Consider the following 135,357-nt stretch of genomic DNA (forward strand, 5'->3'; position numbering starts at 1 on the left):
TGGGTAGCTGGTCTCGGATGTGGAGGTCCTGGGCTGGCGTGGTTACACGTGGTCTGCAGTTGTGAGGCCAGTTGGACGTACTGCAAAATTCTCTAAAACGCCGTTGGAGACGGACTATGGTAGAGAAATTGGACTTTGACAGGCCGCCCCCAGGTGGTGAAGGTAGGAAACAGCATCTCCACCCCGCTGATCCTCAACACTGGGGCCCCACTAGGGTGCGTTCTCAGCCCTCTCCTGTACTCCTTGTTCACCCATGACTGCGTGGCCATGCACGCTTCCAACTCGATCATCAAATTTGCAGACGACACTACAGTGGTAGGCTTGATTACCAACAATGACGAGACGGCCTACAGGGAGGAGGTGAGGGCCCTCGGAGTGTGGTGTCATGAAAATAACCTCCACTCAACATCAACAAAACAAAGGAGATGATCGTGGACTACAGGAAACAGCAGAGGGAGCACCACCCCATCCACGGGACAGTAGTGGAGAAGGTGGACATTTTTAAGTTCCTCAGCGTACACATCACGGACAAACTGAAATGGTCCACCCACAGACAGCGTGGTGAAGAAGGCGCAACAGCGCCTCTTCAACCTCAGGAGGCTGAAGAAATTTGGCTTGTCATCTTGCATCCTGTCGGGCTGTATCGCGGCCTGGTACGGCAATTGCACCGCCCTCAACCGCATCGCTCTCCAGAGGGTAGTGCGGTCTGCACAACGCATCACCGGGTGAAAACTACCTGCCCTCCAGGACACCTACAGCACCCGATGTCATAGGAAGGCCAAAAAGATAATCAAGGACAATAACCACCCGAGCCACTGCTTGTTCTCCCCGCTATCATCTAGGTGAGGTCAGCACAGGTGCATCAAAGCTGGAACCGAGAGACTGAAAAACAGCTTCTATCTCAAGGACATCAGACTGTTAAACAGCCATCACTAACATAGAGAGGCTGCTGCCAACATAAAGAATAAAATCTCTGGTCACTTAAATAAATGGACTTAAAGGTATCACTAGTCACTTTAAATAACGCCACTTTAATAATGTTTACATAATCTACAATTACTCATCTCATATCTATATTCTATACCATCTACTGCATCTTGCCTATGCCGCTTGCCATCGCTCATCCATATATTTATATGTACATATTCTATTCATCCCTTTACATTTGTGTGTATAAGGTAGTTGTTGTGAATTTGTTAGATGAATTGCTAGATATTACTGCATAGTCAGAACTAGAAGCACAAGCATTTCGCTACACTCACATTAACATCTGCTAACCATGTGTATGTGACCAATAACATTTTATTTGAAATTAACATTAAATTATCTAGCAACAGCTCTGGTGGACATTCCTGCAGTCAGCATGCCAAATGCATGCTCCCTCAAAACTTGGAGACATCTGTGGCATTGTGTTGGTGACAATACTACACATTTTAGAGTGTCCTTTTATTGTCCCTAGCACAAGGTGAACCTGTGTAATGATCATGCTGTTTCATCAGTTTCTTGATAATCCATTACCCTGATGTATGGCATATCTTGGCAAAGGAAAAATGCTCACTAACAGGGATGTAAACAAATGTTTGCACAAAATCTGAGCGAAATAAGCTTTTTGTGCATATGGAACATTTCTGGGATCTTTGAATTCAGCTCATGAAACATGGGACCAACACCTTAGATGTTGTGTTTATATTTTGGTTTAGTGTAGATAGAACAAATGTCACCTGGTTGGCTGCTCCATCTCAGTACAGCATCAAACACACCTGGTTGTTGCCCTGGTACTGACAGGCTAGGGCCACACCTACCCCCAATGGAACCTGTAGACACACACACACATTGAGAATGTAGTCTTCACAGTGAGAATGTACAGGATCTTCACTAAATCCTAACCGTAAAGCCAGAGTCCTTAATTGATACAATAACCTTGCCTCTGTTAGAAGATGAGGGATGAGCCTGGAGAAATGTAACCACTCAAGGACTGACCATCCATGACATCAAAATGATAGTTTTAACCATGTTTTGAAGCTATACATAGTTTACAATGGCGTAAACAAGCTTATATTTTGGGTTGATGGGGTCAGACGGTTGATAAGTGTGTAAGTTACATCTTTCAAGAATCAATGTCTATATACAGTGGGGAGAACAAGTATTTGATACACTGCCGATTTTGCAGGTTTTCCTACTTACAAAGCATGTAGAGGTCTGTAATTTTTATCATAGGTACACTTCAACTGTGAGAGACGGAATCTAAAACAAAACTCCAGGAAAATCACATTGTATGATTTTTAAGTAATTCATTTGCATTTTATTGCATGACATAAGTATTTGATCACCTACCAACCAGTAAGAATTCCGGCTCACACAGACCTGTTAGTTTTTCTTTAAGAAGCCCTCCTGTTCTCCACTCATTAGCTGTATTAACTGCACCTGTTTGAACTCGTTACCTGTATAAAAGACACCTGTCCACACACTCAATCAAACAGACTCCAACCTCTCCACAATGGCCAAGACCAGAGAGCTGTGTAAGGACATCAGGGATAAAATTGTAGACTTGTACAAGGCTGGGATGGGCTACAGGACAATAGGCATACAGCTTGGTGAGAAGGCAACAACTGTTGGCGCAATTATTAGAAAATGGAAGAAGTTCAAGATGACGGTCAATCACCCTCGGTCTGGGGCTCCATGCAAGATCTCACCTCGTGGGGCATCAATGATCATGAGGAAGGTGAGGGATCAGCCCAGAACTACACGGCAGGACCTGGTCAATGACCTGAAGAAAGCTGGGACCACAGTCTCAAAGAAAACCATTAGTAACGCACTACGCCATCATGGATTAAAATCCTGCAGCGCACGCAAGGTCCCCCTGCTCAAGCCAGCGCATGTCCAGGCCCGTCTGAAGTTTGCCAATGACCATCTGGATGATCCAGAGGAGGAATGGGAGAAGGTCATGTGGTCTGATGAGACAAAAATAGAGCTTTTTGGTCTAAACTCCACTCGCCGTGTTTGGAGGAAGAAGGATGAGTACAACCCCAAGAATACCATCCCAACCGTGAAGCATGGAGGTGGAAACATCATTCTTTGGGGATGCTTTTCTGCAAAGCGGACAGGACGACTGCACCGTATTGAGGGGAGGATGGATGGGGCCATGTATCGCGAGATCTTGGCCAACAAACTCCTTCCCTCAGTAAGAGCATTGAAGATGGGTCGTGGCTGGGTCTTCCAGCATGACAACGACCCGAAACACACAGCCAGGGCAACTAAGGAGTGGCTCCGTAAGAAGCATCTCAAGGTCCTGGAGTGGCCTAGTCAGTCTCCAGACCTGAACCCAATAGAAAATCTTTGGAGGGAGCTGAAAGTCCGTATTGCCCAGCGACAGCCCCGAAATCCCTGCTGCAGTGTGTGCAAACCTGGTCAAGAACTACAGGAAACGTATGATCTCTGTAATTGCAAACAAAGGTTTCTGTACCAAATATTAAGTTCTGCTTTTCTTATGTATCAAATACTTATGTCATGCAATAAAATGCAAATTAATTACTTAATCATACAATGTGATTTTCCGTCTCTCACAGTTGAAGTGTACCTATGATAAAAATTACAGACCTCTACATGCTTTGTAAGTAGGAAAACCTGCAAAATCGGCAGTGTATCAAATACTTGTTCTCCCCACTATCAATCAGTTTACAGTCCACAAATTGGTAGTACCAATCCCATATTGTCCCTTTAAAAAAACACAGTAAAATAGCTTTAGGACTACACATCATATTATGTAACGTGATCACATACTTTCATCTCACCACTTTTATTGTTCTTCACACAAGTTGCAGCTGTACAGTCCTGTGTTTCGACTTTAGTACCATAGCATGCTGCCGAGTGACTTGAGGGATGTAAACATTACCAATTTGCACACGTCAAAGCATTGTGCATACAACAAATGCCTTAGCATTCCATAAGTTTAACTTGTAGCGAATACAAAGTACAGTCTGCACAAAACAACTTAATCTAATTAGCTACAGTTGAAACCAGTTTAAAAGCTGAATGGCTGGAGCTGGCTAGCAATTATTACAGCATCGTGGCATTTTGCTTATGCTAACTTGAAAGCTTGTCACATATACTCGTCGGGAACGTTAATGTCAATATCAAGTAGCTATCTACAGCTTCCCAGTTATCTGTAGCTATCCAATTGTCACCTTCAAATAAAGAATTGGTTAGGCAATGCATCTAATTGAACACGTTGAGAACAAAGATAGGGGTTGCTATATGGAAATGTACAGACAGTGTCAAAATCTAATGACTGCAGCTTTCTTCGTCAGCTGTCCAAATGGATAGCATCAATGGGTATAACTTGACACTAAGAAACGCCCATACCAGTAAACACCCCGAATTGCGGTCTGCAATTACACCCCTCTCGGCTCAGTGGCTTTGGAGAAATGTGACCAACTGTCTATCATGCTGCATAGAGATGGAAAATACTCAAACACAATAATCACATAGTGCAAAAAAATTAACTGTCCTAGAGGGTTGTCTCTCTCCCTCCCTCACACAGGAAAAAAATGAATAGAAAAGTTACTCCAGACAGCACAACTTAACCCACAGAGGCACAGGTCTATAGTCATTGAAATGTCAGTTTATTTTACAACCCATTGCAACTGGATAGCACTCATTTCTGCAATACAGAAAAAAAGAACACCGAAAAAGACATTTAAATACACATGGATCCAGACACTTTCCATACTGTAGACAGGAGGGGGGTGATGATAGTAGTAGAGATCGAGATTGTTTGGCATGAGTGTGTATCCTGTCTAGGGGGTCAAGGCTAGAAGGGATCCAGCTTTGTCAAATTAAAAATCAAAAGTATATTTTTCTCCCTTCATTTTAACTAACCCTAACCCTTTTCCTAACCTAATTCTCAGGACCTGCTACGAAAAGTCAAATCTGATGTTAATTTGACAAAAGCTGGATCCTTTCTAGCCATGACCTGTCTGGGGGGGTGAGGGAATTATATCGAACAGACATTGAGGCCATGGTACCATTTCTCCCATTGCACAGCAGACTCGGAAAGCTGCTGCACTTCGTCACTCAACTTTAATGCAGTTGGGATTCGATGTTCAAATGTGTTTTATAAAAATACAGAAAAATTCATAAAATGTGTAATTCCTTGCGGATATGTTTCTAGGCAGAGTTAGCTAGTATGTTTGAGAGAGTTCCCATACACTGCTAAGCAATGGGAGTGCTTTAGGTGTCTTTGACACCAGGTTCACTTCAGTGGTAAAGACAAGGATTTTTTCCCTGGCCAAGTTACCTGACTCAGACAAACTCTGGGCACTAACATGTAAAATTAGATAAGAGTGCAAAAAATAAATAAAAAAACACACAAGACAGGGCAAAAGAGTCTGGTAGTCCAATCAAACTGTTCTCTATGAGGAGACCGCATTAAACATGTCAATGCACATCCAAGCTTTGAGAGAGAAAAAATACAATCACTAAAATATTTGAAGCTTTGACCTGTGTTGTATTATTATTCAGTGGTGGTGGGATGTTGTTACAAGGAGGTAACATACACATATAGAAAAATCTATTCGCCTTGTATTAACCAGCATGTGTATTCTATTCTTTGTATTTTGAAGAATCTACAACAAAATTAACAAAACACATCATACGGCGTGTGGATAGAGCAGAAAGGACAAAGCAGACACTCGATCACTAACGCAGATAGATCGTGCCGCCTGCAACAGATACAGTGCTAGACTGGTGCAACTCAGAGGCAAGGTGAGTGACTACAGGACTGACTGAAACAGACTTCAAGCCTCACCAATCGGTTTGAACTGATAACAGGAGGCGCTGCAATTGGCAGCGTATTAGGTTAATGTTCCGCTCAAAGTAGAGCGTGTTGGTGTGTACATATGACACTTAATGGTAAGTGTCCCTTTGAATACAGTATCTGCGAGACAACATTCATGCCTAACAGACAGTTAATTCTCTGTCTACCACAGCAACTCACAGTACCTTAAAACAACTCTACAGTAGTACCCATCTGTATGTATGCACTCCTATCTGTACTGCAAAGTTTGATGCGTTTCTTACATATGAAAAGTTCTGTGGTTTGTGCTTGACTTGTATATACAGTGCAGGGCAGTGGATGTCACATGCAGTGGTTGATGATTGTACTGGACCAGAATCGTCATATATTTTATTCTTTACCACGTCTCAAAACTCTTAAGTCGCCTCCTCTCCCTCATCACTGATTGGTTAAATGGAGCTCATATTAAAAAGTACTTTTACCTTACAGATCAGTGATAAACATAAGGAGAGGGAGGAAGCCATTCAAGACTATTGAGACATCCCATATCTTTAAAACACAGCATGTCCCTTGTCCTCTCAACCCCTCCCCCTGTCTTCGTAGCTCTTCTTCCCTCTCTCAAGTTACTGGAGCTCCTTCATTCTGTTGAGGGCCGAGCCGGCCTGAAACCATTCGATCTGTGTCTCGTTGAAGGTGTGGTTCAGCTGGAACTCATCTTTGGTGCCGTCACTGTGCTTCACTACTGTAGACAGGGGCTGGAGGGGCAGGGATACACCATTAGAGTTACAGACATGTGAACCTTCTGGAAACAAAGTCCCAGACCCTAATCTGGAGGTGGGCGATTCTGATCCTGGACAGTCTCATTTAGACCATGATTAGTTCATGATAGGCTGGAACAAAAGCCTACAGATTGGTGTAAGTGCCACTCACCTTTCCTGGGGCGAAGGTTGCAAGTCCTTTGATGGAGATCTTGTCGTCTGGGCGGATCTTGTCGTAGTCAGCGGGGTTCTGGAAGGTCAGGGGCAGCATTCCCTGTTTCTTCAGATTCGTCTCTGTAGAGAGAAGGAAAGAAAAAAGGTTAGTTGGGTGGATGTTGAAAAGGAAGTTGGCGAGGGAAGCAATGTAGATGCAATGTTCTGCTTACACACAAACTGTTCCTTTTAGCCTGTACGTAAGTTACCGTGGATCCTGTTGTAAGTTAACGTGGATCTAGGGCTGGGCGATATGGCCAAAATAATGTATTTGATTAATAAAAAAATTATTTTATTGATTAATAAAAGTTCTACATTTGCTTTATGAGTAGTGCGCAACACCTATTCTAAATTATTTCAATGGGTCTTTCTCCATTCTGATCGTTTTATACTGTTCAATTCAACAAAAACAATTTCCTGCATTTACATCAATTTCTGCACTCATTTGAAAATTTCCACAGTATGAAAAAAGAAACCTCTTTTTTTTACCCCTTTTTTCTCCCCAATTTCGTGGTATCCAATTGGTAGTAGTTACAGTCTTGTCTCATCGCTGCAACTCCCGTACGGACTCGGGAGAGGCGAAGGTCGAGAGCCATGCGTCCTCCGAAACACAACCCAACCTAGCCGCACTGCTTCTTGACAACGCACATCCAACCCGGAAGCCAGCCGCACCAATGTGTCGGAGGAAACACCGTACACCATAAGCCACAGGAGTCACTAGTGCACGATGAGACAAGGATATCCCTGCCTGGCCAAACCCTCCCTAACCCGGACGACGCTGGGCCAATTGTGCGTCGGGCAATGGACCTCCCGGTCACGGCCGGCTGCGACAGAGCCTGGGCTCGAACCCAGAATCTCTGGTGGCACAGCTTAGACTACTGCGCCACCCGGGAGGCCCCTAGGCCTCATTTTTAACCAAATGTTGCAATTGCGATTTAGATCAAAACACGGGTGAACTTTTGGAATCATGGAAATAGAATGTTTATTTTATAGTTAGAATATAAATAATAGTGGTCACTTTGAATACAGTGTTGTTTGACATGACAACGAATGAAAATGCCTTCGACTAGTTATTGTGACAGGGTAGTAACCAAAGTGATGTTCAGTGTTTCCTAGGGGACCCCATAATCTTTGGCTACATTAAATCTTTATTCATGTAGTCAACATATTCATGCTTCGCCTATTCCTCTGATTTAGAAGATACTGTTGCACAAACATGCGGATTTAGGCCTCCACCAGCACTGGTATCAGGCTGTATTAGCTAGCTACGTTTGCTTTGACTCAGTACTTTTATTAGCTAGTTAGCGATTAGCATTAATGGCTAACACAATTTAGCTTAACTTGCTGAGAAAATACAAACTAGCTGTTTGCAGATGTAAGAAACGCTTGTGGATTTATATTAAGATCAAAGTGGAAACATCATCGTCATCAACATTGTGTTGCATTGACCATTTAACAAACATTCAAATAGCGTTACAGAAGGTATAGTAAAAACCCAAACCGGTCCGTGCATCAATACCGGTATATAGTAAAATACAGTATAACGCCCAGCCCTACGTGGATCTTGTAGTAAGTTACCGTGGATCCTGGCAAAGCTCTTGACGATGATGCATCTTCCTCCCAGGTGTCTGGGCTCCAGGGCTGCATGCTCTCTGCTGGATCCCTCACCGTAGTTGTCATCTCCCACAACCACCCACGACAGACCGTTGGCCTGGGAGAGGAGGAAGGTGAGGAGAGTTTAAAAAAAAAGGGAAAAAAAGAAAAGAAAAGGGAAACCATTAAAATCCCTAATCAATTTTAATTTCTTACATTGATGGCCAAATGTTTAAGGGAATGCCTAATCGATATCAATCCCTCTTGGAAAAATTGATAAAAGGGTCTGAGTCTTAACGAGACAGACTTTCAAAGGGAAATTAGAGCGAAAAGTACACTTGTTGATCTCAAATGAGGATGTGGTTTGAGCTAGGGGTCAAGGGTCATCATCCGGGGCGCTTACCTTGTAATGGCGGGCGACGTCAGGCACACCGCCGTACTCTCCTGTCAGCTGGTTCTTGATCTTGTTGACGCCGTCGTTCTCGATGTTGACTGCTCCAATTAGCATGTTGTTGGAGATGTTGTCAAGGTGACCACGGAACTTGAGCCATGGACCAGCGGCGCTGATGTGGTCTGTGGTGCATTTCCCCTTCACCTGGAGAGAGAGCATGAATGGTGGAATGGGAAAAGGAGAAGAAGAGTAAGGTTGACTGGAAAGGATCACATTTTTAAAAGGAGTCTTCAGTTACAAAATACATTTCTATCTGAACATTCTATAATGTCACACCCTCCTGAACAGACCCCAGTGTGTCCTTTGACCCCTGACCTTGATGAGGATTTGCAGGTCCTCCAGGTCACCTCCGGCCCACTTGTCAAAGGGCTCCAGCAGCTGCAGCCGGGTGCTGGTGGGGCTGACGTCCACCCTCAGTTTTGAGCCACCCTCGGCAGGGGGGTGCTGGTAGGTGTCCTGACCGGGGTCAAAGTCCAACTTGGGCAGCTCGTCTGCACTGGGGGGCTTCAGCTTGAACTTCTCTCCATTGGCGGCCGTAAGGTAATCAACCTCGGGGTTGAAATCCAGGGTTCCTGCGATGGCCAGGGCTGTGACGATCTGGAGGAGCAGAGGACAAGGGAGGCAAGGTGTGTGTGCGCAAGTGTATAATATTTATATGCGAGTGAGAAAAGAGAAAGTCACAAAATAAGGTGCATTTAGCGTCCTAAAAGTACCTCAGGGGAGGCGACAAAGGCGTGTGTGGCTGGGTTGGCGTCATTCCTGGCGGTGAAGTTCCTGTTGTAAGATGTGACGATGGTGTTCTTCTCTCCCTTCTTCACATCACGCCTGAACAGAAACATCAACTTAACACTGTATCCCAAATGGCACCCTATTCCCTATATAGTGCACTACTTTTGACCAAAGCCCTACGGGGATGCTATTTGAAGCACATCCAATATTTTAAGACACATTTAAGTCTAAATGAATAACAGAATGAACATAAATAGGGCTGTGGCAGTCATGAAATTTAGTCAGTTGGTTATTGTCATGCAAAAGTCTGCCGGTCTCACAGTAATTGATGTTAATTAACAAACACGTTTAGCATCTCCAGGCCTCCACACAAAAGCTGCTGATGCGGGTCTTGGCGCCTTTGGAACAAAATCAATTGAATATACACCGTCACAATATATCCCTTTAGGACTATCCTAAACAAAAAAATATATATTGGGTGACCGAGAGTAATCTGTTCTACCAAAAAATTGGTAGAAATGTTTAAAACGTGTATTTTTCATTTTTAGACACATCCTATGTGTTTTAACATAATCAACTATATGCACTGAGCTTGTCTTATGCTTTGAGTGCACTGTTTGATGAAATAATTAAAAGACATGAGGGAGTCCGTCCGCAGTAGATTTGATTGTGCTGGACCGGCTCAGACTTCCTGCGCAGTGTTAAAAAATAAATAAAGACATCGAGAGACTGACGAGCACCCGTTGTCTCTCCCTCTCTCCTCCCTGCTGCAGCGACCAGCACAGAACAGCAGTGTTTACTGCGCTGTCCGTGTTACTGAACCTGCAAAATAATAACAGCCATTTGACAAAAGTTCTGTTGCAGAATCCCTCATTTGTTTAGGAAAAACATGCCCTATTCCAGCAACCGTTCCTCTCGTTACGTGACACATGTATGCATCGCAAAATGGATGCAGAGGACATGACAAATAAACTTGAAAACGGGGGAACGTTTACTGCTTCCTCAGGAGGGAAAAGGGAAGTCAGATGTGTGGAATAAATTTGACTAGTTGTGGAAAATACTGGCGATCAAGAAAAAGGTAAGGAGCAAGCGCTGTGTGCATGTGTACCAAACAGGTGCTGTTAGATTACAGTATAATTTGTCTGATGGTTTGGAACAATGTAAACACTAAATAAATAAGCGTGCCAGACCTTTTCAACGCAGATCGCGCTTAAAGTCCTGCCATCTCCACATTGGTTTATAGAAGCAGGTACCCACATGCCATCTCCTTATTGGTTATACCCACGTGGGTGATTGAAAGACGAACGGTTTTGCCGGTTGTCGTGGTAATACTATGAAAGTTTAGATGCCAATCACCATATAAGTTCAAAGATGAAAAAGCATGGAAGGAGGAGAGATGACTAGAAGCGATTCGGTTGGCCGCTTTGTGTGTGGATTAATTGGCGGAGTAGAGGAGCTTGTGCATTTCAGGTAAAATAACAACTCAATGTATATATCCCAGAACAAATTAGCTAGCAACAGCAAGCTAGCTAAATAGGACAAATTAGCTAGCAAGTGCAAGCTAACTAGCTAAATTGCCATACATGTTAAATGCTTTTCGACCTGTCCCCAAATTAATGTCATTGGTTCAGAGTTTGTTTTGCTATTTTAACCTGTGTGTCATGATCGTGTTTGGTGTAGGGGGACAAAATATATTTATGCACGATAGCGCACGCGTGCAGCCGGATTGGGTTCCGTGTTAGGCCTACAGCTCGATGGTGGTTAAGGCTGCTATACTAAGCCTACTAATGTTAATGACAGGTATTATTATGATCATTATAATAACAATAAGACCAAGAAATGGGTTATTATAAATATTTTGAGACAATTTCAAACACAAAATAAACAATACCCTAACAACAAAGTGTAAAGCCTTCATTACAGAATAAAAAACAGGCATCTACATTTGCCCGGCATTTTAGCTATCGGTGTGAGGTTCGGCAGGCACCTAAGTCATGTAACTGCCTTGCAGTTACATGTGATCATTTTCGGTTTTAATTTTAAAGTACCAACTCAGAAAATGTCTGATTTAAGGCCTTCCAGTACTTGAATTTCAGAGCGCCAAATTCAAGTACTTTAAGCACCTTGTGCAAACCATGCCGTCTTCTAACTCCACTGCTGCCTCCGCATTGGTTCTCACCACCAATATGCTGGGTAACATTGCTATTATGCACATAGCAACATGGTCTAGGAAAAGGTGCCAATTCAAAAGCGCACTGATGTTTCAGAACCGCGGACAGCGAACGCTATCTAACGCGGGAGAAAGTGCATCGTTATCGTGTTGCACCATTGTTCTTATATAATAACCCTATACAACTTCAGTAGCACGTCTTAGTGATGGACCGTGCCATCCCCACGGCCTCCACAATGGATTAGTCCACTCATACAAGTGTGAATCAGACAAGTGTCTTGTACACAATTTTTTTATTGCTATATACGTGACTGAAGAAATCTGTCGACCAAAAGCCTATCGACTAAATGGGGTCCGCCCTATATCCATCAATTTTAGGCAGGTCTAAAGATACATTTTCTTCATATCATAACGTATTTCTGAAGAACAGAATATGTGTTGGCCTACTGCATGTTATCTGGCTATGCACCATGTCGTAGGATTGTTCATTTTGCAGACAAGATATGCTTATAAATTCTGTGCCATTATTTTATAGTAAGAAGAATATAATTGAACTTAGCTGAATAAAATAAAAAGGATATTTTTCCCCATTCAGGAGCATGTGCATAAGTGGCTATATTGAGTGTAAAAATGATCATTAGAAAATGGTTCTGTATGCTAGATTTAGAGTTAATTGCTACTTTAGTTGTGAATGGATACAAACCTTAGAAATCAAAAGAAGCAGTGTATTCGGAAAGTATTCAGACCCCTTGACTTTTTCCACTGTTACTTTACAGCCTTATTCTAAAATGGCTTTCCTCCAGACGTGACACTTGGCATTCAGGCCAAAGAATTCAATCTTGGTTTCGTTACACTGGAGAATCTTGTTTCTCATGGTCTGAGAGTCCTTTAGGTGCCTTTTGGTAAACTCCAAGCGGGCTTTCATGTGCCCTTTACTGAGGTGGCTTCCATCTGGCCACTCTACCATAACGGCCTGATTAGTGGAGTGCTGCTAAGATGGGAGAACCTTCCAGAAGGACAACCATCTCCACAGAGGAACTCTGAAGCTGAACTCTGTCAGAGTGACCAAGGCCCTTCTCCCCCCAATTGCTCAGTTTGGCTGGGCGGACAGCTCTAGGGGGAGTCCCAAACTTCATCCATTAAAGAAGAATGGAGGTCACTGTTCTTGGGGACCTTCAATGCGGCAGAATTTTTTTTGGTACTCTTCCCCAGATCTGCACCTCGAGACAATCCTGTCTCGGAGCTCTACGGACAATTCCTTTGACCTCATGGCTTGGTTTTTGCTCTGACATGCACTGTCAACTGTGGGGCCTTATAGACAGTTGTGTGCCTTTCCAAATCATGTCCAATCAATTGAATTTACCACAGGTGGATTCCAATCAAGTTGTATTGTAGAAACATCAATGGAAATAGGATGCACCGGAGCGCAATGTCAAGCCTCATAGCAAAGGGTCTGAATACTTATGTAAATAAGGTATCTTTTTTATAAACTTGCAAACATTTCTAAAAAACAGATGTCTCCTGGTCATTATGGCGTATTGTGTGTAGATTGATGAGGAATTGCTTTTATTTAATTCATTTTAGAATAAGGCTGTAATGTAACAAAATGTGGGGGGAAAATCAAGGGGTCTGAATACTTTCCGAATACACTGTACATGATGCGACTATCGGCATTGATGATTTGAGAAAGTCGAGAGAAAAAAAGAAAAAAAAGCTGCCACTACCTTGCCTCAGGCTGCACATGCCGTTTCCTTATATTTTCACCCATCAGACTACTCTCCATTTAATCTAGTCTTTACTCATGTAAAATTAGTTTTGATTTAGAACGGCCCATTATTAAATTGGCAAGATAAAAAAATAAAAAAACGTCATCCGTATATACTGGAATAGCGAAGATGCCACTTTCCTGCAGGTATGTTTTTCACTCTGTTGGATAGGCTACTTGAGTAATTTCTCTGCACGACAGGTGAAATTCCACCCAAACCTGTTCCTGCAGATACCCAGTGCTTAATTTGGGAAAGTGAACAGTAACATATTTTCACAACGAAACATTTGATTAAACTGTTGACAGCCCCTCTCTCTGCACACTGGAGAAAGGAATGAAGGAGATAGTAGCTAAAAGGTATTGTCAGCCTATATATATATATTTTTATATACACATCTTTTCCTGTCATGTATATTATGCGGTAAGCCATGTATTGTATAAAGACACAATCATTATTTTAATTCAGTGTTCTTGGGCTCAAATATAGGCCTATGCTTACAGCATATGGCTGTTTTGAATTAATCATCACCTTAGAAAAACGCTGTCCATTTCATTGTGTTAGGCTTTGAGACATCCACAACTGTTTTCCACTAAGTTGCAATCTGTTGAACTTCTTTCTTCAAATTGATCAATCACAGTGAGGTGAGTTTTAAAAGCGTATTCCGTTTTCATGCAATTTGCGATTATATTTGCATTGATGTCAGAGTGGTTTGAAGGACAGTAGAGCCCTGAGTACCAGGCCATTAGCAACCTGATGATCGTACTACTAATGCATGTCCAGAGTGCATAACAGGAGATTACCGTGACTCAACTGTCACATTGAATTTTACTGCTGTCATGACTCATGACTGCCAGTAATAAGATCACCCTAATAGCTCTTAACATAAATGAGTAAGTCAACTAATTATTACCTGTCCCACTGTCCAATGCAGGGTCCACAGGCGTTGGCCAGGACCATTCCACCAACATCACCAAGGATCTTTGTCTACAGAACATACAGCTTCAATTAGGAGCAGCTAGTAGAAGTAGTTCCTGCTGAAGATATCAACATCCAAGGCTCCAATTACAAATTGACTACATATGATGCCCTTAAAACTAGAGCAGAGTTGTGCCAAAGTTGACATCCTCCTAAGAGTCAAGGATGTTAACAATATTTTACAACAGTTATCCTGTTGACCAGCACCCAAGACATCCCTGATCATATCCCCTTCCCCTATACTAGACATCTGCCCGTGCCCAGGGACTCACATATCCATCTCGCTCGATTGTGGCGCGGATCTGTTCAGACCCGGGGGTGATGGTGAACGCAGCCTTGCACTTCAGACCTTTGTCCAGGGCCTGTTTGGCCACGGAGGCAGAGCGGCCCATGTCCTCATAACTGGAGTTGGTGCAGCTGCCAATCAGACCTGAGGGGAGGGGACAGAGAGCTTAAGGAGCCACCTGCTGCATGTCTACTTTCTCAGTAGAAAATCTATAAATCAGTATACAAGGCTAAAGCCAGATGTATAGTTAATAATATAGTAATAGCACAGCAATAGCACAAAAATAGCTCTAAACAGAGACATGGTTGAGAGAGCCAGTGGCCAGCTGTGAGGTCAAAAGGATCTGAAGGCTGCACTGACCCACTTTGACCTGCAGGGGCCAGCCATTTTTCACTGCCGTGGCCCCAATGTCTGCCATGGAGTGGGCCAGGTCAGGGGTGAAGGGCCCATTGATGTGGGGCTTCAGCTAGGAGGGACAAAGAAAAGTAGCATGGTTAGGTTGGGTGCGTGGAGGTGTGTGAGAGAGAGAAAGAGCAGGGGAGGGCACTCACCTCATCTAGGTTGATCTCGACCATTGAGTCATACTCACAGCCCGCGTCAGGAACCAGCAGATCAGCGTAATCGTCAGCCAGGGCAGCAATGTCTGAGATAGGGAGGGCAACGGGTCAGATAAATGGATCAAACAGCTCTTTAAAAAGAAATGACAACCCTTTCAGGGGAGTGTCCAAAATGGCACCCTATTCCCCTTATAGTGTATTATATAGGGAATAGGGTGCCATTTGAGACGCATTCCCAGGACTTCCACAAACATATTCAGGATATAACCAGAGATCATTGCACATCACACACATAGACGTGTTTGACGACATGAACTGACTGACCTCCACGGCCAGTCTTCTCCAAGTAGGTCTTCATGCGGTGGTTGTAGGGGAACACAGAGGTAGTGGCTCCAATCTCAGCCCCCATGTTGCAGATAGTGGCCATTCCTAAAACCCACAATGGTCTGTAGGTTACTATAGGCATTTCTACAACACAAAATCCCAATGTGGCTTGATAGTAAACACTTGATGATTATGTATGGTGTGAGGAGCACAAAAAAAACAGAAGTACAGTATATTAGACCAGAGATCAGCTGGTCACCATCCTAGATAGATTATGAACTGTCTTATTGACTACATAACCCCTATGAAGTGTGCAGTAGACTGCAGAGGTAACCAAGTCCTCCCTCTCTCTGACCTGTGCAGGAGATGGAGTCCACCCCAGGTCCGTGGTACTCCACAATGGCTCCAGTACCTCCCTTTACGGTCAGAATCCCAGCAACCTTAAGGATCACATCCTTGGGGGATGTCCATCCTGACAGCTTGCCTGTCAGCTTCACCCCAATAACCTGACGTTGGAGAACATGGTTAAGTGATGTTTATGTAGTATCAGTTGTAGAAATGCATTATACCACTGTACTATATTACTGGGACTTCAGGAATAAGGTTTGTGTTAAATATAAACTGGGAATCACACTTACATTGGGACACTTGAGCTCCCAGGGGATGCCAGCCATGACATCAACAGCATCAGCCCCTCCCACTCCAATGCAGATGGAGCCCAGTCCACCACCATTGGGTGTGTGAGAGTCTGTGCCAATCAGCAACACCCCTGGGTAGGCATAGTTCTCCAGGATGATCTGAAATGGTAGTCAAATATGGTACTTACCACTGCAAACATAGCTCTTCATTATAAATGTGCAATATCTTGTTAACATTACGTTAACATAATGAAATTCTGGACATACATTCATAAACAATTTATTGGAATGTAATTCTATAATCAAGTGAATGCATTACCATAAATCAACACTAGGAAAAATAGTGCCTTCAAAAGTGTAATTTCAGATTAGCCTTGTTACTGTACCTGATGGATTATGCCAGAGCCTGGTTTCCAGAAGCCCACTCCATATTTAGCTCCAGCACTGGCCAGGAAGTTATACACCTCCGCATTAATATCCTAAGGACCAAGAGAAAAGGACAAATATTATTACTGGTACTTTATTCCCTAGTCCATCCCCCAGGACTGATGATTTTACATTTTAGTCATTGAGCAGACGCTCTTATCCAGTGTGACTTACATGAACAATTAGGGTTAAGTGCATCGCTCACCTAGCCAGCTCGGTATTTGAACCAGCGACCTTTCCGTTACTAGCCCAAAGCCATTAACAGCTAGGCTACCTGCCTCCATCCCCCTGACCAGGACTGAAATATCATGATTTTAGGGGCAAGGTCATTTGGCCTTGCAGAGGTGCCCAACCTGCTAGGTCACCAAGGACATTAACCAAAAGAGACAATAAATGCATTTGAAAACATAAAAGCTGGTGTTTTTTGGTTAAGAAAAAAGTACTAAAATAATTAGCTATGTCAAAGTGTAGGTGATAGGCTATGCATATTGTCTACAGCATCTCATGTCGACACCAACATGAGGCACCAGAAAATGTAGCCAAACTTGAATGAAAAATATAATGTAGGATAATTAATATTATCGCCTAAAGGCTTGATTCTGTCAACATACTCAAGATAGGCCATTGCCTGCTGCGCACCACAACGTCACCCACCTTGCAATCTGAGCGGAGTCAGTCAGCATTTTGAAGCCATTTAACCATAAAATGTTTCAAACCTGGACTTTTTATTTTATGAGGCATGTCTTACCTTACTTCAAAATAGCCTAGTCAAATTCTGGCCATAGGAATGTTGAGGGAATTATTTTATAAACCCTTCCTCATATCATTGAAACCAGTAGGCTATTTCTCTCATGTTCAACTTTCATTGTCCAGCAGCCAGACACAATCCTAGCTGTAGCTTAATATCTTCCCTCTTTCTAAAGGATATTTTCATTTGCCACATTTTCCCGCTAATTGCATTTTGGAAGAGTCGCACATATAGCCTACTGTCTTGTGCACGTATACTGTGAAGAAATAACAGTTTATCAACATATTAAGCAAAAAATTCTGATCTGTTGCACCAGCCCAACTGCTTTTAAAAGTTTTTTTTTTTTTTTTATGAATTTGGGATCTATCATCCCACAACTGTTCCAGATTCTGTTTGGAATATTTATTTATCGTACAAAACAAGCTGAGCAATAGAAAAGGTATATTTTCGTACTACGGGAGGATAGTAGATTGACATAGTCTATTGCTTTTGCTAAATGTTATGCATCTTGTTGACTGAGGAAAAGTAAATGTGGACAGTTCTAACTTATTCAATGTGTGCCTCAACATTAAATAAGAATGACACACACCGTTGCATCCCCAATGTGTGGGTCTTCACTTGTAGCCTACTTCAGAGCTGCGAGGCCTGTGATAAGGACCAGATGACTTGATGGACATTGGCCAATAAGAATTGAGATATGAGAGAGCCATGTGAGTGAGGTGCTTAGGAGTACAGCGATTGGCAGCCGGGAGATTATTATATTCAGCCACTTTGGCCGCGAGGCATGGATTTTTTTAGGGGGCATTATGGCCACAAAGGGGGGAGACGGCCGTCGCTGTCACCGGGAAATTCGAGGCCTGCCCCTGACCTCTCACCTTTGCCCTCGCCAGGTCCTTGGCTCCTCCAATCTGGGCCTCGATCAGATGATCACAGTGGATGGTGGAGGGCACAGCCACCTGGGGCAGGCCACTGCTGATGAACTGCAGCATGGCCATCTGGGCTGTGGCGTCCTGCATGGCCACGCGGTCCGGCCGCAGACGCAGGTATGTACGGCCCCTGGCAATGTCCTGCCCCACAGGGTCATCCAGATGGCCGTAGACAATCTTTTCTGAGAGGGTGAGGGGACGGTTGAGTCTGAAAGGGAGGGCAGAGAGTGTGCAGAGTTACTGTTAAGGGCTACACGTAGCTCTAATTGTACAGCTGACATTGAAGTTGGCTAAGTAAGAAACAGAATGGCACCACACTAGAACAGGCCTGCCACCCATCTCACTGTAAACATAGTGAAACAGGCACATGTTCTAGTGTAAACAGAGAGGCATACTGACCTCTTGCGCACAATGTTGACATTCTCATTGAGCTTCTCATAGTTGACGTAGTTGCTGGGCTCAAAGCGGCTCATTGACACTTTGGCCTTGGCATTGAAGGCTGCAGACACGTGCATGCGCCGCACACCCTGGCCCAGGGCAAGCTGGGGACAGAGATAATAATAATAATTTAAAAAAGTGAACATAAAAATAATTTGGGCCTAGAGTTAGATAAGTATTTGGTTGCTGTACTATAGCCCATGAGTAAACAACTTGGATGAAAAAGTGTGCCTGTACCCACAATGAAATAAACCATAAAAAGGGAAGGGTGGGTTTATTACAAAGTTATGTGTGTGTGTGTGTATAGAGAGCACTATGTGGCTGGGAGTTGCCAATAAAAACGTAAACATTTTCTTGTTGAGCACATAAAGACTCATTCTAGCTCAAGGTGAAACAGCTCTTCCTGTGCCTCTAGATGGGAGCAGTGGAATTGGATGGCTTTAAGAACTTCCATTGTATGGAACCAGATGAGATCATTGGCACAATGTGAGGTTAACAAGCATTCGAGAATATATGCATGTGTTTGCCAGCATGCCAACGTCAAATACAAAGACAGAAAGTTATCTGGAATTTTTTTATGTTTAGTCACTAATCAGCACTAAATGAGTCCTTCAATTAAAATCCCTGAACCCAGGCATACAACTGACAGCTAAGACATACAGCTGAGACATACAGCAATAAACAGGTATTGTTTTCTTTCCGTGTCACCAAGGAGGTACTGTCACTCAAAGGTATGGGGAGGAAACCAGACCTATGAATATCAAACAGCTCTAGAGATCAGATAAAAAATAAAATAAAAACATCTTAGCATAACGCCAATAAATCCATTTTGACTTGAGATAAAAAAAATAAAAAGACCAGAAAGGTCTCGTATGACAAACTGCTTTCTAATGACACCCCTCTCTCCGGACTCTAGTCTAACCGTGTTTTCACCGAACATACTGCGTCGTGCTTGCCAGCGCCTTGTGCGGTTGCTATGCGCACTAACCTTGCGTTAACCTTGCGACCAACAAACGTGTCCTCGGTTGAAATGACATATAGAGCGCAAGACATCTTACATTAGGGCACCTTCGTCCAATTTTCAACATTACAAATGGCTTTAAAAAGCCATATTTGTGTGGAAATGACAAACTTGAGTTCATGACGAAGCTTTGACTCAGGACAAGATGACCTGGGTAGTCGGCAAGACTGCTCGTACGCTCTCAAACAAACATTATATATAGACATCAGGTCCACATACAAAGTGCATTCACTTATATTTGAAAGTGAACTCTCACACATCGATGGTACATAAATGTGATAAAATGTGTGAAAAACTGTCACCTACCTGGAGCCGGGCAACGGTAAGACAGTATATCGCCATTTTGTTCACTGACAAAGATGTGTCGAACAGAGGTGACGTCAGGTTTTGTAGCCGTCTAGGTCGCGTGTCTTTGCAGGAAAATAGAACGCACGTGTAAAGTTGTATTAGAAATATAGCTTTTCTGTGTCCTACTCTAATTTTGAAATCAGAAATGTATATATAATATATTTTCTTAACTAATATGCGACATGAATGCCAAACATTAAATCCTTCTATTTTGTATCTAATATTTTGTATACCTAGCTGCAAGGACCCCGGGATGAATTATGTGCAGTTCATATTTATTATTCTCCCTTTGAATTTAGCCAGATTAATTCACTAACATATCCATAACTATAATATTTTAACTAACGTGAAATAATCTAAAATAATATGATCCGAAAAAGAAACTAAACCAAAAGAAAAGAAAAGAAGAAAGGGTCAAAGTTCAACATAGCCATTGCATGTCCTGCGTTCGACGACAATGGCTAAACATCATCCAGATTTGATCTTTTGTAGAAAACAAGCCGGTGTCGGTAAGCTGTTTGTTTTATTTTTTACTGCATATGATTGTATTAGTACTAACTTCTTGTCAGCAATTATCCGTGCTGTGAATGGGTTATTGCTGTGCTCAAGCCTTTTGTTGATAGTGGCTAGCTAGCTAAGCTACTACAGTAACTAACATGCTATTAGGGGCAGTTAGCACATGTTGTTCATTCATTTAGCTAGTTAACGTTACCATAAATTGCTTCTTCGTCAACCCTTTGACTTGCCTTCTAACGTTATAGTTAGCTATATTGAAGCTAAATTGACTCAACTTTGTTATTGATTACATAACGTTACTCGCGTAGCCAGCTTCATGAAACAATTATTTGTTGGCTAAGTTACTATACAATCATGTTCAATAACTGATTTCTGTTTACTTTTCAGCTATTGGAAGATTGTGCGAGAAATGTAAGTTTCAATATAAAACGTTCACAACTTTACATCTATGTCTGTCTCAAATAGGGTCATGTCTCGGGGGCTGTTAAGGGCCGCGACGCTCGGTTTGAACATTAACACATATCGCTTGCGGTACGGTTTTGAAAGCATAAGGGCTTTATCTTTCATATTGGCAATAAATAAAATGTTTAATTGATACCTTTTTATAGGTTTAGGGTTCCCAAGCAGACATATTTCCATGTTACAGCGCTTGTTTAAGGAAAGCAGATTGAAGACGGTGCACTACCTGTGCTAATTAACGTTAGCTATCTGCATCTCCGAACACCTGTGTGTAAATGGTAGACAAACGCCACAAACGTTTTGTCACCGAAAAAGACTGTAGGCTGCAGCTGTCTTAAAACAGTGTGTATTTTGCATTTGTAAAATTATTTTGATTTGATATTAAAGTAGAGCCGTATCACAATTGAGAATCGATTCACGTTTAGATGGAGTATTTGGCTGGTTTGGCTTCCAGAGCCAATTCGACCTTTAAACAACATATAAGGTCCTTGCACTAATGAGTAACGTCAGGCTCATTTAGTCAAATATTGGGCTAAATAAAACCTTTCGTACATGGTTGGCCGAAGTGGTCAGAAGGTGACTTTTTGGCATTCAGGAGATAGAGGTGCTCAATGTTGACCCCATTTTACATACCCTACCTAGCTATAGTTTGTTACGCAAGATATGTGACAACTGTGTTTCCATACTCGAGGATACAGCTTAGCTTATACAAAACGTCACCATAGATTTTTAAACTAACCTGCTCTTGGCGATACCTTCTTCGTTCTCAACTCGGGAAAGGTTAAATGTCCGTGTCCAGTTGCAGGTGGTTCTACAAAAACCAGAGAACTCAGGAAAATATTAAATCATGTTTTGTACTGCGCGAGGAGGTTCCTCGCCATCTTAATAAGCTTCTAACTTATAGCCTCTGTCACTTGTGCAATACACAAGCACCTGTGCTCCGCTGGCCTCTCCTCAAAAAACGCTCATTAGCCCTTGGAGTCCCATGCAGGAATAGCTAGACTAGAATAGCTTGCTGGACATTTAAATTTTTTGCATTTCTTATACCAATACACTATTCGAAGAGGGACGCAAGCTCTTTGTTGCTGAATGTTAAATACAGCAGCCCAATAGAACTCACAGGTAGTTTGAAAGAAGTGTGAACGCGGTAGGGTACAGCAGTTATTTATTCAGACCCATAACCATTTGATATTTGTAAAGAGAACTGCATCTAAAGCTAGTCCTATATTATTAAAGGATGACATTAGAATGATGAAGATAAGGACAACTTATTTCATTTAACTGTTGAAAGCGAGGAAGGAATGAAGCAACAATTGAGAGAGAAAAAGGTGGTAGGCTAACATTTGAGGAAATATTATGGAAGGTACAGTATATGAGTCAGCCTAATAGTTATACAAAGAGGCCCTATTATTTCAAAATCAAATTCGCTAGCCTATACTTATAACTTTGTAGGCCGCGTGTGCTGCACCAGAATCACATGTTTTCTTCAGCTTTATCATTGTTTAAACAATGTGTATAATTCCAGTCCATATAAAACAGTATAGTACAATTCAGTAATATGTTTCACTCTCAAAGATTTGCCTACTGGAGCTAGTTTAATTTATTTACCCAAGAGCACCTATAGCTAGCAACATCTATGGGCGTTAATGGTTTTTCTGTCATGTGCAATGTGCCTATATCATATATGTATTGGATAATGGCACAGTCATTTGGGCTTGGGCTCATTACATGTTGTTAATGTAGGGTTCATAAAACGTATTGTAATGAAACAGCAGGGGGCAGATCTCGAACCCTCGACCTTCTAGCCCGTGGTCCGGCGCGCTATCGACTGTGCCGCAAAAGCATGCTCATGCGGCAGAGTCAATTTCCGCGCTTATAAACCCAGGGTCGTTACACTAGTCCCTACTTTCAAAGAGCGCGTCCTCGCGCTAGCTTGCGACTCTACGTCTTACAGGAACGCACTCACCGGCCAAGCACACGCACTGTCGTGGATGCAAGATCCGATCACTTCTGACACCAATGTAATGAGACAGCAGAGAGCAGGTCTTGAACCCTCTAGCCCCAGGTCAGGCGCGCAATCGACTGTGCCGCAAAAGCATGCTCCTGAAGCAGAGTCGATTTCCGCGCTTATAAACCCAGGGTCGTTACAGTATTTGATATATGGCGGCTCAGGTAGCATCGGGTTTGAATTTTCATGCCGCTTAACGCTCTAATCAAATCCAGATATTTATATGCTTTATAATGCTTTTGAATGACACCTGGTTTTGGCGGGAAATACCGGGTTACCCAATCAGTAAAAGCTTTACCATGTTTATCTCTCAATACGTAAGTGAAGTTTAGTCTAGTGCTGTAGGTTGCAGTAGCGGTGTGTGGGTAAAACCATCGGGGAGGCCAATCCCCCCCCCCCCCAAAAAATAGCCATATTGCAACCAATGTGTTGTGATAATTGTATTTGCTCTATAACCTGTTAGTTCATATGCCTTGACACCGGGCTATATAGGCATAAGGCTGAGACAATAACAATAAGAAGACAGTGGCAGAATAAATTAAACCACACACTTGTTTCATTACAAAACCGGTGAGCAACATCTGTACGGTGAAGTCCACAAAACATATTGCATGTAACAACAATTACATGACCGACAGCATGGTCAAGCAAGGTAATGTTTACTACATTTTTGGACTACTACACAACTTGCGTTAACTCCGTGGTTCTAAAGTAAATCGCAAAGAAAACGAGCTGCCTCCACTATTCCAGCACCATTTCAACTTCATTTAATCACCGATGCATAGTCTAATACAGTGACAACTAACTGATAACAAAAACTATTTAGTCCAATCAACGTACGCGACATATGACGTGGCTGTCCATGGTACTGATTTCTGTGATTTCATTTTGCCTAAATGGTCTATGACTCACGTTTTTAGTTTGTGTTGTCCTAGGCTACCTTGCTAAAATACTTGATTTGCTAGCCTAACTTCGTTTAATGGGCAATGATGCGCCAGGCAAGCTAGTTAACATTAGCCTACTACATCTAGCTACATGTTGAACTTCCATTCTCTCAGGCCAGGGGCACAATGCATGAATGTATGGTTGGATCAGAATCGCCGTTATAATCATTGGCCAGTACGGAGAATTAAGTAAAGCCACAAGTCCAAATCCTATTCTCCATCCATGGCTAATTTAGCAATGGGGCGATTTTTAGCTAGCTAGCCCCCGGAGAACAACAATACAATGAGATGCAACAATCATTTAAAAAAATTGGTCAATAATTACGTTTGGCTTGTGATGCTGATTGGTGTGATGCCAAATTCAAACTGGCCTCCCTTGATGTTCTTATTTGGGGGTGCCTCAGGACTATTCACAGCTGAGCTCACTCGGTTTAGCTCAATGCTGATTGGCTATTATTTTAGATTTTGGGGGGGAAGGGGTGGGCTAATGCTCGCTGGCTTCCCTTGCGTTCAATGCTACGGGCGGCAACAATGTCATACTCTTTCTGACCATACAGCATCAGATAGATACGCTACACAGACTGAGGGGCACTGTTTTGTTTGCTCGGTTGCTTTTACTGGTGAGATACATTCAGCCTCTTGCGAATTGAAGGAAATGTATGAAACCGAGATATGAAAGATAAATTATTTGTCGTCAATTTTGGGGGGAAGCTTGCCTTCCCTTGGTATCCATGAATACATCCTACTGGTAGGTTGGTTATCTTTGAATGCAGCAGGTAATCATTCTTAAAGTCATTACTTAGTCAAATTAACCCCAGAATTGGTATAAACTAATGGTTTGTGTTAAGATTTATGAATTATATTCATGACATTGTTTATCTACATAATTTAAATCTAACATTAATTTGCATGAGACAAAGCCCACTTGATCAATAGTTATTGCGCTAGTATCCTATGATGCCACTGACCACCAACTGGTCTGGGGCAGCCATCTAAGGTTGCAGTGACTTTATATTCACACAGCTTCTAAGGACGTATGAGGTTTACATGCCACATTTCATTGTTCAATGTCCATTGGTTCAGTTCTTATAGCCCTGGTGTGATAGGGTGCCATCTAGTGGTGTAGCGTGGCTGATTTTGAATGCAGAAGATTTAAAAGGTATTATTATCATTAGCATATGTGCTAACAGGCATCTATAGGTACAGTGTGGCCATAATTGAGTGCAGTAACAATTCTTTCTCAAAAAGATTAGACTGGTATAATGAGTCTAAACACAACATCTAGAGTGAATCTGAAGTATGGTTCATGAGAAGATGATTTTGAGCATTAGCATTACAAATGTAAAGAATGAGTTGCTAATAGTTTCATTTTTTTTTTTTTAGATATCAATACCAAATTCAGTGTGGTTCATCTTAGGGATGTCAAGTTTAAAGTTGATTGCCAACTGTGAAGTGGATTTACATTGGTTTAAATGGACACGCAAAATCGAATTTCTTATTTGTCAGTAACTCAGGCATTTTGAACAATCCCTTAGCTTTTCTCAAACCAAGTTAAGATGCACCATGGACCTACATTCTGAATTTTGTGTCATTTGGTCCTATGGTTCATGAGAAGAAGATGAAGTGTTTTTAACATTTTAGCGTATGTGCTAATGTGCATCTACTGGTGTAGTGTGGCCATCTTTGAATGCATCAACACTATTTCCTCAAACTCTTTAAGGACTATTTTTGAGTCCCAAAAACAAATATGGAATGAATCTGACTAGGTCCATGAGAAGTAGTTTAAAAAAATATATTTTAAGCATTAGCGTTACATAGTCAAAGTGAATTGTTAATATTTTCCTCTTCCTGGATTTATACATTAATGATAAGTACCCATTATCCTTTATAACTGATTAAATGCCTCATGAGCTTAGTTCAACTGTCGTAACTCATCAGAACCCAAAATATAATCTTGTTTTACTCCAATGTTTGTAAACAAACATTTACATTTACAGAAAATGTAAACAAACACTAAATAGCCTCAACGTGGTTGGACTTTAATTTTAATATCATGGATGGTCAATCATTGCTTCCATAGCTCGGTCTATACATTTGTGGTTACATTTCTGCAGCCCCATCCCTCAGCTTTTTACCAAAACTGGTTCAACTGCTGATTGCCCCTTTAAGATATCGATGTCAAACTTAACATGGTTCATCATGGTAATGACCCTAAAAAGTTTCAAGTTGATAGGCCATTGTGGAGAGGATTATTGCATTTCCTGATTTATCCATAACTCGGCCATCTCTTAACCAATCCCTTCACTTTTCTCAAACTAAGAGATGTACCATGGCCTATTTTGTGTTATTTAAATTATGGTTTATAAGAAGTTTTCCAAAATGTCCAAGATGGAGGAAAATCTATCCTGGTGGACATTGTGAATCCTTAAGGCAAATCTGTTCAGCATGAAGAAAGACACGTACAAATTACGTTTCAAGTCTCTATGTCAAACAGGGTGATGGATATGAGGGTTTAAGTGAGACTGCTTATAACAGTGCCAACTATAGGCGAACTGGTGCCATTATTTTTGACAAAGTTACTCATGGCCTCTAGTTTCTGTAAAAAAGTTACCAATCTATGCTTCAGTTATTTGACCATGTCAAGGGGAAAAGAAATACAGAGAATAACAATTGGTTTCAACACCCATTTTACTACCAGTAAGATGGCCCACCCACTGTCAGAATAGACATTCCCATTCAAGTTGACATCTATTCCCACTCAAATCAGCATTATTTAATGAGTGGACCTCAACCATCTTTGTGGTACCATTTGAAAGTAGAAATTTCAACTTAATTCACATTTTAGTACATTTATCAGCCAAAGCATGACACCCACCCTGTATTCAAGAGTATGCTGTGTCTCAAACGATGGCAGGCACAACACAAATACCACAGATGACGTAGCTTAGACCCTATTTTTACATGTATGAACAACAAAAAACATTGAGTTTACGCGTTTTAATATCATCAATGTTTAAAGGGGGTGACAAAAACATAGTTTTCATATTATATCAAAATCAACCGTTTTATATTTTTCAGCGACGAAGACTTTGTGATGGTAGGGTGGGGTATGCAAAACAGGTCAACTTTGAGCATCTTGATCTCCTGGATGTTTTGACATTCAGGTCTAAAAAGTCATTTTTAGACTACTTCAGGCTAACATGTATGGAAGGTTTCATGCAGTCAGAGAGGTATTGAACTCCTATGGAATGACCCAATAGACAGAAGTCAATGTCCCCCTCTCCCAAACTGTGTAGTTAATACTTTTTTCTCCACTTCCTCAGATTAACCCCATACACCCTGCAGTTATATATATATATATATACTACCGTTCAAAAGTTTGGGGTCACTGAGAAATGTCCTTGTTTTTGAAAGAAAAGCTACTTTTTGTCCATTTTTACAATCAAATGTATCAGAAATACAATGTAGACATTGTTAATGTTGTAAATGACTATTGTAGCTGGAAACGGCAGATTTTTTAAATGGAATATCTACATAGGCGTACAGAGGCCCATTTATCAGCAATCATCACTCCTGTGTTCCAATGGCACGTTGTGTTAGCTAATCCAACTTCAACAGTGAAGCGGCGACTCCGGGATGCTGGCCTTCTAGGCAGAGTTCCAGTGTCTGTGTTCATTTGCCCATCTTAATTTTTACTTTTTATTGGCCAGTCTTAGATATGGCTTTTTCTTTGCACTCTGCCTAGGCCAGCATCCCGGAGTCGCCTTCACTGTTGACATTGAGACTGTTTTGCGGGTACTATTTAATGAAGCTGCCAGTTGAGGACTTGTAAGGAGTCTTTTTCTCAAACTAAACACTCTAATGTACTTGTCCTCTTGCTCAGTTGTGCACCGGGGCCTCCCACTCCTCTTTCTACTCTGGTTAGAGCCAGTTTGTGCTGTTCTGTGAAGGTGGTAGTAGTACTCAGCGTTGTACGAGATCTTCAGTTTCTTGGCAATTTCTCGCATGGAATAGCCTTCATTTCTTAGAACAAGAATCGACTGACGAGTTTCAGGAGACAGTTCTTTGTTTCTGGTCATTTGGAGCCTGTAATCGAACCCACAAATGCTGATGCTCCAGATACTCAACTAGTCTAAAGAAGGCCAATTTTATTGCTTCTTTAATCAGCACAACGGTTTTCAGCTGTGCTAACATAATTGCAAAGGGGTTTTCTAATGATCAATTAGCCTTTTAAAATGATTAACGTGGATTAGCTAACACAACTTGCCATTGGAACACAGGAGTGTTAATAATGGTAATGATAATGGGGCTCTGTGCACCTATGTAGATATTCCATGAAAAATCTGTTAACAGCTACAATATCCATTTACAACATTAACAATGTCTACACTGTATTTCTGATCAATTTGATGTATTTTTAATGGTAAAAGTTGATTTTCTTTCAAAAACAATGACCTTTCTAAGTGACCCCAAACTTCTGAACGGTTATATATTTTCAACACTTTGATGGCTTTGTTTATGTGCATGGCTCAGTTCAAAATTGCATTAACACACTCATCCCTCTTTCCCCACTCTCCCAGGCGATGGAAAGTGTGTGATCTGTGATTCGTATGTGAGGCCGTGCACTCTGGTGCGCATCTGTGACGAATGCAATTACGGGTCGTACCAGGGGCGCTGTGTCATCTGTGGAGGTCCCGGGGTGTCTGATGCTTACTACTGCAAGGAGTGCACCATCCAGGAGAAAGATGTAGGTGTCCTACCCTCTCACCCCTTTATCACACTCAGATTGTAAAAGGAGTAGGAAGATCTGCACACTGTTGAATGCTCCTGTATAGTTAATATAAACTACATTGGAATAAACTATAAGGGATAATTCAACAGTGTGTGCAGGTACTTATTTTACAAGCTCAACCTAATATTTATTTCTTAATTCCAGTCTTTTACTTTTAGATTTGTGTGAATTGTTAGATACTACTGCACTGTTGGAGCTAGGAACACAAGCATTTCGCTACACCCGCAATAACATCTGCTAAATATGTGTGTGACCAATGAAATTTGATTTCTACTCCTTTCGCAACATTTAATGTTGTAAACAATTTATAGATGTCTAAGCAGGAAATTGAAATGAAAGTGGTTCTATAATTTAGAGTAATTTTCAGCAATCCAGTTTAAACCCATTGTCTCACGTCAGATAGCGCAACGATTCTGTCGGTTGAAGGATGAGCATCGCATAGGAGTCATACCACCTGTCAGAAGACAATGGTGTACCATAAATATTAGAGGAAAGCATATCCACATTTTCCCATGGAAAGAAATTATAAAGATTCCTGTCTGTCAAAGTGGGCATGCTTTCTAATAGTGTTGCACAGGTATACCGGTACCAAAACACCATGATACCAACATTTTAGAATACCCTAGTACCGTTTCATATGATACTAGCGACCTTTTCTGCCAGACCGATCTAAAGAACGTGCTGGCGCCTGTTATGCAATGTTTATAAAGTCAGTTGAATTTAATCAACAGCCACTAGTCTATTGTATGCAGGTTCAATAATATCCACTTCACTTTCATTCACATATCAGATGTAGCCGCATCCCTACCAGCCCTCACTCATCTGCTTCTCCCCGTCCGCTCTTCACATGTCTATTCCTCTGTCTGTTTAAAATAATACAGAGATGAGGTAGTCATTAAAAATCATGTAACTATTATTGCACATTTAATGTGTGAGTTCATGCAACTTGTTAAGTTCAGGAGTAAAAATTTGCTTATTTAGGCTTGCCATGACAAAGGGGTTGAATACTTATTGACTCCAGACATTTCAGCTTTATTTTTTTATTAATTTGTAAACATTAAAAAAAAACATTCCACTTTGACAGTATGGGGTATTGTGTGTTGGCCAGTGATGACTCTCAATTTCACAAAATGTTTAATTATGGCTGTAATGCAACAAAATGTGGAAATAGTCAAGGGGTGTGAATACTTTCTGGGCTCAGAACATGTTCGGCTTGTCATAAAATCTTCCCAATATGTACTACCCGTTAAGCTATTTTTTTTCACACAGTCTCTGGTTTATACCTGCTCTAACCAGTTGCTACTCTCTCTACACTTCTTGGTTTGACCCTACAGCGAGACGGATGCCCCAAGATTGTGAACCTGGGCAGCTCAAAAACGGACCTGTTTTATGAACGGAAGAAGTATGGCTTCAAGAAGAGGTGAAGACAGGACAGTCCAACATGCTTTGCTTCAGTTTTGTTGTTTTTACTTTTCTTTTTGTAAACATGTTTTGACAATACAATAAAGCTTTTATATTAGTGCAATGTATGTATTTCCATTTAGTTATAGGGGTAATGATCTAGTGTTCACACTTCTGAATTGAGCGTTAGACATTAAAATTCTTATTTTTATATCATGAACGGGGAATGTCCAGCAGGAAGGATTGACTAACAACTCTCACCTGACTCAACAGTGGATTTAAGGTGTGATTCAGTGTTCTATCCCCACTCGCAAATCTAATCAGCATCTCTACATTGACATTTGATAAACATTTGTGCAGCCCCTAACACACATACATTGTTGGTCTTAGCCACTTCCTCCTCCATACCTCCACCCCCAGATGGCATCTTTTCAGTGGCTTATGCTACACCAGGGGTGTATTCACAAGGATCCAAATGAAACTTTTGGTGCGAAAGGTTGTCGACTGATGATTACACCCCTGGCATGGCCAAAAAAAAGGAGTCCAGTTTAACCAATGGCTAAGTTGAGAAAGCTTTCTCCTAAAGCTATTGGTGTGTTTCTTTCTCTGGATGGTTTCAACTGTCCTGTCTAATATTTACACAGGCAGGTACTTCAGTCCAAAAACACCACTGTTTTCAATGCTTTATTTATATATACAGGACATACAACAATGTAGAAACTAAGTCTAGATAATTCTCAGTTAAGAATTTCCCCTGCACCAGTTGTAAACATTTTCTTGGTTGTAGCCTAAGAAAGTAATTGTGCTAGTGTTTAGGGTGCCCCACCCAATCCAGTCGGTTTCCCTTACATCGTTCACTGTTTGGTTTAATCAAAATGTACATAGTTTATCTGAATCAAATTCTTGATTTGTCTGTTCTCAATCATCTACTTCCCAACATGTTTGAGCACTGATCTATAGTTAAAGCACTGGAAGAATTACAATCACACGAAGGTCTTGTCTCCAGATTTTGCAAACCAGTAAATGAAGCTGTCAATTTGAACAAGGTTCTCACCTCAATGCACAAAACCAACTTTCAAATATAACACATCCAGACTACCTTCAAGGTAAATCTTCAGATAAATTCCAAAATGTGCTGAAAGCACTGCAATCACTTATTTTCCTCTAGTTACATCAGCAGGAATTAGGAAAGTGACAAGCAGGCTTGATGGACCAAAGGGGAAAAAAACTCAGGAGACAGAAACCCTGAAAGGAGGCTTGAATTTCAGTGTATGATATAGTAGTAGTTAACATGGTATTGCCCTGACTGGGCACTGCGCTGAAGGTCCTTGTTGAAACAGGCCCAGATCAAGCCACATTGATTTTTGACAAAAGGAATTTAAAAACGACAACATTTATCAAAAGGAATGCAACATACAAACATCCCCATAGTTCTGACGTAGCCTGTTTTCCAGTTTCATGAGGTAACTACAATGTATTGTACTCATTGCAGACAGAGCACAGAATCGGTCACCTTTTTACATTGTGTGGCAACTGTCCATATGATCAAGGTCCCAGAGAACTTGGAAAAAACACTTTCCATAGTAGTAAACAGGAGAGCGGTTGGAGTTTTACATTTGGTTGAGAACACAATTGCAGAAAACTTGTAAATTGCACAGTAATGTCATAGATATGTCAACAGGTTTTTGTATGGAGTTATTTGAAAATAAGGAAAAAGTCCAGAAAATAAAGCTAACTTTAAGCATTTCTTTATAACACAAAACACAGAAGCTGAAGAAAGAACTTTCCTGGAAATGACAATGATTCAAGACCATTGAACAATAGACAAGACAGAGACTGAAATATTACCAAGCATTGTGCACAGTTTGAAGCAAGTGTTAACATGTACAGGAATAGACTTGTATTGAAGGTCTTAAAACCACTACCAAGCAGTATTAGTGCCCGGATTAATTTGAGTTATTGTATTATATTTTAATTAACATTTGACATTAGTGGGAGACTTGGAAGCAAACTTGTGAAACCAGAACTGCTTCTGGACAAGCCATGCTAGTTTAGACTAAAATCTCCCCAAAATAAAAGCCCTTTTCAGTTTACTAAAATGTCATCCACCCTTATCCCCTTTCCCAATCTCTTTACCAGCAAATGTTGTACAAAACATGATCAGAATACACATTCTCATTGTAGTGTATTGAAAGAAGCACTCCAAGTTAAAACAAAGTTAAATAAATGGCTGAAGAATAGCAACATTTACCTGGATCTAACTCTGCAAATAGCACTACTGGGTGATTTGAAAAGTCAATCAATCCATCAATAATATAATACTTTTAGCAAAAAAATGTATCTTTAATTTACAAGCTGTAGAAACTATGAGAATAGAAAGGTTCAGAAACATCACAGAAAAATATATGGCAAATAGAAATCAAAACTGGATGGTGTTCAGAGATAGATGGGAAGGGTTGAGTGGAGCTGAAGGGTGGGACTAAAAACAAGATAACTAATGTAAAATATACCATGTCCGTAAAATGTATATAGGTTCAGAACTTTTGTGAAACAGCACAGTTAAAAATATGGTAAAATTAAATTAAAACTGGATGGTCTTCAGAGATGGGAGGGGTTGAGTGGAGCTGAAGGATGGGACTAAAAACAAACAAAACTATTGTAAAATACACTGTGTCCATCAAAGGCCCAAGTGTTGTTGTCCATTAGTTTACTCAAATTAGGGGAGTGGTGGTAGGGTTAAGGGAAAATAATAAAGGAAAATATATATTTACAAAACAAATATATGGGGGATCAGAAATGATGCATATTGATGGAAGCTACAATCTATCTGCAATGTTAAAGCTGATCTACCCCCTAATTAAAAAAAATAAAAAGTCAAATAAAAACAATAAGCAGGGGTCACTAATACAATTCCACAGTATCTACATGGCAACATCATTCACACTCTTCCACACTCCATCTTCTGATCCATCTATCCATTGTATTTGATTCAACTACTTCACCCCCGGCACAAATACAGTGGGGCAAAAAAGTATTTAGTCAGCCACCAATTGTGCAAGTTCTCCCACTTAAAAAGATGAGAGAGGCCTGTAATTCATCATAGGTACACTTCAACTATGACAGACAAAATGAGAAGAAAAAAAATCCAGAAAATCACATTGTAGGATTTTTAATGAATTTATTTGCAAATTATGGTGGAAAATAAGTATTTGGTCACCTACAAACAAGCAAGATTTCTGCTTTTCCCTGCTTAAGCCAGTACATGTCCAGGCCCGTCTGAAGTTTGCTAGAGAGCATTTGGATGATCCAGAAGAAGATTGGGAGAATGTCATATGGTCAGATGAAACCAAAATAGAACTTTTTGGTAAAAACTCAACTCGTCGTGTTTGGAGGACAAAGAATGCTGAGTTGCATCCAAAGAACACCATACCTACTGTGAAGCATGGGGGTGGAAACATCATGCTTTGGGGCTGTTTTTCTGCAAAGGGACCAGGACGACTGATCCGTGTAAAGGAAAGAATGAATGGGGCCATGTATCGTGAGATTTTGAGTGAAAACCTCCTTCCATCAGCAAGGGCATTGAAGATGAAACGTGGCTGGGTCTTTCAGCATGACAATGATCCCAAACACAACGCCCGGGCAACGAAGGAGTGGCTTCGTAAGAAGCATTTCAAGGTCCTGGAGTGGCCTAGCCAGTCTCCAGATCTCAACCCCATAGAAAATCTTTGGAGGGAGTTGAAAGTCCGTGTTGCCCAGCAACAGCCCCAAAACATCACTGCTCTAGAGGAGATCTGCATGGAGGAATGGGCCAAAATACCAGCAACAGTGTGTGAAAACCTTGTGAAGACTTACAGAAAACGTTTGACCTCTGTCATTGCCAACAAAGGGTATATAACAAAGTATTGAGATAAACTTTTGTTATTGACCAAATACTTATTTTCCACCATAATTTGCAAATAAATTCATAAAAAATCCTACAATGTGATTTTCTGGATTTTTTTTCTTCTCATTTTGTCTGTCATAGTTGAAGTGTACCTATGATGAAAATTACAGGCCTCTCTCATCTTTTTAAGTGGGAGAACTTGCACAATTGGTGGCTGACTAAATACTTTTTTGCCCCACTGTAAATCAACAATAGTCTACTGGTCTTCCAGCAATGCACTTGAAAGAGAAGAGAAAAAGTAGATTATTTACCAGGAAAGGAAGACGGGGAGTTAACATGAGGTGATGAGGGAAAGTTAATGTTTCATTACCACATTATTCATCAATTTTACCCATCAAACTTGTGTTATACAGGGAGTATTGTGTTATAAAGGAGCGAATCACAAGGTCATGTCTCACTGGTTATTTTGTATTTGAACATTTTGTAGTGTATTCATTGCAATAATATGCCTGCCTTTCTCCACCTCAACGTGATGTCATTGTTTTCTTATCTGTCTCACTGAGGAGCTCATACTTACCGCAAATCACTGTCTCTCATTGTTTCGTATGCAGCTAATGTGAGTAGTGCAACAGTGGGTATTTACAATTGATTTATGACAAAGGATGTTGCTACTTAGTGATCTGACCAAAATGAAGTGACTAGCTGATGCAATCTGTGTGCAACGGCCGGCAGTTGTCTGTGTTTGGTCCCTTACAGCTCTCCGAATTTGGCCACGTAGCGGGCCACAACATTCTTGCTGCGGGCAAAGTCATTCCGTAGCTCGCCCACTTCCTGTCGTAGTGCCGTGTTCTCACGCTCCAGGAACGCCGCCCGCACCGTGATCTGGTTCTCCTTGAGTCGGCGCGCGTCCCGGGAACGCTTCGCCGCCACGTTGTTCTTCTTCCTCCTCTGCCAGTACTTCTCATCCTTGTGAGGAGGGGGACAGAGAAAGAGCAGAGAGAACAAGGTTGTTATTGAAAGCGACCTTGATGATGAGAGCAAGCTTTCAATTCAATGTCACTGCAGTGTTATTGAAAGCATCCAATGTCGCTAAGTTATTGAAAGCTTTGTTAAAAAGCAAAAGCTAGTTGTCCCCTCACTGGCGCTAGGTAATTTAAAAAGACCTTCAGAATGACTGAATGCTCTTTGACAGTGGTCACCAACGTTTGAGTCAAAATCACTTTCGCAGTCAAATCAAATTTTATTGGTCACATACACATATTTAGTAGATGTTGCGGGTGTAGCAAAATGCTTGTTCCTAGCTCCAACAGTGTAGTAGTATCTAACAATGCACAACAATACACAAATCTAAAAGTAAAACAATGGAATTAAGAAATATATAAATATTAAGACGAGCAATGTCGGAGTGGCATTGACTAAAATACAGGAGAATAGAATACAGTTTTTACAGATGAAATGAGTAAACATTAAAGTGACTACTGTTACATAATTAAAGTGGCCAGTCATTCCATGTCTATGTATATAGGGCAGCAGCCTCTAAGATGCAGGGTTGAGTAGTCGGGTGGTAGCCAGCTAGTGATGGCTATTTAACAGTCTGATTTTAGTTTAGTTTATTAATTCGACCATTTAAAAAAACAAGCACACATAAAACTTAAAAGCCATACATGCACATGAATAAACTCATCGAGGATAACACACAAAGTCTGGGACTTATTTCCATTGTGGTCCTCGAGACAAGATGGCTATACAAGACCAAACACAGTATGGCAGTGAAATAATAAAACAAAAACATAGAAGAACATCCATCTCATCATTCCAGTTACATCATAGGGGTTATTCATATGGGCACAGAAGACATCAAACATATTTTTACTTTATTTTTAAAGCTGTCCAGAGAGGACGTTGTTTTTATAGGCAGAGGCAACTCATTCTATTCTGAGGCTCCAGTATACAAGAAAATACCTTTCCCAGCATTACTCCTGAACCTGTATAAGCACACATCAGCAACACCTGATCTGGTGCTGTGATTGTGTGCATCCCTAACACGAGGAAAATAATCACTTAGATATCTGGGCGCAGGACCGTAAACCAAACCTAGTCTAATCTGGGACACCCTAGCCTCAACAGGCAGCCAGTTTAGTTCCTGAAAGCAGCTGCTGCCTATGTGAGTACGTGGACTCACCTGCATTACTACCCTGATCAGCTTATTCTGGGCTATCTGGAGCTTGTGGGAGCTGAATCAGAATTAGTTAGGTAACATAGATAAATAAGATGTTTGATTTACATAATATGCTTATGTGAGATACTTGTCATTAGAATGTATCCTTTTGGACTATACTGTTGGCAGTTAAACTTTTCCCTTCTCAGCTAGGGAAAAGTCACTTGGGGCCCAGAGAGGGGAGAGGTCAGGCTTGTCTTCATATGTGAATGTATCTGTTAAACCATCTGGTGCTATGCAGAATATCAGAAGGGGAAGAGGTCAGAATGGAACATTGTCTTCATATGTGAATGTATCTGTTAAACCATGTGAAGGGATGGCGTGATTAAGTGGGAACCAATTATCTCTTGGCTCCACAATGTCTGTGCGCAAGTCACTCCCTTCAGTGAGCTTGTCCAGGAGTGGGGTGTTCTTGAGATGGGGGTATCTAAAGTTGACAATTGATATATGCCATTGGATGAGTTGATGTTTTGGTACTATGAAGTACCAGGAACGAGATTAGAACCTCGTCTTAGAGACCAAACTGAATGATAATTTATAGCTAATGCTATCTGGCTATGGGATTCTCCTCTCTCAAGTAAAAGTCTTTATTTGTGAACTGTTCCTAAGATCTGTTGTTCGTCGTGTAAGTTGAGAGGGGTGTATCTTGGCTATAAAAGATACTGGTATTCTTTTATAGGCACTCTCAGAATTCATTATCGACACTGAATTGATCTGAGAGTCAAAGGGCTATGGTGAAGTTCGTATAATTAAAGTTGAAGTTTAAGTATAACTCTGACTGGTGTGTGGTTTATAATTCTCCTAATTTAGTAATACAGGAAATTACCACGACAAGCTTCCCCTTCATAAGTTTAGATAAGCTCCCAAACCAGGAAGTACTAGCATAGTCAAAATGGCATTGAATGAGGGCAGTAGCTAGCACTTTCATGGAGTCCTTATCAAGCAGCTTGGATTTCCTATCCAAAAACTTAGTCCTGGCATTAACCTTCCCTAGCACCTTATTGGCCATGCTCACACCTCCCATGCTTCCATCAAGGATACATCCCAAGTAGCTAACAGAGGTTTTAGTAGTCAGCACCTCACCCCTAACTCCACTCTGATTTCAGACGACCTACACAATTTAGGTCTGGATCTAAAAAATAATTGCTTCAGTTTTCCCTAAGTGCAGAGATAGCTTATTATCTACAAGCCATTTGCTAATGTTAGTAAGCTCTGTGCTAAGTATGCTCCCCAACATAGTTTTACTTTTGTGAGACACCGGAAGTGTAGAGTCATCCGCATAAAGAAAAAGACAGCAAGAACAAGCATCTTTCATATCGTTAATATACAATAAAAACAGCAGAGGCCCAAGCACGCTCCCCTGCGGAACGCCACAACTCATTGGTTTTGCCTGAGACAGTGAACCATTAACCTCTACTACTTGCTCCCTCCCTGATAAATAGGACTTTACCCAGCCTAGAGAGATACTGCTTAACCCCAGTGCCTCCAGTTTGGAAATTAGGAGACAGTATCAAAGGCCTTCTGTAGGTCAAGCAGTAGCATTCCACACAGATTTCCCTCATCAATCTCTTTCCTGATGAAGTCAGTCAAGTAAAGTAGACATGAATCAGTGGAGTATGTTTTCGAAAAACCCGACTGAAAATCATACATTAGACCCTGTTTGTTAACATATTCATACATTTGCTCATGTACAATTCTCTCCAGGATCTTTGCTGTTACACAGAGGATAGATACAGGCCTATAATTCCCAGGGTCAGACTTTATCCCCTTCTTATACAGAGGTATAACTTTAGCTTGTTTCATGTCCCTGGGAAAGGTGCCTTGTTCAAGAGAGAGATTAACGATATGTGTAATACAAGGGCCAATTTGCTCAATCTATAAGAAACCTTGCAGGAATATTATCTAGACCTGTGGCTTTGGAACATTTAAGCTCTGTCAGCATACTGACTATTTTGTCTGTCTTTGCAAAAGAAAAAGAGTTTGGCTGAACCCCTAACTTTACATAATACTTCTTGACTTGGTTGCTTCCATACAAACCAGAACTGGTGGGCAGCTTGCTAACCAGCTTGCTGGCAACAGAAGTAAAAAAAAAAGTTGAATTCATTGGCAACCTCTGCTTTTTCATATACCATCTCCCCTTTGATGTTCAGTTTGTTTTTGGTAGTACTACTACAGCCTAGTTCCTTAAATGATTTCCAAAGCTTTTTAGGGTAATTTTTGTTTTCAATGCTTTACTCAGTAAAGTTACCCCTCTTAGGGGGGTTATTGCTGCTCTGTGGCTCTTGAGAGTTGTTAAATTTCTTAAAGGCCTTATTCCTTGCTTGGATAGATTCTAGAATCTCATGATTAAACCAAGGGCTAGATCTCTGCTTTACCCTGACCCGTCTAATGGGAGTATATTTTAGATTTATCAGACACCAATATTAAGTCAATTGTACTGTTTCACATATCCTGGTGGGATGTTTAATCATTTGGGTCGGAGCAAGTGATCTACAAAAGTGCATAAATACACTGTGGGTTGGGCTATTATTCTTGCAGACATCAGTATTGAATTCCCCTAACAAAATGATTTCCTTCAACAGGGAATCATTACAGTTTGACAACACAATTTTAAGACCTTCATAGAATGCATTCTGCTTGTGCGGCCTATAACACACACCCAACAAAATCGGCTTGGTTTTGGGAAGGCAGATATCCAGCCTGACAATCTCTAGATTAGCGGTTAAATCCGATCTGATGTTAAAAGCAATGTCTGATCTTACAAACGCACATATTCCCCCATCGTTCCGATTCCGATCCTTCCTGACAACAGAGTAATTACCTATCTCAATTTCTGAGTCACAAACAGATGAATCCAACCATGTCTCAGTAAAACATAAGACACCTCTGATTTGCAAAAACAACAGGCGTATCTCATCGATCTTCGGTAGGAGGCTTCAGACGTTTAAGTGCACAAAATGTAAGCCCTTCTTCCCAAAGGCCTCATTGAATTCCAGATCTACTTGTAACACGCCTCCCACTGCGCTGCCATCTTCCCACTGCCCTGCCTCCGGTGGCCTCTGTCGCCATGGAGCACCCCTCCCCAGGTGCCAATCCATCGTCCTCACCACCGTGTCCACCGTCACTCGCCTCTGGTTGCCTCCGCTCCGCTGTGGACCCCCCCTCCTCCGGTGCACTCTACACCCTCGGTAAGTCCTTTGGTCCCACTCCACCTTCAATGCTCACACAACCTGCGGGTACAGCACACCGACAGCAACGGTAAGCTTCGTTGACCCCTTGCCCAAACCTAGAATCGCTGCATTTTAAATGAATCCACTGCGCGCATTCCAAACATACCAAAGCTTTGCCGTTACTCTATATCCACCGTTCGCAAGAGTAGCATGGGTGCATAGGCCGTTTGATGGGGTTCGTGATAAAGTGAGGTCCAGGGCATTGATGGATATCACCCGATAAGAGAAGGCATAGAGTTATTATAAGATCTCCACCATTAATTTGTGATTTCAGACTGGATTTCGATGATCGTTTTGGTTTGTGCCAAGGTGCTATGAAAGTTTGGTATATAACATTCCTTCCAAATCCGAAGTGCTGGATGCCATCAAAAGTGTTTGCATGACTGAGAAGTTGCTGAGAATTTACTATTCTTTCATCTAAATAGCAGATGCAATTATTTCCAGTAACATTTAAAACAAACAAAGTAAAAAAGTGCTGCCACCATGCCGAACTTGCCGGTCGCCATCTTGTTTTTGAGTCACTTGAGATAGAAGCTGTTTTTCAGTCTTTCGGTCCCAGCTTTGATGCACCTGTACTGACCTCGCCTTCTGGATGATAGCAGTGTGAAAAGGCTGTGGCTCGGGTGGTTTGATTATCTTTTTGGCCTTCCTGTGACATCGGGTGCTGTAGGTGTCCTGGAAAGCAGGCAGTGTGCCCCTGGTAATGTGTTGGGCAGACCGTACCACCCTCTGGAGAACCTTGTGGTTGCGGGCAGTGCAGTTGCCGTACCAGGCGGTGATACAGCCCAACAGGATGCTCTCAATTATGCATCTGTAAAAGTTTGAGGGTCTTTGGGGCAAAGCCAAAATTTCTTCAGCCTTCTATTGCACCGCCGTCACCACCCTGTCTGTGTGGGTGGACCATTTCAGATTGTCAGTGATGTGTACGCCGAGGAACTTGAAGCTTTCCACCTCCTCCACTGCGGTCCCGTCGATGTGGATTGGGGTGTGCTCCCTAGGCCCAAATCGCCGTCATTCGCATGAAGACGAGACGGAGATATCAGGGACGTAGGTCAGTGTGCCTTATAAGTATCTGACGGTGAGTGAGTAATCCCCCTCTACCATCAGTCCTATTAGCCAACGTGCAATCATTGGATAACAAAATGGGTGAGCTCCAATCAAGACTATCCTACCAGCGGGACATTACAAACTGTAATATCTTGTGTTTCACCAAGTCGTGGCTGAACGACAACATGAATAACATACTGCTCCCTGAGTTTTCGGTCCATTGGCAAGATAGAACAGCTGCCTCCGGTAAGACAAGGGGTGGCGGTCTGTGTCTACATGTAAATAACAGCTGTGCACGAAATCTAATAATAAGGAAGTCTCAAGGTTTTGTTCGCCTGAGGTAGTGGATCTCATGATAAGCTATAGACCACACTATTTACCAAGAGAGTTTATCTATGTTTTTCGTAGCTGTCTATTTACCACCACAAACCGATGCTGGCACTAAGACGGCACGCAACAAGCTGTATAAGACCATAAGCAAACAAGAAAACGCTCATCCAGAGGCAGCGCTCCTAGTGGCCAGGGTCTTTAACGCAGGGAAACTTAAATCTGTTTTACCTCATTTCTACCAGCATGTTAAATGTGCAACCAGAAAAAGAAAAAAAAACTCTAGACTACCTTTACTCCACACACAGAGACGCGTACAAAGCTCTCCCACTCCCTCCATTTGGCAAATCTGACCATAACTCTATCCTCCTGACTCCTGCTTACATGCAAAAACTAAAGCAGGAAGTACCAGTGACTCGCTCAATAAGGTAGTGGTCAGATGACACAGATGCTAAGCTACAGGACTGTTTTGCTAGCACAGACTGGACTATGTTCCGGGATTCTTCCGATGGCATTGAGGAATACACCACATCAGTCACTGGCTTCATCAATAAGTGCATCGATGGCGTCATCCCCACAGTGACCGTACGTGCCCCAACTAGAAGCCATGGATTACAGGCAACATCCGCACTGAGCTAATGGGTAGAGCTGCCGCTTTCAAGGTGCGGGACACTAATCCGGACGCTTATAAGAAATCCCACTTTGAAAGGCTTGTCATGGCTCACATCAACACCATTGTCCCAGAAACCTGTACAAAATGAACACATACGTGAGAATGCTATTCACTGACTACAGCTCAGCGTTCAACACCAGAGTGCCCTCAAAGCTCATCACTAAGCTAAGGACCCTGGGACTAAACACCTCCCTCTGCAACTGGATCCTGGACTTCCTGACAGGCCGCCCCCAGGTGGTAAGGTAGTTGACAACACATCCTCCACGCTAATCCTTAACACGGGGGCACCTCAGGGGTGCGTGCTCAGTCCCCTACTGTACTCCCTGTTCACTCATGACTGCATGGCCAAGCACGACTCCAACACCATCATTAAGTTTGCCGACAACACAACAGTGGTAGGACGATCACCGGCAACGATGAGACAGCCTATAGGGAGGTCAGAGACCTGGCAGTGTGGTGCCAGGATAACAACCTCTCCCTCAACGTGATCAAGACAAAGGAGATGATTGTGGACTACAGAATAAGGAGGACTGAGCACATCCCCCATTCTTATCGACGGGGCTGTAGTGGAGCAGATTGAGAGCTTCAAGTTCCTTGGTGTCCACATCACCAACAAACTATCATGTTCCAAACACACCAAGACCGTCGTGAAGAGGGCACGACAATACCTATTCCCCCCCAGGAGACTGAAAAGACTTGGCATGGGTCTTCAGATTCTCAAAGATTTCTACAGCTGCACCATTGAGAGCATCCTGACTGGTTGCATCACCGCCTGGTATGGCAACTGCTCGGCCTCCGACCGCAAGGCACTACAAAGGGTAGTGTGTACGGCCCAGTACATCACCGGGGCCAGGCTTCCTGTCATCCAGGACCTCTATATTAGGTGGTGTCAGAAGAAGGTCCAAAATATTGCCAAAGACTCCAGCCGCCCTAGTCATAGGCTGTTCTCCCTGATATCGCACAACAAGTGGTACCGGAGCGCCAAGTCTAGGTCCAAAAGGCTTCTTAACAGCTTCTACTCCCAAGCCATAAGACTCCTGAACAGCTAATCAAATGGCTACCCGGACTATTTGCATTGTCCCCCCCCCCTGCCATTTTTATGCTGCTGCTTCTGTTTATTATCCTTGCATAGTCACTTTACCTCTACCTACATGTACATATTACCTCAATTACCTTAACTAACCAGTGCCCCCGCACATTGTCTCTGTACCGGTACCCCCTATATACAGTGGGGAGAACAAGTATTTGATACACTGCCGATTTTGCAGGTTTTACTACTTACAAAGCATGTAGAGGTCTGTAATTTTTATCATAGGTACACTTCAACTGTGAGAGACGGAATCTAAAACAAAAATCCAGAAAATCACATTGTATGATTTTTAAGTAATTCATTTGCATTTTATTGCATGACATAAGTATTTGATCACCTACCAACCAGTAAGAATTCCGGCTCTCACAGACCTGTTAGTTTTTCTTTAAGAAGCCCTCCTGTTCTCCACTCATTACCTGTATTAACTGCACCTGTTTGAACTCGTTACCTGTATAAAAGACACCTGTCCACACACTCAATCAAACAGACTCCAACCTCTCCACAATGGCCAAGACCAGCGAGCTGTGTAAGGACATCAGGGGTAAAATTGTAGACCTGCACAAGGCTGGGATGGGCTACAGGACAATAGGCAAGCAGCTTGGTGAGAAGGCAACAACTGTTGGCGCAATTATTAGAAAATGGAAGAAGTTGAAGATGACAGTCAATCACCCTCGGTCTGGGGCTCCATGCAAGATCTCACCTCGTGGGGCATCAATGATCATGAGGAAGGTGAAGGATCAGCCCAGAACTACACGGCAGGACCTGGTCAATGACCTGAAGAGAGCTGGGACCACAGTCTCAAAGAAAACCATTAGTAACACACTACGCCGTCATGGATTAAAATCCTGCAGCGCATGCAAGGTCCCCCTGCTCAAGCCAGCGCATGTCCAGGCCCGTCTGAAGTTTGCCAATGACCATCTGGATGATCCAGAGGAGGAATGGGAGAAGATCATGTGGTCTGATGAGACAAAAATAGAGCTTTTTGGTCTAAACTCCACTCGCCCTGTTTGGAGGAAGAAGAAGGATGAGTACAACCCCAAGAACACCATCCCAACCGTGAAGCATGGAGGTAGAAACATCATTCTCTGGGGATGCTTTTCTGCAAAGGGGACAGGACGACTGCACCGTATTGAGGGGAGGATGGATGGGGCCATGTATCGCGAGATCTTGGCCAACAACCTCCTTCCCTCAGTAAGAGGATTGAAGATGGGTCGTGACTGGGTCTTCCAGCATGACAACGACCCGAAACATACAGCCAGGGCAACTAAGGAGTGGCTCCGTAAGAAGCATCTCAAGGTCCTGGAGTGGCCTAGCCAGTCTCCAGACCTGAACCCAATAGAAAATCTTTGGAGGGAGCTGAAAGTCCGTATTGCCCAGCGACAGCCCCGAAACCTAAAGGATCTGGAGAAGGTCTGTATGGAGGAGTGGGCCAAAAAACCCTGCTGCAGTGTGTGCAAACCTGGTCAAGAACTACAGGAAACGTATGATCTCTGTAATTGCAAACAAAGGTTTCTGTACCAAATATGAAGTTCTGCTTTTCTGATGTATCAAATACTTATGTCATGCAATAAAATGCAAATTAATTAATTAAAAATCATACAATGTGATTTTCTGGATTTTTGTTTTAGATTCCTTCTCTCACAGTTGAAGTGTACCTATGATAAAAATTACAGACCTCTACATGCTTTGTAAGTAGGAAAACCTGCAAAATTGTCAGTGTATCAAATACTTGTTCTCCCCACTGTATATAGCCTCGCTAATGTTATTTATTCTTGCTCCTTAATTATTATTATTTATTTTTTTAACTTATTATTATTTATTTTAGTAAATACTTTAACACTTTTTTTAAATTAAAACTGCATTGTTGGTTAAGGGCTTGTAAGTAAGCATTTCACTGTAAGGTTATATTCGGCGAATGTGACAAATAAAATTTGATTTATAGTCCACGATCAGCTCCTTCATTTTTGTTGATGTTGAGGGAGAGGTTATTTTCCTGGCACCACTCTACCACGGCCGTCACCTCCTCCCTGTAGACTGTCTCGTCATTGTTGGTAATCAGGCCTACTACTGTTGTGTTGTCTGCAAACTTGATGATTGAGGTGGAGGCGTGCATGGCCACGCAGTCATTGGTGAACAGGGAGTACAGGAGGGTGCTGAGCAAGCACCCTTGTGGGGCCCGTGTTGAGGATCAGCGAAGTGGAGGTGCTGTTACCTACCCTTACCACCTGGGGGAGGCCCGTCAGGAAGTCCAGGACCCAGTTGCACAGGGCGGGGTTCAGACCCAGGGCTACAAGCTTAATGATGAGCTAGGAGGGTAATATGGTGTTGAAGGCTGAGCTATAGTCAAAAAGCAAGCAGAGATCAACTGCTCAGATTATAATTTTGTTGTTGTTGCATTTTTTACATTAACCTAATAAAAACAGTTCTGTAGGAATGAGGTTTGTGCAGTAGGTAGGCCGAATACATTCTCACAGCACATTAGCTATATGCCTGGCAATATTGTTCTTCTCAGACCATATTATATACACTGAACAAAAATATAAAACGCAACATGTTTTGGTCCAAAATTGGTCCAATGTTTAATGAGCTGAAATAAAAGATAACAGAAATGTTCAATACTCACAAAAAGCGCATTTCCCTAAAATGTTGTGCACAAATTAGTTTACATCCTCGTTAGGAGTATTTCTCCTTTGCCAAGTTAATCCATCCACCTGACAGGTGTGGCATATCAAGTAGCTGATTAAACAAAATGATTACACAGGTGCACTTTGTGCCGGGGACAATAAAAGGCCACTCTAAAATGTCTAGTTTTGTCACACAACGCCACAGATGTCAATTTGAGAGCGCGTGCAATTGGCATGCTGACTGCAGGAATGTCCACCAGAGCTGTAGCCCGATAATTTCATGTTAATTTCTCTACTATAGGCCACCTCCAATGTCATTTTAGAGAATTTGGCAGTACGTCCAACCGGCCTCACAACCGCAGACCACGTAAAACCACGCCAGCCCAGGAACCCCACATCCGGCTTCTTCGTCTGAGACCAACCACCCGGGTAGCTCATGAAACTGAGGAGTATTTCGGTCTGTAATAAAGTCCTTATGTTTGAAAAAACTAATTCTGATTGGGTGGGCCTGGCTCCCAAGTGGGTGGGCCTATGCCATCCCAGACCCATCCATGGCTGTGGGCCTGCCCAATCCATAGATTAGGGCCCAATTTATTTATTTCAAATGACTGATTTATATTTTTGTTCAGTATATTTTAACACTTGAGCTTTGATAACAAAATAGATCAGTTTGTGTAGCACTTGCAAGGCACAGCTGAGCATAAATTTAAATAATTTGTACCTGCATCTGATGATCATGGTGCTTTCAAGACAACTGGGAACTCTGGAAAAAAAATATATATATTTTTTTTTAAATCATGAAGTCAGTGATCTTCAGGTCGGAGTGCTGGAAAGAGTCCCGAGTTTCCGACTTGGAATTCTGAGTTGGATGACCGTTCAAAAAGATTTTTCCCCAGCCGGATCTATTTCTTTTCCGGAGTTCCCATTTGTCTTGAACAGACTGAAGTCAGAGATGTCCAAGTTCTGAGTTTCCATTTGTTTTGAACAAGGCATTAGTCTCAGCGGAGGGAGGGAGAGAGCAGCAGAGGGTCCGCCTCTCTCGGTCCCTTTCTCCCTTTCCTCCGGTGAGACTGACCAGAGAGAGCGGACACAGTCTTCCACCTGATGGCGAAACTCGAGTCGCACCGCATCAGCATCTGCCTCATGCATGTTCCTATGACCAGAGAAAGTGAAATATTTCTCGATATTAAAATAGAAACGGCAAGCTGCTAATAATAAAAACGCAGGGCTATCAATACACTTGGCTACTAATTCAAAGCAGCTGCAGCGCGAGTGGTAGTACGAAGAAGCGCATTTTATGTTGTGTAATAGTGTTGAATAAAAACAGTGTTGACAGTGCTGAATAAAAACTTAAACATGAACTCACTCATAAAAACAGCAGCTCTTTACAGTATCTCTCAGGTCATGGTTTTTAAAAGTTATGAAATCTCATGTAGGCTAGTATCAAACTTTGCTGGAAGCTGTAGGCACGGTGACCCTCGATTTAGCCACAGATCTCCCAACAGTGGCAAAAAAAAAAAAGGAGCAAACCTTATAATCATTGGCTTTTCCACAGAAATATTTGGTGATCGACTAGGAATGCCTTGAAGATCGACCAGTCGCAGTTGGTGACCACTGTTCTATGAACTAACTGGTGGTACTATAAACCACAATTAAATAACTATTTTTTAAAACATCCTATTTCTCTTCTTGGAATTTGAAAATAAAACGTATACAGCTACCTACCACACCCTTATCATCGTTTCCGACCTCCATGTCTCTGACTTACCTTAGAATCCTCAGGTACATACACCTTCTTGGCCTTCTTGATCATGGGCTGTGGTTTGAGTTCCTCCTCTGAGAACTTGTGTTTGCGTGGGTTGAACAGCTCTCCTCCAGGAACGCTGGACAGGACCAGGTCTGTAGGGTCCGGATCAAAGTTCACGTTCACCTCAATCTCCTCCGGGTCGATGGTTTCAGGGGTCAGCCTGTCCTTGTCTGTCACCACCTCTGTGGGGGAGATACAGGTGACCAAGCATTAGGTTAAGGTTTCAAGTATACCGTTTTGGTTTGTTGGGTTCTAACTTGAAATATACTTATTCCTGTCACTATATAAGAACATATGGATTTCATTACATGTATGATAACTGTCTATATTCTGTGACAATGAAGGGTGAATAAGGAATGTGTATCGAAAGTTACTGAGGGAGGCAAAGGGCAAAAGTTAATCTCTGATAAGGCAAGCCAGCTGCGGAACTAAAGAAGAGCGAGGAATTCGGCTTGAGGTCAAGTCAACAGAAGTGAGAAGAAACCTCTGGAAGGGGGTCCAGAGGGGCCCACCACAACGACCCTCTTACAGTCCTATCTCACACACATACACTTCCACGCCCACAAAGGTTCTAGCATCAGGCAGGGCCATGACTACACCAGTAAGAGGAACCAATTAAGTTCCTGCCTAGCAACAGACATGTACTGGCTGTCTAGATGTGTAAGGAGTTGACCCCGCCTAGTAGGAGGTTCTAAAATATGTACTTGTGTCTTCATATCTTGTCTTTTCAGCTGTATGACCCAATGGGATGAATAAACTTGGCTTGAGCTTTTTCTAGTCGTCCGTTTGAGTCATTGCTATTTGTTCAGAACTTAACAGGTTGATTAAATAAATTCTCCCAATGTAAATGGAACATTCTGTTCGGTGAGACTGCAAGTAATTTAATTCTTGTAGAAACATACATTTGGCTCTAACCTGTTTATATCCTGAACTGGAGAATATTAAAATAAATCCAGGCTTCTACATTCGATAAAGATGGCCTCATGTAGCCCAGCCCACGTCTGTTGGTCAGCTCGTAATAAACACCACAGTTGTCTTGACCACTCTGCAGAACAACAGCTAGGATCTATTTTTACCACCATCTACAGCAGGACACACAACAGTACATACAGCCTTGAATGACATTCAAACAAACCAGTATGTGTTTCTCCGTACATGTGTCATGTGTGCCCTTGGTGCTCAGACATGTCTGACTGTCTATGGCAGAACAACTTACTTGGTTTACTTTGATCTTAAACACATGAGTCACGCTTTGTATTAATTATGTATTATACCATGTAACTACTAGGGTAATTCTCTATGTAATAACACTAACAGACCATTAGGGCATAAGGCTCTAATGATTTCACAGGTGTAGCCTACCGGTGTTGCCTGTGATATCAGCACTGTTGAGGGTGATGGTGACCACCTCCTCTTCACACTGGTCTAGTTCCAGGACCGGCAGCAGGGAGATTGGGGCGTCTGGGGCTGTCGCGGTGCTGGTTGGCTTCTTTGTCTTCTTCTCTGCAATTTTCATGTTGAGAGCATTGTCCAGGGACGAGGTGGGGATGCCGTTCTCGATGAGGAACTCCTCCAGGTCCATGTACTCCAGGTGGAAGGTCTCCCTGTTGTACGGGATGGTCTTGTCCCAGATGGCGGGGGTCAGGGCGGCCGACGGACCCATCCCGCTCCCTCCTCCAAGGTCCACATTGTCCCCCGTAAAAAGCTTATCCTTGTCATTGTCTGTGGCATCAAAACAGAAGAGCCTTGCTTAATGTTATGGGTTATGGCAAGCATGATAAAACAAGTTGAGAGAAGACGAGCATTGTAAATGGGTTTATTTGACATGGTCATTCAGTAAATGGTTTTATCCATTTACACTCAGGACATATTCCATATAAGTGGTCCATGTGAGAACCAAACCCACAAATCTGATCACGCAAGCACCATATTTCAACCAATGGAAGAGATATGATGAAATATTAGGCCTACATCACTATTTGGTGGAAAGGGGACCTTGACACTAACCAGACGAATATGTGACCTAGCCTACTAATATATGCAGTTCTCAGAACAACTGGGAACTGAAAAACCTCCTGCTTCAATGCGTTCAAGACCACTGGTAACTCGAAAAGAAACGACCTCCGACTGGGAAAATCGTTTTCAACGGTCATCCAACTCGGACTTTGTGACCTGAAAATCACTATCCATTTTCCATTAACAGCATCGGGGGGAAAATGTAGTGGTGTAAGTGTTTCCACTACACATTTGAGCAAATAAATTGGCTTAAGCCTGTATGACAACAGCGCCCCGCATTCCTTCATAATGATACGGAAATCATCGTTCATTCGAAAAACACTGTCTCAATCATCATTTGTTGCAATAAAGAAAGTTCGTCAGAAGAATAATCCACCCCTATCGAATTGAAGGGGGAAAAAAGTGTATCTTTAGAAAATGTCTACTATATCTGCCGTTTCCATTACATATGTCGCATTTTCTTTTTTGCGACATTGCTTTTGTCGAATAGAGATGAGTAAATGGAAACCTTTCTAGTTCGTGGTGAGGAGGAGAGTTGAAGGGAGTGGGGAGAGAATAATTTACTGTCAACTGTGTAGTCTCAGAACCACAGGACTGAAGTGCAGCTACCTAATTTTAGTTACAATTCAGATGAAGGGATACCTGAATGCTTGGTTGATCATAACACTATAGAAACAAACAGACAGGATGTGATTTTGTGTAAGCCTATCAATTTTAGGCTACTACTTTGCATAAATTGTATTCGCATTCGGCTTCACCCGGTACAATTCGGCCTCTTCTCAGTTTGTTGCCTATAACAAACCGTGCGTGTAAACCCCACACAGAAGCATATAGACTTACCATCGTCGCCCTCGAGTAAATTCGGTGGGGGCATTTCCATTATTTTCTCCAATACCACGGGAAACGCACCCGGTGACCCCTTGAAGGTTTCAATCTTGGTGATCGTCTCTCCAGACATTTTTGCTGGTAATTACGCAACAACTAAATTTAAAGATAGGCTACTTCAACAATGAATCCTGGACTACCCTAACAATCTCCTGTCCGTGAAAAAAGTAGCCTATAGCCTATTAATGTGGATGCTACCATGATTACGGATAATCCTGAATGAATTATGAATAATGATAAGTGAGAAAGTTACAGACACAAACATCATACCCAAGACATGCTAACCTCTTACCATTACAATAACAAGGGAGGTATGATACAGTATTTGAGAGTCTAACTTTCTCACTTATTATTATGATACAGTATTTGAGAGTCTAACTTTCTCACTTATCATTATTCATAATTCATTCAGGATTATCCGTAATCATGGTAGCATCCACATTAAAGATATAAGTGTTTAGAAACATTCTATTCTCATTTACAATAAAAGTGACTCCAAAATTACACAATACATTATTTACCATTCATTTCTATTGGGCACAAAATAATCTTAAACACAACCAAAACAAACAGAAGATGTATGAACAAATTTGTAGTCACAATCATGATGTAGTCATTGCTATGAATATTGGACCAAATACTTAACTTTTCACTACACATAAGTGAATTTGTCCCAATACGTATTGTGCCCTAAAAAGCTGTAATTTCTAAATAGTTCACCTGATATGGATAAAAATACCGTCAAATCAAAGCTGACTGTCTGCACTTTAACCTCAATGACGTTAAAGTGCAGACAGTCAGCTTTGATTTGACGGTATTTTTATCCATATCAGGCGATTAAAATCCAAACTTTTGGAGTATAGAGCCAAAAGAAAACAACAATGCTTCACTGTCCCAATAATTACAGAGGGTACCGTGTATATCATTGGAATCTACAGGTGGTAGGGTCTACTGTTTCAGAAAATAACATTTGCTTTTATTGCCTAGCCTATGCCATATAGTAAATGTGAGCAATATTTTGCCATTCTATTTATTTTCTGCCCTTTAAACACTGATAAACAATTGTTCCCATTGTCTCCAGTTGGCCTGGTTCATTCGGTTCATTCTCACATGGCAACACGTGCCGTCAACATATGCCCCAAACACACGGAGACCAAAGAAAACTGCGCGATGAGCACCTATGCTGCAACTTTCGCACACGTGAAGGACGGGTCTGCTCTGCTGGAAGCGCGGAGCTGTGCGATTTGAGACAGATGTCACTATTTTATTAACTGGCATTTTGCCTTGACACTTTTAAATTAATGTATTTATTGACACTTGAGTCAGATCTCAAGCGCATCTCCATACGAGACTATTGTGCCACTGGCATTAAGCATGATCGTTTGCTATAAACACTAGACCAGTCTAGACACTAAATAGCCGACATACAGTACCAGTCAAAAGTTTGGACACACCTACTCATTCCAGGGTTATTCTTTATTTTTTACTATTTTCAATATTGTAAACTCAGCAAAAAAATAAAACATCCCTTTTTCAGGACCCTATCTTTCAAAGATAATTCATAAACATCCAAATAACCATACAGATCTTCAATGTAAAGGGTTTACACACTGTTTCCCATGCTTGTTCAATGAACCATAAACAATTAATGAACATGCACCTGTGGAATGGTTGTTAAGATACTAACAGCTTACAGACGGTAGACAATTAAGGTCACAGTACTAAAAACTTAGGACACTAAAGAGGCCTTTCTACAGACTCTGTAAAACACCAAAAGAAAGATGTCCTGGGTCCCTGATCATCTACGTGAACGTGACTTAGTCATGAGGACTGCAGATGTGGCCAGGGCAATAAATTGCAATGTCTGTACTGTGAGACGCCTAAGACAGCGCTACAGGGAGACAGGACGGACAGTTGATCGTCCTCGCAGTGGCAGACCACGTGTAACAACACCTGCACAGGATCGGTACATCCGAACATCACACCTGCCGGACAGGTACAGGATGGCAACAACTGCTCGAGTTACACCAGGAACGCACAATCCCTCCATCAGTGCTCAGACTGTCCGCAATAGGATGAGAGAGGCTGGACTAAGGGCTTGTAGGCCTGTTGTAAGGCAGGTCCTTACCAGACATCACCAGCAACAATGTCGCCTATGGGCACAAACCCACTGTCGCTGGACCAGACAGGACTGGCAAAAGGTGTTCTTCACTGTCTCACCAGGGGCGATGGTCGGATTTGTGTTTATCGTCGATGGAATGAGCGTTACACCGAGGCCTGTACTCTGGAGCGGGATCGATTTGGAGGTGGAGGGTCCGTCATGGTCTGGGGCTGTGTGTCACAGCATCATCGGAACGAGCTTGTTGTCATTGCAGGTAATCTCAATGCTGTGCGTTACAGGGAAGACATCCTCCTCCCTCATGTGGTATCCTTCCTGGAGGCTCATCCTGAAATGACCCTCCAGCATGACAATGCCACCAGCCATACTGCTCGTTCTGTGCGTGATTTCCTGCAAGACAGGAATGTCAGTGTTCTGCCATGGCCAGCGAAGAGCCCGGATCTCCCACACCAGATACTGACTGTTACTTTTGATTTTGACCCCCCCTTTGTTCAGGGACACATTATTCCAATTCTGTTAGTCACATGTCTATGGAACTTGTTCAGTTTATGTCTCAGTTGTTGAATCTTGTTATGTTCATACAAATATTTACACGTTAAGTTTGCTGAAAATAAACGCAGTTGACAGTGAGAGGACGTTTCTTTTTTTGCTGAGTTTAGAAGAATAGTGAAGACATCAAGACATCAAAACTATGAAAAAACACATATGGAATCATCTAGTAACCAAAAAAAGTGTTCAACAAATCAATATATATTTTGAATTTGAGATTCTTCAGTAGCCACCCTTTGCCTTGATGACAGCTTTGCACACTCTTGGCATTCTCTCAACCAGCTTCATGAGGTAGTCACCCGGAGTGCATTTCGATTAACAGGTGTGCCTTAAAAGTTAATTTGTGGAATTTCTTTTCTTCTTCTTTGAGCCAATCAGTTGTGTTGTGATAAGGTAGGGTTGGAATAAAGAAGATAGCCCTATTTGGTAAAAGACCAAGTCCATATTATGACAAGAACAGCTCAAATAAGCAAAGAGAAACGACAGTCCATCGTTACTTTAAGACATGAAGGTCAGTCAATACAGAACATTTCAAGAACTTTGAAAGTGTCTTCAAGTGCAATTGCAAAAACCATCAAGCGCTACGATGAAACTTGCTCTCATGAGGACCGACACAGGAAAGGAAGACCCATAGTTACCTCGCTGCAGAGGATAAGTTCATTAGAGTTACCAACCTCGCTGCAGAGAATAAGTTCATTAGAGTTACCAGCCTCAGAAAATCGGAAATTAACTGCACCTCAGATTGCAGCCCAAATAAATGCTTCACAGAGTTCAAGTAACAGACACAACATCTTGTCAACAACATCTCTCCTCCTGTTCAGAGGAGACTGCGTGAATCAGGTCTACATTGTCGAACTGCTGCAAAGAAACCACTACTAAAGGACACCAATAAGAAGAGACTTGCTTGGGCCAAGAAACACGAGCGGTGGAAATCTGTCCTTTGGTCTAACGAGTCCAAATTTGAGATTTTTGGTTCCAACCGCCGTGTCTTTGTGAGGCGCAGAGTAGTTTAACAGATTGCTGCCCCCCCCCCTTTACGGTCCTGCTACTCTGTTTATTATCTATGCATAATCACTTTAACTCCACCTACATGTACATATTACCTCGACTAACCGGTGCCCCCACACATTGACTCTGTACCGGTACCCCCTGTATATAGTCTCACTATTTTTATTTTACTGCTGCTCTTTAATTATTTGTTACTTTTATTTCTTAAACTGCATTTTTTGGTTAGGGGCTTGTAAGTAAGCATTTCACTGTAAGGTTGTATTCGGCGCATGTGACTAATACAATTTGATTTTAGATGATCTCAGCATGTGTGGTTCTCACTGTGAAGCATGGAGGAGGTGTGATGGTGCTTTGCTGTGATTTATTTAGAATTCAAGGCACACTCACCCAGCATGGCTACCACAGCATTCTGCAGCGATACGCCATCCCATCTAGTTTGCGCTTAGTGGGACTATCATTTGTTTTTCAACAGGACAATGACCCAAAACACACCTCCAGGCTGTGTAAAGGCTATTTGACCAAGAAGGAGAGTGCTGCATCAGATGACCTGGCCTCCACAATCACCCGACCTCAACCCAATTGAGATGGTTTGGGATGAGTTGGACCGCAGTGAAGGAAAAGCAATCAACAAGTGCTCAGCATATGTGGAAACTCCTTCAAGACTGTTGGAAAAGCATTCCAGGTGACTACCTCATGAAGCTGGTTGAGAGAATCCAGGCAAAGGGAGGCTACTTTAAAGAATGTCAAATATAAAATATATTTTGATTTGTTTAACACTTTTTTGGTTACTACATGATTCCATGTGTTATTCTACAATGTAGAAAATAGTAAAAATAAAGAAAAACCCTTGAATGAGTAGGTGTGTCCAAACTTTTGACTGCTACTGTTTATTTAGACATGGGCCTTCATACACATATACAGTGGGGAGAACAAGTATTTGATACACTGCCGATTTTGCAGGTTTTCCTACTTACAAAGCATGTAGAGGTCTGTCATTTTTTATCATAGGTACACTTCAATTGTGAGAGACGGAATCTAAAACAAAAAATCCAGAAAATCACATTGTATGATTTTTAAGTAATTAATTAGCATTTTATTGCATGACATAAGTATTTGATACATCAGAAAAGCAGAACTTAATATTTGGTACAGAAACCTTTGTTTGCAATTACAGAGATCATACGTTTCCTGTAGTTCTTGACCAGGTTTGGACACACTGCAGCAGGGATTTTGGCCCACTCCTCCATACAGACTTTCTCCAGATCCTTCAGGTTTTGGGGCTGTCGCTGGGCAATACGGACTTTCAGCTCCCTCCAAAGATTTTCTATTGGGTTCAGGTCAGGAGACTGGCTAGGCCACTCCAGGACCTTGAGATGCTTCTTACGGAGCCACTCCTTAGTTGCCCTGGCTGTGTGTTTCGGGTCGTTGTCATGCTGGGAGACCCAGCCACGACCCATCTTCAATGCTCTTACTGAGGGAAGGAGGTTGTTGGCCAAGTTCTCGCGATACATGGCCCCATCCATCCTCCCCTCAATACGGTGCAGTCGTCCTGTCCCCTTTGCAGAAAGCATCCCCAAAGAATGATGTTTCCACCTCCATGCTTCACAGTTGGGATGGTGTTCTTGGGGTTGTACTCATCCTTCTTCCTCCTCCAAACACGGCGAGTGGAGTTTAGACCAAAAAGCTCTATTTTTGTCTCATCAGACCACATGACCTTCTCCCATTCCTCCTCTGGATCATCCAGATGGTCATTGGCAAACCTCAGACGGGCATGGACATGCGCTGGCTTGAGCAGGGGGACCTTGCGTGCGCTGCAGGATTTTAATCCATGACGGCGTAGTGTGTTATTAATGGTTTTCTTTGAGACTGTGGTCCCAGCTCTCTTCAGGTCATTGACCAGGTCCTGCCGTGTAGTTCTGGGCTGATCCCTTACCTTCCTCATGATCATTGATGCCCCACGAGGTGAGATCTTGCATAGAGCCCCAGACCGAGGGTGATTGACCGTCATCTTGAACGTCTTCCATTTTCTAATAATTGCGCCAACAGTTGTTGCCTTCTCACCAAGCTGCTTGCCTATTGTCCTGTAGCCCATCCCAGCCTTGTGCAGGTCTACAATTTTATCCCTGTTGTCCTTACACAGCTCTCTGGTCTTGGCCATTGTGGAGAGGTTGGAGTCTGTTTGATTGAGTGTGTGGACAGGTGTCTTTTATACAGGTAACGAGTTCAAACAGGTGCAGTTAATACAGGTAATGAGTGGAGAACAGGAGGGCTTCTTAAAGAAAAACTAACAGGTCTGTGAGAGCCGGAATTCTTACTGGTTGGTAGGTGATCAAATACTTATGTCATGCAATAAAATGCAAATTAATTACTTAAAAATCATACAATGTGATTTTCTGGATTTTTGTTTTAGATTCCGTCTCTCACAGTTGAAGTGTACCTATGATAAAAATGACAGACCTCTACATGCTTTGTAAGTAGGAAAACCTGCAAAATTGGCAGTGTATCAAATACTTGTTCTCCCCACTGTATACCATAACAGCCAAATGCACAACATACTAAGCCCTTACTCAAAACATTTAGATATAGGGATAGACATGATATACAAGTTGTCAAACATTTGTTTTCTACAGATCAAGCAGAGGCATAGACAGCATTATTGTATTGTAATCTGAGGAGTAAGATCGTTTTTTTTAGGGGGCATTACTGCAAGAGTACAGAGTGTGCTGTTCTGTCTGTATACAGAGCCAGTCTAGCATCCTCACCACAGTAAGAGGGAAAAATATAGATGCCATCCACTACTGTCTTTATGACACCTTCATAAATCCTTTACAAGGCCTACATAGATGCTTCAAAAATGTAAAAGCTATTGATTGGCCTACTATACATTATAAAAGCTATTGTATCAGGTCCTCCTTACATCTGGCAAATGTGTCATCACCTTTTTTCACTCTCTGGATGTTTGCTTCTGAATAATTTGTGAAGCATCTATGAAGGCCTTAAAAAGGTCCATCCAAAGGGGTGATATGGTATGAAGGAGACAAGAGTGTATCTATCTGTCACCATCAAGACGAGGGGATGGACCTCCAGGGAATTACTGGCGCTGCCAGCATGACCTTACATGTTGTCCTCCTCCCCTCATGTGAGAGATACTAAATTAATTTCCATGTAAATGGACAATAAAGTATGACGTCAGTATACAAATACACAAACAACACAATATAAATACACATGCAGTACAGAAAACTGGAAAGTTAGTACAAGTCAAACATTTACATTTTCACCTATTCAAAGCCTCTGCGACCTACTTTCCGACCTTGTAATGGGCACGCATCTGTCCTATGTCCCACTGTTCAGCAGTCTGATGGCTGATGGAATGAAACTCGCCTGGCTTATATTATTGCTTAACAGTGGGGCCCTTAATCTCTTTCCTCAGGGCAGAAGCTCAAACATTGGGCACGATTGTGTGTGGGTTCCTCTATGACGCACTTGGCTTTGATCACACTACGCAGCCAAGGGCACCAATGTGTGTACTTAAGTGTCTCCCACCGCCTTACAAACATTTGTGTGAATGTGGCTAATTATCAGCAATTGGTTTGGGAAGAGGATATCACAAGATTAGTGAGCTCTGTGTTTACAGTTCATATTATTAGACTACCACCATTTCCTTACCAAGTGCATACCGGACAGCTCTTATGTGGACAGGTTGCGTCATTAGGTTTTAGGTGACAAGTCCTGTCCAGTGGTATTTGGCTATTGGGAGTTGATGTCAGTGGTTCAAGTGTTGTGAATGCCCTGAGTAATTTGTATCCTGAGTGTGATCAGTACGTTTAGGAGTACCAGACACCACATGCATTTTGCAACTGTCCATGTTTCAATTGTCTCGTGAATTTAAGTGAAAAATCATATCTACTCTAATCTTGTTTTACAATCTGGTTAAGTGTTGCCAACATCTGCTTGGACTGTTTACATAAATCACATCCAATCCAATCTCACAAATGAGAGAACACAACCACAACCACATCCAGAACAGAACAAGTGAATAGAGCCCTCTAACGATGACAAACCTTAATCCTACTTCTCCCTACAACCCCCACACCACATGATGCTGGCATGTTGATTAAATCGGAGGTCAATCTTGTGATCAAATTGCCTAGGCTAACTAAACCGAGACGCTGTCAAAATGGCACCAGGGTTTTATTGAGGTTACGCAATATATAGGACATGCAGTGAGAAATTAGTCCAACATTTTGTATTTATAGTCGAAGAGTGTTCACAGACAGGACATTGTTTATGCTTACAACAAATGTATCAAATACGTTTTATGGTTGGAACATAGGGTCGGTCGCGCGTGGTTTACTATAGCGCTGGGGAAACATTATTCGTTATCATTCAGACTGCGCAATTTATTGACAATTTTCACAAAGATATTACGATTATTTCGCTTCTTCTTACCGTTATAATCAAATGTAGGAACAGTGAAGGGGTCCTCTAGCAGAGCTTTGAAAATCTCCGGAATCTCTGAAGACATCTTTTCTAAAAGTTTTTAAAGATCTCCTGGTCTGACTATCAATTAAAAACTGGAGCAGATATGAAATTGACAAGATTTATCAACGCTTCCAAATTCAACAGCAGAAAAAATAGCCACATGTAAAACGAGATTGAAATTTTTACGAAATTGTAAACCTCGTTTTTATGACCACAAGGTTTGTATCCCGCCCCTTAACGTTTTTTCCCCATGATGCCTAGCTGATCTAGCCAATCACTGCTAGAAACCTACGGAAAGAGTCGTGATAGGTTTCTCCTGTTGTCCGACAAAATAGGGAAAGCCAATCGGAAGCGTTTACAGTATTACCTAAGAAACCAAAATACGTTGTTACGAAATAAGTCTACGTGCTCGGGAAATAAAATAAACGAATTAGTTGCCTCTTACCGTTTGTCTTTCCTAAATAGGTCACTGATCTATAGATATGTAAACGGTAAATTATATTGGCTATCGGATTGTTATCTGCACAGAAAATAGGATTATGCAGAGGATTATGGGGCATAGCATTTTTGTGTGTGTGTGTGGGGGGGGGCTTGCCTGTTTTGTCACATATCAGTTTGCAAACAATGTAAAAAATTATATATATATCATTGAGTTAATAAAGCTACATACAAACATTGTCTCTTTTTTGTTTTCTTGAGTAAGGTAGCTCCAAAATGCAGGTGTTTCAGCCTTTCTGTGGTGGGGCAAGCCAGCAGAAAATACAGAGCGTTGCGCTGTGATTGGCTCAGTGTTCGGTCACTCATGGGGACAGTACATCACCCCCAAGGGGGGATATCAAAAATTCTAACCCCTTGGGTGCCGCCATAGAGTTACATTACAAGTGCCCATCCAAGAAGGCTCAAGGTCATTGGCCACAGATACAATTATGTTAAATCACGTTATATGTACAGTAGCATTGATTGGACTGATCATGTCAACATCATACTTTCAAAATCTTAGCTAGCAGTCATCATCACGAATCAAGTCGACAATCTACTCACAAATCCTTTTTAATCGTTGTCATATGAAGAGAAATAATGAAGAGAAATGATAGATAAAACGGATTGGTGCTCATCGGCCATTAGCCATAAACATTACACAACAAGTTGGAAATAGCAAATTCAACAATGAGTGGTTTGGAAAGAATCAGTGACAGTGGCTGTGTGGTCTCAAATCTGGGATTAAGGAGCTTTTTTCCAAGTTTAAAATGATAATCATTCAACATTGGCCATGTCAATGAAGCATGATTTGTGCCGCACTCAAAACAACTTAACTCGAAACTGCGGAAACTTGACTTCAGGACAACTGGGAAGTCGGGAATAAACAAGCTCCGACTGGGAAAATACGTTTTGAACGGTCATCCAACTCAAAATTGTAAATCCGGCCTCCAGTTGTTTTGAAAGCACAATAAATCCAGAGAATGCTAGACTTTGATGACAAAATTTGCCCACGAAGGACCGCCGCGCCACCTTCATGCTCAAATGAATCCAAAAATGTATTGTATGCTGCTGCATAAATTATGTAATATGCCAGGGAGATAAGTATACTAGAGCTAAGAAAGTAATACGAAGTGTATGTTGTGTCGTAAGATGTTAGTAGCCCACGTGCCTCACCCTAATCATTTGGTATACTTACCCCTCTTAATTTTGCCTACTGTTCTTACTTGGTGGTGCACATGTAGCCTATAACCTGTTTTCGAGAAATGTAATCATTGAATATTGTAAGAGCTTTCATTGTCTGCTTATATGGCCCCTTTATTTATCCTACGGTTCTGACTTGGTGTACAGGGAGAACACTAAGAACTGCCCATGTTCTGAATTCTGTCGCTGTACATTGCAAAAGTCCTAGCTCCTCATTAATGTCTTAATCGAAATTACGGATTGCCTCTTATCCGCTCGCCGTTCCCTTATGCCATAGTTTGTACATCTCAATTGTCAGTAGAAACCACATTTGTTTAAGCGAGTCAGCCATATCAGCTATGTTTTTTTTTAAAGGCCTTAAATGAGGCCGAATTAACTGTTTCGCTGCCAGACAAGGCGCTGCTGATAGCCAGCTTTATGTAGGCCCTAACAGTTTGTGGGCACCGTTTGTCACCATTAACAGTTCAATTAATGTATATTTTTGTGTTGTGGCTTTGCTAGCATGCATCCCACTTGTATTTTTTTTGCCCCTCCAAGATAAGATTTACATGCTAAAATCGCCACTGGTCCAGACCCATCAGAGTATGTGAGCGGATTTGAGCTGTTGGAAATCACGCTCACCGTTGCGGCGCTCTATGTCCTTTCCTTTTGCTACGCTAAAAACAGCTCCATTCTCACAGGGAATCTATTTTGTGACTACATGGACCTACTAATTGGTTTTTAAGTATTGAAACCAAACCACGTGGATTTGAATGAAAAGTTTTGAATAAACATGAAAAGGTGAATGTACTGTAAGAAGCGAACATCATTTCAAATAGGCTACATGTCATATTAAACAGAACATAAACACTAAATAGGGAGCCTAAGAAGGAACGAAAATTAATTTCGGCTATATTAATTTAAATTATTTCAAGGCTATAGCCTACAAATAAATACATTGTGAAGCATTTGCGAGTGCGACACAATAGGCTTGTAAGGACATAAAGCGCGCAGCATTTAAACACATATGTTGTATTAATGTATTAAATCATTATCGTCTATAAATTGCGCAAATAGGCTGTGACTTAGAATTAAATACAAATTAAACGAAAAATGACTTATTAGTGCGATGGTGCCTGGATAGCCGGCCAGTAGCGGAGAATATCCTCTCCACACTTGCAGAGCCAGGATGCTAAACACCCTTTTGGCCACTCGTGCCAGTCTGGGCAGAGATGCAGAGTTGTTTTCTGATTTTTCTATTGGTAAGGTAAAAGATTTTTTGGCAAAAAAACGAAATCAAAACAGAAAACTCCTTTAACGTGGGAATATGCCAGGTCTATTGGGCCAAAAATCAATGGCCTATTGTATAGATACTAGAACGAAAATGAACTAAACGTTTAAAATATCTGATACTTAGTTTATAAATACTTTGCTACAATGACACTTAGTTATCTACCCACCTCATTCATTTCTTTTAGCATGTCCACATAGTAGCCAAGTAAACCATCATCATTTTGGTATAAGAGTCTTTTCAGATTCCACAATGATTCTTTAGTTGTGGATATCACTGCACTCCCTCCCTTGCTCTTGGTCCTCATCTCTGTAAGTCAACTTGATTCATAACATGTGTTTATCAGTTTCTTTATGAAAACATATAGCTAACTCCAAGACAGCAGCTAAAGGAAGAGTATATTAGCAGCACACAAGTAGACTACAAATTCATGCTGGGGCGGGCATGCCCTGAGACCGTGGAGCGCTAATGAAGCGAAATATGAGCGGGCGACAAGCCTGATGCTCCAGCCTTTGGGAATCTCGCTCCAGTCAAATTGGGCGCTAGATCTCGTGCATCTCTTTCGGCTGGCACACTGTCCTATCTTGGGCACATGTAAAACACTTTTCACTTCAGTCAACATCAGCCACGTTATAGGAGTAGTCATAACCATGGAGACCTCTTGCAAGGTCATACTTCTAGGCTGGGATCTGAGTGGGTTAGAATCCTAGGATCATTGTAGATCCAGTACATCAGGTTTTTTTTGGTTTCAGCGTTGACGTTGCCCACCAGTAATAGCAGAGGTGCATAAAGATAGCGGCCCCCATGCACTTACCACAAATTCCTCGTTTTGATGAGGTACATTGCTAAGGTATTGTAGCCTACATTGCGCTACTTTATTTTTTAAGCACAGTATAAATGATCCCAATTTTAAAAACGAAAAGGGTAGATTGTGCTGATTTATTTGCACATTGTAAACTATGGCGCGAGACATGGTTCATACTCAGTCGATAATGCTAAAAGAAAATCAAGTAATATCTGAATTCTACCATCTTTATGCACGTTCGCCATTAGAATCTCATAGAACCACTGGGAGCCTATTGAGTCCAATAAAACAAATCAAACAGAGAAGTAAAGACACATTTCGAATTATCATTTAGGTCAATATTCTTGCTGTGTCCAAACTTAAATATTCCAATTCATACTTTCAATATACTGTTAAAGCTGCAATATGTAACTTTGTGGGCGTCCCAACCAAATTCACATAGAAATGTGAGTTATAGATCTGTCATTATCATTGAAAGCAGGTCTAAAATAAGCATCAGATCTGTTCTGTGTGTATAATTTCTATGCTTCCCGTTCTTTACTTTGTTTTTTAAAACAGCTTAAAACAGCTGAAAATATAATTTTTGTTGATATTGAAAAGATATTTCACAGTGGTTTAGATGGTCACAAAATGAAATTAGGCTAACTATTATAATTTTAGCAACCAATAAATGGCGGAGAGAATTCTGCATACTACACCTTTAAATTAATTTATGGGGTGGGGTGAATAAGAAAATCAAAGTCAAACCATTTCTCTAAAACAGTCTCTGTTTATTGTTAAACACTTGAGAGATTTGGTCCACTTGTGGTCATAATTCACTTCAAACCAGGGTGAGAAAAGGTCAAAACTAAGACAAACAAAACAACAAATGTAAAAATACAGTACAAAAAGAGGCCTTGTTTTTTTCACTTCTTATAATCCTGGTTCCTATTCCATGTTGTTGAAAATAATCCATAACTGATATCAGCAAATTGTGTGTGTGGATATGGGTGTGCATGTCAATTCACATTTATTTTTCTTCTTTTAATTTTTTTATTTATTTATTTTACCATTATTTTACCAGGTAAGTTGACTGAGAACACGTTCTCATTTGCAGCAACGACCTGGGGAATAGTTACAGGGGAGAGGAGGGGGATGAATGAGCCAATTATAAACTGGGGATTATTAGGTGACCATGATGGTTTGAGGGCCAGATTGGGAATTTAGCCAGGACACCGGGGTTAACACCCCTACTCTTACGATAAGTGCCATGGGATCTTTAATGACCTCAGAGAGTCAGGACACCCGTTTAACGTCCCATCCGAAAGACGGCACCCTACACAGGGCAGTGTCCCCAATCACTGCCCTGGGGCATTGGGATATTTTTTAGACCAGAGGAAAGAGTGCCTCCTACTGGCCCTCCAACACCACTTCCAGCAGCATCTGGTCTCCCATCCAGGGACTGACCAGGACCGATACAGGGAAAATGGTGTGAACTGAGGCTTACAAGCACGTATTTGGACTTCTACTTGAAAAGATTAACAGGAAAAAACAAAAAAACATCTGACTGCTTTTTGGGGTCAAAGCCACTTCTTAAACCAAGACAAATGAGTCAGTCATGATCAAATGCAGTTCTCTCTGGTGGGTATTGATACTGTCAGGTCAGACCACTGTTCTATTCCTCCAATCCTCTCTAAGCACAAGGCCAGACACATTATTATTAACCATTCTGATATAACCATTTGTTTACAAACATGAGTTTTTTAAAATTTATTATGGCTGTTTATTGAACACTTCTAAAGATAGCGGTCAGAGGTGACAAGCCACTTGTCTTCTGCAGCAGAGGTAACTATGGGTCTTCCTTTCCTGTGGCGGTCCTCATGAGAGCCAGTTCCATCATAGCACTTGGTTTTTGCGACTGCACTTGAAGAAACTTTCAAAGGTCTTCAAATTTTCCAGATTGACTGACCTTCATGTCTTAAAGTAATGATGGACTGTCGTTTCTCTTTGCCTATTTGAGCTGTTCTTGTCATAATATGGACTTGGTCTTTTACCAAATAGAGCTATCTTCTGTATACCACCCCTACCTTGTCACAATACAACTGATTGGCTCAAATGCATTGAGGAAAGAAATTCCACAAATTTACTTTTCACAATGCACACCTGTTAATTGAAATGCACTCCAGATGAGAGAATGCCAAGAGTGTGCAAAGCTGTCATCAAGGCAAAGGGTGGCTACTGAAGAATCTCAAATATATTCTGATTTGTTTAACACTTTTTTGGTTACTACATAACCATTCATCGAGCAAGTGACCTTGGATGTGTCCTGTTTTTAATTGAACCTTGTGATTTTAATTGAAAGCCAACATTTATAGTAACACAAACCCACATTCCTGGATATCACAACATTTCATAGTTGTGAGGTCTTCACTACTATTCTACAATGTAGAAAATAGTAAGAATAAAATAAAAACCCTGTAATGAGTAGGTGTGTCCAAACTTTTGACTGCTACTGTATGTATGAATGTACCACTTTGAGCCTGTAATAGAACCCACAAATGCTGATGCTCCAGATACTCAACTAGTCTAAAGAAGGCCAGTTTTATTGCTTATTTAATCAGAACAACAGTTTTCAGCTCTGCTAACATAATTGGAAAATAGTTTTCTAATGTTCAATGAGCCTTTTAAAATGACAAACTTGGATTAGCTAACAACGTGACATTAGAACACAGGAGTGATGGTTGCTGATAATGGGCCTCTGTACACCTATGTAGATATTCCATTTAAAAAAAATCTGACGTTTCCAACTACAATAGTCATTTACAATATTAACAATGTCTACACTGTATTTCTGGTCAATTTGATGTTATTTTAAAAATGGACCAAAAAAGTGATTTTCTTTCAAAAACAAGGACATAACTAAGTGACCCCAAACTTTTGAAATAAACTCAGCAAAAAAAGAACCATCCCTTTTTGATCGTCCTCGCAGTGGCAGACCACGTGTAACAACACCTACACAGGATCGGTACATCCAAACATCACACCTGCGGGACAGGTACAGGATGGAAACTGCCAAGGTTACACCAGGAACGCACAATCCCTCCATCAGTGCTCAGACTGTCCGCAATAGGTTGAGAGGCTGGACTGAGGGCTTGTAGGCCTGTTGTAAGGCAGGTCCTCACCAGACATCACCGGCAACAACTTCGCCTATGGGCACAAACCAACCGTCGCTGGACCAGACAGGACTGGCAAAAAGTGCTCTTCACTGACGAGTCGCGGTTTTGTCTCACCAGGGGTGATGGTCGGATTTGTGTTTATCATCGAAGGAATGAGCGTTACACCGAGGCCTGTACTCTGGAGTGGGATCGATTTGGAGGTGGAGGGTACGTCATGGTCTGGGGCAGTGTGCCACAGCATCATTGGACTGAGCTTGTTGTCATTGCAGGCAATCTCAATGCTGTGCGTTACAGGGAAGACATCCTCCTCCCTCATGTGGTACCCTTCCTGCAGGCTCATCCTGACATGACCCTCCAGCATGACAATGCCACCAGCCATACTGCTCGTTCTGTGCGTGATTTCCTGCAAGACAGGAATGTCAGTGTTCTGCCATGGCCAGCGAAGAGCCCGGATCTCAATCCCATTAAGCACGTCTGGGACCTGTTGGATCGGAGGTGAGGGCTAGGGCCATTCCCCCCAGAAATGTCTGGGAACTTCCAGGTGCCTTGGTGGAAGAGTGGGGTAACATCTCACAGCAAGAACTGGCAAATCTGGTGCAGTCCATGAGGAGGAGATGCACTGCAGTACTTAATGCAGCTGGTGGCCACACCAGATACACTGTTACATTTACATTTAAGTCATTTAGCAGACGCTCTTATCCAGAGCGACTTTTGATTTTGATCCCCCCTTTTTTCAGGGACACATTATTCAATTTCTGTTAGTCACATGTCTGTGGAACTTGTTCAGTTTACATCTCAGTTGTTGAAACTTATGTTCATACAAATATTTACACGTTAAGTTTGCTGAAAATAAACGCAGTTGACAGTGAGAGGACGTTTCTTTTTTTTTGCTTAGTTTATATGGGACATTCTTGGGCTCGGGTAATATTGCAGCCCCTCTGACTTTTTATATTATATTTCAAGTATTGGGTCACCAAAATAAAAATGTTAAAAGATTTTGTATATAAATTGAAAATGTCCAGTATAATGAATTTAAATAAATATAGCATTAATTTTAACTTAGTCAGTTAAAAAATAAGATTTTTTAAATAATTAAGAATTGTGCCATGTACCCCAGGCATTTCACTTAATTTTTACTTGGGAAATGAATATTAAAATGTGCACATAATTAATCACTTTTGCCATTAATGCAAACATATGTGTTCTTTTGTTGAGTAAGTATTTATCAAATAAATGCATGATTATTGATTCAAATCACACAATTTAGGTCTGTCCGTCAGTCTACACTCAACCCCGTCACGCCTACCAAACTCTGCCTATAAAAAAATGGTCAGTCCACCCTTATGTGCCATCATTAACAGGAACTGACATCATTCAACAATTTTCGACTGCATGGTACAGAAACAGGCAAGTAATCACATCCTTTTATATCTGTATTTTTTTTTTTTTTTTTTTTTAAGTCAGGTGGGGATCGTCAACCTGAACAACTCAACCCCGTTACATTAAACAAACATGGAAAACTAGTACCTATCAAAATTATATTTTAACCCATAAAAATATACAATCTATTAATTTCATGCACACAATGTGGTCTCCTGTCCTTCACATGAGAAGCAGAGGCCATTTTGAGCCAAAAACCATCACGTTTCATTGTAACGGGGTTGTAAACCTGTGACAGGATTGAGTAACTTACTGCATCTAAACAAATGAATTAATCAATATATTATACATGGTTTATATTCACTTATAAAACATGCTGTAATGTGTTCAATGTGAGGCAGGTATCCTAGTGGTAGGAGAGTTGGGCAAGACTCTCAACTTCAGTTGTTCCTTTAAGTCGCTCTAGAGCCTAAATTACTCAAGGATTATAGTGTAGACATGTATATATTCTAAGAATCTTTGATTTAACGTTATCCATTGAAACATCTAGGGAATGATGGCACCCACATCAGCAGCAGAAAGACAAAGGCAGTGTCGAAAAAAGGGAACAATACCTTGAGAAAAAGCGTCAAAGGAAAATAAATGTTGAAGCAGGGAAAAATAAAAATATCAGTGATTTAAGTGAGAGACCAGCGTCAGAAGCGTAAACAGTGGAGAACAGTATACAAAAGAAGCAAGGAGAGGAAAGGAGCACTGAGGAACTTGACCACTCCTCCACAAAGTCCAGATGTTGAACATGCGATGGAGATGATGCCAAGCTCGATAAAAGCGGTGCCCTCCACCATGAGAATACACCAGGTCATCACCCTTGTTCAACAAAGAAGGACCTAAACTGTGCATGGTTTAACACACAGCACTTCAGTTTCAGGCAGAAGGTCCTGGCTGCTCCAGAACAGCCAGCCAATGAGGAAAATCCACAACCTGTGGATGAAATCCAGTGTGGGAAAATGTTGGAAAATCCACTTGGAAAATGTTCCTACAGTTTGATGGCACGCTGAACTTTTCTGATGAAACCTGTTGAATATGATTAATTACACTAATGCCTGATGTGTTTTTATATGTTACCATATTTACTGCAGTTCGGTTAATAAAACCCAGATTATTCTAACTATATCTAATGCCCTTATTACATGGTCCTCTATAGTCCTCCAATGTCAATGCCATATTATGAAACACTGTTCCATTATGAGCCTGCTCAGTGCATACGTATGTGAATGCGTGTACATGTCAGTGCTGAACACAGGTTGGGCTGCCTGGCTTGCTTATGTAACCAAAAGACTGCTATTCAACTTCTATCAATAAAGGGGAGGATAGGTGGGGTAGGGGTTCATTTTAAATGTTATATAAGATTTGTCTTGTGTATTCCGAATACATTCCACAACCATATATCATTTGATGGCTTTCTCATTATGGCATTGACTGGCTTTACATTCATAGTCCTCTACCAATATGGCAGACAAATAGAGTGAAGCACTAACTACCATGGACAAACAAAATGGCGTACTCACAATTTCTGTCCTATTTCACTCTCCATCTTTCTACGTTCCTACAAGGAAAGGAGGGTAGGATTTGGTTGAAGAAGTTTGTCCCTAGCAACATATATAGGGGGCTTATTTGTAAGGCTGAGTGACTGCCCAGTTTCACCCCCTTAGACACCTCTTCCCCAGAGCTAAACAACCTGAACACGTTCTGTGCATTTCTCTACCTCATTTCTGAACAGCTGAAATAAAAACCCCGCAGCGATTTGAAAGAACATTTCAAAAATATATATATTTTGTAGCCTAATTTGTTTAGCGATCGCGAAGAGGCATCAAGAGAATTCGCCCATGCAGCCACTCCGTATTTGTAAAGGGGCGACTTTGAGGGCTGTAATATAGGGGAAGGGCAGACACGTCCAGTACAGTGACATCTGCAGCGTGCTAGAAATGCAATGAGGTTCAGATTGAAGTTAATAACAGCCAAACCTTAGTCAAACCCCTCAGATTATGGACGCGCATTTTCTTATACATTACTTTCTGTGTGTGCGTCGCACAAGGCGGTGCCTGTTGCATCAGCAGTTTGTCGTACTGTAAGGGGAGTGTGTGTGTTTGCATTCAGACTCTCGTCACAGGTGGTAGGCACTGTAGCTGGTCTCTGGTGTAGTGGGAGCAGGGTCACTTATCCACAGCTCCAGGGCCAGCTCCTCCTCAGCCTGACAACACTCACATATCTCCTCCTTCTGACAACCTCCGCCCAGACTGACACACACAAAATGGTCTCTCCACATCCAACATCAGAAAAGGCTAGTATAGAAATATACTACTTGTTTTTAATCCTTAAGGAGTCTACTGACACAGCCGTGAATCAAATCTAAGTATCATAAAAAAATCCATCAAAATCCATCAGTTTAAGCTAGAGCTATCAGTTTTTTTGCACGGGCTGCGTCTCAATCCACTGTATCCGCCCATGTCGGCCTTGAGCATCTGCAGAAGATGGCCGAGCTATAGCCTTGTTTATCAGACCATGAGGAATCTCACAAAAACCTATGTAGCGTCCGAACGGTTTGGCCTAGAAACTATTATTCCACTCTATGGAAAGGGGAGACTCTCACAAGTGTCGTCTGACGGTAACCCATACAAAAAGGAATGGAAGAAAGGAGGTAGTTGTGCCAACAAAAATAAGGGATTAAATGTGTCCCAAAAAACTTAAATATTTCCTGAGCTTTCTCATATCTCCTAGATATAGGACATGCACTTCAAAACCTTATGATTTATTTTTTGACTGTCTTTTTTGCCATTTATGAATGTGTTACTCAATGTGTTTATATGGGCTATAGTAGTAAAGGCCAAATTCTATATTTGATAAAATCCTGTATTTTTATTTTTGGGGGATCCCTAAAGGGGTCGTAAAATTCCAAATCAAATAGCTAATGACCATCTTAAAACAGTTCCATGTTACCTTAGTACCCCCCCCCCCCCCCCCCTATGACTTAAGCCACTCACCAATGACTCAGTGTAATCTGTCGTCATGGAAACCCATTTCTCCTCCAGAGGCGGGGCCATAAGGCTTGCATCAGTGAGTCTATTCTGACTGGTCAGCCTGAGCCACATGTCATACATCTGCTGCATGTCCCTCACTGTGGACAGGAGGGGACAGGGATTAGCGTCGCAAACAAATACACTGTAAATACATTATTTGTTTGGCCATGACACACACAAATAGAGGAAAATAATGAGAGGAAAAGCAACAAAGACAGAATCTTACAGCTGTTGTTCTTCATGTACGTCCAGACGTCCCTCTCTTCCAGACTGTGGGCGAAGGAACAGTTCCCGATGTCAGTGGCACTTCTTCTGCTTCATCACATGGACACACATCTTGGGAGACTGCTTTATTACTGCACTGCATGTCCTGATTGTATATTTTCCTGTGATTTTATTTGACAATCCTTATAATCGGATGTCAAAACACAATTGAAACGGATGCTGACATACTGGCCCTTCTTTACAGAAACCCTTTTCCTTCACAAGTAGAAGCAAGACAGATAGCTAACCTACTGTGGAACAAAGGCCAAGCTGCCTATAGATGTATAGACGAGAGGAGGAGAGCTGTAAACAACATCAGCTGTATTCAGCATGTGAGAGGTCTGCTGGAAATGATTGCCTGATTGGAGAGATTAAAACAGACCCCGAGGGGAGGGAGGGATGGAGAAAATTAGTAGAGAGGGGTGGCTCAGTTCATACTTATGTGGGTGTGACTGTGTATGAGAGAGGGGAAGGGAGATAAAGAGTGAGTGATGGAGGGATAGAGAAGGGGGATGGACTTACGTCATACTGCTGTGGGTATGCACGGGAGAAGGGAAGCGGCCGCACAACGACCCACTTATTTTTCTCAAAAGACTTCATCAGCAATAGCCAACGCTCCTTAGTCCAGCTGGAGAGAGGGGGAAAGGGGATGACAGATGAGGAAGAGAGATGAGAGATGGGCGGGAGAAAGAGGGAGAAAAGAACATGACTATGGACTACAATCATCAAGTTAGTGAAATTGACCATTCAGAACAAGGTATTATGCATTTCTATAGAGTTAATCCTTTAATGGGCCTATTTCTTTAACATTCCTTTTATCCTATTAATTATCAGTTCAGGCCTGGTCATGAAACAGATGGTAGCCCCTGCAGCCTCATATTGACACGAGAACTTCAGCACTTACCATGAGTGCAGATGTCAGTTTGATATAGTCTCTCACCTGTCGTGCAGTACTTGAGGGCCTTGTCTGGTTCGTGGACCTGTCCATCCCTCCAGCACTGGCCACAAACAAACTTCATCTTCAGTTTTAACCCCCTGCCATCCCCTCCACCCCTGAGGTTGTCTCCCACTCCCCCTATTCCCCCCACCCCTCCACTATAGCTCTGGTGTGTGACGTGCACAGGCTGAGAGCATGAGTGAGAGAGATTTTGTAAATCAGGCCCTTAAAACAATAACCCAAATTATGTATTGTATTAGGAGACAAGGGCATCGTGCCCATGCTCACCTTCTGTTTCTGAGCATTTTGCTCTAGCCTGTACCATTGCCTCTTGGACTTCTGTACCATCTCTTCATGGGTGATACCTGGGAGAGAGAGGGAAGTTAAGACACACAAAGTAACAGATGATAGCGTGAACTTTGGTTATTTTGCTGCAATCCTTCATGGAGTGTGTCTGTGTGTGCAGCCATGCTTGCAAACAAATGAGTACTTCTGTACCGGTGTCCTGCTGCTGCATCCAGTACTTGAGTTCTATGACGGAGTGGGCAAAGGAGCAGCTGTCCTCGCGCTGGCAGCCGTAACGCACCTCGTGGCGACATATGTCAAACTGGCAGAGGGGGTGCAGCGGGCGCACCTTACTATAGCGCACGTTGGCAGAACACACCACATGCACTAGGCACCTGAGAAAACAGGGATGAGAGAGGGGGGAGAGATGGAGGAGGAGAGAGAAGGAGAGGGCAGAAGGGGACAGGGTGCAAATAGCTGACTTGAATATTGTCTGAGGGAAATTGGATTTAGAATCCATTATACCAAGACAAAGTGCTTACTTGGATCTGATACAATGAAGGACAGAAAGAGGACGACGGAAAAGTACAGAAAGGTCTAGGAGACTCACTTGTTATCATCAAAGGGATGCCGGGCAGTGGGGTTTGAGCAGACAGCCAAGTTCTCTTTGCTGCGCTTGCTGATGATGCGAGGCTTACTGTCAAAACGAGAGCGAAACGGAGTGTGTGTGTACATACAGAATACTGCAAAGTTCACCATGTGGAGGTCTATGTGCATCACACCCTACCTCACAGAGGAACATGAACATGCCCATGTACAGCTGCAGCAGGCGTGTGACGCTAAGTGGCCGTCTCTCGGTGCTGCCCAGCGGGTCAAACAGCAGCTTCCTTCTCAGAGCTCCCTTCCTCTCCTCGGTCCACAGGTCTATTTCCTCCTGGCAGTAGGCAAACGTGCAGTTCTCCTGTACTGGCATTCCTTGCCCTCCTGGACCTCTTCAGGGAGACAGAGGAGGAGCAGGAAAGAGGTATGAGGTAGAGAGTACATAATATTTACTATCACTGATGGCAAATTCTGTTTAAGCAACATTAAAACTACTGCCAGCACTTCTGTGATTATTTTAGTAAGAGAACATGCATGTGCTGGTGACACTGTCTCTGATTTATTTAGAATTCAAGGCACACTTCACCAGCATGGCTACCACAGCATTCTGCAGCGATACGCCATCCCATCTGGTTTGCGTTTAGTGGGACTATCATTTGTTTTTCAACAGAACAATGACCCAAAACACACCTCCAGGCTGTGTAAGGGTTATTTGACCAAGGAGAGGGCTGGAGTGCTGCATCAGATGACCTGGCCTCCACAATCATCCGACCTCAACCCAAACCAATTGAGATGGTTTGTAATGAGTTGAACGGCAGAGTGAAGAAAAAGCAGCCAACAAGTGCTCAGCATGTGGGAACTCCTTCAAGACTGTTGGAAAAGCATTCCAGGTGAAGCTGGTTGAGAGAATGCCAAGAGTGTGCAAAACTGTCACCCAAGGCAAAGGGTGGCTACTTTGAAGAATCTCAAATTTAAAATGTATTTTGATTTCTTTCACACTTTTTTGGTTACTACATGATTCCATATGTGTTATTTCATTGTTTTGATGTCTTCATTATTATTCTACAATGTAGAAAATAGTACAAATAAAGAAAAACCCTGCAATGAGTAGGTGTTCTAAAACTTTTGAGACCTGTACTGTACGTACCTTTGCAGAGCACAAAGGCCCCCAGGAAGTTATTTCTGGTGGGGCGAGGCCTGACCCTGTTCCAGGTGGGATCTTCTTTGTTCTTGAAGCGAGACAGCAGCAGGTCCCTCTTACAGCGGTGAGCCGCTTCCGCCTGGTACTGGTAGTCCATATCCCGCAAACCTGCAGAGAGAAGAGTAGGGGGACTTACCATTCAATTCATTTTTATTCAAAATACTTTATTCATCCCACAAGGTGCAATTATGCAGACATTGACTTAACAGACAACATTGACTTAAAACTGCTTAGTATAAAATAAATCCTCAACGTAACATATTCTGGAGTGGTAAGAGAATAGTCAAGGTAGCCACTGCTTAGTATAAAATAAATCCTCAACGTAACATATTCTGGAGGGGTAAGAGAATGGTCAAGGTAGCCTTGTACCTATTCGGTTGAAACAGGCATTGCAAGCCTGTCTGAACTCGTAGGTGGCAGCCAGTGGGTTTCGGGAGAGCAGAGTACCTGCTGGTCCTGAGGGGTGAATACAAAGACAAACCAATCTATCACCAGATTTAAAAATACATTGTCTTCGTTATGAAAAACCACAATTTACATGGTGTTATCAGAACAAGGAATATCCCAAAAGCATAAATATCAACAATAGAATAAATGCAATCTGGGATAAAAAAAAATTAAAAAGTATAGTATGGAGTATAAAGTATAGAGTATAATGTATAGAGACATCCATGTTGTGATAAACTCAGAAGACAGGAGAAAGAAGTTGAGAGTATCGATCGGAGTGTTCAGGCGTTATGCCGCTGTCTTACTGTGTGAGGGGAGCTGTGTTTGTAGATCCCAGGGATGAAGCTGTGAGAAATTCTTCCCCCTGGAGAACAGAACTGCAACACAAGGATATCAGACACCATGTGGCCATACAGCAGTGCCGCTGACACGGACTAGCTTCAACAACAACTAACGCATTCCCCAAGGACTGTTCAGGGTCACTGGGCAGTTCCGGGAAGGTTTAAGTAACAGCTGACGCAGGTTTAAACTGTATGGTTGCAAAATAAGACTGGATAGTGGCAAAAAAGTAAATAAAAAAAAGAAGCCTGCTACATTTACATTTAAGTCATTTAGCAGACGCTCTTATCCAGAGCGACTTACAAAATGGAAAGTTCATACATATTCATCCTGGTCCCCCCGTGGGGAATGAACCCACAACCCTGGCGTTGCAAGCGCCATGCTCTACCAACTGAGCCACACGGGACCACAATGCTACAATGGCTTTGCTGTTTTAAATATAATTGACATCACCAAACACACACCCGGACGCATACACCTTGTTCATATGTCTCATCCACTCATCAGGCAAGGTGTACTCAGTGAGGGAGTCCAGCCCTCCAATTCCAGATCCTCGTTTGCCCTCTGTGTCCCTAGCCTCCTGGGAAAAGGCCCCCAGGGCATCCAGTGCCTGTGTGGAGGTCTGGTCCCTCTGGCACAGCGAAGGGAAGGGCTCCAGGACAGACATCTGGCTGACAGTGAAGCTGAAAAAGTCAGTGGGTAGCTGGAGCGAGGGGGCGGAGAGGCTGGAGGAGTATGGAGGGTGCAGGCCCACAGCTGTGTTGGGGAGGATGGTGGGGATAGCGCCTTGGACTGGGCTCTGTGACTGAGGGAGAGAGACATATTATTGTAGATCTCCTTCTAGACCAGAAATGCATAGCTCTGTGCTCCATGTAAGGTACTTCAGTGGTGGAAATTAAACTACTAAAATGTGCAACCCATCAGGCAGTAGTGGAAAAAGTATGCAAATGTCATACATGAGTAAAAGTAAAGATACCTTAATATAAAATGACTCAAGTAAAAAAGTCACTCATTAAAATACTACTTGAGTAAAAGTCTAAAAGTATTTGGTTTTAAATATACTTACGTATCAAAAGTAAAAGTTAATTTCTAATTCCTTATATTATGCAAACCAGACGGCATATTTTCTTGTGGTTTTATTTTTTTCCGGATAGCCAGGGGCACACTCCAACACTCAGATATTAATTTACAAACTAAGCATTTGTGTTTAGTGAGTGCGCCAGATCAGAGGCAGTAGGGATGACCAGAAATTTTTTCTTGAAAGGGGGTGAATTTTAGCATTTTCCTGCCAAACTGTAACAAGTACTTTTGGGTGTCAGGGAAAATGTATGGAGTAAAAAATACATTATTTTCTTTAGGAATGTAGTAAGTAAAAGTTGGCAAAAATATAAATAGTAAACTACAAACACCCCAAAAAACGACTTATGTAGTACTTCAAAGAATTTTTACTTAAGTACTTTACACCACTGCTGTCATGCAACTCCCGGAAATAATTTAAATGTTCCTATATTCTAATGACTAATGTCTGTACCTCTTCTCTCATCAAATGTCTACTACCTATATTCTACTTACTAATGTCTGTACCTCTTCTCTCATCAAATGTCTACTACCTATATTCTACTTACTAATGTCTGTACATCCTCTCTCATCAAATGTCTACTACCTATATTCTACTTACTAATGTCTGTACATCCTCTCTCATCAAATGTCTACTACCTATATTCTACTTACTAATGTCTGTACATCCTCTCTCATCAAATGTCTACTGGTCAACAGAGGGACGGTACAGCACGGTCAGCATCCTTCCTTGACGTGACCTTTGTAGCGACCCTCTCACCTCGCTGACTTTCTCGGAGATGCAGTCATCCCCCAAGCAGGCTGTCCAGATCGTCGGGGATCACGCGGCACTCCTCCATGTGCTCCGACACGGGGACAGAGTAGGGCATGGGGGGCAGGCCCGTACTGGGGCTATCTGATAGGTCAGCACAGGGTGTGGCCACTGGGCTCGAGGGGTCATCGCTGACAGGGATGGGTGTGGCCAGAGGGGCAGGGATACACTGGGCGTTGGATAGATCAACTGGGAGGGAGGAGAGGGATAAAGAAAAACGAGGAAGATGAGATCAAGCCATGGAGAGAATGTAGAGAAGGGAATTTGAGAGAAACGCTAATGACAATGCCAAATAAATTGTTAAAGTTAAATGTTATGTTTTTCTGATGAGCTGACATACCTGATGCAATGTCAGTCAAAGATTCTGCCCATTGGAGGACATCTAAAATAAGAGACAAGGCTTGGTTAATCAAAACATTAACCATTCACCTGTAATAAGAAAATACCAATAACCACGTTCTCACCTACAGTTTTTATGCGAATAAAGTCATACCGTATAAATAAAAATCAAGACAGCTGTGATGGAAACAGAATGTTTTGGTAAAATGTTATAAATGAAGATAATTTGTTAATTCGTGATCTTTTTGTGTCGGTAAAATGAATGCGAAATGGCGGTGGAAACGCTTTTATGCAAAAATATTGATATAATAACCATAATATAGAAGTAAACTTGAAGTCCTCCCACTACGACTCGGGAAACCATGCAGTTAGGCTACATATTAAATAAGTTATGATGAACTTCACAGGGTGGTTAAAGCGCCCTTGATGCTCCTTTCCAATAAATATTGAGGCTCTTATTCTGGTGACATGATAGACGCAAAACGGCAGTCAAGTGTTTATTGTGCTGTCCTTGCAACATTATTTGAGCCATTTAGTTTACTTGTTTCTGACTGAAAAGTTGTTCCTGAAATCCCTAATTTGTTTAAGAAAAACATTCCCCATTGCCTCAACCCTTGCACTCTTTACGTGAATCATGTACGCATTGCATGCAACCAACAGGGCCTGACCTTTAGCCGATCCTAATCACATCAATAAATTGGTTATAACAAACTCCGAACACAGTAATGTCAACAGCAAAATGGATGCGGAGGACGTGAAAAAGAAACAGGAAACGTGCAAAAAAATATATTGGTTGCTCCGGAGGAAAAGGGGAAGTCAGATCGGTGGAAGACCTTTGACTTAGTTGTGGAAACTACTGGAGATCCAGCAAAGGAGGGTATTACGTGTGCCAAACAGTATTAGTATTATGTGTGCCAAACAGCTGCTGATAGATTACAATATAATTGTTTTCTGACTAAACACTAAATAAATAAGTGTACCAGAGAGTCTGTTCCAATGGGGAAAAAATATTTATAAAGCCTTTATTACACCAGACTAAAAACCGTTGTATGTATTCGTGAATTGTGGTTTATTATTGTTCAGGCTAATTATTCAAAGCTCCCTTTAATTTTAAGACAAAAATGCTTGATTCCATTTCAAAGCATGAATGTCTTGTATGCTGTGTGATGGCAGGAACGAATTAATGATTGATACAGTAGCCTATATATTGAAGTATAGGCATAATGAGTTGAGGTATTAAGACTTAACAAAACACGCTCTTAGGCCTACTGCTCGATGGTGGTTATACAACTCCTACTAATGATAACGGCACTATTTATTATAATGATCAAAATAATAATAACAACAACGAGACCAAGAAAAAGGAGGGTACAGGATCAAGAACTGCATGCATATTATGTGTAAAAAACAGGTGCTGTTACATTACAATATTATTTTTCTGCCTGTTTGGAACAGTGCAAACAACATTAAATAAGTAATACCAGTCTGTTGTAACAAAGAAAATAAAGGCTTAATGACAGCATTGCAAAGATTAAAAACAGCCAAATCTGTGAAATTGCTTTATATGACATTTTGCCGTTGCATGAGGCTTGTTGCTCACGGAATTAGTAGGCTATTAAACAAACAGTCAAACAGGCAACAGAAGCAGGATCTGTCTTATTTCTGCAGATATATATGGATGATTTATAAGGCCAGGCACATTTAACAGTTAGGCTATTGATTATAGACTTAAATAAGTTGTGGTTTGCTCTCTCCTCAATTTTCTTAGACATTTAGGCTAAGCCCTATTGCATGGGACTAGTATTATTAGAGAATGTTGGTTATGTAATAATTACCCCAGAATGTCCTTATTCCAGAGGACGATTCGGACTGGATTCGTTTTTTCCAAACTGCCCAGTAATTCATAATTGATTCCCAATAAAGATTTACAGTTGACGGAGGCCTGGAGGTTCTTCTAGGCGTGAAGATATTTCAACAAGTCCAGACGCTAACAGTGCTACACTGTCAACTCGAGCTTGATTCCAAAGTTTCAAACCATACCATCTTTGGAATACAGTGCATTCGGAATGTATTCAGACCCCTTGACTTTATCCAAATTTTGTTATGTTTCAGCCTTATTCTAAAGCGGATTAAATTGTTTTTTCCCCCTCATCGATCTACACACAATACCCCATAATGACGAAGTAAAAATACGTTTTTAGACATTTCTGCAAAAAAACATCACATTTATCTAAGTATTCAGACCCTTAACGCAGTACTTAGTTGAAGCACCTTTAGCAGCGATTACAGGCTTGAATCTTCTTGGGTATGATGCTACAAGCTTGGCAAACCTGTATTTGGGGACTTTCTCCCATTCTTCTCTGCAGATCCTCTCAAGCTCTGTCAGGTTGAATGGGAGCTTTGCAACACAGATATTTTCAGGTCTCTCCAGAGACGTTAGATCGGGTTCAAGTCCTGGCTCTGGCTGGGCCACTCAAGGACATTCAGAGACTTGTCCCAAAGCCACTCCTGCGTTGTCTTGGCTGTGTGCTTAGGGTTGTTGTCCTGTTGGAAGGTGAACCGTCGGCCTAGTCTGAGGTCCTGTGCGCTCTGGAGGAGGTTTTCATCAAGGATCTCTCTGTACTTTGCGCCATTCATCTTTCCCTCGATCCTGACAAGTCTCTCAGTCCCTGCCGCCAACATGCCCACAGCATGATGCTGCCACCACCATGCTTCACCGTAGGGATGGTACAAGGCTTCTTCCAAACGTGAAGCTTGGCATTCAGGCCAAAGAGTTCAATCTTGGTTTCATCGGACCAGAGATCCTTGTTTCTCATGGTCAGAGTCCTTTAGGTGCCTTTTGGAAAACTTCAAGCGGACTGTCATGTGCCTTTTACTGAGGAGTGCCTTCTGTCTGGACACTCTACCATAACGGCCTGATTGGTGGAGTGCTGCAGAGATGGTTGTCCTTCTGGGAGGTTCTCCCATCTCCACAGAGGAACTCTGGAGCTCTGTCTGCGTGTCCAAGGCCCTTCTCCCCCGATTGCTCAGTTTGGCCGAGTGGCCAGCTCTAGGAAGAGTCTTGGTGGTTCAAATCTTCCATTTAAGAATGGAAGTCACTGTATTCTTGTGGACCTTCAATGCTGCAGAAATTTCATGGTACTCTTCCCCAGATCTGTGCCTCGACACAATCCTGTCTCGGAGCTCTACGGACAATTCCTTCAATCTCATGGCTTGGTTTTTGCTCTGACATGAACTGTCAAACTGTGCCAAGTTATTTTTTGTGTGCCTTTTCAAAATCATGTCCAATAAATTGAATTTACCACAGGTGGACTCCAATTAAGTTTTAGAAATATCTCAAGGATGATCAATGGAAGCAGGATGCGCCGGAGCTCAATTTCGAGTCTCACAGCAAATGGTCTGAATACTTATGTAAATAAGTTATTTGTTTTTAGTTTTTAATAAAATCAGCAGAAATGTCTAAACCTGTTTTCGCTTTGTCATTATGGGGTATTGTGTGTAGATTGATAAGGGAACAACATAATTTAATTCATTTTAGAATAAGGCTGTAATGTAACAAAACGTGGAAAAGGTGAAGGGGTCTGAATACTTTCCGAATGCGCTGCAACTATGGTTCTACGAATTCCTGGAAGACCGTCAGTACGGTTGAAAGTGCGGATTATATCCCTCGAGATCTGCGCAGTTCGAGTAATATTAACAACAAAGTAACGCCGGTGACGTGCCAGCATGGGAGGATGTGCCCGCGGTTCATATAAAACCGTACGTCAAACCACGCACTGTCTCAGAGAACCTTCTTGCCCGTGTTGCCAACTTAGCGACTTTGTCACTATATTTAGCGAGTATTCAGGCCTCTCTAGCGACACATTTTCAAAAAAAATTGACTAGCGTCATATCTAGTGTTATTGGAGACTTTTAGAGACTGACGTGAAAGCACGTTCTTACTCTTCTCAACGTGCTGCCGTGGGCCCCGTCCCAAAGCACTCACAGTCCTCGCGCAGCAGTCCCTCCCAGCTGCAGTCAGAGCAGGAGCTGTTCACTCCTCCACGTCCAGACCACAAATGAATTGCGCATGCGGGAAGCCGCCACTGGCTGATCCCGCCCTGGCTTACATTTAGGGCGGGATGTAAATATAAAATGTTCTTTGTCTAAAATAAATCGCTGCACAAAAATAAATCACTGCATTTGACTCACACAGCCTCAGTCACTTACTCACCTTGTCCACTGTGTGTGTGCCTCTCTGTGACATAAGCTAAACATCTAGCTGGCTAGCTCATCATGTCTGTCTAAACTGTAATACTGTAATACTGTAAACTGTAATACAGAAAGGAGTGGGAATCAAACCCTGAATTCAAAGGCTGGTTGAAGACGTTTTTTGCAGATAATACATGGGCATACTGCCTGTATTGTAAAGCTGATTTCTACACCAAACTTAGTGATGTAAAAAAAACACATGACAACTCAAAAACACACTCAAAAGGCAAAGCCTTATAACAGCTCCACCCAAAACAAGCTGCCATTAATGGTTAAAAAAATTTACTCTGCAAAAAAGGCTGAGGCCACCTTGGCATTAGCTATCGCTGAACACTGTTCCATGCTGGCATGTGATCACATTGGAGAAGCATGTAGAGCTGCTTTCTCAGACTCCACTGCTGCTACCCACTTCAAAATGCACAGGACAAAGTGCACAGAAATGATTAATGGTGTTCTAGCACCATACTTTCTGAAAAAGTTGGTCGCAGATGTGGGTGACCAGTGTTTCAGCCTCCTCCTCGAGTCCACGGATGTAAGTGTTTCTAAGTACCTGGGGGTTGTGATAAGGTACTTTAGTGACACCAAGCAGACAATTGTATCAACATTTCTGGGGCTTGTTGAGTTGGAGGGAGGAAATGCCAAATCTATAGCCCGTGTGTTGTCCTCGAAGTGTTGACTTACAGAAAACGTTTGACCTCTGTCATTGCCAACAAAGGGTATATAACAAAGTATTGAGATAAACTTTTGTTATTGACCAAATACTTATTTTCCACCATAATTTGCAAATAAATTCATAAAAAATCCTACAATGTGATTTTCTGGATTTTTTGCCCTCATTTTGTCTGTCATCGTTGAAGTGTACCTATGATGAAAATTACAGGTCTCTCTCATCTTTTTAAGTGGGAGAACTTGCACAATTGGTGGCTGACTAAATACTTTTTTGCCCCACTGTATTTATAGATGTCCACATATTCTAGGTCGGAACCGTCCAGGGTGGTGATGCTAGTCACCACCCTGGAAAAGCATGCATTTGGTTTTACTAGCGTTTAAGAGCAGTTGGAGGCCACGGAAGGAGTGTTGTATGGCATTGAAGCTCGTTTGGAGGTTAGATAGCACAGTGTCCAAGGAAGGGCCAGAAGTATACAGAATGGTGTCGTCTGCGTAGAGGTGGATCAGGGAATCGCCCGCAGCAAGAGCAACATCATTGATATATACAGAGAAAAGAGTCGGCCCGAGAATTGAACCCTGTGGTACCCCCATAGAGACTGCCAGAGGACTGGACAACATGCCCTCCGATTTGACAGACTGAACTCTGTCTGCAAAGTAGTTGGTGAACCAGGCAAGGCAGTCATCAGAAAAACCGAGGCTACTGAGTCTGCCGATAAGAATATGGTGATTGACAGAGCCGAAAGCCTTGGCCAGGTCGATGAAGACGGCTGCACAGTACTGTCTTTTATTGATGGCGGTTATGATATCATTTAGTACCTTGAGCGTGGCTGAGGTGCACCCGTGACCGGCTCGGAAACTGGATTGCACAGCGGAGAAGGTACGGTGGAATTTGAGATGGTCAGTGATCTGTTTATTAACTTGGCTTTCGAAGACCTTAGATAGGCAGGGCAGAATGGATATAGGTCTGTAACAGTTTGGGTCCAGGGTGTCTCCCCCTTTGAAGAGGGGAATGACCGCGGCAGCTATCCAATCCTTGGGGATCTCAGACGATATGAAAGAGAGGTTGAACAGGCTGGTAATGGGTGTTGCGACAATGGCGGCGGATAGTTTCAGAAATAGAGGGTCTAGATTGTCAAGCCCAGCTGATTTGTATGGGTCCAGGTTTTGCAGCTCTTTCAAAACATCTGCTATCTGGATTTGGGTAAAGGAGAAGCTGGGGACGCTTGGGCGAGTAGCTGCAGGGGGGGCGGAGCTGTTGGCCGAGGTTGGAGTAGCCAGGTGGAAGGCATGGCCAGCCGTTGAGAAATGCTTGTTGAAGTTTTCGATTATCATGGATTTATCGGTGGTGAACGTGTTACCTAGCCTCAGTGCAGTGGGCAGCTGGGAGGAGGTGCTCTTGTTCTCAATGGACTTTACAGTGTCCCAGAACTTTTTGGAGTTAGAGCTACAGGATGCAAATTTCTGCTTGAAAAAGCTAGCCTTTGCTTTCCTGACTGACTGCGTGTATTGGTTCCTGACTTCCCTGAACAGTTGCATATCGCGGGGACTATTCGATGCTATTGCAGTCCGCCACAGGATGTTTTTGTGCTGGTCGAGGGCAGTTAGGTCTGGAGTGAACCAAGGGCTATATCTGTTCTTAGTTCTGCATTTTTTTGAACGGGGCATGCTTATCTAAGATGGTGAGGAAGTTACTTTTAAAGAATGACCAGGCATCCTCAACTGACGGGATGAGGTCAATATCTTGGATCATAATAGATCCAAGATGGCGTAGCAGTCGGACGTGTGTTGTCTTGTCTTGTCCCGTGTAAATAGTCTTCGTATTTTTCGTATACATTTCGTATATATTTTAATTTCACTTTCCATCTAGGAACTGAATATACATTCCTACATTCCGCCTCACCCAATGTGGTACGGACCTGCTATTTTTTATACTTTAGAACCGTAACCCCAATCAGAAGCTAGCCAGATAACTAGCTACTAGCTAGTAGTCAGTTAGCCACTGCTGCGGTCTTCACTCTTAACTCGGACACAGCCAGCTTCAATACCGGGCCAATACCTGCCAGTCTGCAAGCGCGATATCAACCCAGAGCATATAGGACTGCTTTTTCTCTACCACATCACCGGATTCCTGACGCAAGCTCTGGACAATTACACCGTATCATCACAGCTAGCTAGCTGCAACCGAGTGGCTACTACTGGCTAACACCTCTGTCCCGAAGCAAGCACCAGTTAGCCTTGAGCTAGCCTCGAGCTAGGCCCATCTGCCGGCTAGCCGAAGAGGTCTACCAGCGAATTCTTGGGCTACAATACCTCTTTTGCCAATTGGACTGGACCTTTTTTGCCGACACAGAGCCTTGCCAATCCATCACAACTGGTCTAAATCAGCTACAAGCTAATTTAGCCATTTTTTGCCGCTGCTAGTAGCTTTTACCTTCTGCACAGACACCAGCCCTGTTATTAGCCTGGATATTACTCACCAATTTACCAGCATCGGACTGTCTCTCGACAACAACGCCGGATTCCTGCCGTAATCCCTGAGCCACTACTTCTGATCCTCACAGCTAGCTTGCAGCTAGCGCAGCTAGCGCCACTGCCACGAAGCTAGCACCAGTTAGCAAACACAATTCTACAATTCACAACCTCTCTTTCGCCATCCGGCTTGGATTCTCTGTCGACACGACCACGTCTGAGCAGACCCCCTCCGTCTGAGCAGACCACCCCCCGGGCTACTAACTTTAAACGCCGCGTGCTAGCTTAGTGGAGGCCTCCCTGCTCCATCTACGGCTGCCCCCTGGACACTATGATCACTTGGCTACATAGCTGATGCATGCTTGACTGTCCATTAATTCACGGTACTCCATTCTGTTTATTTGTGTTTTATCTGTCGGCTCTGTGCTTTAACTCAGGATCTGTGTGTATTTAATCCGACCCTCTCTGCCTAGTCGTCGCCATTTTTACCTGTTGTTGCTGTGTTAGACTAGCACCCTGTTATTGCTGCTGTTATCTTACCTGTTGTTTTAGCTAGCTCTCCCAATCAAGACCTGCAATCACTTTATGCCTTATTGTATGTCTCTCTCAAATATCAATATGCCTTGCATACTGTTGTTCAGGCTAGTTATCATTATCATTGTTTTGGTTTGCAATGGACCCTGTAGTTCCACTCTCCGTACCTCTGATACCTCCTTTGTCCCACCCCCCACACATGCGGTGACCTCACCCATTGAGACCAGCATGTCCAGAGATACAACCTCTCTTATCATCACCCAGTGCCTGGGCTTGCCTCCGCTGTACCCGCGCCCCACCATACCCCTGTCTGCACATTATGCCCAGAATCTATTCTACCACGCCCATAAATCTGCTCCTTTTATTCTTTGTCCCCAACGCTCTAGGCGACCAGTTTTGATAGCCTTTAGCCGCACCCTCATCCTACTACTCCTCTGTTCCTCGGGTGATGTGGAGGTAAACCCAGGCCCTGCATGTCCCCAGTCACCCTCATTTGTTGACTTCTGTGATCGAAAAAGCCTTGGCCTCATGCATGTCAACATCAGAAGCCTCCTCCCTAAGTTTGCCTTACTCACCGCTTTAGCACACTCTGCCAACCCTGATGTCCTTGCCGTGTCCGAATCCTGGCTTAGGAAGGCCACCAAAAATTCTGAGATTTCCATACCCAACTATAACACTTTCCGTCAAGAGAGAACTGCCAAAGGGGGAGGAGTTGCAATCTACTGCAGAGATAGCCTGCAAAGTTCTGTCATACTTTCCAGGTCTATGCCCAAACAGTTCGAACTTCTAATTTTAAAAATTAATCTCTCCAGAAATAAGTCTCTCACTGTTGCCGCCTGCTACCGACCCCCCTCAGCTCCCAGCTGTGCCCTGGACACCATCTGTGAATTGATCGCTCCCCATCTAGCTTCAGAGTTTGTTCTGTTAGGTGACCTAAACTGGGATATGCTTAACACCCCGGCAGTCCTACAATCCAAGCTTGATGCCCTCAATCTCACACAAATCATCAAGGAACCCACCAGGTACAACCCTAAATCCGTAAACATGGGCACCCTAATAGACATTATCCTGACCAACCTGCCCTCCAAATACACCTCTGCTGTCTTCAATCAAGATCTCAGCGATCACTGCCTCATTGCCTGTATCCGCCACGGGTCCGCGGTCAAACGACCACCCCTCATCACTGTCAAACGCTCCCTAAAACACTTCTGCGAGCAGGCCTTTCTAATCGACCTGGCCCGGGTACCCTGGAAGGATATTGACCTCATCCCGTCAGTTGAGGATGCCTGGTCATTCTTTAAATGTTACTTCCTCACCATATTAGACAAGCATGCTCCGTTCAAAAAATGCAGAACCAAGAACAGATATAGCCCTTGGTTCACTCCAGACCTGACTGCCCTCGACCAGCACAAAAACATCCTGTGGCGAACTGCAATAGCATCGAAGAGCCCCCGCGATATGCAACTGTTCAGGGAAGTCAGGAACCAATACACGCAGTCAGTCAGGAAAGCAAAGGCCAGCTTTTTCAAGCAGAAATTTGCATCCTGTAGCTCTAACTCCAAAAAGTTCTGGGATACTGTAAAGTCCATGGAGAACAAGAGCACTTCCTCCCAGCTGCCCACTGCACTGAGGCTAGGTAACACGGTCACCACCGATAAATCCGTGATAATCGAAGACTTCAACAAGCATTTCTCAATGGCTGGCCATGCCTTCCTCCTGGCGACTCCAACCTTGGCCAACAGCCCCGCCCCCCCCGCTGCTACTCGCCCAAGCCTCCCCAGCTTCTCCTTTACCCAAATCCAGATAGCAGATGTTCTGAAAGAGCTGGAAAACCTGGACCCATACAAATCAGCTGGGCTTGACAATCTGGACCCCCTATTTCTGAAACTGTCCGCCGCCATTGTCGCACCCCCTATTACCAGCCTGTTCAACCTCTCCTTCGTATCATCTGAGATCCCCAAGGATTGGAAAGCTGCCGCGGTCATCCCCCTCTTCAAAGGGGGTGACACCCTGGACCCAAACTGTTACAGACCTATATCCATCCTGCCCTGCCTATCTAAGGTCTTCGAAAGCCAAGTCAACAAACAGATCACTGACCATCTCGAATCCCACCGTACCTTCTCCGCTGTGCAATCCGGTTTCCGAGCCGGTCACGGGTGCACCTCAGCCACGCTCAAGGTACTAAACGATATCATAACCGCCATCGATAAAAGACATTACTGTGCAGCCGTCTTCATCGACCTGGCCAAGGCTTTCGACTCTGTCAATCACCATATTCTTATCGGCAGACTCAGTAGCCTCGGTTTTTCTAATGACTGCCTTGCCTGGTTCACCAACTACTTTGCAGACAGAGTTCAGTGTGTCAAATCGGAGGGCATGTTGTCCGGTCCTCTGGCAGTCTCTATGGGGGTACCACAGGGTTCAATTCTCGGGCCGACTCTTTTCTCTGTATACATCAATGATGTTGCTCTTGCTGCGGGCGATTCCCTGATCCACCTCTACGCAGACGACACCATTCTATATACTTCCGGCCCTTCCTTGGACACTGTGCTATCTAACCTCCAAACGAGCTTCAATGCCATACAACACTCCTTCCGTGGCCTCCAACTGCTCTTAAACGCTAGTAAAACCAAATGCATGCTTTTCAACCGTTCGCTGCCTGCACCCGCACGCCCGACTAGCATCACCACCCTGGACGGTTCCGACCTAGAATATGTGGACATCTATAAGTACCTAGGTGTCTGGCTAGACTGCAAACTCTCCTTCCAGACTCATATCAAACATCTCCAATCCAAAATCAAATCAAGAATCGGCTTTCTATTCCGCAACAAAGCCTCCTTCACTCACGCCGCCAAACTTACCCTAGTAAAACTGACTATCCTACCGATCCTCGACTTCGGCGATGTCATCTACAAAATAGCTTCCAATACTCTACTCAGCAAACTGGATGCAGTTTATCACAGTGCCATTCGTTTTGTTACTAAAGCACCTTATACGACCCACCACTGCGACCTGTATGCCCTAGTCGGCTGGCCCTCGCTACATGTTCGTCGTCAGACCCACTGGCTCCAGGTCATCTACAAGGCTATGCTAGGTAAAGTGCCGCCTTATCTCAGTTCACTGGTCACGATGGCTACACCCACCCGCAGCACGCGCTCCAGCAGGTGTATCTCACTGATCATCCCTAAAGCCAAAACCTCATTTGGACGCCTTTCCTTCCAGTTCTCTGCTGCCTGCGACTGGAACGAATTGCAAAAATCTCTGAAGTTGGAGACTTTTATCTCCCTCAACAACTTTAAAAATCTGCTATCCGAGCAGCTAACCGATCGCTGCAGCTGTACATAGTCCATCTGTAAACTACCCACCCAATTTACCTACCTCACCCCCCATACTGCTTTTATTTATTTACTTTTCTGCTCTTTTGCACACCAGTATCTCTTCTTGCACATGATCATCTGATGATTTATCACTCCAGTGTTAATCTGCTAAATTGTAATTATTCGATTTATTGCCTACCTCATGCCTTTTGCACACATTGTATATAGATTCTCTTTTTTTTCTACCATGTTATTGACTTGTTTATTGTTTACTCCATGTGTAACTCTGTGTTGTCTGTTCACACTGCTATGCTTTATCTTGGCCAGGTCGCAGTTGCAAATGAGAACTTGTTCTCAACTAGCCTACCTGGTTAAATAAAGGTGAAATAAAAAAAATACAAATAAAAAATATCCTTCCAGGATACCCGGGCCAGGTCAATTAGAAAGGCCTGCTCGCAGAAGTGTTTTCAGGGAGCATTTGACAGTGATGAGGGGTGGTCGTTTGACCTCGGACCCGTAGCGGATACAGGCAATGAGGCAGTGATCGCTGAGATCGTGATTGAAGACAGCAGAGGTGTATTTGGAGGGCAAGTTGGTCAGGATAATGTCTATGAGGGTGCCCATGTTTACGGATTTAGGGTTGTACCTGGTGAGTTCCTTGATGATTTGTGTGAGATTGAGGGCATCTAGCTTAGATTGTAGGACTGCCGGGGTGTTAAGCATATCCCAGTTTAGGTCACCTAACAGAACAAACTCTGAAGCTAGATGGGGGGGCGATCAATTCACAAATGGTGTCCAGGGCACAGCTGGGAGCTGAGGGGGGTCGGTAGCAGGCGGCAACAGTGAGAGACTTATTTCTGGAGAGATTAATTTTTTTAATTAGAAGTTCGAACTGTTTGGGTATGGACCTGGAAAGTATGACATTACTTTGCAGGCTATCTCTGCAGTAGATTGCAACTCCTCCCCCTTTGGCAGTTCTATCTTGACGGAAAATGTTATAGTTGGGTATGGAAATCTCAGAATTTTTGGTGGCCTTCCTAAGCCAGGATTCAGACACAGCAAGGACATCAGGGTTGGCAGAGTGTGCTAAAGCAGTGAGTAAATCAAACTTAGGGAGGAGGCTTCTGATGTTGACATGCATGAAACCAAGGCTTTTTAGATCACAGAAGTCAACAAATGAGGGTGCCTGGGGACATGCAGGGCCTGGGTTTACCTCCACATCACCCGAGGAACAGAGGAGGAGTAGGATGAGGGTGCGGCTAAAGGCTATCAAAACTGGTCGCCTAGAGCGTTGGGGACAAAGAATAAAAGGAGCAGATTTCTGGGCGTGGTAGAATAGATTCAGGGCATAATGTGCAGACAGTGGTATGGTGGGGTGCGGGTACAGCGGAGGGAAGCCCAGGCACCAGGTGATGATAAGAGAGATTGTATCTCTGGACATGCTGGTTATAATGGGTGAGGTCACCGCATGTGTGGGAGATGGGACAAAAGAGGTGTCAGAGGTATGAAGAGTGGAACTAGGGGCTCCATTGTAAACTAAAACAATGATAACTAACCTGAACAACAGTATACAGGGCATATTGACATTTGAGAGAGACATACAGCGAGGCATAAAGTAATCGCAGGTATTGATTGGGGGAGCTAGCTAAGACAACAGGTGAGACAACAGCTAATCAGCTAACACAACAACAGCGGGTAAAATGGCGATGACTAGGCAGAGAGGGTTGGATTGACTACACCCAGAGCCTGAGTTCGCGGCTGGGGCTGACAAAATAAATAAACAGAATGGAGTACCGTGATTAATGGACAGTCCAGCAGGCATCAGCTATGTAGCCAAGTGATCATAGTGTCCAGGGGGCAGCAGTAGGTGGAACAGGGAAGCCGCGGAGTAGTCGCCACTACGCTAGCGACACAGCGTTTAAAGTTAGTAGCCCAGGGCTAGTAGGAGCGTCTGCTACGACGGAGGCCGGTTGAAGGCACAGCAGATGGAGTATTCGTCGGCAGACCAGTCGTGGTGGTGCGGCGGGGCGCCGTGTCGACAAAGGATCCAAGCCAGATGGCGAAAGAGGTATTGTAGAATTTAGTTTGCTAGCCGGGAGATGCGCCTGGCTCACGGCTAACTGGTGCTAGCTTCATGGCAGGGGCGTTAGCCACTAGCTAGCTGTGAAGATCAGAAGTAGTGGTCCAGGGATTACGGCAGGAATCCGGCGTTGTAGTGGAGAGACAGTCCAATACTGGTAGATTGGCGAGTATTATCCAGGCTAAAAACAGGGCTGGTATCTGTGCAGAAGGTAAAAGGTAAAAGCCGCTAGCAGTGGCTAACAATGACTAAATAGCTTGTAGCTAATTAGCTTGTTAGCTTCTGGTGGTTCTTGAATGTGTTCTAAAATTAAAAATAATAGCGATTCCGTATCACATTGGGTGAGGCAGGTTACCGGAAGGTATAATCGAATTAAAATGGAAAAGAGTGAAAATAAAATTGAAATATATACAAAGAATAAGAAAAATACGAAAGTACACGAGAGGACGAACAAAAACACGTCTTCACTGCTACGCTATCTTGGTAGCAAGATGAGCACCAGCTGCCTGATAATGTTTTGCAGCTTTTTGGCACATCAGCTGCTTACTCATTTAAGTCAGCTCCCTCAGTTGCTGAACCTGCCATAGAGAGCCTTGACCAAAATGACAATGACCCACTCTTTCTGTGAGCCAGCACAGCCTGTGTGTTGGTGGAGGGGGATCTGAAAAAAAAAAAACTGAATTAGGGCCAGCCTAGTTACCATAATTTTCTCACATTGCCATTGACAGTTTATTTCTATTGTCTCTTTTTGGTCCATTTAGATTGTATACAAATGTTTTTATTTTTATGTTATGGTTAAAAATGTTCATGTTTTACTGTGACTTGTTGTAGGCTCCTAGGTGGACCATAAGGTTAAAAATGTTGATGATTCGTTACTAGAGAAATGAGACCAAGTCAAGACGCTGGACAGGGTGGATCGGTATATAGTAAGACAGTTTATTCAAAGGCTCTGGCCAGGTATCAACCTTACCTACTCTTAATAATGACTTAGGTAAGATTAGTAAAATATTCTTATATTTAAATGCTTATGTATTTTCCTGCCCTATAGGCTTAAAATATCTCCTGTTCAAACCTCAATGTATCATTTCTTCCCCCATTTATTATTGATGACAAATGGTATTTTTTCTGTTGTATTACCAAATCAATAACAGCCCATTCAAAACCGTCATAGCCAATGTTTAAAAACAGAAACCTGACTCCTCTGTGGTTAAAACTGCAATTATGGTCAAGAGTTATAAACTCTATTATAATCAATTTACCTCAAAATTAGTATCCCAAATGACCACAATTTCATTATCCTCACTACATTCCCCCGTGGGTGATCAAACCACAGGAAAATGCAATGAGAACAGGTCAAAAGGTTACATCACCTCCTTACATTCATGATCCATACCATGTCTAGACATACTAAAAGAACCCTTTATCTTAAAAATCCCTTGTCTAAATAAAACTCAGAAAATAATCCTCCTAATATATATATAAGTGTACTCCTTTAAGATATCTTATCTCTGGGAACACGGAAACCCTTAACCCAAACGTTTACTACAAAAACAAAATTATGTCACCAGCATTCAACCAGGCTCCCCGTCGGCTGGGAGACCGTTGAGTGCTGCAATACTGCCATCTTCTGTCCATTCTCTGCACAGCTCTCCACCAGCTCTATTCAACCTTCTCAATTTGAGCCATATTAGTTTCTTATTATAACTTTTGTTTTATAATTTTTGATTTTTTTTTAAATCTGTTATTACCTAGTTAGACTAGAGTGTCCGTGACATACATCCATGGGGATCCGGTTATAGTTGTTCTATTAACCATGTGAAAGTGCCCAGGGACACCCCAAATATCAGTAGGAATATCACAAATAAGGGGCCAGATATCCCTAGCCTTGCCCAGGGAGGGAGAAATGTCCCTCTAACTGGGCGAGGTTCCTTTTTCAGGGGAGGCGGAGTTTGATGCCGCATCACCTGAGTCAGGAGTGTCTTCATTTAAAATCGAATTTAGGCCGCTTAAATCAGCTCTGACTTCTGTCAGTGTTCTGGAAGGAATTGGAGCTGGAGTGCAATGTGTGAGGTGGTGCCAAGGTGCGCCTGATTTACCTTTGACCTGAACTGAGTGTGAAGTAATCTCCTTCACTTCGTACTGTCCAGTCCACCTGGGTTCCAGCCACTTTCTCTTGTGGACTTTAACCCCCACCCAGTCACCAATTTTTTACCTTCAGTGGTGGCGAATCTCCCGTCAGCTCCCCCTCTTGGACCTTGTGAATCTGTGTGGAGAGAGCTGCAGAAAGTTCCGTCAATTTTCTCACATAATCAGACATTACAATTTGTTGTACATCAAGGGCGGGCATATGACCTCCCTCCCTTGGTGGACCAGGCATGACTCTTCCAGCCATTATCTCATGAGGAGAGAGATGGGTGCCTGCACCTGGAGAGGCTCTCATGGCCATCAACGCCAGGGGCAGGGCTTCAACCCAAATCAACTTCAAACCTGCACATACATTTGATTGGCGCGTTTCACGAGGCTTTGAGATTGTGGCCTGTACACTAACCCAAACTTGTGCACAATACCCAATCTTTCCTCCACCTGTCTCAGGTGTTGGTTACTGAAATGGGACCCGTTTGTCGGATCGGATTTGCCTTGGAACTCCATACCTTGGTATGAGTTCAGTCTGCAGCCACTTAATGACTGACCTGGCATCCTCACGTGCTGTTGGTATTGCCTCGACCCATTTGGAAAACCTGTCTACCATTACCAAAAGGTACCTTTTCCCATTAGTCACATTATCTGGCCCCATGTCAGTGTAATCTATGCTGATGTCCTGAAAACAAGCGTTAGGGACTGGGTATGAACCCATGGGCGTTTGATATGGTTTCTTTGGATTGTGGCTACCACAAATGCCGCACTCATCACAGAATAAATCTGTCATGTCTTTCATGTGTGGGTGCCACCAGATGTGGGACACCTTCTGTAAAGTCTTTAGTTTGCCTTTGTGTGTGGGCCCATGAGCTTCTCGTATTAGTTCTGGACAGAGGTTTGCTGGGGCCACTAGTCTGCCATCATGGCATCTCCACAGTTCATCAGGTCCCTTGGTGGCCCCTTTCTGTCCCCATACTGAGTGTTCATAGGGTCCTGCTGTGAACTGGAGTTCTTTTATGTGTTGCTTTGTGAGCTCAGTCCGAGCTGGTTGGGTCTGTAGTACCATTTGTCTCGGGGTGTATCTGCCAGCTTTCTTGGCTGCTTTATCAGCTGCATCATTTCCCTCGCTGACTCTGTTTTTCAGTTGTTGATGTCCTTTACACTTCATGATGGCCACCTTCTCAGGTAGTGAGACCGATTTAATCAGTTTTTCCATCTGTGTCTTGTGTTTGATTGGAAGGTTTCCTGTGGTGGTGAAGTTGCGTCTCAGCCATTGTGATCCATTCGTATGGACTGCTCCATGAGCATAAGCTGAGTCGGTGTAGATGTTCACAGTCTTCCCTTCAGCTCTTTCCAGTGCTTGTGTCAAACCTATGATTTCAGCTAATTGGGCTGATGCAGGTTGTGGGATGGTAGCAGATTCCAAAGTCACGTGTGATCCATCCGGAAGCTGCTGCACCACTGCGTATGCTGCTATGTTCCCTTCTTCTCCTCTGTAACAGCATCCATCTGTGTACAACCATAGGTCAGGGTTGGTGAGTGGTTCGTTCCCCAGGTCAGGTCTCAGTTTCAGTTCTTGTGCAGCTCTTTCTGCGCAGGAGTGGGGTAGTCCTTCTTCAGCATTGAGTGCGTCTGCCATGTTTTTGTCGGTGTTGACAAATGTAATGTGTGATTGAGTGCATTTATTTTTGATTTTTTTTATTATTATTTTTTTTTCAGCGCTGAACGTGAATTTTTTGCACATCAGATATGCTGCAACCCCATGGTGGGTGTGGATTTCCAATGGATGGCACATTACCAGATGAGCTGTTTTTTTTTTTTTTTTCAATAGCTTTTGCCACTGCAGCCACATACCTGGAGCATGTGGTTTGTCCTACTTCAATGTGGTCCAGTTTGGAGGAGTGATACATCAACACTCTTCTCTCCCCCTCTTGTTTCTGGAAAAGGATGGATGATGTAAATCCTTCTTTTTCAGAAACATCCAGATGGAACTTGTTTTTGTAGTCAGGTGCTGTTAAGGCTGCTGCCACTGAGAGATCTGTTTTCAAGAGTGCAAAAGCCTTTGATGCTTCAGTAGTCCAGGTCAATGATGAGTGTAGGTTAGTGGTGGGCAGCTTCAGGGCCATGGGGCATATTCGTCAGACATGCCCTGGAAAGGAGAAGTGATTGCTGATTCGGGTCTGGATTGGGGTGATTGTATGCGGGTTGAAGGGCCGCACGTGGTTGATACATCATGGGACGGACCCCTCCCCCTCTTCTGTCCTGCATTCTCTGATCTAAGCATTCATTGAATTTGAGTTTGGGGGCGATGGTTGTGGCCATTTTGTCGTTTAAGCTATGTCTGGGTCTTTTACTATCTTGTTGTACTTAGCCCGTCACTGGTCGCTCTCCAGCGATGTATTCTTGGTGCCGACACAGACTTATCTCTTGTGTCTCACCCTCGCACACAAAGACTGTTATTACTTTATGTTTGGCGAATTAATTAAATACTTTCCCAAAGTATTTCAGCAATATCCTTTTGGAACAATATGTTAATAAATTCGAGCGCTTCTGAGATAATTATTGAATTAATTATGGGACTTATTTTTCTCAATAAGTTTTATTTGTCCATAATTAATGAATTATTTAAATACCTTCCCAAAGTATTTCAGTTATATCCTTTTGGAACAATATATTAGTAAATTCAAGTGCTTCTAGAATAATTATTTAATTAATTCTAGGACTTATTTTTCTCAAAAATATTATTATCACATATTCAACTAATTAATTAAATACTTTCCCAAAGTATTTCAAACGTGTCCTTTTGTGACAATATATTAGTAAATTCAAGCGCTCCTAGAATAATTGTCAAATTAATTCTAGTCCTTAAGGCAATACCAACAGCTCAAGAGGGAAAACTCAGATTAATACAATCAAGTCATCACTCAGCACAGCGGCTGCAACACGGCTCAACTTTGACTCGGCGGTCACTTCAACACAGCCTTACTGTAGAATACCAGTAGTTAACAATCAGTCTCGTGAAACGGTCAAGCAGTTACATTAATTTGGAGAGTTCAGGTTTAATTCCCATACTCCTAGTTCAAGCTTAGTCTTCTTACCGATGCTCCTAATCGAAAAATAGTTATCGACCAGTCCCGGATTGGCTAATACGACTTGAATCCCGAAATGTCAAGCTTAGTTTTATCACTGATACTCCTGGTTGGATGCCATCCCAACCAGCCCCAGATTACTAATACGACTTGAATCAAAAAACACTTATCAAGCTTAGTTTTCTCACTGATACTCCCAGTTGAACAACACTTCAACTAGCCTCAGATTACTAATACGACTTGATCACACATTCATCTACATCAAGCTTAGATTTCTCACTGATACTCCCAGTTGAACAACACTTCAACTAGCCTCAGATTACTAATACGACTTGATCATATTTCGCAGATACCTTTACCCAATGCCTTAAAATTATTAACAGTTTTCCATAAATTTTAACAGTGATTCATACTCACGCCCAGTTTCTGATCTTAATTTGGATATTGTCTATACTTTAATATGCAGATTTTGATTTAACAGGCTCTGCTTACCTTATTTTGTCGACGTCTTAGATCAGTTTCCTGGGGCGAGTCGAATCACCGACGGCTCCTGGGGACAGGTCACTCGTCCTTCTGGAATCTGTCTCAAACTTCTCTTTTCTCACATCAACTCTCTATAGACCGAATTCAAAGGTTGATAACCATCCTCTGCTACCAAGTTTTGTTGATGATTCGTTACTAGAGAAATGAGACCAAGTCAAGACGCTGGACAGGGTGGATCGGTATATAGTAAGACAGTTTATTCAAAGGTAAAAATATCTGGCAAAGCGTGCTGCACGGCCCCGTTCGTCTAGTTCTTAGGGAACTATCGGAAGAAGAGACCCGAAACATATTGCGCAGTTCAAGTTATACAGTAAATGACGTAGGTAGATTCTTGTAGTTCGTGCTCCTGACTGGTCGCTGTAAGTGGAGGCCCGTTCCCTCCACGCTGGTGCCCATGCCTCATTGGTTCCTGGCACTGTTCTTTGTTCCTGGAAACCCAGCCTAAAGCAAGGGTGTGTGTGTGTGTGTGTGTGTGCATGTGCGTGTGCGTGTGCGTGCTCGTATAATGGCATGCCTCCCTTATCAGTGGTAATAAAAGGTCTGAGTCAGCCATCCTCCCCTGCGTGGGGGAGTGAGGTTTGTATCTGTTACGGGCAGATGGTGTTTAAATGTGGGGTGTAGCAAGATATTTGCAACAAAGTCTGCTTTAATAAGGAAGGCATTATAACAGGATTATAGCTATGTGTTAAGGTCAATGAAGACAGCATTTCTTACAAAAACCAAACCAAATTAAGAAAATAAAAATAAATGAAAATAAAAATAAATGAAAATAAAATGAAAAAAATACTAAGTAACTCCGCCAGAGTGTCTCTTTTGGGTCACTTTTGCCGGTCCCAAACCCGGATAAAGGAGGAGGGTTGGAAATGTGACATAAAAAAAAAACAAGAATCGACAGAAGAACGTTAATTTGTAGTTCTAAACATATTTAGGGTGTTTTTTACTCACTTTTTGTCTCTCCCACGACGTTATTCCTCTCTCCTACAGCGTACATCACAATTACATGCACATGGCCAGTTATGCAAATTAGATGATGATGTCATTTAGCGACTTTTAGGACAGCCAATAACTACTTTCCTTACTGAGGAGTTGGCAACACTGCTTCTTGCCCTTAAAGATTCCGAGTGACAGGAAAGTACTTACGGTCTTCGTAGAACCATAGTTACTTCACACCGTCACTGCGGTTTAACCTTTGGCTGACTCATACAGTACCAACAAGGTCACGAGGAATAGCACTACTAATCTCTGATTATTGCACCAGTGCCACTGGAAAAATGGCAGATTTGCTTGCTCCTCCACATTCTGTAAAGGAGGGGGGCAGTAGGCTGCCAGTTTGATGGCTTGATTGATGTCAAGGAGTGATAAAACATTAGGCAAAAAGTCTGGTTGGGCCATAAAGTCACGCCAAGGTCGTCTGTCTTCCATCGTATGCAGATAGGGCTCATAGAGAGCACGTGCAGTTAATTTACACGTTTTGCTGACGAAATAGCCAAGAGGAAAGCAATTTCCGAGAACCATTTTATGTGCGGCTCCTCCGTATGCTCGAAATACGATTTCGTCATTGCCGCCAATACAAGCCCGGGGGGGATGCAGCTGGCGGACACCTTGTACGAATTGTCAGATGAGGAAGTGGGCCCCTGACGATTTTCCATCGATGAGTAAATGGTTAGCCGATATGGCTGAGGCATACACCTTCAAGGTTGAGGCAGAGCGACCTGAGTGCAATAGTTTCTGAAGGAAGCTCAGTAAAACAGGTACAGAGCAAGACACTGGTTCCTCCGCCCTGGTTCGGTAAACAGCTTCCAGCCTACATCATCTCTTTTTGCGTAATATCAATACTTTTCCCACAGGTTACTTCAAAATGTGTTCATCAATCAAAAAGGAATTTATGAACATGATAAACATTTATTTACAAACTCTTGTCAACTCTGACTCTGCTTGCTCATCAATGCAACTGCCACCTAGTGGTCACATTGAAAATAGCCACTATCAACCAACCCGCAGTTCTACAGGACCAAGCGTCTCATAATCTCTTGATTTGAGCGCAACTTAATTGGGGAAGAACTGTGTAGAATTTTGAGTAAAAACTCTCACATGTTCCGTTCAGATACAGCAACCATTTACCCTGGACACATATGTGTCTGGATGATTAATATTTTATAAGTTATTTAGATAACACTTTAATGCAAGTGTATTTATTGCCGTAAGCAGTTTTTGGAGAAGAACAAGGTCGGGACGAGGTGTTGTTTTCGGTGAGTAGCTAACTTTAGCTAGCATGTTAATGTACAGTCAGTTTAGGTACCTTACGAATTTCCAAAATAACAGTTATGAAGCTGTATATCTGTTAGTCAGTTGTCACTGTTATTTTGAACTGACCTAGCCAGCTAACTAACTCTGGGCTACCTAGTTAGCCCCGGTGTTACGATACTGTCCCTGGTGCAGGCAAATGGGCTCTCCATAAATAACGTTAATCAAAAATATGTTCTGTAAACTGAATTGCCAGCTGATATAGCTAGCTACTGTTATGTATTTTATTTATTTAACGGCTATATATATATATATGACTTCAACCAGCAGTGACATAAAGTAGTGTCACTGCTGGTTGAAGTCAGATCAGACGTAGGTAAACAGACCAAAGAGTAACTAACGTTAGATACAAGCTAAAGCTAGCTGGGTAGATAACGTTAACGTTAGTCACTCGGAGTTATCCTGTAACTTTCATCCGAAATCTTTGGTATTACTTTTTGCTATCTAAAAATGACATTTGAACAATTCATTTATATTATTTATGCTTAGCTCAGATACCCAAATAGTTATTTTGATTCGCTAAATCATGCTTATTCTGCTGTATTTGCAGCTAACCTTACTCTGATCCGAGTTATTTTTAGGCGAACGCGGGGATACTTAGACCTGCAGGTTGTTGTTGTTGTTATTAACTAGTAGGCCTCAAAATGGAAGAAAGCTTTGGGTTCTCGTCGTGTCTGTATAATACACTGCTTTGGTTGGTTGTGGCTTTTAGGTCTGACAACAGCATCCTTTGTGTTTGTCAATATTGCACGTTTATGATTGTTATTTTTTTATTGTTACCTTCTCCTTTTTTTAGCAATGGATATGGAACGACAGAAACGGAGGAAATCCAGAAAGCTATAGGCTTTATTCAGTAAGGCATCTGAGATTTTTCTCTTTTTCTCAGTACATGTATAAGCACACAGAAAGTAAATGTGGTTGCACTGATTTAATATATCTCACATTTTCTATACAGGTCCTGTTTGCCTTTCCCGGACTCTGAGGGTTGAGGTACCAATTTGTTTCATAAAATGTTTATTCTCTTGCCTTACCCAAATTTATGAAGCCACCTGCCTGTCATCAAATGTATCGGTCCACAAATCTGCACTTTCTCAGTTATGAGTTATCATCCTCACAATCTCTCTCCCTCAGACCATCTCCTATTCTTCGCAGGCTTTTTTGACCCAGTTGGTGTGTAACTTGCTGGATGAGGGAAACAGTGTTTTGGGATAGGGAAAGGAGGCATGCAGCGCAGCATGACAGTGGGGGGGTCAAAGTGGCCCGCTATGCTCAGGCAGAGGCACTGGTCATCCCCCTGAGCTTCTGGAGAACCTCTACATCAACAGGGCAGCGGCACACTTTGTTTGTAAGACACACACAAGCTTAACAATGTTAAAATGGTTAGTTAACATGTGTACAGTACCAGTCAAAAGTTTGGACACACCTACTCATTCTAGGGTTTTCCCTTTATTATTACTATTTTATACATTGTAGAATAATTGTGAAGACATAAACTATGAAATAACACATATGGGATCATGTAGTAACCAAAAAAGAGTTAAACAAATCAAAATGGATTTTATATTTTATAGTCTTCAAAGTAGCCACCCTTTGCCTTGATGACCGCTTTGCACACTCTTGGCATTCTCTCAACCAGCTTCATTAGGTAGTCACCTGGAATGCATTTCAATTAACAGGTGTGCCTTGTTAATTTGTGTAATTTATTTCCTTAATGTGTATGAGCCAATCAGTTGTGTTGTGACAAGGTAGGGGTGGTATACAGAAGATAGCCCTATTTGGTAAAAGACCAAGTCCATATTATGGCATGAACAGCTCAAATAAGCAAAGCGAAATGACAGTCCATCATTACTTTAAGACATGAAGGTCAGTCAATACAGAAAATGTCATATACTTTGAAAGTTTCTTCAAGTGCAGTCGCAAAAACCATCAAGTGCTATGATGAAACTGGCTCTCATGAGTACTGCCACTGGAAAGGAAGAGGATAAGTTCGTTAGAGTTAACTGCACCTCTGATTGCAGCCCAAATAAATGCTTCACAGAGTTCAAGTAAGACACATCTCGATATCAACTGTTCAGAGGAGACTGCCTGAATCATGTCTTCATGGTCGAAATGCTGCAAAGAATCCACTACTAAAGAACACCAATAAGAAGACTTGCTTGAGCAATGAACATTTAGACCGGTGGAAATCTGTCCTTTGGTCTGATGAGTCCAAATTTGAGATTCTTTGGTTCCAACCACTGTGTCTTTGTGAGATGCAGAGTAGGTGAACGGATGATCTCCGCATGTGTGGTTCCCACTGTGAAGCATGGAGGAGGAGGTGTGATGGTGCTTTGTGGTGACACTGTCTGTGAATACCTTACTTTGCTACCTGACAACTTTACGGTTTTTACTTTTTAATTATCGTTTATATTTTTAGTTTTTCCCTCAACTTTTTTTTCTCTTCTATTTTTTCACTCCGGGCGCGTTATCTGGACATGGTTCGTCAGGACCTCCAAAAGCCGAAGCTAAGTAGTAACATTAACATGATGCCTTCTAATTGCAGTCGCTGTACTCATAATATACATGAGAACGATCGCCTTACGGCGAGGATAGCTGTGCTGCAAGCCCAGTTCCAGACGCAATCGTTAGGCAAGGGTAATTTCAGTGTAGGAAAGGATGAAACAGCGTCTGTGCCACCAGTAAGTACAGATAGTAGTATAAATCCCCTCGCACAGTCCCCGCAGCAGGACAACTTTCTCATGGCTTCTGGAGGGAAATGCTGTAGGAATGCTCAACCGGTGTCGCTCATTCAGCCGACAGAAACTTTCAACCGGTTTTCCCCATTAAGCAGCGAGTCGGAGTCTGAGCCTTCTCTTGTCTCTACTCCTCCCGTTACGGGGTCTGAGACGCCGAAGCTTCCCACCATTAGCTCTGACAAATTGAAAACCCTAGTCATTGGCGACTCCATTACCCGCAGTATTAGACTTAAAACGAATCATCCAGCGATCATACACGGTTTACCAGGGGGCAGGGCTACCGACGTTAAGGCTAATCTGAAGATGGTGCTGGCTAAAGCTAAAACTGGCAAGTATAGAGATATTGTTATCCACGTCGGCACCAACGATGTTAGGATGAAACAGTCAGAGGTCACCAAGCGCAACATGCTTCAGCGTGTAAATCAGCTAGAAAGATGTCGGCATCGAGTAATTGTCTCTGGCCCCCTCCCAGTTAGGGGGAGTGATGAGCTCTACAGCAGAGTCTCACAACTCAATCGGTTGAAAATGGTTGAAAACTGTGTTCTGCCCCTCCCAAAATATAGAATTTGTAGATAATTGGCCCTCTTTCTGGGACTCACCCACAAACAAGACCAAGCCTGGCCTGCTGAGGAGTGACGGACTCCATCCTAGCTGGAGGGGTGCTCTCATCTTATCTACCAACATAGACAGGGCTTTAACTCCTCTAGCTCCACAATGAAATAGGTTGCAGGCCAGGCAGCAGGCTGTTAGCCAGCCTGCCAGCTTAGTGAAGTCTGCCACTAGCACAGTCAGTGTAGTCACCTCAGCTATCCCCATTGAGACCGTGTCTGTGCCTCGACCTAGGTTGGGCAAAACTAAACATGGCGGTGTTCGCCTTAGCAATCTCACTAGGATAAAGTCCTCCTCCATTCCTGTCATTATTGAAAGAGATCGTGATACCTCACATCTCAAAATAGGGCTACTTAATGTTAGATCCCTCACTTCAAAGGCAGTTATAGTCAATGAACTAATCACTGATCATAATCTTGATGTGATTGGCCTGATTGAAACATGGCTTAAGCCTGACGAATTTACTGTGTTAAATGAGGCCTCACCTCCTGGTTACACTAGTGACCATATCCCCCGTGCATCCCGCAAAGGCGGAGGTGTTGCTAACATTTACGATAGCAAATTTCAATTTACAAAAAAAAAGACGTTTTCGTCTTTTGAGCTTCTAGTCATGAAATCTATGCAGCCTACTCAATCAATTTTTACAGCTACTGTTTACAGGCCTCCTGGGCCATACACAGCGTTCCTCACTGAGTTCCCTGAATTCCTATCGGACCTTGTAGTCATAGCAGATAATATTCACATTTTTGGTGATTTTAATATTCACATGGAAAAGTCCACAGACCCTCTCCAAAAGGCTTTCGGAGCCATCATCGACTCAGTGGGTGTTGTCCAACATGTCTCTGGACCTAGTTTTGTCCCATGGAATAAATGTTGTGGATCTTAATGTTTTCCTCATAATCCTGGACTATCGGACCACCATTTTATTACGTTTGCAATCGCAACAAATAATCTGCTCAGACCCCAACCAAGGAGCATCAAAAGTCGTGCTATAAATTCTCAGACAACACAAAGATTCCTTGATGCCCTTCCAGACTCCTTCTGCCTACCCAAGGACGTCAGAGGACAAAAATCATTTAACCACCTAACTGAGGAACTCAATTTAACCTTGCGCAATACCCTAGATGCAGTTGCAACCCTAAAAACTAAAAACATTTGTCATAAGAAACTAGCTCCCTGGATAACAGAAAATACTCGAGCTCTGAAGCAAGCTTCCAGAAAATTGGAACGGAAATAGTGCCACACCAAACTGGAAGTCTTCCGACTAGCTTGGAAAGACAGTACTGTGCAGTATCGAAGAGCCCTCACTGCTGCTTGATCATCCTATTTTTCCAACTTAATTGAGGAAAATAAGAATAATCCAAAATTTATTTTTGATACTGTCGCAAAGCTAACTAAAAAGCAGCATTCCCCAAGTGAGGATGGCTTTCACTTCAGCAGTAATAAATTCATGAACTTCTTTGAGGAAAAGATCATGATCATTAGAAAGCAAATTATGGACTCCTCTTTAAATCTGCGTATTCCTCCAAAGCTCAGCTGTCCTGAGTCTGCACAACTCTGCCAGAACCTAGGATCAAGAGAGACAATCAAGTGTTTTAGTACTATATCTCTTGACACAATGTTGAAAATAATCATGGCCTCTAAACCTTCAAGCTGCATACTGGACCCTATTCCAATTAAACTACTGAAAGAGCTGCTTCCTGTGCTTGGCCCTCCTATGTTGAACATAATAAATGGCTCTCTATCCACCGGATGTGTACCAAACTCACTAAAAGTGGCAGTAATAAAGCCTCTCTTGAAAAAGCCAAACCTTGACCCAGAAAATATAAAAAACTATCGGCCTATATCGAATCTTCCATTCCTCTCAAACATTTTAGAAAAAGCTGTTGCGCAGCAACTCACTGCCTTCCTGAAGACAAACGATGTATACGAAACGCTTCAGTCTGGTTTTAGACCCCATCATAGCACTGAGACTGCACTTGTGAAGGTGGTAAATTACCTTTTAATGGCGTCAGACCGAGGCTCTGCATCTGTCCTCGTGCTACTAGACCTTAGTGCTGCCTTTGATACCATCGATCACCACATTCTTTTGGAGAGATTGGAAACCCAAATTGGTCTACACGGACAAGTTCTGGCCTGGTTTAGATCTTATCTGTCGGAAAGATATAATTTTGTCTCTGTGAATGGTTTGTCCTCTGACAAATCAACTGTAAATTTCGGTGTTCCTCAAGGTTCCGTTTTAGGACCACTATTGTTTTCACTATATTTTACCTCTTGGGGATGTCATTCGAAAACATAATGTTAACTTTCACTGCTATGCGGATGACACACAGCTGTACATTTCAATGAAACATGGTGAAGCCCCAGAATTGCCCTCGCTAGAAGCCTGTGTTTCAGACATAAGGAAGTGGATGGCTGCAAACTTTCTACTTTTAAACTCGGACAAAACAGAGATGCTTGTTCTAGGTCCCAAAAAACAAAGCTCTTCTGTTGAATCTGACAATTAATCTTGATGGTTGTACAGTCGTCTCAAATAAAACTGAAGGACCTCGGCGTTACTCTGGACCCTGATCTCTCTTTTGACGAACATATCAAGACTGTTTCAAGGACAGCTTTTTTCCATCTACGTAACATTGCAAAAACCAGAAACTTTCTGTCCAAAAATTATGCAGAAAAATATATCCATGCTTTTGTTACTTCTAGGTTAGATTACTGCAATGCTCTACTTTCCGGCTACCGGGATAAAGCACTAAATATACTTCAGTTAGTGCTAAATACGGCTGCTAGAATCCTGATTAGAACCAAAAAAGATTATCATATTAACTCCAGTGCTAGCCTCCCTACACTGGCTTCCTGTTAAGGCAAGGGCTGATTAAGGTTTTACTCCTAACCTACAAAGCATTACATGGGCTTGCTCCTACCTATTTTTCCGATTTGGTCCTGCCGTACATACCTACACGTACGCTACGGTCACAAGACGCAGGCCTCCTAATTGTTCCTAGAATTTCTAAGCAAACAGCTGGAGGCAGGGCTTTCTCCTATAGAGCTCCATTTTTATGGAATGGTCTGCCTCTACCCATGTGAGAGACGCAGACTCGCTCTCAACCTTTAAGTCTTTACTGAAGACTCATTTCTTCAGTGGGTCATATGATTGAGTGTAGTCTGGCCCAGGAGTGTGAAGGTGAACGGAAAGGCTCTGGAGCAACGAACCGCCCTTGCTGTCTCTGCCTGGCCGGTTCCCCTCTCTCCACTGTGATTCTCTGCCTCTAACCCTATTACAGGGGCTGAGTCACTGGCTTACTGGTGCTCTTTCATGCCGTACCTAGGAGGGGTGCGTCACTTGAGTGGGTTGAGTCACTGACGTGGTCTTCCTGTCTGGGTTGGCGCCCCCCCTTGGGTTGTGCCGTGGCGGAGATCTTTGTGGGCTATACTGTCTCAGGATGGTAAGTTGGTGGTTGAAGATATCCCTCTAGTGGTGTGGGGGCTGTGCTTTGGCAAAGTGGGTGGGGTTATATCCTTCCTGTTTGGCCCTGTCCGGGGGTATCATCGGATGGGGCCACAGTGTCTTCTGACCCCTCCTGTCTCAGCCTCCAGTATTTATGCTGCAGTAGTTTGTGTCGGGGGGCTAGGGTCAGTTTGTTATATCTGGAGTACTTCTCCTGTCTATCCGGTGTCCATTTAAGTATGCTCTCTCTAATTTTCTTTTTCTTTCTCTCGGAGGACCTGAGCCCTAGGACCATGCCTCAGGACTACCTGGCATGATGACTCCTTGCAAAGTGCTTATACAGAAACCCAGACTAAAACCCAAAACAGCAAGCAATGCAGGTGTAGAAGCAAGGTGGCTAGGAAAAACTTCCTCGAAGGGCAGGAACCTAGGAAGAAACCTAGAGGAACCAGGCTCTGATGGGTGGCCAGTCCTCTTCTGGCTGTGCCAGGTACATGGCCATTAACCCTTTGACACGTACGAACACACGGTTGTGATCGTTCTACAGTGGTCCCTGTAGATGTGATTATAACACTTATTTAGAACGTCCAGTTTCGATTGATGCAACAGTCGGCATTTGGGCTGGCCTCTTTTCACAGAAAAATGTTGCACAAAAACAGTCTTTGCAACGTTATGTGAGCAGATTATTTTTGGATGAAATGTTCAGACATTCACAGAAGTAGCGACAATATAACACATTTCTCGGCTGACAGAAACCATAATATGAATTAGCTAATAGCAATTACTATTTACAATTCATCACATCACGGGTGACCTCACCAGTGATAAAAAATGATTGAGTAAAACACTTTCTAAAAATGCACTTTGCCACAAAAAATTTCGTCAACCAAAGATAATTGGTTACAAGATGAGTTGAGTCTGTTTGTAGTATGCATATTGAAGGGGGTATGTCGTCTACCATCATTCACTTCCGGAGGTTTACTCGAAAGACGAGTGAACCATCCCTTCACCTCGTTTTGTTGTAACATCTTTGGTCTGACAGACGTTTACGTGACAACCAGAATGCATTGTATGATGTCAACAAACATGGCACCACACATTGCTGGCAATTAGCTTAGCATTATCTCATCATAATCAGTACAACCTTCAAAAAAAGTATTTTACACACATCATGTGTCCATTACAATCTATGTAAGAATCAGAATGATTTGTCACCAGTACTTGAAACCGTGAATTAAACAGTAAATACATTATGCTCCATACATACATATGTGTGCTACAGTAGAAACGACAGCACGATATACAGAAACTATGATAAAACAATAAGGCACACATGTCAAAAGTTATTATTAATAGTGAAGGCAATGCGGGCACCAGCCAGAAAATGTACCAGGGAGGAAAAGTTTGTGCTTGAGCTCTCCTTGGTTTTCCCTCTCAGTAATGCCTCAAATGTAAATTGTCCGCAACAGTGAAATGGCCTACTTCTATGTTAATTAATGAGGTGGAACACACCTCAATTCAAACTGTTAGAAAATAAATTGAAGTTGAAACATAGCCTATAGATAATTAGCAGGCAGTGTGCCTTGGTTTGAGGGCAGCGTGAGTTAACTTCTTATGGCTGGGGGCAGTATTGAGTAGCTTGGATGAATAAGGTGCCCAGAGGTGCCCAGAGTAAACTGCCTGCTCCTTAGTCCCAGTTGTGAATATATGATATTATTAGTACATTTGGATAGAAAACACTCTGAAGTTTATACAACTGTTTGAATGATGTCTGTGAGTATAACAGAACTCATATGGCAGGCAAAAACCTGACAAAAAATTCAACCAGGAAGTGGGAAATCTGAGGTTGGTCGTTTTTCAACTCATTCCCGATTGAAGATACACTTCCTAAGGCTTCCACTAGATGTCAACAGTCTTTAGAACCTTGTTTGATGCTTCTACTGTGAAGTGGGGCCGAATGAGAGGGGATTTAGTAAGGTCTGCCATGAGCTGAACATGCACGTTCACGTGAGAGCGAGCTCTGTTCCATCGCATTTCTGAAGACAAAGGAATTCTCCAGTTGGAACATTATTGTAGATTGATTCTATACTTCGTTTGACATGTTTCTACGGACTGTAATATGACTTTGTCTGAACTTTTGCCTGGACCTGCCCGCGCGTCTTGAGTTTAGATTGTGTACTGAACGCACGAACAAAAAGGAGTTATTTGGACATAAATGGACATTATCGAACAAAACAAACATTTATTGTGAAACTGGGATTCCTGGGAGTGCATTCTGATGTAGATCATCAAAGGTAAGTGAATGTTTATAATGACATTTCTGACTTCTGTTGACTGCACAATATGGCGGATATCTTTTTGTCTTGTTTGGGCTCTGAGCGCCGTACTCAGATTATTGCATGGTTTGCTTTTTCCGTAAAGCTTTTTTGAAATCTGACACAGCGGTTGCATTAAGGAGAAGTATATCTAAAGTTCCATGCATAACACTTGTATTTTCATCAACATTTATGAGTATTTCTGTAAATTGATGTGGGTCTCTGCAAAATCACCAGATGTTTTTGGAACTACTAAACATAACGCGCCAATGTATACTGAGATTTTTGGATATAAATATGAACTTTATCGAACAAAACATACATGTATTGTGTAACATGAAGTCCTATGAGTGTCATCTGATGAAGATCAAAGGTTAGTGATTCATTCTCTCTATTTCTGATTTTTGTGACTCCTCTCTTTGGCTGGAAAAATGGCTGTTTTTCTGTGACTTGGCTCTGACCTAACAATTGTTTGTGGTGCTTCGCCGAAAAGCCTATTTGAAATCGTACACTGTGGTGGGATTAACAAGAAGTGTATCTTTAAAATGGTGTGAAATATTTGTATGCTTGAGGAATTGTAAGTATTAGATTTCTGTTGTTTGAATTTGGCGCCCTGCACTTTCACTGGCTGTTGTCATATCGATCCCTTTAGCGGGATCTCAGCCATAAGAAGTTCTGTCCTGTTGCGTAACAATCACATTTTGCAACAGTAAGTGCATTCTGACATCACACTCATAAAAAACTCAGCTGGGGCGACATAAGAGATATTTGGAACTCACACATGAAAAGGTTAAATCTGGAATGCCTGTTATTGGTTAAGTGCACAGCCAACACTTCTTATTCTTTCAAAGTAGGAGTTCACTCTTCTTACTTCATTCTATTAATGAATCGATTAATAGCTGCCCATACCGTGCCAAGATAAAGTAGGATTTCTCTTTCTGCAAACCATTCAGTGTGTATTGACTTAACTGCTGTTACTGTAAAAATGGTTAGCTGACTGATATCCATTTCATCATCAAATCACCTATACTTAGTCTAATACAGTGGCAACTAAAAAATCCCCAAAACTATTTAGTCCAATCAACTGTATGTAAATACAGTATGACGTGGCTATGGTACTGATTTCTTTCTCTGTGTTTGTGTGTGTGCACAAGTAGAAAAAACATGTTGACTCACCCTACTTGTCCTGCTGTATTTTATGTTGCCGAAACGGTCTATAACTCTGTTATACAGTAAACGCTTGTAGTTTGTCCTAGCCTACTTGGCTTGCTCGTTAGTCTAACTCCCTTTCATAGGCAACAATGAGCCAGCTAGTTAATGTTAGCCTACTACATCTAGCTACATATTGAACTTCCATACTCTCAGGCAATGTATGAATTTATGGTTGGATCAGAATCAACGTTATAATCATTGGCCAGTATGGATAATTACGTAAATCCACGAGTCCAAATCGCTATCTCCATCCATGGCTAATTTAGGAAAAGGGCTAGCTAGCCACCGGAGGACAACACAACGAGATGCAACAATTTTTATTATTATTTCTTTTTTTTACCCCCTTTTCTCCCCAATTTCGTGGTATCCAATTGTTAGTAATTACTATCTTGTCTCATCGCTACAACTCCCGTACGGGCTCGGGAGAGACGAAGGTCGAAAGCCATGCGTCCTCTGAAACACAACCCAACCAAGCCGCACTGCTTCTTAACACAGCGCGCCTCCAACCCGGAAGCCAGCCGCACCAATGTGTCGGAGGAAACACAGTGCACCTGGCTCCCTTGATTAGTACGCACTGCGCCCGGCCCGCCACAGGAGTCGCTGGTGCGCGATGAGACAAGGATATCCCTACCGGCCAAACCCTCCCTAACCCGGACGACGCTAGGCCAATTGTGCGTCGCCCCACGGACCTCCCGGTCGCAGCCGGCTGCGACAGAGCCTGGGCGCGAACCCAGAGTCTCTGGTGGCGCAGCTAGCGCTGCGATGCAGTGCCCTAGACCACTGCGCCACCCGGGAGGCCCCGAGATGCAACAATTAACCTTTTTTCTGTCAATGACGTTTGGTTTTTGAAGTGATGTGATTGGTGTGAAGCCAAATACAAACTTTTTTTTGATGCGTGAGGATCATTCACAGTTGAGCTCGCTCAGTTTCTCAATGCTGATTGGCTATTTATTATTATTATTATATCAAGGGACGCCAAATGCTCACTGGCTTCCCTTGCATTCAATGCTACGGGCGCCAACAATATCATACTATTTTTGACCAGACAGGATCAGATAGTGATTTCAGAAAGTATTCATACCCCTTGACTTATTTCACATTTTGTTGTGTTACAGCCTGAATTCAAAATGGTTTAAATATTTTTTTTCTCTCAGCCATCTACACACAATACCCCATAATGACAAAGTGAAAACATGTGTTTCGGAGTTCTGGCAAATCTATTGAAAAAGAAATACAGAAATATCAAATGTACCTAAGTATTCACACCCCTGAGTCAATACTTTGTAGGAAGCATCTTTGGCAGCAATTACAGCTGTGAGTCTTACGGGCGAGTCAATGTGCCCTTGAGCAAGGCACTTAACCTTAATTGCTCCTGTAAGTTGATCTGGATAAGAGCGTCTGCTAAATGACTAAAATGTAAAAGATTCAACCACAAAGGCCAGGGGGGTTTTCCAATGCCTCACAAAAAAGTGCAACTATGGGTAAAAAAATTAATAAAAAGACACTGAATTTCCCTTTCAGCATGGGGAAGTTATTAATTACACTTTGGATGGTGTATCAATACACCCAGTCACGACAAAGATACAGGCGTCCTTCCTAACCCAGTTGCCGGTGAGGAAGGAAACTGCTCAGGGATTTCACCATGAGGCCAATGGTGACTTATAAACAGTTACAACGGCTGTGATAGGACAATTACTAATATCATGCTTAAGCATCATCTCTTCAATTAGCTTGAGAACTTTATGAACGTCTCCCCCTGAGATCTCTGAAAGTAGAAAAGTTGCTTTTGAGCATTTCAATTAAACCAATACAGTCCGTCACAGATACTGTAGAGCTTTGTAAATCCTTCGTAGCAAAATCACTAGTGTCAAACAATTTACTAAACGTGACTAACAGGGAAAAAAACATATTGTAACGACCCTGCGTTTATAAGCGCGGAAATTACCGCACGAGCATGCTTTTGCGGCACAGTCGATAGCGTGCCGGACCTCGGGCTAGAAGGTCGAGGGTTCAAGATCTGCCCCCTGCTGTTTCATTATACTATTGTTCTGGATTTGTTGTAAGAGGGCATCGGCTTCTAATTTGGTTTGTCCACAAGCCTCTGAAAAATCTGCAAGAACCTCTAAAATGACATCTAGCAGTAACAGCACTTTAATAAGTTTTAAGTTCCTCGGCGTACACATCACGGACAAACTGAATTGGTCCACCCACACAGACAGTGTTGTGAAGAAGGCGCAGCAGCGCCTCTTCAACCTCAGGATGCTGAAGAAATTCGGCTTGTCACCAAAAGCACTCACAAACATCTACAGATGCACAATCGAGAGCATCCCGTCGGGCTGTATCACCGCCTGGTACGACAACTGCTCCGCCCACAACCGTAAGGCTATCCAGAGGGTAGTGAGGTCTGCACAACGCATCACTGGGGGCAAACTACCTGCCCTCCAGGACACCTACACCACCCGATGTCACAGGAAGGCCATAAAGATCATCAAGGACAACAACCACCCGAGCCACTGCCTGTTCACCCCGCTATCATCCAGAAGGCGAGGTCAGTACAGGTGCATCAAAGTGTAACGGATGTGAAATGGCTAGCTAGTTAGCGGGTACGCGCTACTAGCGTTTCAATCAGTTACGTCACTTGCTCTGAAACCTAGAAGTAGTGTTGCACCTTGCTCTGCAAGGGCCGCAGCCTTTGTGGAGCGATGGGTAACGACGCTTCGTGGGTGACTGTTGTTGATGTGTGCAGAGGGTCCCTGGTTCGAGCCCGGGTATGGGCGAGGGGACGGACTAAAGTTATACTGTTACAAAAGCAGGGACCGGGAGACTGAAAAACAGCTTCTATCTCAAGGCCATCAGACTGTTAAACAGCCACCACTAACATCGAGTGGCTGCTGCCAACATACTGACTCAACTCCAGCTCACTTTAATGATGGAAATTAATAAAAAATGTATCACTAGCCACTTTAAAACAATGCCACTTAATATAATGTATATGTGTATCAGGGTTGGTTATGTTTCCACTTGCCTCTAAAGAAATGTGTATTTAATGTTCAAGCATTCTTATTGGTTAGTTCGACTCTGATGACAATAAGGTGTGTTGTGATTGGCCCCGTTTGCAGATAGGGGGAGATCGAACGTCAGGTCTTCCCAGTAGGAAAATGTGATGCAAGGGATTTTGCCGTCAATACCGTTAAGCCCTGCACAACTAACATGCTGTTTCCCATTTAACAACAGAAATAAATGATGCTCAACTGGGACCACTGGCCGAAGTGATTTATTTTGAGAAAACACAATGCATGGAGAGTACATTATACATCTGTTACACTGGTGCCGTGACTCGTCTTCTTGTCTTCGCCAGACGTCACGTGGAGGGATCGGAGACCCGGCTTCAAGAAGTACTGTGGTTGCTGATGCACGCCAGAGGCCTAGGTTTCGCATTCTGCACAAGTGAAGTTCTCAGGGAGCTCCTGGTAGCATGAGTGAGTGGGGAATATAATATACTGTTTATTAGTTGTATGTGGTGATGTTATGATTATTTAGTGATGTAATTGTGCTGTTACGTTAGTAACCTTCGGAAGCCAATTAACGTGATGGTGATGCCATTTTCTACCACACGGTGGCGACAACTATTAAGGCGTTTCTTGTTACTTTTCTGTGTTAAGACCAAGAATCGTTAACTTTTATTTTGAGTGCATTATGTTCAAGCTGATTTTATAGAAGTGTTCATATTTTTTGTGATAATAAAAAATAAAACATTTGACTTAATATTAACAAAAAAAATAATAATTTTTTATTTTAAAAATTGAAAGTTTTGGGAGAGGTAGGGGAGTTTTCATGTTTAACCCTTCACTGCCAGTGGGTAGGGGGGCAGCTATTTCTCCAGTTACTTCCACACCTCTGGCCAGGCCAACTACGCAGGCAAGTGTGCACCTTCCACATGATTTAGAGCTACCTCAACTCAGTGCATTCGAGCCAGTTTCACCTAATCCTAGGAAGGAGGATGTGTCTGTGGATTTCCTGGCGGGCATTGTTAAGCAGATAGGTTACTCCATAGGTGAAAATATTGTCTCTTGTTTGGAATCAAAGGCTATGGGAGATGGGGTGGGACAGAAGGTTGATTATGTTGGTGGTACCAAGGTTGGGGCCAGCTCTAGTCTAAATGTAGTGGTGAAAAATTATGTCAGGGAACCAGTGTGTTTCAGGGGAGATGGTCCAGAGGAATGCACAGTGCATGAGTGGGAGGAGACCATGTTAGTGTACATGCAAAAGAAGGGCTATGGTGGTCAGGTGAAGTTTTGGGTAAGCTGACAGGGCGGGCACATGACGTGGTAAGAGTAAGCCTACGCAGTAACCCAGTTGACTTAAGCCAGGGCCCTAGACCGGTTTTTGACATTCTGAAGCATCACTTTAGCGACACAATCAACTCTGACATGCCCCTAGCTGATGTTTATTCTATGTTGCCAATGGAAGGTGAGACTCCATTTGATTACTGGATCAGACTGAACAGAGCCATAGAGGTGGCAGAGGACTGTTTGAAGAGGCAGAACAAGGAGCTAGACAATCCATCACGTGTTCTGACTCATGTTCATCAAGCACTGTCCAAACCCAGAGCTGTCATTTTTATTCATGTGCAAACCATTGCATGAGTGGACGGCTGCGGAGGTCCATGGCAGGCTGGAGGAGTACTAGAGGAAGTGTAAGGCTCCACGTCCCTTGCGGCTGGCCCCACTGGTCACCACACTGACGCAGGAAGTAAGTAGGCCAGTGTCGGCTGTTGCAAACTGCCCGGACCCCTTGCAGCAGCCCACAAATGGCTCATCCGAGGCATTGGATCGTGTGATGGGCATGCTTGAACGGGTCTTGGAGCAGAGGCCTCAGCAACCTGTAGGCGGCTATGATAACCGTATCCAGAGGAGGCCCAGGAGAAGGGAGAACCCGCCTTTGCAATGCAAAGTGTGTGGGGATGCGAATCACAGCACAATGGATCATTGTTATTCTAACCACCTATGCTTCCTCTGTTATGCAGCTGGGCACACACGTCAGGAATGTCTTCGCACTTCATCGGTAACTCCCGTCGCTCCATTTAATAGCAACACGACACAGCGGCAGGAAAACTAGCTGGCCCGCATTGGGTGGGGGGAAGTGCTGGGCCTTGTGAGGTGCCCCAATTCGATAGTGTTGTAGATTTAGAGTCAATATATTCAAGTGTTTGTGATGAAGTCAAGTCGAACGAAAAAGTCATTATGCAAAATACACAGAGAGTGCTCCACAACGATGAACTCTTCTATACTAGTGTGTTACTGGGGGATGTTATATAGAGGTGAGCGCTATGATTGACAGCGGTTCTATGGCATGCACATTGAGCTCAACAGTGGTGCCACGCCTTGAGAAAGCAGGTGTGCTCAAGAGTGGCTCCCTCAGTCCGACTGAAGTGGTGTTGGTTGGCTGCGGGGGGTTGAAGACCAAGCCTGTAGGTGTGTGTGAATTGAATCTGTCTGTGTATGGCAGCAGCCTCTCTGTCCCTGTTCTAGTAGTGGATGGCCAACGTGATGAGCTCATCCTAGGCAGCAACGTGATAAAACACCTCATCAGGGAGCTGAAGACGACCGGTGACTTCTGGGAGAAGATGTCATCATCTGAACACAATGGAGATGACAAACTGTTCCGTCTGCTGGCTAATGTAGAGAGATGGAAAGGGACAGAAGTGCCGGAAAGAGTGGGCACGGTAAGGCTGAAGCGGGCGGTCACATTGGAGCCCATGCAGTCTGGGGTCGGTTGTGTACGCCTCAAAATGTATCCGCGGGCAGTGCTGTCGTTATTGAGCCTACGAGGGCACGCTCAAGCCCGAAAAACATTCTAGTGGGGAGAACAGTAGCGACATTGTGGAGCGATGGCTGGGTCCCTGTCAAAGTTATCAATCCCTCACCAAAGCCAGTAACAGTGAGACGCAATGCCAAGATAGCGGACGTTTTTCCTTGCATGGCACTAGAGGACTTTGACACTGACTACATAGATGGGCCCACTGTCGAACCGGCCCCCCTGATGCAGCAGATACAAAATGGATGACAATCAAGACTTTGACAATGGTAGTGGAGATAGCTTGACTGTTGACAGTGCCGTAAAACCGCACAGAGTGACAAGAGAGGTGTTGCACGAGTTAGGGCTAGGTGACATTGACATTGAGTCCACTCAGTTGTCGCAACAGTGTAAGGCCCGGCTAGTTCAGCTAATAGCCCGCTATGAGTGTATCTTCTCCCGGAACAAACTATATTGCGGGAAGGCTACTGGATATGTCCATCGCATCAGACTCAGTGACACTAAGCCTTTTAGGCTACCTTACCGTAGGCTCTCCCCTAACCATTATGACAAGCTCAGGCAGGCCTTGGATGAGATGGAAGAGCGAGAGATAATCAGGAAATCCAGCAGTGAGTATGCCTTCCCGCTCGTGCTGGTCTGGAAGAAGTCTGGCGATCTGAGACTGTGTACAGACTTCCGATGGCTCAATGCTCGCACCGTAAAGGATGCTCACCCTCTACCTCACCAAGCTGATGCTCTGGCGGCCCTGGGTGGCAATGCCTTCTTCTCTACAATGGATTTGACCTCAGGCTACTACAATGTGGAGGTGCATGAAGACGACAAGAAGTTTACAGCCTTCACTTCTCCTTTTGGGTTATATGAATATAACCGTCTTCCACAAGGACTATGCAACAGCCCAGCTACATTCATGAGGATGATGTTGAGTATTTTTGGGGATCAACATTTTTCTAGCCTTCTATGCTACCTGGACGATGTGCTGGTTTTTGCCCCGACTGAAGAACTTGGATTGCAACGCTTGGAGTCAGTTTTGAGCGTCTCAAGGCCCATAATCTGAAATTGGCTCCAAAGAAATACCATTTCATGAAGAGGTCAGTGCGGTTCTTGGGGCATGTCATCAGTGAAGGAGGTGTGGCCACAGACCCAGAAAAAGTGAAGGCTATTGCAGGGATGACAGAAGGATCTCATGGAGGATAACATGGACGTGCCCTCCCAGGGGAAGATTCGGTCCTTTCTCGGAATGATAGTCTATTACCAGCAGTTCATTGAGGGGTGCTCCACCATCGCTAAGCCGCTGCATGGGCTGACAACTGGGACGAAGGCACCACGCCATGGGAAAGGAAAGAGGAAAAGAGGAATACATAGGAAACTCACAGCAGCAGACTGGACTGGTGAGTGCAAACAGGCCTTTAGTCAGTTGAAACAAGCTCTCCTCGATCAGGTCATGCTAGCCCACCCTGATATTAGTAGACCTTTCTTGCTGTCTGTAGACGCATCTAGTAATGGATTAGGTGCTGTTCTCTCCCAAGTGCCAGAGGATGGTTCTGCAGCCAGGCCCGTAGCATTCGCTAGCAAATCTCTTACTTATGCACAGTCAAAGTATCCTGCCCATAGGTTAGAGTTTTTTGCTTTACGCTGGGCAGTCTGTGAGAAGTTTAGTCATTGGCTAAGGGGCAAGCCTTTTACTGTATGGACAGACAACAACCCATTAACATACATCCTGTCCAAGCCCAAATTGGACACCTGTGAACAGAGATGGGTTGCTAAACTCGCTCCATTCGAGTTTGACATGAAGTACATCCCCGGTCCCAAAAATGTCATTGCTGATGCACTCAGTAGACAGCCATTTGTGCAGCCGAGCGCTCTCCACCGTATCACAAGGGTTCCGTACAAGGCCTTGCTGGAAGAAGCTGCGGGAGTACATGCTGAGAAGGTGCAAGATGTGTTCCGCTGGTCGAAACATTCAACCTCGAAAGCTGCTCATCGTCAATTGAGGCAGATGCCTGTGAAATTGTCATGGACTGCCAAACTACCTCCTATCCTTCTCCTGGTTCTCTGTCAAAGGAAGCGGTGTCAGCAGTCCTGAGGTCGCAAGAGGAGGCTGGTCTACAGAACTGTGCGCTGCTACTGCCTCAGCTCACTCAGTCACTGGTGCCATCTGAGATGTCAGATGTGAGAGTGCTGTCCCGTGACGACCTGATATCAAAGCAGCGCCAGGATGATGCACTCGCCAGAGTTGTCTTCTACGTGGACAAGGGCCGTAGACCTTCTAGGAGGGAACGTGGCCATGAACCAATCGAGGCTCTGCAGATTCTGAAGACCTGGGAGAAGCTCACTCTGAAAATGGGTGTACTATATCGCGTTACCAAAAGTTTGCTGTCAAATAGGAAGACGTACCACCTCAATGAGGGCGACAGTTTTGAAGGGTGTCCACGATGAAGCCGGTCATCAGGGGCAACAGCGGATGTTGTACTTGACGAGACAGAGGTTCTTCTGGCATGGTCTGGTGTCGGATGTGAGAGAGTATGTCAAGACTTGCAAGAGAGGGGTGTGTTCAGTAAGGCCCCCGAGCCAGAGGCCAGAGCTCCACTGGAGAACATCATCACGACTGAGCCCCTCGAGTTGGTGTGTGTGGACTTCTGGTCTGCTGAAGACTCCAACAACAAGTCCTTGGATGTTCTGGTCGTCACTGATCATTTTACTAAGATGGCCCATGCCTTCTTGTGTCCGAACCAATCAGCTAAAGCAGTGGCCCTTCAGCTGTGGAACAACATCTTCTGTGTGTATGGTTTTCCTCGTCGTATCCACTCCGACCAAGGGGCCAACTTTGAAAGTAAATTGGTTGCGGAGTTGTTGAGTGCTGCAGGAGTCCAGAAGTCGCACACAACTCCCTACCATCCGATGGGGAACGGGGGAGTCGAAAGGTTCAATAGAACGCTGGGAAACATGACCAGGGCTTTACCTACGAGAGCGAAGCACAGGTGGCCCCAGAAGCTGAAGTCGTTGACCTTCGCCTACAACTGTACAGTCCATGAAACCACGGGCCACGCCCCTTTCCAGTTGATGTTTGGGAGAACCCCACGTCTGCCTGTCGACATGATGTTTGGTACGGTGCTACAAGACTCAGATGTTGTAGACTATGACGAGTACATCAAGTCCCTGACGAGAGACCTGAGGGAGGCCATGGAGACTGTACAGGTGTCGTCAACCAAACAGCTGAAGAGGCATGCGGGCCTCTACAACAGGAAGATCAGAGGAGCTCCAGTGGAGGTCGGTGATCGGGTGCTGCTGGCGAATAAGGGTGAACGTGGAAAGAGGAAGCTGGCGGATCGCTGGGAGAACAACCTCTATATTGTTACGGAGAAGAATAGTGACATCCACATCTTCAAGATACAGAACATGTCGACTGGCCAGGAGAAAACGGTCCACCGTAATCTGATAATGCCTGTAAACTTCTTGCCTCTCCCTGACACTGCCTTAGAGACACCTAATACGGTAGACCGTGAGGAGATGGAGGACTCATCCATGAACGATATACCAGAAATGGACATCGGTGAGAGGACTAGTGTGTGGGTATCAGAACAGACCTCGGAGGAAACACAGTCGGAGCCCTCTGAAAAAGAGACCCCAGATGTGCTGGAAGATGGGCCACTGGCGAGGGACCCTCAGAACTCACCACATTCTGAGGGTGTCACTGGTGGCACAAGCATGTCAGAGGTAACCTTTGGAGAGGAAATGTCCGAACCCTCTGAGGACGAAAGGCATTCTGAAGATGCCGCTGGTGGCACAAGTTCCAGCAACAGTCACAGAACCCTTGACCTTGACTACCCATCGACTGTGGACAGTGACCCACCAATGGTGGTTGTAGTTGAACAGGTTAAACGTAATGATAACTCTGTTAGGACTGTCAGGTCGGGGGCTGGTCGGGTTAGGAAACGCCCAGTGAGACTATGCAGACACAGAGGGTTTTTCATACAGAATTCATTAGAGTACCTGTGTGGGTGTAGGATTAGAATCCAAGTCTGTAGCCACATTTCTTTTATTACTTTTAACTTTCCATTGACCCCATGGAGGTAATGGGTCAGGGGTCATGTAGGCCAAGGTTTTTCTGTCTGAGGTTCTTATTGTCACTGAGTGTACTGAACATGTAACAGGGATGTTTTCCTACGGGGTCTTTGAATTCCCCTAATTCTCTTTTAGAGAATAGTCTTTGCACTGGAATATTTGGTGACATATGTATTGCAAGGTATTGCATACCTCATTTAGTTTATTTGTAGTATTCAAGTGTAATTCAGCAGGGGAGAATGTAACAGGGTTGGTTATGTTTCCACTTGCCTCTAAAAAAATGTGTATTTAATGTTCAAGCATTGTTATTGGTTAGTTCAACTCTGATGACAATAAGGTGTGTTGTGATTGGCCCCGCTTGCAGATAGGGGGAGATCAAACGTCAGGTCTTCCCAGTAGGAAAATGTGATGCAAGGGATTTTGCCATTGACAGCCATCAATACCGTTAAGCCCTGCACAACTAACGTGCTGTTTCCCATTTAACAACAGAAATAAATGATGCTCAACTGGGACCACTGGCCGAAGTGATTTATTTTGAGAAAACACAACGCATGGAGAGTACATTATACATCTGTTACATATGTATATACTGTACTCTATATCATCTACTGCATCTTGCCATCTTTATGTAATACATGTATCACTAGCCACTTTAAACTATGCCCTTTTATGTTTACATACCCTACATTACTCATCTCATATGTATATACTGTACTCGATACCATCTACTGCATCTTGCCTATGCCGTTCTGTACCATCACGCATTCATATATCTTTATGTACATATTCTTTATCCCTTTACACTTGTGTGTATAAGGTAGTAGTTGTGGAATTGTTAGGTTAGATTACTCGTTGGTTATTACTGCATTGGCGGAACTAGAAGCACAAGCATTTCGCTACACTCGCATTAACATCTGCTAACCATGTGTATGTGACAAATAAAATTTGATTTGACTCACCGACCCTGATTTTGAACTCCAACATACATCTGTGGATCTTTCTCGATACATGGTCAACCGGGCTGCAACTCTGTACTTCTATGAATCGAGCATGTCTGTGGGATCCACTCATAACTGTGTGTAGCTGGTTTACTGTGTCAAAAAAAGTACTGACATGTCCCGACACTTTTGCCGCGGTGCACAGAACCAAATTCAAACGGTGTGTCACGCTCGTCTGAAGAAGAGGACCAAAGTGCAGCGTGGAACGTGTTCATGATAATTTATTAAAACTGAACACTGAAACAAAATAACAAAGTAGAACAAAAACGAAACAGTTCTGTCTGGTACAGACACAAAACAGAAAACAACTACCCACGAAACACAGGTGGGAAAAGGCTGCCTAAGTATGATTCCCAATCAGAGACAATGATAGACAGCTGCCTCTGGGAACCACACTCGGCCAAAAACAAAGAAATATAACACATAGAATGCCCACCCTAATCACACCCTGGCCTAACCAAAATAGAGACTAAAACCCTCTCTATGGCCAGGGCGTGACACGGTGGGTGTTGCAATGCACCTATACCGCTTGCTTAAATGTTTGCTTTAGTAGGACATGTACCCCTTTTCCCTGACATGACTGAAGCGCCATTGAAACAAAAACGCAGTGTGATTCAACTCCAGAGGTTGCATCTGCTAGTATGGCAAAATACGTGGAAGGCGCAGAATGAACTTCCATCTTGTATCCTGCACAGTAACAATGATGCTGCACACTCCAGCAACTCCTTCTGAATTTCGCGGCTCATAAGCGTGGCATTGCGAGGTAACTCATTAAGCCTGTTTTGTATTTCTGAGTCATAATTGGAGATGAAATTGAAGATTTCTAAAAAGTTACCTTTGTTGATTGCTTCTTGGGTTTCTTTATGCCCTCTGAGTGGAGTATCCTGCTTTGCACACAGAACAATATCTATGACCACTTTAACATGTGCACGGGTTCCTTCTATAAAATCCATGTTTGCATCACCATGTATTTGATTCAACACAGTCCCACGACTTCTAGGTCCATATGATTCACATTTTGGAAGGGCACTAGCATGTAATTTGCTATTCTCGTGTTTGCAGCAAGCATTTCTTGTGAGTTTCCAGTTTTTAAATCCATCTCGTACAAATCTGAATTCGACATTTGCCCCAAGAAAGTGCCTACAAAACATACAATAAATTGCATCTTTTGCTTTACTATACTCAATCCACACGAACTGGTCATACCACCTTGAAGAGAAGCAGCGTGATTTGCCATTTATCATACTTGAAGGGAACTTTGCTAGCTTTGGTTGACAGGCTGGTTCATCAACGGCAGACAAATCTGTCGGTGGACCTACTGCAGGTTCACCCCCGCCCGCCGCATCAAGAACGAGAGGAGACGGTGGGGTAGGCAAGCATGCCTGGCTCAATGTGGCATTGGCGGTTGTTTCTATCCTGGCGCCACCTGTTAATGTCTCATTCTGGAAGCGATCGGTGGATTGATCCAAATTATTTCTGGCACACACTCTTTTTCCTCCAGACGTCTTTTTTTGAAAAACATAGTGATCGACATTTGGTTTGCCATTGCTAGAACTACTAAATTACTTTAGCTGGTGAGTCAATTCGAGTAAACTAGCGTGGTAGAGTTTGCTAGTTTATGCGCTACAAAGTTTATCCACGTTACGTTGTTCAGGTAAACCACCGTATGATTTTTAAAACAATGTAACCAATAGTCGGAAGCCAACTTGATTGTCGCGGACTATTTCTTTGTTACATTATATTAAAATTACCCATAGAAAATAAATCCCACATGCATTTCTTTTAAAAATGTAATAAAATAAATTAAAATGTATATTTAATAATAACTTTTTGGGGGTAGGCCTGAGATCAAACTGGGTAGGCCGGTCTACCCGTAGCTACGCCGCTGTGGGACAGTGTCGTGCTTTTCTGTCAGCAAACACAGACGTGGGTAATGTTTCGTGGATTAGACAGCTAACGGTAGGAAACCGCTACAGGGCCTGTGTTCCACCATTCCTCCTGGTTTATTTACAGGAGATAATCGGCAGCCATGAGTTCGGCAATGGTGCCCAGGCGTGAATACACTTTGTGCGCAGCCGGCGTTCCTGCAGTCTGAATGACTGATCCCCGGGGGGGGACATTGACACACACAGGCTTTGCCCTATGAAATAATACTTCTTGCCTCTTATTTCTCCCCCTCTCTTACAAATCTATTTCTCTCACTCAAAATTCACAACGTCTGTGATCATTGTAGATGGACACATCTTTGGAAAAATGTGTTAAAACATCGTCTTTCAATTGCTAAATAGGAACAAGTAAGCGATTGGGCAACAAAGATTACATCGTTTTGGTTGGATTTATCTGGAAACTTTCCTCGGTTCAGGCAGAGCAAATCATTTCCCAACCCCATAGACTTCTTTCCATAAGCAGTGGTGTATTGTTTTGGTTCAGGTAGACTGCACCTTCAGACTACACGGTGATAACTGTTTCACAAGTGTGATGAAATAGCTTAAAAAGTGTGTATGTACGCTATCTTTGAAATACCATGGCAGATATGGAACTGTCTTTGCCTTTTTACAAGCCAAGTAATTTATTGAAATGTGGAAAAACGCCTTCAAGTAGTTGTAGTCTACAATCAGTTAGGCTACTTCGGCATATAGGTAGGCCTACATTAACTATTTCTCTTATGTAGACTATTGAAAACATGTGTATTTGTATCGTTATTACGCATGTATTAACGGAATTAACCGAATATGTAATTGAAGTTGTTGGGACCACATTTAAATACATGTCTGTGGATAATTTTGATGCAGCGAGGTGTAAAACGGCGTCTCACCGAGATGATCATGAAGTCGTGGAATGTAGCCTGGTGAAATCAGGACATTTGAGACTCTAAGACCTGTAGGCTATAGGATATGGAATAGGCGCCCAACAAGTGGAATGACTGTAAACTTTGTTTATCTTCTAGTAGAATTTATGCTCAGCCAGTTGAATCGCCTTTGATTTTCCAGATGTATTCCATGGTCTGTCACGCGGCCTTATGGACTCTGCTGGTACTGCTCTTGGCCATCTTGGGGTGCACCTTGGCAAGTGCCTAAAAGAGTGTGTGTGTGAACAAATCTCAGTCATTGTTACCTGCATCAACAAAAACCTGACAGAGGTTCCTCTCACAATGAGGTAAGCAACTGAATTACATTTCAAGGAGAAACCTGTTTGAATACAAGACGAAAATAAAATGTATCAAACAAATCTCAATCCTTATTAATCCAATCCATTCCACAACCAGCTCACCTACACCCCCAACATGGCTGATGGGGGCCTGCGGGGTAACGGCTCACTTCTCTGGGGAGATCCTGGAGACCATCCACTTCCGGGACCTGCGCTGCCAGAGCCAGGAGGCCATGCTAAAGGCTGAGTTTGAGGAGCAGACAAGGGGGATTCCAACCCTCACCCCCGAGCCCACCGACAATGTCAAGTGTCCCGCCAACTGTGCCTGCAAGGTGAGAGATGGAGATGCTGGGAGTTTGATATGGTCTTGCCATCTTTAAAATGGATTTACCTCACCAAACCCTCTCCCACACCTATCCTCCCTCACCCATCCCTCATCCACTGTTTCCCATAGGTTGAGACACCACTCCTCCTCTGAGAACTGTAGCCACACCAAAGTCCCCCACAGCTTCTTCCCCAACACGCGCCTCCTCAACCTGTGAGGCCTCCGGTTCAAGCTGCTACCTGGCCTGCTGGACCTTCACATGGAGAACAATTCCATCGCCAAGCTGTAGCCAGGGATTCTGACTGGAGCTGAGAAGTTGAGCGGGCTCTATCTGAGGTGGTGCCCAGTGATGCTTTAGCAAAGACGGGCAACCTGGGAGCATTACAGCTGTCGGGGAATCCCATTCGCTGGAGTGGGCCGCATGTTTTCCAGCTATTGGCTAGTGCACTGAAGGATCTGTATCTGGATTTAATTTAGTTTAGTTGATTAATTCAACCATTTAAAAAAACAAGCACACGTAAAACTTAAAAGCCATACATGCACATGAATAAAATCATTGAGGATAACACACAATAAAGTCTTGGACTTATTTCCATTGTGGTCCTCTTGAGACAAGATGGCTATACAAGATCGAACACAGTATGGCAGTGAAATAATAAAACAAAAACAAGAACATCTATCTCATCATTCCAGTTACATCATAGGGGTTATTCATATGGGCACAGAGGACATCAAACATATTTTTACATCTGTCCAGAGAGGACATTGTTTTTATGGCATGGGATTGCATGGGATTGGAGAAGGTGAGGGGATATATTTATATGCCAGTACATCTGTGGTTTTCCTGTCACTCCTTTACTTTCTCTTTCTATTCTCGTATCTCCCTTACTTTCCTCTTTTTACCCCCTTGCAATCTTTTATGCTCCTTTCTCTTTTCTCCTCTCCTCTCCTATTCCCCCTCTGTTTTGTGGTTCTCCTGTAGATGTCTAAGGACTCTCTGGCGGGGCTGGGTGCTGGTCTTAAGAGTCTCTACCTGGAGAGGATCCAGCTGGAGGAGGTGCCTGACTTCAACCCTCTGATTGGCCTGGATGTCATCAACCTGGCAGAGAACCCTCTTCTGCCCCTTGCTGCCGCTACACATGTACGACATACACATGTTATGCTCTCTTTCTTTCTTACATACACTCACAGACACACACACTGATACATGCTTGCAAACTCCCCCTCTCATGTATACATTCAGATACATGCTCTAACCCACTCATGTTCAATCTTTCATACAAACATGTATTCATTGGCTACAGTACTTGTCTATAGTTTGGACACACCTACTCATTCCAATCAAAAAATATATAGGGCCTCCCGGGTGGCGCAGTGGTCTAGGGCACTGCATCGCAGCGCTAGCTGTGCCACCAGAGTCTCTGGGTTCGCGCCCAGGCTCTGTCGCAGCCGGCCGCGACCGGGAGGTCCGTGGGGCGACGCACAATTGGCCTAGCGTCGTCCGGGTTAGGGAGGGTTTGGCCGGTAGGGATATCCTTGTCTCATCGCGCTCCAGCGACTCCTGTGGCGGGCCGGGCGCAGTGCGCCCTAACCGAGGGGGCCAGGTGCACGGTGTTTCCTCCGACACATTGGTGCGGCTGGCTCCCGGGTTGGAGGCGCGCTGTGTTAAGAAGCAGTGCGGCTTGGTTGGGTTGTCCTTCGGAGGACGCATGGCTTTCGACCTTCGTCTCTCCCGAGCCCGTACGGGAGTTGTAGCGATGAGACAAGATAGTAATTCCTAGCGATTGGATACCACGAAAATTGGGGAGAAAATTGACATTGTAGAATAGTGAAGGCTATGAAAAAAATGAAACACATATGGAATCATGTAGTAACCAAAACAAGTGTCAAACAAATCAAAATATATTTTAGATTCTTTAAAAGTAGCCACCCTTTGCCATGATGACAGCTTTGCACACTCTTGGCATTCTCTCAACCAGCTTCATCCAGGCTGCACCACATCCGACTGATAGGGCGACGCACAATTGGCCCAGCGTCTTCCGGGTTTGGCCGGGGTAGGCTATCATTGTAAATAAGAATTTGTTCTTAACTGACTAGCCTAGTTAAATAACGAATTTGTTAGTCACCTGGAATGCATTTTAATGAACAGGTGTGCCTTGTTAAAAGCTTATTTGTGTAATTTCTTTCCTCCTTAATGCGTTTGAGCCAATCAGTTGTGTTGTGACAAGGTCAGGGTGGTATACAGAAGATAGCCCTATTTGGTAAAAGACCAAGTCCATATTATGGCAAGAACAGCTCAAATAAGCAAAGACAAACGACAGTACATCATTACTTTAAGACATGAAGGTCAGTCAATATGGAACATTTCAAGAATTTTGAAAGTTTCTTCAAGTGCAGTCGCAAAAACCATCACGCGCTATGATGAAACTGGCTCTCATGAGGACCGCCACAGAAAAGGAAGACCCAGAGTTACCTTTGCTGGAGAGGATAAGTTCATTAGAGTTAACTGCACCTCAGAAATTGCAGCCCAAATAAATGCTTCAGAGTTCAAGTAACAGACACATCTCAACATCACCTCTTCAGAGGAGACTGTGTGAATCAGGCCTGGATTCGGCTTGTAACAGTGGCTAAATTCAGGGCAGTGTACTGGGCGGAGGCGGTTAGTGGTGACTAACACTAGACGTTTTTCCTTCAACTTTTTTTTTTCTCCTTCAACTTTTTTCACTCCGGACGCTTTATCTGGACATGGTTCGTCAGCACCTTCAACAGCCGAAGCTAAGTACTAACATTAACATGGTGCCTTCTAATTGCAGTCGCTGTACTCATAATATACAGGAGAACGATCGCCTTACGGCGAGGATAGCTGTGCTGCTAGCCCAGCTTCAGACGCAATCGTTAGGCAAGGGTAATTTCAGTGTAGGAAAGGATGAAACAGCGTCTGTGCCACCAGTAAGTACAGATAGTAGTATAAATCCCCTCGCACAGTCCCCGCAGCCGGACAACTTTCTCATGGCTTCTGGAGGGAAATGCTGTAGGAATGCTCAACCGGTGTCGCTCATTCAGCCGACAGAAACTTTTAACTGGTTTTCCCCATTAAGCAGCGAGTCGGAGTCTGAGCCTTCTCTTGTCTCTACTCCTCTATAGCTTTCCACCATTAGCTCTGACAAATTGAAAACCCTAGTCATTGGCGACTCCATTACCCGCAGTATTAGACTTAAAACGAATCATCCAGCGATCATACACGGTTTACCAGGGGGCAGGGCTACCGACGTTAAGGCTAATCTGAAGATGGTGCTGGCTAAAGCTAAAACTGGCGAGTATAGAGATATTGTTATCCACGTCGGCACCAACGATGTTAGGATGAAACAGTCAGAGGTCACCAAGCGCAACATAGCTTCAGCGTGTAAATCAGCTAGAAAGATGTGTCGGCATCGAGTAATTGTCTCTGGCCCCCTCCCAGTTAGGGGGAGTGATGAGCTCTACAGCAGAGTCTCACAACTCAATCGCTGGTTGAAAACTGTGTTCTGCCCCTCCCAAAAGATAGAATTTGTAGATAATTGGCCCTCTTTCTGGGACTCACCAACAAACAGGACCAAGCCTGGCCTGCTGAGGAGTGACGGACTCCATCCTAGCTGGAGGGGTGCTCTCATCTTATCTACCAACATAGATAGGGCTCTAACTCCTCTAGCTCCACAATGAAATAGGGTGCAGGCCAGGCAGCAGGCTATTAGCCAGCCTGCCAGCTTAGTGGAGTCTGCCACTAGTATAGTCAGTGTAGTCAGCTCAGCTATCCCCATTGAGACAGTGTCTGTGCCTCGACCTAGGTTGGGCAAAACTAAACATGGCGGTGTTCGCCTTAGCAATCTCACTAGGATAAAGTCCTCCTCCATTCCTGTCATTATTGAAAGAGATCGTGATACCTCAAAATAGGGCTACATCTCAAAATAGGGCTACTTAATGTTAGATCCCTCACTTCAAAGGCAGTTATAGTCAATGAACTAATCATAATCTTGATGTGATTGGCCTGACTGAAACATGGCTTAAGCCTGATGAATTTACTGTGATAAATGAGGCCTCACCTCCTGGTTACACTAGTGACCATATCCCCCGTGCATCCCGCAAAGGCGGAGGTGTTGCTAACATTTACGATAGCAAATTTCAATTTACACAAAAAAGACGTTTTCGTCTTTTGAGCTTCTAGTCATGAAATCTATGCAGCCTACTCAATCAATTTTTATAGCTACTGTTTACAGGCGTCCTGGGCCATACACAGCGTTCCTCACTAAGTTCCCTGAATTCCTATCGGACCTTGTAGTCATAGCAGATAATATTCTAGTTTTTGGTGATTTTAATATTCACATGGAAAAGTCCACAGACCCACTCCAAAACGCTTTCGGAGCCATCATCGACGCAGTGGGTTTTGTCCAACATGTCTCTGAACCTACTCACTGCCTCAGTCATACTCTGGACCTAGTTTTGTCCCATGGAATAAATGTTGTAGATCTTAATGTTTTTCCTCATAATCCTGGACTATCGGACCACCATTTTATTACGTTTGCAATCGCAACAAATAATCTGCTCAGACCCCAACCAAGGAGCATCAAAAGTCGTGCTATAAATTCTCAGACAACACAAAGATTCCTTGATGCCCTTCCAGACTCCTTCTGCCTACCCAAGGACGTCAGAGGACAAAAATCAGTTAACCACCTAACTGAGGAACTCAATTTAACCTTGCGCAATACCCTAGATGCAGTTGCACCCCTAAAAACTAAAAACATTTGTCATAAGAAACTAGCTCCCTGGTATACAGAAAATACCCGAGCTCTGAAGCAAGCTTCCAGAAAATTGGAACGGAAATGGCGCCACACCAAACTGGAAGTCTTCCGACTAGCTTGGAAAGACAGTACCGAAGAGCCCTCACTGCTGCTCGATCATCCTATTTTTCCAACTTAATTGAGGAAAATAAGAACAATCCGAAATTTCTTTTTGATACTGTCGCAAAGCTAACTAAAAAGCAGCATTCCCCAAGTGAGGATGGCTTTCACTTCAGCAGTAATAAATTCATGAACTTCTTTGAGGAAAAGATCATGATCATTAGAAAGCAAAATACAGACTCCTCTTTTAATCTGCATATTCCTCCAAAGCTCAGCTGTCCTGAGTCTGCACAACTCTGCCAGGACCTAGGATCAAGAAAGACAATCAAGTGTTTTAGTACTATATCTCTTGACACAATGATGAAAATAATCATGGCCTCTAAACCTTCAAGCTGCATACTGGACCTTATTCCAACTAAACTACTTAAAGAGCTGCTTCATGTGCTTGGCCCTCCTATGTTGAACATAATAAACGGCTCTCTATCCACCGGATGTGTACCAAACTCACTAAAAGTGGCAGTAATAAAGCCTCTCTTGAAAAAGCCAAACCGTGACCCAGAAAATATAAAAAACTATCGGCCTATATCGAATCTTCCATTCCTCGCAAACATTTTAGAAAAAGCTGTTGCGCAGCAACTCACTGCCTTCCTGAAGACAAACAATGTATACGAAATGCTTCAGTCTGGTTTTAGACCCCATCATAGCACTGGGACTGCACTTGTGAAGGTGGTAAATGACCTTTTAATGGCGTCAGACCGAGGCTCTGCAGCTGTCCTCGTGCTACTAGACCTTAGTGCTGCCTTTGATACCATCGATCACCACATTCTTTTGGAGAGATTGGAAACCCAAATTGGTCTACACGGACAAGTTCTGGCCTGGTTTAGATCTTATCTGTCGGAAAGATATCAGTTTGTCTCTGTGAATGGTTTGTCCTCTGACAAATCAACTGTAAATTTCGGTGTTCCTCAAGGTTCCGTTTTAGGACCACTATTGTTTTCACTATATATTTTACCTCTTGGGGATGTCATTCGAAAACATAATGTTAACTTTCACTGCTATGCAGATGACACACAGCTGTACATTTCAATGAAACATGGTGAAGCCCCAAAATTGCCCTCGCTAGAATCCTGTGTTTCAGACATAAGGAAGTGGATGGCTGCAAACTTTCTACTTTTAAACTCGGACAAAACAGAGATGCTTGTTCTAGGTCCCAAAAAACAAAGCTCTTCTGTTGAATCTGACAATTAATCTTGATGGTTGTACAGTCGTCTCAAATAAAACTGAAGGACCTCTGCGTTACTCTGGACCCTGATCTCTCTTTTGACGAACATATCAAGACTGTTTCAAGGACAGCTCTACGTAACATTGCAAAAATGTATTTATGCTGCATTAGTTTGTGTCGGGGGGCTAGGGTCAGTTTGTTATATCTGGAGTACTTCTCCTGTCTTATCCGGTGTCCTGTGTGAATTTAAGTATGCTCTCTCTAATTCTCTCTTTCTTTCTCTCGGAGGACCTGAGCCCTAGGACCATGCCTCAGGACTACCTGACATGATGACTCCTTGCTGTCCCCAGTCCACCTGGCCGTGCTGCTGCTCCAGTTTAAACTGTTCTGCCTGCGGCTATGGAACCCTGACCTGTTCACCGGACGTGCTACCTGTCCCAGACCTGCTGTTTTCAACTCTCTAGAGACCGCAGGAGCGGTAGAGATACTCTTAATGATCGGCTATGAAAAGCCAACTGACATTTACTCCTGAGGTGCTGCACCCTCGACAACTACTGTGATTATTATTATTTGACCATGCTGGTCATTTATTAACATTTGAACATCTTGGCCATGTTCTGTTATAATCTCCACCCGGCACAGCCAGAAGAGGACTGGCCACCCCTCATAGCCTGGTTCCTCTCTAGGTTTCTTCCTAGGTTTTGGCCTTTCTAGGGAGTTTTTCCTAGCCACCGTACTTCTACACCTGCATTGCTTGCTGTTTGGGGTTTTAGGCTGGGTTTCTGTACAGCACTTTGAGATATCAGCTGATGTACGAAGGGCTATATAAATAAATTTGATTCATGGTCAAATTGATGCAAAGAAACCACTAAAGGACACCAATAAGAAGACACTTGCTTTGGCCAAGAAACACGAGCAATGAACATTAGACTGGTGGAAATCTGTCCTTTGGTCTGATGATTCCAAATTAGATTTTTGGTTCCAACTGCCGGGTCTTTGTGAGACGCAGAGTAAGTGAACGGATGATCTCCGCATGTGTGGTTCCCACCGTGAAGCATGGAGGAGGTGGTGTGATGGTGCTTTGCTGGTGACACTGTCCGTGATTTATTTAGAATTCAAGGCACACTTAACCAGCATGGCTACCACAGCATTCTGCAGCGATACACCATCCCATCTGGTTTGCGCTTAGTGGGACAATCATTTGTTTTTCAACAGGACAATGACCCAAAACCCACCTCCAGGCTGTGTAAGGGCTATTTGATCAAGGAGAGTGATGGAGTGCTGCATCAGATGACCTGGCCTCCACAATCACCCGACCTCAACCCAATTGAGATGGTTTGGGATGAGTTGGACCGCAGAGTGAAGGAAAAGCAGCCAACAAGTGCTCAGCATATTTGGGAACTCCTTCAAGACTGTTGGAAAAGCATTCCTCATGAAACTGGTTGAGACTGTGTGCAAAGCTGTCATCAAGGCAAAGGGTGGATACTTTGAAGAATCTCAAATACACACTTTTTTTGGTTACTACATGATTTCATGCGTGTTGTTTTGAAGTCTTCACTATTATTCTACAATGTAGAAAATAGTAAAAATAAAGAAACCCTTGAATGAGTAGGTGTGTCCAAACTTTTGACTGGTTCTGTACAACAAAGAAAGGAATCTGGATATAAAACGAAGAACAAATCAAATCAAATTTTATTTGTCACATACACATGGTTAGCAGATGTTAATGCGAGTGTAGCGAAATGGTTGTGCTTCTAGTTCCGACAATGCAGTAATAACCAACAAGTAATCTAACCTAACAATTCCACAACTACTACCTTATACACACAAGTGTAAAGGGATAAAGAATATGTACATAAAGATATACAAATGAGTGATGGTACAGAACGGCATAGGCAAGATGCAGTAGATGGTATAGAGTACAGGATATACATATGAGATGAGTAATGTAGGGTATGTAAACATTATATTAAGTGGCATTGTTTAAAGTGGCTGGAGTTGAGTCAGTATGTTGGCAGCGGCCACTAAATATTAGTGGTGGCTGTTTAACAGTCTGATGGCCTTGAGATAGAAGCTGTTTTTCAGTCTCTCGGCCCCTGCTTTGATGCACCTGTACTGACCTCGCATTCTGGATGATAGCGGGGTGAACAGGCAGTGGCTCGGGTGGTTGTTGTCCTTGATGATCTTTATGGCCTTCCTGTGACATCGGGTGGTGTAGGTGTCCTGGAGGGCAGGTAGTTTGCCCCCGGTGATGCGTTGTGCAGACCTCACTACCATCTGGAGAGCCTTACGGTTGTGGGCGGAGCAGTTGCCGTACCAGGCGGTGATACAGCCCGACAGGATGCTCTCGATTGTGCATCTGTAGAAGTTTGTGAGTGCTTTTGAACAATCAGTGTATGAACGAACGAATGTCCTTAACTTGTGTCACAGTACTTGCCTTTCTGTTGAGCTGTGTCTCTGTGTGACAGTTTAACATTTAAGAGATGCTGCATCCATAAATACAAGTATGGGTTAGGTAAAACCATCTGATCTTCAGGTTGAGGTGATCAGTAGCGTAGTGATCTCAGGCTGTGAAGTAGTGTAGAATGAAGTTGCCCATAGACACTCATCTATGGTCAATTTGGCAAATGGTTGTGGTTTGCCTTTAGGGTATATTAATATCAGTGAGTCTCAATATTCCACCTCTGTCTGTTGCTTCTTCTGATCTGCCTTTTGGGGTTCTGCCTTCTTGGGTTCTGAAGTTCCATCTTCTGAGGCTCTGCTTTCTGCTAGTCCTCTACCTGTGGCTCTGCTTGACCACCACAGTGGAGGGACCTGGGCCTCTGGCAGGGTGGGGGCAATAGGGGTCGCCATCTCCACCCTCACTGCTATGACTGGAGAGAGTGAGAGTGAGAAAAAGAGGACACAAACACTGAGCAATTAATATAAGTGACAGGCATTCAATAATAATCTGTATCTCCCCACTCTTCCAAGTTATCAACCTCATCTTGTATGGACTGTAACTGAAAGGGTATGCGTCTACTCACTCTCCTGCTCCTCAGGCTCAGCCTTAATCTGCTGTATTAGAGTTGTGGGGTCTAACTGTTCTGGTGTTCCAACCTCTGGTTCAGACCGTTGGCTCGGCTAGCTTGGGGGGGGGCGGTTCTTGGAGAGAAGGTTTGCCAGTTTCTTTTTAACCATCCCTTTCTCTGGACCGGGAAAAGAGAGAGGGTTATGACAGAGGAATAAGTATTGAGTTGCATGGTTGAATCTAAAAGCGGGTTATCTGGTTTAGATAGTATCTGTGGTGCGGGATGGTTTTGGGAGAACTTACTATTTTTCCCCATAGGCTTGTGTTTCTTGCGACTTGCAACAGGATCTACGAAAAGGAGAACAAACACATGCCAATCAAACGACACGCAAAGCTTGCATCAATATAACAGCAAATAGTGGGGTCTGTGTGCGCGCGTGCATGTGCGTGTCTCTCCACACATCCCTCCGAGTCCTCAGTTCTTACCTGGTCCAATGGGTGGCTGGAGCTGGTATCCTGTGACCTCACACCAGCCCACAGGGTTGATATCTGGAAGTCCACCCACTGATCAAAGTCTGGCTCCCAGCCATCAAGGTCAAGGTGCAGCAGCAGCCGGCTCACACAGCGCCTCACGGTGGCCACGCACACCAGCCGAGGCTCCATCAGGTCCACTGCCTCCAACTTAATGTTCTGAGCGAAGCCGTGACTCGAGCTGTCCTGTAAGACACACACATACACACCATAGATGCAGAATTAGAATAGTGTTTCCCAAACCTCTCTTTGAGTATGAATAGCATCTCATAAGTCTATATACTGTAAGCTGGGCACCTGTATGATACTTGGTAGATAAAAATGTGTTGAAGAGCCATACTGGTGCAGCTATGGTTCCCTTCTCCTCCAGGTATATGGCCCAGTTGAAGGTTTTCCAGTCATGGCCTGGTGGAGAAGATGAATATCCCACTTGTGTAAGCGATATGACATAGCATAGGGAACCACTGACTTCATTCTTATCATAGATTCACCGAGCAGGTGGCGTTTGCCCAGAAAAGTAAACCAGAGCAACAAGAAATAGGAAGAGATCGAGAAAGTAGGGGAGAGAGAGAGTAGGATATTACCAGGGGGTGGTGTGAGCTGTATGTTGTGCTTTTAGCAGTATCCCTTGGGTAGTATCGCATGGAAGATAGTATGGTAGCAGAATCAGTCAGACCCATCACCTATGCCATCAATGCCCACCATGAGGTAGCCATCCAACAGCACCTGAGACAGAAAGAGACCTGTTTCATCAGGTTGAATCACTAGTCTGCTAGCTAGAAGTAGCCATTATAGCGAACTCCTGTTATCTCCTGTTACCTTGTGTATAGCGGCCACACGGATGTTGCGCTCTATTTGTGCTTCTTAAGCCGCCGACTCTGGTATAAGTTTGTTGCCATGCCAAAGTGCCATCTATATAGATAGATATTGATTCATCTGATCAGTCTATACACTGACCTTCTTAAACAGCATGGGGCTGTCACAGTACACCTTACGGAATGTTGGGTGGTCAATGTTTGGGGGAAAAAGTTAATCATCAATGTTCAACTTTATTTTAAAAAACAGTGTACCGTTTGGTTTAATCACGTACCAGTTGGTCTGATGACATGGCCCAATTTGCTGGACCAGACCACTGGGTGCAGTAGGGGACTCCACATATGACACCAGAAGTCAGAGAGGGGCTCCCCATGGGCCTCCTGCTCCCCGTCATCATAGACAAGTTTGAGGTGGCCCCCGGTTACAGTGTCCACAACCACCAGTCGCGTCCAGGCTCACCAGAGTCCGGTCCACCACATGCATTCCAGTACGGAACAGACCCTTCATACACTCTGCCAGCTGTGTGTGTGTGTGTGTGTGTGTGTGTGTGTGTGTGTGAGAGAGAAGGAAAGGTCATTAGAGAAAAAAGGGGCAGCGGTAATTTGGTTGGTTTTATCACAGAGAAAAGGCAGTATGTTTGTCACAAGTGTTACTTTCATATACAAATCCACAGGCAGAGTTCCAGCCGGTTCATCAGGTACTCCTTCCAGTCTGGAATGCTCTAGTGCAAAGCTAGAAAGGGGACACAACTGTCATGACGCTAGCCCTTTCAGTGAATTGGCTAGCAGAGATGTGAACAACCCCCCTCTCCTGTTAGGGGGGGGGGGGGGGGGGCAGTTTTACAACTTAACCCCCACGTCATAAATTCCGTAAAGAGACTCTCCCTGGCCATGCAGTATGGAGAGAGTTTCACACTAAGACAAAGGGATACTCGCGCACAATTCTACTTACATAGCATGTAGAGGTCTGTAATTTTTATCATAGGTACACTTCAACTGTGAGAGACGGAATCTAATACAAAAATCCAGAAAATCACATTGTGTGATTTTTAAGTGTGTATGGATGATTCATAGTTTAGGCTGGGTTCGTGCGGATAACCAAGAATTCTACAACGCTTGAAATGAGACTCGCGTAAGGGTAAAGAATAATTCATTGATAGACTAATTGATCAGATATTAAAATATCTAGAGTTATATTTGGAAAATTATAACTTTGTAATCTGAAGATTTTCCGTGGTGCCCCGACTTCCCAGTTAATTAAATGTACATGATTAGTTTAATCACGTAATAATAATTACAGAGAATTGATTTGATAAAATAACAGTCTTCACCATTAATGACACAACACTGCTTAAAGCCCCCGTGATACTGCAGTCAGATACTGCTTAAAAAAAGCTTGCTCTTCCACACATTTTTATTTATAGAGTACTATATATATATATATATATATATCTCAGCAAAAAAGAAACGTCCCTTGTTCAGGACCCTGTCTTTCACAGATCTTCATTGCAAAGGTTTTAAACACCGTTTCCCATGCTTTTTCAATGAACCATAAACAATTAATGAACATGCACCTGTGGAACGGTTGTTAAGACACTAACAGCTTACAGACGGTAGGTAATTAAGGTCAGAGTTATGAAAACTAAGGACACTAAAGAGGCCTTTCTACTGACTCTGAAAAACACCAAAACAAAGATGCCCAGGGTCCCTGCTCATCTGCGTGAATGTGCCTTAGGCATGCTGCAAGGAGGCATGAGGACTGCAGATGTGGCCAGGGCAATAAATTGCAATGTCCGTACTGTGCGACGCCTAAGACGGCGCTACAGGGAGGACAGCTGATCGTCATCGCAGTGGCAGACCACGTGTAACAACACCTGCACAGGATCGGTACATCCGAACATCACACCTGCAAGACAGGTACAGGATGACAACTGCCCGAGTTACACCAGGAATTCACAATCCCTCCATCAGTGCTCAGATTGTTCGCAATAGGCTGAGAGAGGCTGGACTGAGGGCTTGTAGGCCTGTTGTAAGGCAGGTCCTCACCAGACATCACCAGCAACAACGTCGCCAAACTCACCATCGCTGGACCAGACAGGACTGGCAAAAAGTGCTCTTCACTGACGAGTTGCGTTTTTGTCTCACCAGGGGTGATGGTCGGATTTGTGTTTATCATCGAAGGAATGAGCGTTACACCGAGGCCTGTACTCTGGAGTGGGATTGATTTGGAGGTGGAGGGTCCGTCATGGTCTGGGGCAGTGTGTCACAGCATCATCGGACACATCTGGGACATGTTGGGTCGGAGGTTGAGGGCTGGGGCCATTCCCCACATAAATGTCCGGGAACTTGCAGGTGCCTTGGTGGAAGAGTGGGGTAACATCTCACAGCAAGAACTGGCAAATCTGGTGCAGTCCATGAGGAGGAGATGCACTGCAGTACTTAATGCAGCTGGTGGCCACACCAGATAGACTGTTACTTTTGATTTTGACCCCCCCTTTTTTCAGGGACACATTATTCAATTTGTTAGTCACATGTCTGTGGAACTTGTTCAGTTTATGTCTCAGTTGTTGAATCTTGCTATGTTCATACAAATATTTACACATGTTAAGTTTGCTGAAAATAAACGCAGTTGACAGTGAGAGGATATTTCTATTTTTGCTGAGATATATATATACAGTTGAAGTCGTAAGTTTACATACGCTTATGTTGGAGTCATTAAAACTAATTTTTCAACCACTCCACAAATTTCTTGTTAACCAACTATAGTTTTGGCAAGTTGGTTAGGACATCTACTTTGTGCATGACAAGTAATTTTCCCAACAATTGTTTACAGACAGATTATTTCACTGTATCACAATTCCAGTGGGTCAGAAGTTTACATACACTAAGTTGACTGTGCCTTTAAACAGCTTGGAAAATTCCAGAAAATGATGTCATGG

General features: G+C 43.1%; 3 protein-coding genes and 2 pseudogenes across 4 annotated transcripts; 1 reads left to right on the top strand and 4 right to left on the bottom strand.

Annotated features, from left to right (window-relative positions):
* Positions 1–4,601: 4,601 nt before the first annotated feature.
* Positions 4,602–20,223, bottom strand: LOC139580155 (aconitate hydratase, mitochondrial-like). The gene is made up of 17 exons (XM_071408695.1): positions 20,120–20,223; positions 18,754–18,896; positions 18,304–18,562; positions 16,641–16,733; positions 16,255–16,413; positions 15,972–16,122; positions 15,617–15,721; positions 15,287–15,378; positions 15,096–15,201; positions 14,722–14,879; positions 14,385–14,458; positions 9,523–9,634; positions 9,125–9,406; positions 8,762–8,953; positions 8,344–8,476; positions 6,725–6,846; positions 4,602–6,549 (listed from the first exon to the last, which is right to left on the bottom strand). Exons 1-17 carry the CDS (start codon positions 20,153–20,155, stop codon positions 6,418–6,420), a joined length of 2,349 nt encoding a protein of 782 aa, XP_071264796.1. The 5' UTR covers positions 20,156–20,223; the 3' UTR covers positions 4,602–6,417.
* Positions 20,127–30,405, top strand: LOC139580157 (PHD finger-like domain-containing protein 5A). Its single transcript, XM_071408699.1, has 4 exons — positions 20,127–20,670; positions 21,065–21,088; positions 28,669–28,835; positions 30,215–30,405. Exons 1-4 carry the CDS (start codon positions 20,619–20,621, stop codon positions 30,302–30,304), a joined length of 333 nt encoding a protein of 110 aa, XP_071264800.1. The 5' UTR covers positions 20,127–20,618; the 3' UTR covers positions 30,305–30,405.
* Positions 30,406–30,952: 547 nt separating this feature from the next.
* On the bottom strand, positions 30,953–70,387 carry LOC139580156 (thyrotroph embryonic factor-like). Of its 2 annotated transcripts, XM_071408697.1 has the most exons (6): positions 69,836–70,387; positions 69,574–69,707; positions 48,543–48,902; positions 47,142–47,362; positions 34,919–35,130; positions 30,953–34,442 (listed from the first exon to the last, which is right to left on the bottom strand). In XM_071408697.1, exons 3-6 carry the CDS (start codon positions 48,841–48,843, stop codon positions 34,421–34,423), a joined length of 756 nt encoding a protein of 251 aa, XP_071264798.1. In that variant the 5' UTR covers positions 48,844–48,902; positions 69,574–69,707; positions 69,836–70,387; the 3' UTR covers positions 30,953–34,420. The 2 variants fall into 2 exon arrangements, with proteins under 2 accessions (XP_071264798.1, XP_071264797.1); XM_071408696.1 differs by lacking the exons at positions 69,574–69,707; positions 69,836–70,387 and adding an exon at positions 58,210–58,473.
* On the bottom strand, positions 68,697–93,004 carry LOC139581857 (zinc finger CCCH domain-containing protein 7B-like; annotated as a pseudogene).
* A 36,732-nt stretch (positions 93,005–129,736) lies between these two features.
* Positions 129,737–131,869, bottom strand: LOC139581858 (lethal(3)malignant brain tumor-like protein 2; annotated as a pseudogene).
* Positions 131,870–135,357: the final 3,488 nt, after the last annotated feature.

Source organism: Salvelinus alpinus, chromosome 7, assembly GCF_045679555.1.
Source record: "Salvelinus alpinus chromosome 7, SLU_Salpinus.1, whole genome shotgun sequence".
Lineage (NCBI taxonomy): Eukaryota > Metazoa > Chordata > Actinopteri > Salmoniformes > Salmonidae > Salvelinus > Salvelinus alpinus.

Excerpts from the sequence above, each read along its gene's own strand:
- LOC139580157 (XM_071408699.1), top strand. The coding sequence starts at position 20,619 with ATGGCTAAACATCATCCAGATTTGATCTTTTGTAGAAAACAAGCCGGT. Across the intron at positions 20,671-21,064 it reads TAGAAAACAAGCCGGTGTCG|CTATTGGAAGATTGTGCGAG; the intron begins GTAAGCTGTTTG and ends TTTACTTTTCAG. Across the intron at positions 28,836-30,214 it reads GCACCATCCAGGAGAAAGAT|CGAGACGGATGCCCCAAGAT; the intron begins GTAGGTGTCCTA and ends TTGACCCTACAG.
- LOC139580156 (XM_071408696.1), bottom strand. The coding sequence starts at position 58,285 with ATGTCTTCAGAGATTCCGGAGATTTTCAAAGCTCTGCTAGAGGACCCC. Across the intron at positions 48,903-58,209 it reads TCCTACATTTGATTATAACG|ACAATGACAAGGATAAGCTT; the intron begins GTAAGAAGAAGC and ends TTGATGCCACAG. Across the intron at positions 35,131-47,141 it reads ATGTACCTGAGGATTCTAAG|GATGAGAAGTACTGGCAGAG; the intron begins GTAAGTCAGAGA and ends CCTCCTCACAAG.
- LOC139580155 (XM_071408695.1), bottom strand. The coding sequence starts at position 20,155 with ATGGCGATATACTGTCTTACCGTTGCCCGGCTCCAG. Across the intron at positions 16,414-16,640 it reads GCTCTGGCATAATCCATCAG|ATCATCCTGGAGAACTATGC; the intron begins GTACAGTAACAA and ends CTACCATTTCAG. Across the intron at positions 14,459-14,721 it reads CAATCGAGCGAGATGGATAT|ACAAAGATCCTTGGTGATGT; the intron begins GTGAGTCCCTGG and ends TATGTTCTGTAG.